General features: G+C 42.8%; 2 protein-coding genes and 3 pseudogenes across 2 annotated transcripts; 3 read left to right on the forward strand and 2 right to left on the reverse strand.

Annotated features, from left to right (window-relative positions):
- The first annotated feature begins 11109 nt into the window (after window positions 1–11109).
- Window positions 11110–88535, forward strand: Anapc1 (anaphase promoting complex subunit 1). Its single transcript, XM_021182343.2, has 48 exons — window positions 11110–11355; window positions 12399–12635; window positions 14389–14550; window positions 18995–19046; window positions 19237–19337; window positions 19865–19947; window positions 21166–21239; window positions 23172–23317; window positions 23528–23748; window positions 24493–24702; window positions 27748–27843; window positions 29886–29976; window positions 30093–30158; window positions 30787–30921; window positions 33324–33464; window positions 34627–34687; window positions 35988–36175; window positions 39236–39310; window positions 40112–40380; window positions 41758–41849; window positions 42784–42932; window positions 46239–46317; window positions 46689–46725; window positions 46809–46879; window positions 49122–49300; window positions 51120–51334; window positions 54237–54355; window positions 56984–57255; window positions 58099–58333; window positions 62383–62474; window positions 65305–65439; window positions 65562–65644; window positions 66662–66740; window positions 67406–67480; window positions 70859–70935; window positions 71396–71486; window positions 71596–71649; window positions 72514–72707; window positions 74017–74103; window positions 76558–76675; window positions 77569–77646; window positions 77961–78028; window positions 78956–79094; window positions 81279–81365; window positions 81928–82023; window positions 83539–83737; window positions 85762–85896; window positions 88178–88535. The coding sequence occupies exons 2-48, from the start codon at window positions 12423–12425 to the stop codon at window positions 88291–88293; spliced, it is 5835 nt and encodes a 1944-aa protein (XP_021038002.1). The 5' UTR covers window positions 11110–11355; window positions 12399–12422; the 3' UTR covers window positions 88294–88535.
- Window positions 88536–94044: 5509 nt separating this feature from the next.
- On the reverse strand, window positions 94045–95779 carry LOC110290301 (protein transport protein Sec61 subunit gamma pseudogene; annotated as a pseudogene).
- A 9565-nt stretch (window positions 95780–105344) lies between these two features.
- On the reverse strand, window positions 105345–110610 carry LOC110290290 (uncharacterized). Its single transcript, XM_021156818.2, has 10 exons — window positions 110380–110610; window positions 109409–109589; window positions 109136–109243; window positions 108838–108954; window positions 108287–108403; window positions 107915–108121; window positions 106489–106547; window positions 106114–106199; window positions 105558–105732; window positions 105345–105457 (listed from the first exon to the last, which is right to left on the reverse strand). Exons 2-10 carry the CDS (start codon window positions 109497–109499, stop codon window positions 105398–105400), a joined length of 1020 nt encoding a protein of 339 aa, XP_021012477.1. The 5' UTR covers window positions 109500–109589; window positions 110380–110610; the 3' UTR covers window positions 105345–105397.
- A 3080-nt stretch (window positions 110611–113690) lies between these two features.
- On the forward strand, window positions 113691–114019 carry LOC110290393 (non-histone chromosomal protein HMG-17 pseudogene; annotated as a pseudogene).
- A 29802-nt stretch (window positions 114020–143821) lies between these two features.
- LOC147005820 (glyceraldehyde-3-phosphate dehydrogenase pseudogene) overlaps window positions 143822–144179 on the forward strand; it is a 981-nt pseudogene continuing 623 nt past the window's right edge.

Raw genomic sequence — 144179 nt, forward strand, 5'->3', positions numbered from 1 at the left:
CTACTGAAACGGAGTGCAAGAGCGGACCCTGGCGTCAAGATCTTGCAACCTCCACCCCAGAGGTTAGCTCCGGGAGAACCAAGCCTAATCCTATAAGGAAAGAGTTTGAAACAGGGATGGAAGAAAGTGCTGTTGCAGGAAAGGGTGGGAGGCCCAAACCTTGGCATCAGATTGTGAATCTCAAAGAAACGGAGGCGTATGAGGCTTTCTTAAAGGAAATAGAATGATTTGTTTTTCTTTGGAGATAAGATCACATTAGGGCCCAGAGTAAACCGCCCTGATAAATTTAAAGTATTTCTTACTGAAACTGAGGACAGACCCATTCACTGTGATACAATCAGCTCCTTGCATCTCCAGCCCTGCAGGAAGACATCAAACCAGAAGCGCTGGATTAAACAGACCCTGATTGGTGCTTGATGTGAAAGAGCCCAGTTTACTGTGGATGGTGCCATTCCTGGGTAGGTCATCCAGGGATGTATAAGAAAGCAAGCTGAGCAAGCCAGTAAGCAGAGCTCCTCTATGGTCTCTGCTTAAGTTCTGGCTTCCAGGTTCCTGCCTCGAATTCCTGTTCTGACTTTCCTTCGTGATGCATTTCAATGGTAAGCTGAAATAAATTCCCAAGTAGCTTTTGGTCATCACAACAAAAGAAATCTACCTAGGACAGACAGGGTCTTGCTATGCTACCCAAGCTGGACTTGAATTCCTGGTTGTGCAAACATTCCAGCCTTCTTAGTAGCTAGAACTGCATGTGTGTGCCGCTATGACTTGCTTAAATCTCACTTTTTTTTTTTCTTTTAAAGGCAAGGTCTAACTATTTAGCCCTAGCTAGCATGGAATTCACTATGTAAACCAGACTGGCCTCAAACTCACAGAGATCTATCTGCTCTGACTTCCATGTGCTAGATAGAATTAAAGGTGTGTGCTACCATGTTCAACACAAATGTGACTTTTTTCTTTCTGGTTAATTTCTTTAGTTTTATGTGTATGGGTGTTTTGACTGCATGCATGTGTATGCTGGGGTACCCATGGAGGTCTGAAGAGGGTGTTGGATCTCCTGGAATGTAGTTGCAGATACTTGTGAGCTACCAGTTGGGTACTGTGAATTTAACAAGAGCAACAAGTGCTCTTAAGAACGGAGCCAGCCAACTTTCCAGCCTCAAATCTGTCTTTGTTAATGGGGCCTCCCTTGTACAGTACTGTTTTATAGGCTACCACCCATGCAGTAGGAATGAAGCACTGGCCATTTTATTAGATTCATAGATTTGGACAAAGGAAATGGATTGTCTGTTCTCTGTGGCCTCTCTGATACCTTTGAGTATCTAGCACCTGGAGTGACCCCAGCGGGAAGGGACCTGAGAATCTGTGGCCTGGCTTTGTACATCTGCAGTACTGGAACACAGCCATCATAGGCAATATCATCTCTGTGGTTTTGTGCTGAAGTGGCAGAGCAGAATAGTCATAACAGAGATTGTATGGTTCACAAAGCCATATAATCCAGCCCTTTACATAACCAGCCAAGCCCTGGACTAAAGGTTAGTTCATTTACATAGCTGCTGCCTGCACTGGCATGATTTGGAGACAAGGGCTTTGGACCAAAGGATCTAGACAAGCTTAGAAGAAGTCTGGCATGGGAGCTCAGAGCTCCAAGAGTGAGCAATCCAGCGAGCAAGGTAGACCACTGCTGTGTGGTGCTGAGTGACCTAGCCAGAGGTCAAGTGGCTCTCAGGGTGACAGCAATGTCAAGCCACACTTGAAGCCACACACCATAAACTCCTCATGAGAGATGTGTCAAAGAGCTTGCAGTTATGTTTGCACACCTCCACAAACATGCAAACAGAGCTAACATGTAAAAGCTGCATTGCCGGCATAGAGTATTACTTACTCTATACATCCAAAGGAAATTGTAATTTTATCACTGCATTTCTTTTTACCAAACTATGTGAAGAGAAATGTGAGACAAAACAGAATCAGACTCTATTTTCTATATCTATTTCCATGTTTGTAGAGTACCCAGTGGACAGCATTCATGCAATTTCAGCAGGGCAACAATGACCTGGAACCCATGTCTCAATGACACTCTGTAGCCTAGACCCTTAGATCTACTGTTGTTTCTTCATTGTTATTGTTTGTTTTGTTTTGATTTTTCAACAAAGCATTTCTCTGTGCAGATCTGGCTGTCCTGGAACTGGATCTGTAGACCAGGCTGGCCTCGAACTCAGAAATCCACCTGTACCTGCCTCCCAAGAACTGGGATTAAAGGCATACATCATCACCCAACAGCTAGATCTACTGTTTATTACCTAATCAAAGGAGAGATTATCCAGGCCCTGTAGCATCATTTATTCAGGGCCAGAGAGGATAACTTCTACTGATGCAAGAATAACTGCCTATAACCAACATAAAGTGTGAGCATAATCTATTTATTAGTCATGTTTAATACATCAGTGACATGGCTGAAGACTTTCAATCAAAGGCCTCAATTGTGCCAGACCATTCATGAAAGGTTAAGACATGCTTCAATGAATGACACCTCTCCCCGTCTTTGAGATAGGCTCTCCTGCATCTTAAACTCCATTCAAGTTTGCTTTATAGTTGAAGATGACCTTGGATTTCAGGTCCTTGTGCTTCATTTCTCTAGTGCTAGGATTACAGATGTGTACCACTCTACCTGGCTTTTTGTGGAGCTGAGGATCAAACCCAGGGCTTGTTGTGCTTATTAAGCCCCAGCCCCATGACATCACTCTAAACCGGAACCTGCTCTGTAGCCTCCTAACTTCTGCCTCTTGCTATTTTTAGCATTGTTCTTAGTCGGGACCTATAATTTACTCCTGTGTCTGTTCCACAAGCGTACCCTCCCCCAGTAGTGCACCCCTAACCCCACCTTCCACCCTCCACCTCCATCAGCTAGCCTCCCTTATCCACTGCGACATAGTTTGGGCTGCCTATCAGCACTGGCTGAAGTCTAGACATCAGATTGACCCCAGGATACTCTGCAAATGACCTTGTGGCATGAAATGACATTAATCTACTTTCAGTACTAGAGAGCCATTTGTTCATTACATAAATGGACCATTATCTTTAATGTCAGGTATGAACAAATGCCTAGGAAATGTTCCTGAGATAATACATGGCTCCTCCAGCAGGGAGCTTTTATCTCATGGGATCTAGTGCCAGTTGAGGCCTGGATCATGCTGGCTATCACCCATCTAGAATCCACACTATAGTCCTTCAGTAACTGCATCTAGGTGTTTCTTTGGTGAATCATACCACCCACACTCATATTCCTGCTGTCGTTGAGTGGGAGGTGGAATTCTCCTTGATACCTTAAGAGCATCCACTGTCCTTCTGCAAAGTTTCTAACTTTAAACTTTGGGTCAAGGGCTGGAGAAATGGCTTAAGATTAAGAGCACTGTGTGTTCTTCCAGAGGTCCTGAGTTCAATGTTCAGGCTCACAACCATCTATAATATGATCTGATGCCCTCTTCTGGTATGTAGGTGTACCTGCAGATAGAGCACTCATACAATAAATAAATAAATCTTTTAAAAAAATTATTTAGAAAATTTGGGGTCAAGAGATGGTTCCAGGGGGATAAAAGAGGATAACAGGGGCTGGTGAGATGGCTCAGTGGGTAAGAGCACCCGACTGCTCTTCCGAAGGTCCAGAGTTCAACTCCCAGCAACCACATGGTGGCTCACAACCATCTGTAACGAGATCTGGTGCCCTCTTCTGAAGTGTCTGAAGACAGCTACAGTGTACTTACATATAATAAATAAATAAATATTAAAAAAAAGAGGATAACAGAAAGTGACTATGATGAAAATATATTCTGTAGATGTGTAATGTGTTCATAATAAGCCCATTATTGTATATAATCTTTTAAAAGATTTATTTATTATTATATCTAAGTACACTGTAGCTGTCTTCAGATGCACCAGAAAAGGGTGTCAGATCCCAATTGATGGTTGTGAGCCACCATGTGGTTGCTGGGTTTTGAACTCAGGACCTTCGGAAGAGCAGTGGGTGCTCTTAACCACTGAGCCATCTCTCCAGCCCATAATTCTTTTTAATATTTATTTATTTATTAAATATAAGTACACTGTAGCTGTCTTCAGACACACCTGAAGAGGGCATCAGATCTTGTTACAGATGGTTGTGAACCACCATGTGGTTGCTAGGATATGAACTCAGTACCTCTGAAAGAGCAGTCAGTGCTCTTAACTGCTGAGCCATCTCTCCAGCCCTGTATATAATTAATATATGCTATTGACACACTAGACAATTAATTAATTAATAAGACTCCATCAGCTCTGATTGCTACATTTACCTAGGTCTCTCCTCAGCCATAGAAAGTTTCATTCCCAACCAAAAAAAAAAAAAAGCCAGGTATGCGCCGAGCATGGTGGTACACGCCTTTAATCCCAGCACTCTGGAGGCAGAGGCAGGGGGGATTTCTGAGTTCGAGGCCAGCCTGGTCTACAAAGTGAGTTCTAGGACAGCCAGGACTATGCAGAGAAACCCTGTCTCCAAAAACCAAAAAAAGAAAAAAAAAGAAAGTTTCATTCCATACACTATAGCTACTTCTTTCACTTTACCCATGACACCACTCTTGGTGATTTCAGTACCACGCTGGAAATAGAAATGACATGTTATTAAAGTAGGTTTATGCTTAGTTAGGGTTACTATTGCCGCGATGAAGCACCAAGACTAAAGCAACTTGGGTAGGGAAGTGTTTATTTGACTTACATTTCCACATCACTGTTCACCATGGAAGGATGTCAGGATAGGAACTCAAACAGGGCAGTGATCTGGAGGCTGGAGCTGATGCAGAGGCCCCAGCTTCCCAAAGGAACCAATGAGATGGTGAAAATTAAACCCTCTTTAAGACCTACTTAACAGTTACACAACTGCAACTTTGCTTGTGTTCTCTTCAGTTCCTGTGCTGGCTAGTTTCACGTCAACTTGACACGAACTATTGTCCTCTGAGGGGAGAGGACCTCAACTGAGAAAATCCCTCCCTAAGATCAGACTGTAGTCAAGCACATACAGCATATCTTACTGCCTTGCTCTCTGACTTGCTCAGCCTGCTTTCTTATAGAACCAAGGCCCACCAGCCCAGGGATAGCATTACCTGTCACAGGCTGGGCCTCATCAATCCCTGATAAAGCTGTGGACTATTACCTGCTGAATGTCAGGTATCGGCGATGGGTATGGAGCACTGCCGAGACAATGCACCTAGCTCCTCCAGCAGGGAGCTTCTAGCTGTGGAGCCTAGTGCCAGTTAAGGCCTGGACCACTCTACTCTGGTTGAGGCCTGGACTTCTCTGGCTATCCTCTACCCAGAACTCACATTCTAGTCCTTTATTAGCTGCATCCGGGTTTTCTTTTTCTGACTCCTACCACCCACGCTCACATTCCTGCCTGTCTATCAGCAAAGGAGTAACACAAGAATGTGCGCCATAATCAAAGGTTATCTAGGGTAAGAGATCGAGAGAGGTGAGGTGCCTTCTCTAAAGAACTGACCAGATACACTCTTTCTTGAATCACTGTTAGATGCAAGGCATCCTTGAACCCAGGAATCCTAACATAGAGGCACATCGGGATCTTTCTGTTTACTGCCTCCACAGGCATTTCCCTCAGGCAACGTCGGCCTCAACCACGGAGTCCAGGCGCAAATCATCTCTCTCACTGTTTTCAATTAACGATGCAGACAAGCTGGTACGGCTCTCCCCGATCCTCCTCAGACCTATGATTAAAAAGCGACATTATAAATGAATGTGCTTCATGCCCCTTGGCTGAGGCTCAGTGCCATACAGGGGCTTTAGCAAAGCCGCTCAGGCTAATTCCAGGCCTGCTGGAAGGAATCCGCCCAGCACAGTGGCTCCTGCAGTTGTTGAAAGTGAACTAGCACAAGTAAAGGGCTGTGTTCAGATCAGTGAACATGATAATGAGACAAAGGTATTTTCTTTTGTAGAGTATTGACCTCCCCATTCCCACCTCTGCAAGGTGATCCATCCAATAGGCTGAAAAGCTTACTAGTAGTAACCCTCCCAGCCCCGTCCTATAAGAAATGATACGGTATCAGGGAAAGCTGTGTTTTACTGTACTGAACAACATATGCATGAAACTGTTAATATGTATAGTTTCCTGGGAAACTCGATGTTGTGGATATAAAAGAACCCTTTTAGTTATTTATTTTTAGATTTAATTATTTGTTTTGATATATTTGTGTGTGTGTGTGTCTATTCATAAAACAGAGTCTCACGTAGCCTAGGCTAACCTCAAACTCACTAGGCAATGCTGACCATGACCTTAAACTTTGAATCCTCCTGCTTCCACTCCCTAAAAGCTGTGGTTACAGGTGTGCCCCACCATGCCTCCCCCACATGAGAGTCCTTCTGGTGTCCTAGGAAGAGCATGAGAAACGCAAGTGCCTGAGCATTACAGTTTGTTCTTGCAAAACGAGGTGGGTGTCCAAAAAAAAAAAAAAAAAAGCCGGGCGTGGTGGCGCATGCCTTTAATCCCAGCACTCGGGAGGCAGAGGTAGGCGGATTTCTGAGTTCGAGGCCAGCCTGGTCTACAGCGTGAGTTCCAGGACAGCCAAGGCTACACAGAGAAACCCTGCCTCGAAAAACCAAAAAAAAAAAAAAAAAAAAACCAACAAAAAAAAACCGAGGTGGGTGTTGTACGATTTCATGAAACTGGAAGCAAAGTGAAAATTCCCTTGTCCAGTGATGTAAGTTATCTGTCACACAGGTAAATGTGGAGGGGAGGGCCAGCGCAATGGCCCAGCAGTTGAGAGTATACACTGCTTGTGACCTGAGTTTGGTTCCTATCACCCACTTCACAAGCATCTGGTACTGCATCTCTAGGACATCCTTGATACCTTCCCTCGTCTGGCCTAATGCAACTGTTCTCGCTCACACATATCCCATCCCTGTACACATAATTAACAAAAGAAAAAAAAGAAAGAAAGAAGCAAACAAAGGAACAAAGAAGGAAAGAAAGAAAAAGAAAGAAAGAGAGAGAGAGATGTATTATGCAATGTGATACTTCATTAAATACAGTTGTACAGTAGTAGGCCAAGTTTTTGCAACTGTTGGTGTGTTCTGACTGCATCATATATCATACTTCATAGCATGTGCTAAAAACCAGACTGGAAATACTAGGCTGTGAAATCTGTGTGTAGTGATGGGGGAGGTGATGTTAGATAGTGTTTTTTAAAAGTCTCATATTGGGGGCTGGAGAGATGGCTCAGCGGTTAAGGGCACTGACTGCTCTTCCAGAGGTCCTGAGTTCAATTCCCATTGGTTCACAACCATCTGTAATGGGATCCAGTGCCCTCTTCTGGTGTGTCTGAAGACAGCTACAGTGTACCCATATACAATAAATAAATAAATAAATAAATAAATAAATCTTTAACAGTCTCAGATCAAAGGCTTTGGGGATGGCTCAGTTGGTTAAAATGCTTGTTGTACAAGCATGAAGACCCAGGTTTGAGCCTCAGCACCTACTTAAAAAGTCAGGTGTGGTGGCTCATGTTTGTAATCCCAGCACCGGGAACACAGAGGCAGGAAGATCCATAGAGGTTAATGGCCAGGCAGCCTAGCCTAACCCAAGTCCTAAAGAGAGCCTGTCTCAAAACACAATATGAATTTCAGATAAAGAATGACACCCAAGCTGACCTCTGGTCACCTATACATCTGAATGTACACAAACATTTTTCAGATCATCATGGCTAACTGATAAAGCAAATACTAAAGCAGGTTAGAGGGTTCATGGGGAGAAGAATTAGCATCCACGATGCTTTGGACACCCACAGGGTTCAAGTGGCAAATCGTCAGGAGTCAGCCCAAGTGTCTAGATTCAGCTGGAATACTACAAGAAGTATCACAAGAAGTTCTTTGGCACATTTCTCTCTAGGAAGTGAAGACCAGCGAATACCACATGCCCTCTCAAGCATCCACTGTAGCAAAACATCACATGCCCTCTCACATGTCTGCTTCAGCAAAATATCCTCTCCCAAGACAGCTTCAGGGAAAACATCACAGGACACAACTGAGCTTCCAAAGAAACCAGAAATTTCCACTTCAGTATATGTGAGTGTGTGTGTGAGTGCATGTATGTGAAAATGTGTGTGTTGAGTGTGTGTGTGTGGCAGTATGTATGTAAAAATGTGTGTGTATATGTGTGAGTGTGTGTGTAAATGAAAATGTGTGTGCAACAGTATGTATGTAAGAATGTGTGTATATGTGTGTGTGTGTATAAGTGTGTGTGTACACAAGCCTGCACATTGTGTGAAGAAGCTGCTACTAAGGGCTGGACAGATGGCTCAGCAGTTAAGGAAGCTTGATGCTCTTTGAGACCTGAGCTAGGTTCCCAGCACCCATAATAGAACTCTGGTCTCCACATGAGAGCCACCCCCCTGTCAGCTCCCACTTCCCACTCACACACCCACACACACACCACACATGCAAATAAATGAAAACGAATAAATAAAATAGAAAAGACTCTCATCCCAGAAAGAAGCATTTTTATTTTTAAAAGATTTGTTTATATTCATACTTGCATATAATGTGTTTTCATCAATTCCACCCCATCCTCCCTCTCCAAGTTCTCCCCTATCTCTCCCGACACTTTTTCTTGAAAGTCAGTTTTCTCCAGGGATGCATCCCCTGAAAGGCTATCCATGAGCCAGTAGATGGTCCCACATCGATGCACATCCCTGCACATGCAAACAGCACTAAGTGGACTCAATGGGTATTTTTTTTTTAAAAAAAGCAGGTTCAACAAGCCCTGGGGAGCAAGCCATTACATCACACCCCTCTGTGGCCTCTGCTTCAGTTCCTGCCCTGACTTCCTGAATGAGGTAAGACAAAATGAACCTTTTGGCCTATAAGTTGTCATTGGTCATTTTATCACAACAATAGGGAGCTAACTAAGATAAATATGTCAGAGAGGGACAATCAGAGTAGGCCTTGCTGTCATATAGGCTGAAACCACAAAGAGGCACCCTAAGAGATTTGCTCAGGGAAACGAATGTCCACCAATGACAGTTGAGATAACCTTTTGTAGGGGCTCCCTAATTCTCAACTTGGACAGCCAGCTATGTGTTCTGTGATCCTCAGGGTGACCCAAGGATGAAGAGTACTGGTGGTTAGCCTTGTTTGGAAAGAGGATGATGAAAAGAGGACAAGGGTGGGTAAAGAAGACAGAACAAATATTGCACTGGCTGCACTTTACAACCAAATGCCACCAACTTGCAGACGGATGGATGTGCCCTCTCAGTCATACAGTGTATTTCCTGACAGGTTGTGCAGTCAAAAATTCAATAGAACAGTCTACAGGAAAGAGAGAGAGAGAAAAAAAGGACAACATTTAAGTGTCTCCTTCCTGCTTTGTTCTTTTTTTTTTTTTTCCGAGACAGGGTTTCTCTGTGTAGTCGTGGCTGTCCTGGAACTCACTCTGTAGCCCAGGCTGGCCTCGAACTCAGAAATCCGCCTGCCTCTGCCTCCTGAGTGCTGGGATTAAAGGCGTGCACCACCACGCCCGGCTCCTGCTTTGTTCTTATTGGCTGTTAGGTCCCAAAGGAATTCAGGACAAATGGTTAACTGAGGTGCCTATTAACATATCAGGCTCTTCCAGCACCGCTAGTGCCTGGCTCCTCTCAGCACTTCTTGCCCACCCACACCAATCCTAAACCTCTCCAGCTCCACAGTTGGCCTCCCTTCCCCCAACTTCCCCACTCCCCCTGATATAACCCAGCCAGTCATTTTGGCCACAGGTTGTCTTGATTTCTGGCTTCTCTCTCCCTCTTCATTCCCTTGGTCCTCTTGGCTTTGCTCTTGGATCTCTTTTGGTTTGCTTGGGCTTCTCTCTTTTCTTTCTCTCTTGTCCCCTTTTCCTCCCCAATCCTCTCATGGCCTTGTTTATTCTGCTGCCTGTGTTCAGTGTTCAGTCCAGACTCTTCCAGGAACCTCTGGCTGTTCTCTCCCTCATATCTACAATAAAAACCTCCTCAACCATATCTAGGAGTGGTCATGTCCTTGTTTTCATTCACCGACCAGTTTGCTCCCTATCTATCAGTTTGGGTTTCTAAGTACGGCCTCTTCAGAAGGCAATCCCCACCTGCCTCATCCAAGGCTGGCAGTGGCAGAAGATATCACAGACTCAAGGAGTATAACAATGGCTTGGTTGCTCAGAACACAGTGGAGAGTGGGGTATCCTACTCCAAGTGACTCCTGGTAGGGTTGATGGGTTGTAGACAGACTGTGTGATGGGGCAAGAGGTAGAGAGGGTGGAGAATGGAAGCAGTGAAACTGACAGGCGACATATGTGTGCTCTTTGTTGGGCATTCTTCTGTTTGTTCTTCCAGTTAGCCTTGTGTGTGATTGACAGGCCTTTGTAGGATAGGGAGGTTTTGCCGGAAGGAATCAAGAGGTCGGAGCAGAGCACGTGGAGTATGTGTTAATTTGACTGTTTTTGATTATCCAGGCAAGCGAATTTCAGCTAAGCAGGCATTCCACTCACCAAGTTCTAAGAGCAATTCTTCCTGTTGCAGTGCAGCCTGAAGCTCTGAAGGATGGTGTTCCAAGAAAAGGGATGAGAATGAACTAAAATATAAAAGTGTGTATCACAATAGACAATTACAGTGAAGTTATCAAATTCCAACAAACAATTTTGGAGTAAAGAAATGGACTGGAACTCTTTATTCTTTAGGCAATGATGGGCCTCACTATTTTTTTTTTTTCTTAGAGATGACGAACAGTTAACGGACTAAAGCCCATCTTGGGTGGGGGTGTGTGATTTCCGGGTAGAGAATTTTCCATGCAATCCTGAGAAAATGAGTGGTCTCCCTTCCGCTTCCATTCCTCAGCCGGGAGGCACACATCCCCTTTTGAGATGAGAAGGAAACTCAACCAGCTGGAAAAAAAAAAATTACCTAACTTAGCTCAATTGAGAAGGTAGTTCAGGATCTTAGAGATTTGGTTTGTTAAAGAGGTAACGTCGTTAAGTGAGCGCCTTCGCTATAGGCACTCGCACAGACACCTTTTCCAACTGCGCAGGCGCTAGGTCCTCTCCGCTGCCGCGCGTCCCCCGCCTGGCTCTGCCCTGCCTCGCCGCGAGGCAGGTCGGGAAATCCAAGATGGATCCTTCCATTTGAGTTCTTCGCAAGGCTTTGGTGTCCTGCTGCCGCCCATTCTTCCTCCGGCATCCGGGAGGGAAAAGGGATGAGAAACTGGGGCGGTGAGGAGCCATCGTGACGGTCCTGTCGCTGCTCTCGGGCCTTCGCGGCCCTTGTGCCTCCGGGGAGCAGCCGGGGCTCGCAAGCGCCTGACGCGTCCCGAGTTACTCAGGTGCGGGCCGGGCCGGGCCGGGTCGCGCATCGCTGCGACTTGGTGTTGGAATTTCGCTGCACCGGGTGCCCCAAGGGCTGAGCGCCCCGGGGCTGGCCTTGAGCTCCTGCTGGGGTGAGAGGAACCCCAGTCTCAGACTGGGCTTTCTGGGTTGGCCCGACGCGCCCTGAGCCCATGCTCGGGCCGCTACGCCGTGGCGCGGTTCACTCAAAAGCACGGAAAGCCTATTTTTGTAAAGACACAACTTAGGGTCCCGCTGTTTGCATATGTTCCTAGTAACCAGTAATGACAGTTTTATTTCTAGCGTGTCAACTCAGTGCTTTTATGTGGCCTGTAACACGTTTAACAACTTTTGGAGACCTGTAAAAGTATTCAGTATGATGTCTTTGGGTTAAAAGACATCTAACTGAGAAAAGGATGCTATAAAAGTTATCCTGTAGGTTCGTTTTAAGCTAAAAGGGAATGGCATTGCATGTTTGCATGAGGGAACGTCGGGTAAAGTTGCAAGTTCTTTAATGTTGACTGCTTTGTTGAATAGAATTTGGAAAGGCCAGCCACATTTTGGATCCCCCCCCCTACTTTTTATAAGGCATATGTGGTTCTGTGTCAAGTTCTGTTCTCAATATTGATTTTATTTCTAGGAGGTAAAAAAGAAACTTGGGCCTGTTTTTTGGCGTAATCATTTCAGGAATGACGTTTAAGTCACAGCAAGGAAGATTTTGTAGCTAGCTATAGAGGGCTTCGTATAAACTAGAGGCTTTCAGATTGTTTAAAAAAAATGATGCCAACAAGACTTTAGATGAGAACTTCAAGCCAAATTTAGTTAGCAGTTGTTATTCTTAAGTGTCATTTCAAACACTGAGGGTTATAGTGCTGCTAACAGATGCTGTTGTAGAGGTTTCCTCAGAGACAAAAAGGCACATACTATGCCACAGGATGTTTGAATGTTAGTTATCTTTACATACCGTGTGTCGAAATGTCTGTGAGGTGGATCCGCATGTTTTGACTAGACGGCTGACAAGAATGTGTTTGGATTCACACAGAAATAATGTTGATATTTGGAACCCATGTCGAACTTCTCTGAAGAAAGGGCAACGATGATTGCAGCCGGGGATTTGCAGGAATTCGTTCCTTTTGGCCGAGACCACTGCAAGCACCACCCTAATGCTCTGAACCTTCAGCTTCGTCAGCTGCAGCCAGCCTCTGAGTTATGGTCTTCTGATGGTGCAGCTGGCTTGGTGGGATCTCTTCAGGAGGTTACAATCCATGAGAAACAGAAGGTTTTATTAAGATTCTCATCGTACTTTTGAAATTTAGAATGAATAATGTACTAATATAAAGCTACCTATATGCATGTGAGAAATAAGTGTATGTTGGCACTTGGTTAAAAGCTAATGTTTGGTCATTTCAGTTAGTGCTGAAATATGGTGCTGCCTACGTAGGCATGCTGTGTAACTTGTAATGAGAGTTGAGTACTTTAATCATGGCTCATTTTAAACTTTATCCTCACTTCAGATGTGGATAATCAGGTTTTATACTCTTTTTTTTTTTTTTTTTTAAAGATTTATTTATTTATTATATGTAAGCACACTGTAGCTGTCTTTGTCTTCAGACACACCAGAAGAGGGCATCAGATCTCATTACGGGTGGTTGTGAGCCACCATGTGGTTGCTGGGATTTGAACTTCGGACCTTTGGAAGAGCAGTCGGGTGCTCTTACCCAGTGAGCCATCTCACCAGCCCCCCAGGTTTTATACTCTTTGGTGACTAAATGCCAGCGGTTAGAAATGGTACCTGCAACACATGTTTCTAGAAGAGGGTTGATGTCACATAAGGTGTTAGCATAGCAGTACTTTTTATTTTGAGGTGGACCTTAGTCAGTAGCCCAGACTGACCCTGGAGGTTTGAGCTGCCCCTCTCTTCTGCTTTACCTAGTCTTCGTATTTGCCTTTGATATTCTTTTTTTTTTTTTTTTTTTTTTTTTTGGTTTTTCGAGACAGGGTTTCTCTGTATAGCCCTGGCTGTCCTGAACTCACTCTGTAGACCAGGCTGGCCTCGAACTCAGACATCCGCCTGCCTCTGCCTCCCGAGTGCTGGGATTAAAGGCGTGTGCCACCAAGCCCGGCACCGTATTTGCCTTTGAAATTAAATCTCTTGGAATGTACATAGATAGAAATCAGAAACTTTTTAGCTTCTATTCATCTTATGTGTGGGACAAGGGGAAGAAGATAAATGTATTTGTAGCTGTGAAGCAAGGAAGTCCTCCCCCACCCCCCCATTGAGTCCTATGTGCACCTGTCTATTTTCTGCCTTTGCATACATTTAATACCTACTTTTAGTTTCCCTTCAAGCATGGGTTTTATCTTATACTCTATCTTATACTCTATATGTAAGAGATACTTTTTGTGTGCCTGAGTTATTGGCAGAGCAATACTAGGAACCTAGAAGTATAAAATAAAGTACTTCTTTTTTTTGTTTTGTTTTTTGTTTTTTTGAGACAGGGTTTCTCTGTGTAGCCCTGGCTGTCCTGGAACTCACTTTGTAGACCAGGCTGGCCTCGAACTCTGAAATCTGCCTGCCTCTGCCTCCCAAGTGCTGGGATTAAAGGCATGTGCCACCACGCCCGGCGATAAAGTACTTCTATAGAGAATTTTTGAGTCAGTTTTTTAAAAACCTGCCTGCATGTATGTCTGTGCACCATGTGTGTAGTGGCCATATGGGCCAGAAGAGGGCTCAGGTCTCTTGGAACTGAAGTTACAGACAGTTGTGTAGGTGCTGAGAATCAAACCCCAGTCTTCTAGAAGAGCAGCCAGTGCTCTTAACCACTGAGCCATCTCTCCTACCTCTCTTAAATTATCTCAAGAGTCCCCTGATGTAATGTGCCCACATTGCTAATTCACTCATTGTGCTCACCTATGTATTGCAATCCTTGTAGGAGTTAGTCTTGGGTTGAGTCTTAATTTATAGGCAGACCTTGCTTCAGACTACTGAAAAAGAAGAAGTGCTGAGCATGTCCTGTGTGTTAATTTTTAAGGAAAGCTGGCAGTTAAGAAAAGGTGTGAGTGAGATTGGAGATGCAGCCGACTACGATGAAGAGCTCTATGTGGCTGGGAACATGGTTATCTGGAGCAAAGGGAGTAAAAGCCAGGCACTGGCAGTGTACAAAGCGTTCACAGTGGACAGCACTGTCCAGCAGGTGAGTTCACTGAGTTTGCACAGCAAACAACTGTTAATATAGCTGTTTGGGAAAGAAGTTTGAGTTTTAAAATAATAACAAATGACAACAGTGTAACAATTGTAGCAGCTGGTTGTACATTATGTCTGGCAGGAAAGTAAGATTTTCATTTTATCCATCATGACAGTGTCTCTGTAGCCCAGGCTGGACTGGTATTTGAGATCCCCCTGCCCCAGGCTCTGAATATGACAGGCACCTATCACCGTGTTTGGCTTATCACATTCTATATTTTTGGTTATGAGCCTAGCCTTTAATTCCTGAGTCATCTTTCCAGCCCACTTACCACATTCTTCACGTTATTCTTTGCTAGTTGTCTCAGTCAGGGTTTCTATTCCTGCCTAAACATCAGGACCAAGAAGCAGGTTGGGGAGGAAAGGGTTTATTCAGCTTACACTTCATACTGCTGTTCATCACCAAAGGAAGTCAGGACTGGAACTCAAGCAGGTCAGGGAGCAGGAGCTGATGCAGAGACCATGGAGGGATGTTCTTTACTGGCTTGCCTCCCCTGACTTGCTCAGCCTGCTCTCTTATAGAACCAAGACTACCAGCCCAGAGATGGTCCCACCCACAAGGGGCCTTTCCCCCTTGATCACTAATTGAGAAAATTCCTTACACCTGGATCTCGTGGAGGCATTTCCCCAACTGAAGCTCCTTTCTTTGTGGTAACTCCAGCCTGTGTCAAGTTGACACAAAACTAGCCAGTACACTAGTGATACAATCTTTTATTTTCTTTTTTCCTTTCTCTTTTGTTTTTTTGAGACAGGGTTTCTCTGTATAGCCCTGGCTGTCCTGGAACTCACTCTGTAGACCAGGCTGGCCTCTAACTCAGAAATCGCCTGCCTCTGCCTCCCAAGTGCTGGGATTAAAGACATTTGCCACCACTGCTCCACTATTTATTTATTTATTTTCTTTCTTTCTTTCTTTCTTTCTTTCTTTCTTTCTTTCTTTCTTTCTTTCTTTCTTCCTTTCTTTCTGTCTGTCTGTCTGTCTGTCTGTCTGTCTTCCTTCCTTCCTTCCTTCCTTTCCTCCCTCCCTCCTCCTCCTCTTCTCCTCCTCCTCCTCCTCCTCCTCCTCCTCCTCCTCCTCTTCTTCTTCTTCTTCTTCTTCTTCTTCTTCTTCTTCTTCTTCTTCTTCTTCTCTTCTTCTTCTTCTTCTTCTTCTTCTTCTTCTTCTTCTTCTTCTTCCTGCTCCTGCTCTTCCTTTTCCTCCTCTTCTTTTTTTTTTTTTTTTTTTTTTTGAGACAAATCTCTACATATCCCTGGCTGGCTGTCCTGGAACTTACTCTGTAGTATAAGCTGACCTTGAACTCACAGATCCCATTGCCTGTGCCTCTTGAATGCTGATATTAAAGGTGCACCCACACAATCTTATTTTTATTGCTAATATTTTTGTAGTACTGAGGATTGAGTTTAGGCCCTTTTATATGCTAGGCAAGCACTTTTATACAGACACACACACATAACATTGCAAATAATACTATTTTAACACTAGTTATGAGACGTAAAATTTGTTATCGACAAAAATTATGTGAGATGAAAAATACCTTAAAACATATGATTACTATAATTCATTTCCAGATACTGAATACATAAAAAGTATTGGATTCATAGTGAAAGGAAATTCAGCCTGATTTGCTACTATTGTAGTAGTTGTTGGGATCATTTTCTGAAAATTGATAGAAGAAATTAAGCACTTAACTATTTCAGGAAGATAAATAATTTATCACTGTTTGATGAAGGAAACTCTTTTTTTTTTTTTAAATTTATTTATTTATTATATGTAAGTTACACTGTAGCTGTCTTCAGACACTCCAGAATAGGGCATCAGATTTCATTATGGATGGTTGTGAGCCACCATGTGGTTACCATGTGGTTGCTGGGATTTGAACTCTGGACCTTTGGAAGAGCAGTTGGCACTCTTAACCACTGAGCCATCTCACCAGCCCAGGAAACTCTTATTGAAGAATACCAACTTATAAATGTAAAAGAAATGGTAGAAGCAGAAATCATCTTGTAGTTTCTAGTGTGCTAATGTTCAGGCATGGTTGTAATGGTTATTAACACAGTTGCAGAAAAGGATAATACACGGCAGCAGGTATTACACTTGCTAAGTGTAAAGAGACAAATGAGTCTTCTCTTCAGAATTGCTTTTTGTTTCTAGTAACCAAATGACTGGGTTCAGCTTAACTTTGATGTACCTCTATGTATTGTAATACAGGGAAAAAGAATGTGATTTCTACTATATTTTCTTTTGGGAAATACTTAATGTGAATATTTAGATTTAGCATTCAGTTTATAGTAAACTTGAGATCTAGGAGTGCAAATTCCTAAGTAGCATGAGATTTGAGGAATGGCTTGGATGTTATTCAGTGACGGCTGTGTCCAGAAAGATGGTTAAGCTGATAAAGGCACTTCCTGCTAAGCCTGACAACCGGAGTTTAATCCACAGGACCCATATGTAGATTATCTGGACAGAGCAAACTGACTCCCTCCTGCAGGTTGTCCTCTGACCGACATAAGTGTGCTGTGGTATACACAAAATAAATAATAAATTCCATCATAAAGAACAGAGGCTGGGTGTGGTTGTGCACTCCTTCAATCCTAGTACTTAGGAGGCAGAGCCAGGCAGATCTCTGCATTTGAGGCCAGCCTGGGCATAGCCATTTACAGGACAGAGTGGGCTCTGTAGAGATACCTTGATTCAAAATGAATGAATGAATGAATAAATGAATAAAGCTAGCTGGCCAGAGGTGGTGAACGCCTGTATTTCTAGCACTTGGGAGGCAGAGGCAGGTAGATCTCTTGAGTTCAAGGTGAGCTTTGTCCACAGAGCAAGTTCCAGGATTACACAGCCAGGGTTACACAAAGAAACCCTGTCTTGGGAAAAAACAAAAAACAAAAAACCAAAAGAATGGGTGAAGGCTGATAATTATGGAAGCTGTGGATAAGGATAAATTGTGTTTCCTTTGTGTGTGTATTTGAAAATTTCTGTGATCAAGAGTTTAAAAGAAACAAAAAAATAGCAAAGTGAGCAACTAGAGAAATCCAGAATTTGGGAATGTTTACATTTGAGCCGGGCGTGGTGGCACAGCCTTTAATCTCAGCACTTGGGAGGCAGAGGCAGGTGGATTTCTGAGTTCAAGGCCAGCCTGGTCTACAAAGTGAGTTCCAGGACAGCCAGGGCTATACAGAGAAACCCTGTCTCGAAAAACCAAAAAAAAAAAAAAAAAAAAAAAAGTGAGTCAGGGAGGACAAAAAGTAAGAACTGTTCTGGATGGCAGACACCAAAATGACATCACCAAATTCCTTTATTTCTTGGATAGAGTTATACTATGTAGATCTTAGGCTGTCCTTAAATGAGAAATCCCCTGGCCTCAGCCTCTGTAGTGCTGTGATGACAGGCATGTGTTGCAAATGCCATGCCAAATGCAATAGTTTTGAACCTTGTTAAATGAACTTTGTTTGAATTCTGGTTCTAAAAATACTAGGTTAAAAAAAAGACGTTGGGGGCAGGGTGTGTGGAAAAGTTAAAAGACTGATTAGGTGATATTAGAGTATTATTTTTTCTCTGAAGGCTGGTAGTTTTGTAAGCTCTTAACAAAACATCTTCAGCTGGGCGAGGTGGTGGACACCTTTTATCTCAGTACTTGGGAGGCAGAGGCGGGTGAATCTCTCAGTTTGAGGCAGCCTTGTGTACAGATTGAGTTCCAGGCTAGGCAGGGATACATAGTGAGACCCTCTCTCAAAAGCAAACAAAAAGGGAGCATCTTTAGTTTTTAAATTAAGATTATTTAGTAGCATTTAAATATTTTTAGGATTGTGGCAGACTATATACACACAACATAAAATTTATGCTTTACACCATTTTAAGTGTTTAATTTAGTGGCACTAATAGGGGAAACTGTATTCCTTTTTTTTCCTTCTTCCCCACCCCCCTAGTTTTCCTGCTTCCTCTGGGCCTCTGCTGGCTCTGGGCTGCTCTAGCCTCAGGAAACTGTTTTCTAAACATTAATTCAATGAGAGCATAGAGTCTGAGATCGGCTGAGTCACTCAAGCTCTCCCATAGTCCTTGCTTCTGTAAGATGCAGGGTTTGCACAGCCTGAGCTGATGTTTGTATCAACTGAGTCCTTTGATTATTTTGTTTTCCTTTCTCTTAAGATTTAATTGTAAACATAAGTCTTCTTAGAATATGCAGCAATTGAGTGTTCTAATCTTACTTTTTGTTACTCTTGCTCAGTTCCATGGTATGTACGTATTACTGTGTGTGTGTGTGTGTGTGTGTGTGTGTCAGTACATCTATATTGAGCTGAGGAAATGAACTATGTAAACACTTTCTGATGCCATTAGCTTGTGGATGATTATTTAGATGTAATTTTCTTAGACAAACATTTTGTTTTGATTTTAGGCATTGTGGTGTGACTTCATTATATCACAGGATAAGTCTGAAAAGATCTATAGTAAGTTTCTTTATGAAATTTTATTTCCCATGATTCTAAGCATTGATCTCACTGTGTGATACATTTATAAGCAACTCTTATTCACAGTGGTTCAGTACATTTTGCATAATGTATCGAACTTCTGGTGTTTGGATTGAACTGCTTTGCAGGAAAATAAACAACCCATAAATCTTGTACTCTTTCCTTTCAGAGAGCCATGAACTAGAGAAATGCATATGTATATTACAGAGTTCATGTATGAACATGCATAGCATAGACGGGAAGGATTATATAGCTTCCTTACCTTTTCAGGTAAACTCAGTGTTTTAAATTTTTGGGTGTGTTTTATCAAACATATAATTATGTGTAACAGATTTTTATGTAGTTCTCTTATATGTAAAGGGTATTAGTTTTTACTTAACTGAATTTTAGTAGTTTTAGTTCACCATGTGACTATCCTTTCCACAAAAATATTTTGTAGTGAATTATGAAATATGAGATGTTTGTCAGTTTAGTGATGTATACAAAGTCATGTTGACTCTATTGTATCAGGCATATGAATAATATTGGCCTTTTTGTATCACATCATCTTTTAGTGCTCAGGGCTGTTACAGTGTGTTGATGATATCAGCCCCAGTTTCACTTTGAGCACCTGGTTTGTGGGTTTGACTTTTGTCTTAGAGTTGCTTTTTAAAAGTCATAGATTTTTGAAATACTGTATTTTGTGATGTTACTTTGAAAGCCCTCCGTAAATTCAAAGAGAATGTTGTGTTATTCTGTCTGATTTTTGCTTAAACTGTTGTTTTCTTACTTCTGTTCCCCCACTCTCTTATTGATAGGTGGCAAATGTTTGGGCCACTAAATATGGCTTGCTGTTTGAACGATGCAGTTCTTCACATGAGGTGCCTCCAAGTCTACCTAGGTATTCATTTTATTCTGTTCAGAATATTATTTCTTGGGCCTTTATAGTGTTGATTCTGAAGTAAACATGCTAACCAAAATGTTTGGGCTGGTAAAGATATCCATGGTCGCATCATCCATATTAGAGCATTGTTGTTCCAGGTTGAGCTCAGCTGTGAGTACATACTCAGACTCCATTGCTCTGTGCTCTCCTAGCTAACACTGAGCAGTGGCTGAAGAAGGACAGGATTCAGTTCTTAGCTCTGCCATGTCTTCATTGGACTACTTTGGACAGATCATTATCACTTTCTTAGTTTTCATTTTCTTACTTGTTTCAGGACTGTTCTTAGTTAGCTCTCGGGATCTCTGCACTCGCACAGGGGGCCCAGTGTCTAGTAAGTGCACAGTCAGTGGTGGATGTCTATTGACAGTGTGCCTGCTGAAAGGAGGAATGTGCAGAGCTAGCACAGGGTGCAGCAGCAGACGTTTGCTGTGTGAGAACTGTTTGCAGATTTTCATCTCTGTGTTGATAGAAAAGCCAGTTCTCCTCTTTAACTTTCTGAAAATTTTAGACTCATTTACTTGAAGTATTTTTATCTTCTTTTAAAAAATGTATCCATTTATGAACAAGTTTAGGAGGCTAAATTTCTTGGCTCCTGTAATCCACTGCAACTAGGAGAGATAAGGGAATGCTTATCTCATACCGGCTCTTCTCTGGATTCTATCATGTGATGGCTGCTCTTTGCATACTTTCCCCTGGACATAGTCAGTTTCCTTCTCTATGTGTGTATGCATAGAATTATTACAAGAAGATTTTAGAACTAAATAGAGGATGCCTTGGCAGACATATGTGAAGAATTTAGAAGGTTACTTGTTTAGACGGTGGCTGTGATAGAATGCTGACCAGGGTTGAGCGAGGAGGGACTTACTCTGCTTCCCACTCTCAGCCCTTTGTTCAGGGAAGGTGTGGCAGAGCTCCTGTTAGGAGGGCTGTGTGGCAGAGGCTCCAGGAAGTAAAATGAGGGATTGGAAACAGGGCTGGCCAGTAACCTAAGACCCTATTTTCTCAAAGGCCCCACTGCCTCCTAAAGCAGTGCTACAGTTGGGGACCAAGTGTTCAAACATGAGCCTCTCTGGGCATTTAATGTTCATGTGGTATCTAGATTTGCAGTTGCTTGTTGGTACCGAGGTGCACATAGTTACCTTGTTGGTGATGGATTATGTATTTGTTTATTGCTAGAGAACCTTTGCCTACTATGTTCAGCATGCTGCACCCACTGGATGAGATAACTCCACTTGTTTGTAAATCTGGAAGTAAGTGCACTTTTTCATTCTTTTATGTAAGCTTGCTTTGACATTGAGGGACAAAGTAAAAAAGATGTTTATTTTAAAAGTGACTTGTTTTATTAGAAGGTAATTTAAGCATATTATAAAAGTAACTTATTGAAAGCAAGAACAACAGTTATCTCAGCAAAGCCAAGGTGTATATATCACTGAGGGACACTGATATTTGTTAATTTGCTTGTAGGTGTCTGTCCTTTAAATTAAATAAGAAAATGGATGGTACTTGGATGAACTAAAGTTTTCTCTTTTTAAGGGAGCGTTCATAGGTCCTGATTGCTGAGTACATTTTATTATTTCACTGTCTTTGTTGACGTTCCTGGGGTTTGCACTTTGAGTATTTCTAACGTATTGCTGTATTCTTGGCTTTAAGTTTAGGCTTTACAACACACAAATAGGCATCTACAAATAATAGAGTGAAGACTAGAAGGACATTTAGAGTCTTTGGTTATTTTACTTGTACATTCCAAGTACCACTGAAATGTTACCTTCTGATCATGAGTCCAGTAGCCACTGGCTAAAGCAAGCCTTTGTCCTGTTCTAGGAAATCACACAAGTTCTCTTGAAAGGTTGTAGCAAAAAAACAAAACAAAAAACAAAAAAAGATTGTTGATCATGTAGGATGTTATGAGTAGTATATAAAATTGTAAGCATAGTATATAAGCACAGTAAAATTGTAATTAGTTGTCATGGTATGCACCTATAGTCACAGCTACTACTCAGGCTGAGTCAGGAAGATTGCTTGAGACTAGCACTTTGGGGGCAGCCTGGGCAACAGGGGAAGATTCTCTTTCTCTCTCTCTCTCAAAATTTTATTATAATTTTTAGTGTGTGTGTACCCAAGTGTAGGTATGTGCATGCACATGAGTTCAGATGTCCACAGAGGCCAGAAGATAGAATTGGATCCTTGGGGTGGAAGTTAAAGGTAGTCGCAAGCTTCTTGACATAGGTGCTGGATCCTCTGCAAGATCACCAAGCATTCTTGATGGCCCAGCTATCTCCAGCCCATTCCTCCCTCTCCTAAAAAGAAAAGCCCTCTAACTTTAGGATCCCACTGTGTAGACTTCTTAACTCTGTGTAGAGTTCCAGGATGGCCTCAAATTTGCAAGAGATCTGCCTGCCACTGCCTCCCGAGTGCAGGGATTAAAGGTGTGTGTTACCATGCTTGGATAGTTTTATAATTTCTTTATAAAAATTTTTCTATTTCTGAAGAATAATCATGTTTTTTACATTTCCTAATATTTTAACTGAGAATGAAACTGTCAAGGATATGGAACCTGGTTTGTGATGTTATAGAAAAATAACTGGGCTCGGCTGGAGAAACTTCATTAGTAATTAGTAAAACATCGTTCACCATTTCTGGGTCATTACAGAGGACAGAATAGAACCAATGGGCAAGTCAGACTCTATCTCCAGCAGGTGATTGTAATCTCCCAAGAAGTTGATTGTTGCCTGGATGTTTTGGTGCGTGCCTTTAATCCCAGCACTTGGGAGGCAGAGGCAGGCAAATGTCTGAGTTTGAGGCCAGCCTGGTGGTGTATATATATTGAGTTCCAAGATAGCCAGAGCTACATAGTAAAACCCATTCTCCAAAACAAAACAAAACACCCTTTGCCTCTGGCTGATGAATTTAATAACGAATCAGGACAAATCTTCAACATTTGAGATGTATGTGTGTCAGAGTGGAACAGTCATTATGTCTTGTTTAATGCATTTAAAGAAGTTGACAATTTAAAATTTAAAATGTGTTGTCAGTTGCATAACACTGAATGAGTTTTGTGCTTTAAAATTAGCTTGGTTCTCTTTCCTTTTAGGAAAAATGAGAATATTCTTCTTCAAGAACTCATTTTAAGACTGTAAACCTGCTGATATTCTGTCCCTGGTCATTTCCATTCTGATTTTTAGGTCTTTTTGGCTCATCACGGGTGCAGTATGTTGTAGATCCAGCAGTGAAAATTGTGTTTCTGAACATTGACCCCTCCATTGTCATGACCTATGATGCTGTTCAGAATGTGCATTCTGTGTGGACTCTGCGGAGGGTAAAGCCAGAGGTGAGGGTGACTGATCATGCTGCTTCCCATGACAGATAGCAAACCCTGAACACTTGCACTGAGCACTTTGAGATCAGTTGAGTTTCTTTGGTAAAGAACAAGCCCTTTGTTTTTAATATCTGCCATCTACATGCATTTTCAAGGTAATTTCAAGCAAAGTACCTCTTTGTTCTGATTGTTTTCTTATTTTTCCCATTCCTTTGACTTAAGGAAGAGAATGCTGTTTTAAAGTTCCCTGAGCAGGCAGGGACCCTGCAGAACGCAGCTACTAGCAGCTCCCTGACAGCACATCTCAGAAGCCTCTCCAAAGGCGAATCCCCTGTGGCTTCGCCATTCCAGAATTACTCTTCCATTCACAGCCAGAGCCGCTCAACCTCTTCGCCCAGTCTACACTCTCGGTCGCCTTCCATTTCCAACATGGCGGCTCTAAGGTGGATGTCTGTCTTTGTTTTAAACAAGATAACTGAAGCAACAGATACCTGCTATTTTAGCTCTCTTATATTTTGAAGGACTTAAGTTTTCTATTGACAACTCTTGGATAGTTTTTAGGGGGAACAGGCAGAAACCCAACTATGACTACTATTGACATATTGACTATTGACATAGGTGTACATGGATGGTCCTGTATGGACAGTTTTGCTAGATTGTGTGTGTCTGGAAGTACAGCAACATACTTTAGACCTTTTTGAATAATGAATAAATTTCATATCTATACATTTACAACTGAAAATGAGTTTATTCTTCAGAAAATATAGTTCAAATATTCATTGTGTCGTGTGTGTGTGTGTGTGTATGTATGTGTGTGTATGTGTGTATCTCCTTTCTGGGTAGCCTTGACTGTCCTGGAACTCAGTATGTAGATCAAGCTGGCCTAGAACTCAGATTTGTCTGTCTCTGCCTTTTGAGTGATGGGATTAAAGCCTTGCTCCCTTATGCCTGGTATGAGTGCATTTTAACACAGGTTCTAAATACAGTTTTAGGCTATCATAAAATGCGTTAGTTCAAACTGTTGAAATAGCTATTCAATTCTGAAAATGTGTATGTCACTAAGATTGTACCGTATGTACTTCCTGTGTGTGGGAGTGGAGACTGTGTGTGGGAGTAGAGACTGTTGTTGGCATGGGTTAGAAACGCAAGCTGCTTATCGTGACACCCTCTCCCTGGTTATTTTGCAGTCGTGCTCACTCTCCTGCCTTAGGTGTGCACTCTTTCTCAGGGGCGCAAAGATTCAACCTTTCAAGCCACAGTCAGTCACCAAAGAGACACAGCATTTCTCACTCTCCAAGTGGCAGTTTCAACGACTCATTTTTGGCACCAGAAACAGAGCCAATTATTCCTGAGCTGTGCATTGATCACTTATGGACTGAGACACTTCCAAATATAAGGTTTGGTGGATATAATTTTATATTCAAAGAAAAATATTACTAGTGCTTTTGGAAGATATCTGGTGTTATGCCTGGTGGTTTAGCTCAGTGGTAGAGTGCTTGTCAAATATGTGTGAATTTTAGGTATGATATTAGCACATAATCTATGTAGAGATACATATTTATACCACCTTAATTTTAGAAGAATAAATTATTGATACTAAAGTGATCATAAAAATGTTTTGTCATCAAATATTTCTTTAAGATAGTAATCTTTAGGGCTGGAGAGATGGCTCAGTGGTTAAGAGCAGTGGCTGCTCTTCCAGAGGTCCTGAGTTCAATTCCCAGCAACCACATGGTGGCTCACAGTCATCTGTAATGGGATTGGATGCCTCCTACTTGTGTGTCTGAAAATAGCTACAATGTAGCTGTTTAAATAAATAAATGTTTAAATAAATAAACCTTAAGATAAAGATAGTGATCTTTGAGGTTTGAGGTATTTGAAGTTTTGGGGTAAAACGTCTATTTCTGTAGTGTTACAGTTAGGCTTCTATTGCTGTGAAAACACATCATGACTACAGCAAAACTTAGGAAGGAAAGCATGGCTTGCTTTAGGGCTTGCTTACAGTTTCAGAGGGTCAGTCTATTATCATGTTGGTGTGAAGCAGACAGACCTGGTGCTGGAGCAGTAGCTGAGAACTTTACATACTGATACATAGATAGCAGGAGGGGGAGCAAGACACTGGGCCTGAAGGAGGCTTTTGAAACCTCACAGCCCATTTCTAGTGACACACTCCAACAAGGCTAACTACAACTCCCAATCCTTCTCTGAAGGCTCATCAACTGGGGACTAAGCATATAAATTTGAGACTGGGACAGGTTAGATTGAGGTGAGCCAATCTCATTTAAACCATCACATGTAGATTCAGTAATTTGAGATTTTATAGGATTTTTTAGTAGATTTTATCTTTGTGTTAAATGTCAGCTCTAGGGGGCTGGAGAGATGGCTCAGTGGTTAAGAGCAGTGACTGCTCTTCCAGAGGTCCTGAGTTCAATTCCCAGCAACCACATGGTGGCTTACAAGCATCTGTAATGGAATCTAATGTCCTTTTCTGGTAAGTTTTATTTATTATTTATATGAGTACAGTGTTGGTGTACTCATATAAATAATAAATAAAACTTAAAAAATACAATAAATGTCATCTCTACTTTTTGAGAAATAACTCTAATCTTTTTATGGCCTCATTGATAATTTGTTAATTCAGCCACATGCCAATGTGTGTGCTAATTAACGAGGTAGTTTAGTAATTGTCCAACACAAAGCTAAAGGTGGTGACACTGGCGCACTTACAGTTCTGCAGGTAGGGTTTGGGAAGGATGGTCACAGTGGGTGCTGTGATCCAGAGAGTGTGAGTCACAGATATTCCTGTTTGGCTTTGTGATGGGAGGGGACAGCCTGATAATGAAGAGGTGTGAGAGAGATTGCTTTGTGGGCCTGCTTACATGTGCATAGGAAACAAAATCAGCAGCACAGACTGTAGGTGAGCTGAGGCAAGAGAGGTAAATCAGGATTTAAAGAGTATAGTGAGCTCAAGCTCTTGAGGTCCCTGGGAAGCCTGTGGGGTTCTGTTAACTGTGGACTTGTTAGGTGGATGCAGGTGTGTAGCGAAAGCTTTCCCTGGCCAGTCTTAAACATGTATTCACTCTTCACATCCATCTCTCACTTCCTAACAAGCTGAAGCTGAGGACTCGGGAGGTGGGTGAGGAGAACTGCTAAGAGAGATAGGAAGTGACATCGAGTGAGAGTAGCAACAGGGACATCACAGCACATGCATTCCTAGAGGGAAGTAGTGCCGGTATTTGCAGGTGAGGTGCAGTTTGACCCTGACTTTTGCTCTCGGAAGTGTGTTGCCAAGAGTTAGCTCGCTTACCTTAGGCTTGGGGAGTCATAGGGAGGCACGGGACAGTAGTCAAACAGGACGAGCGGAAGTGAGCTCAGACTTAGAGAAGCTTGGGGTGCTGCCTAAGGGTATTTTACATCCTTTCAACTATGGAATAAAAAGTAGTCTCTGATTTTCACCAAAATTTGTCACTTTGTATGTATAAAAGATGAGTGTTTTTTTGTTTTTGTTTTTAACCTAGCCACGTAACCCTAACCGTCACTGTGAGTAAAAATGGTTGTGTGGTTAGATAAAAAAGAAAAAACACACTTATCCCTTGACACCCCCATCTCCCACTGTGGTGTGTGTGTTATGTGCGTGTGTTTACGTGTTTGCTTGCATGTATAGTTGCACTGTATGTACATATGAAGGTCTGGAGTTAATATCAGGAGTCTTCTTTCATTTTTCTATACTTTATTTATTGAAGCAAAGTCTCTTAATTGAATCCCGAGTTGACTGGTCTGGCTGGCCATCCTGCTCCTGGTACCCTGTGTCTCTGCTTTCTTTCTTTTTTTTTTTTTTTCCGAGACAGGATTTCTCTGCATAGCCCTGGTTGTCCTGGAACTCATTCTGTAGACCAGGCTGGCCTTGAACTCAGAAATCCGCCTGTCTCTGCCTCCTGAGTGCTAGGATTAAAGGCGTGCACCACCACGCCTGGCTTGTGTCTTTGCTTTCTGAGTACTGTGTTTATACTTGGACTGCACACTAACCGGATACTTAGCTGGGTTCTGGGAATTCAAGCTCCAAACCTCACATTTGCATGACAAGTGCCTACTAGTTGTGCCATTTTCCCAGCCCTCCACTTAACCCCTTGTATCATTCTCTTTACTCTGTAGTCTAGTGTAAGGCCTAACATGAGAGCACTTGAGTAGGCTGTAAACAAGTAGAGAAAGCATTGTCTGTAGAGAGAAAGGACATGATGGATAAAAGAGGGAATCTGAGAGTGGAGAGATTAGTTTTAGAAGTGATAGTTTATCACATACATAGAACATGAAGTTTTTGTGTCTTGGTTATTGGTTGATCCAGAAAGTATTTAGCTTTCTTGTAAAATGTTTTCAAAGATTTTTAAGTTATTGAGGTAGATTTTTCGACTAATACTGACAGTTTAATATTGTGTCTACTTCAGAGAGAAAAATTCTCAAGCCTCCAAGGTATTTATAACGACTGACCTGTGTGGACAGAAGTTCTTGTGCTTTTTAGTGGAGGCCCAGCTTCAATTACGGTAAGTGTTTCTGTTTCCCATTATCTCTGAAGAAATTTAGAGCTGGTTCCTTCTCTCCCTTCTATTTGTCCTCTGTAGCCTTATGGAGAAGCAGGTTATATATCATAAATTAACTTGTATCATGATTTTTTAGTAAATTTATAGCGGAGTGTAACCGCCACTCACCACAGCGTAGGCTTAGACATTTCTATCACCATGGAGATTCTTCTGGCATTTGCAGCTAGTCTTGCCCTGCTCCAGTCTCAGGTAGTCCTTCTGCGGGGCCTTCTGCCTTGGCTTTTGTTTGTTTGTTTGTTTTTGAGACAGGGTTTCTCTGTGTAGCCCTGGCTGTCCTCGAACTCAGAAATCTGCCTGCCTCTGCCTCCTGAGTGCTGGGATTAAAGGCGTGGCAGAAGGTGTGCACCACCACGCCTGGCTCATGTATGTTTTTAATATAGTTTTTTTTTTTCCTTAAACTTTGTGTCCTTGGCTGGCCTGAAACTTAAAGAGAGATCTGTTTGCGTCTGCCTTCCAAGTGTTGGAAGGCAGACCAACCTTTTCACTTTTCACAGTAATTTTTCCGACCCACCCTGTTGGGACACATCTGAGGACTTCCTCAGTGTTACTACACTGTGCTCATTGTATAGATAGGCCACGTTTACCTGCTTATCGATTGATGGAAAGTTTGTTGACCTCAGTGTGTGGCCCTGGATGTCCAGAAGCTCTGTGTAGCCCAAGCTTGCTTTAAAGCACACAGACCTGCCTGCCTCTGCCTCCTTCTGGAGTAAAGGCGTGTGCCATGATGCCCACTTGCTTTCACTGTTTGACCACTGACTCAGGAACCTGTGGGCAAATATCTTTGTATGGACATAAGTAATCCTGCTTTTCTTGGGCAGGCATGTGGCAGTGGAAGTGTTGGATTAACTGATAAATTCAAGTTGAACGTTTCAGGAAATTGGCCGGCTGATTTCCTAATAGGCTATATTGTTTTGCATTTCTTCCTCTAGTGTGTGCGGTTCATGTCTCTCTCCTAAACCGTGTTAGATGTTGTCAGCATCTTTGGTTGTATCCACCCTAATGAAGCATCACATGATTTCTATTTATATTTCCTGATGCTTTTTTAAAAATGAATTATTTTGCATGCATGTATGTTTTGCCTGCATGTATGTCTGTGCATGCCTGGCACCTTACAGAAGAACATGTCGGATCCCCTGGAACTGGAGTTACAAATGGCTGTGAGTTGCTATGTGCATGTTGAGAACCAAACTTTGTTCCCAAGAACAAGGTTGTCTGGAAGAGCAGTTAATAATCTTAACCCTGAGCCATCGCTCCAGCCCCTCCCTGATACTTTGGATATTGATTATTTTCTCATGTTCCTAATAGCCACATACTTACCTTTATAGCAGTAATACCTCGTCACGTGTTTTATTTGCTCACTTACTTCCATTTAGGAATTACTATAGCTTACAGCAAGTTGCACAATTCTAGAGAGGCCCTTCCTTCTATGTCCTGAAGTCTGTCCTCCCTCACTATACGGTCCTATGGATTACACCCAGACTGTCAGTCAGGCTTTACCTGCTGAGCCTTCTAGCTCCCTGCATGCACTTTTTTTCTCCAAAGTGGTAACTATAGCATGCTTTCAACATCAGGAAACTGGTATCAATATAACCCACATATCTTTCTTTTGTTTTACATGTATTTATTTGTGTATATATTTATATGGATTCAAGCAGTATCTCATATCTGCAGATTTGCATAATAGTCATAACATCCCATAGTATGTCTTCTTGCTCTCTAATTATAGTGAACACAGACAACCCTCCCCCTGTGCACCTCCTTCCCCCCACCCCTCTGTGTGTGTGTGTGTATGTGTGTGTGTGTGTATCCCTGGCTGTCCTGGAACTGGCTATGTAGTCTGTGCTGTCCTTGAACTCTCAGAGATCTACCCACTTCTGCTTCCCAAGAGCTGAGATTAAAGACATACACCACAGCCCCCAGCCTGCAAGACACTCTTACAATTCATGTTTTTGTTTGTTTTGTTTTGTTTTTCTCTTCATATTTAGCTGTGTAAAGTTTCAAGAGAGTAATGACAAGACTCAGCTTATCTTTGGCTCTGTCACCAACATACATGCAAAAGACGCAGCCCCAGTGGAGGTGAGCACACAGTGAGACTGTTATGCTTTGTCAGAGTCATTCTGGAAAGTGATGGGAATTTACTCAGAATACAAGAGAATTGTTTTATTTTTATTTTATTTTATTTTATTTTTTAGAAGATACACACCATGCTGGTCCTAGAAGGCAATGGGAACCTGGTGCTGTACACAGGAGTGGTGCGGGTATGTTGAGTTCCAGAACAGCAGAGCTGCATAGTGAGATCTTGTCTCAAGAAATTAAAAATAAATACATAGGTAAATAAAAAATATATACTAAAGAACAGTGAAGGAGATGTATGAGCATTATTTCTATCTTTTTTCTATTAAGTTATTATTGTTTTTAAGGCAGGGTCTCACCTAGTAGTACAGGTCTTAGGATCCTTCTGACCTGGCCAGCCAGGAGCTTCAGTATGTTTTCTGAATGCAGCTGCCACCTGCTTCTCCACTCTCTCTCCACGTTATCCTGGCATTTCCAGTAAACTGCCCCTTGATTTTATTGTTAGTTTTGTGCATATATACATGTCACTAAAGATCAGTTTGTTTACTTTCCTTGTTTTTGAATTTTTATATAAAGGAGTTATTATATATATGACTCTTGAGATATATCTTACTAGATTTTATATACTATCTTTATATACTATCTTCAGCTTTTTAAAAAAATTGAGTTATATATATACACACACACACACACACACACACATATTATTTATTATATATATGAGTATACTGTAGTTGTCTTATGTGCCTAAACATATAACTTAAGGTGATGAAGTCACTGACACCTTCCCCCTCATCTTTTTATTCCTCAAAGGTGGGGAAAGTCTTTATCCCTGGACTTCCGGCTCCTTCCCTGACAATGTCCAACATGATGCCTCGGCCCAGTACCCCGCTCGACGGTGTTGGTACTCCAAAGCCTCTGAGTAAATTGCTTGGATCAATGGATGAGGTAAGAAGTAGTTATTAGAGCCTTGTCAAATGTTTATCATGTTTTGAAGAAGTTGGTCTAGTATTAGCTTTTTCCATGGCTAACTTAATTTTAGGTAATATTTACACTTAAATTTTTTTTTTTTTTGGTTTTTCGAGACAGGGTTTCTCTGTGTAGCCCTGGCTGTCCTGGAACTCACTTGTAGACCAGGCTGGCCTCGAACTCAGAAATCCACCTGCCTCTGCCTCCCGAGTGCTGGGATTAAAGGCGTGCGCCACCACGCCCGGCTCACATACATGTTTTTAAGCACAGGTGGGAGATATTGCTTGCTGACCTCCTTTGTGCTGTGAGAGGTGTTCTTTGAAGGTGTGGAGAGGTGAAAATGATACATTTTTTAAAGTATAAAGATCTCACAATTTCTCATGATGTAGTAGATATGTGTTTTGTGTAGGAAATTATAATTTAGGGTTGCTTATTAAGAGTTATAAGTGTGAGATGGCTCAGCAGTTAAGAACTGGCTGCTCTTCCAGAGGACCTGGGTTCAGTTCCCACCAACCACATGGTAGCTCACAACTGTCACAACTCTAGTTCCAGGGGATCTGGCGTCTTTATATCAATGCATATAAAATAAAATTAAATTATTTTAAAAAAGTAATAAGTGAGGAATAGAAGCCAAGCCATTAATGCTCCTCCACTCACTGAGCAGAATCTTGGACTGAATCATTTTTTTTTCCCATTAATTTATTTATTTGCTTTATATCTTTGTCACAGCTCTCTCCCTAACCCCACCTCCCATAGTTCTTCTTCCTACGCCCTCACTTCTCCTCTGAGAAGTTGATACCATGGCCCCTGTCGCCATGGCATCAACCCTCCCTGGCACATCAAGTCACTGTAGGACTAGGCTCATCCTCCCGTTGAGGCCAGACATGGCGGCCCTGTTAGTGGAATGGGATCCACATGCGGGCAACAGAGTCAGGGACAGCCCTGCTCCAGTTGTTGAAGGACCGACATGAAGAGCAAACTGCACTTCTGCTACATATTTGCAGGGGGTTGGGGGCTAGGTCTAGCTCATGCTTTCACTTTGGTTGGTGGTTCAGTCTCTAGGAGCCCCCAAGGGTTCAGGTTGTTTGCCTCTGGGGGTCTTCCTGTAGGGTCCCTATCCCACCAGGTCGCTCAATCCTTCGTCAGACTCTTCCACAAGACTCCCGAAAGCTCCCTCTAAAGGTTGGCTGTGGATCTCTACATCTGTTTTCATTGGCTGCTGGATAGAGCCTCTCAGAGGACAGTTATGCTAGGCTCCTGTCTGAAAGCTTAGCAGAGTATCATTAATAGTGTCAGGGATGGGTATCAATTTGGGTCAGTCATTGGGTGCTGGCCTAAATCTTGAGGGTAAGAAGGGTAAATAAAGGACCGTGAATTCAGGGCAAGGACATGAACACAGGAGAGTTCAAAAGACTTTTTCTGAGGCTGTTACATGTTGTCCATGCTGGCCTCAGACTTGCTGTATGAACTTTAATAACCTTGAGCTCCTGATGTCCCTGCCTTCAGTTTGTCAGTGCTGAGATTACAGTATCCACTTCCATGTAGCTATATCTTTTAATCCATGTATCTCCGTCGCTTAACACATAAGTTAAAGATGCAACAGATCTGTGGAATGAGTAAATAGTTATGTTGGGTGGAACAGAACAGAGAGTGGGATGGTAATAGGTAATAATAATAACTATTATTTGAAAAATTTCTACACGCTAGGCACTGTCTGCTCTATCAGTATTTTCCTATAACAACTTTACTGATTGGAAAGATACTTGGTCCTCACTTTATAGGTGGATGCTCAGAGGTACGGAACTTAGTTGTCTAAAGTTAGAGAGCTGTTAAGTGGTAGAACTGGGATCCACACCCTAGTAATGTGTTTTTGAAGACAGTGAATGAAAAGACATTGCTGAGTGCCGTTCCCCTGGCATTGTAGGATTGTGAGAGAGAGGGTTGAAGCTAGGAAGGTCAAATGAAGTCTGTGTCTACAAGAGAGAGCAGGAGGGTCTGAGCTTCATGTGGGGAAAGGAGGAGAGTGGCATAACAGGGCTGGAGAAGTGTGAATGAGAGTGTGCGGGCCAGCAACCTTTATTCTCCGAGGCTATTGAGTGCTACTGAGGAATGAGGCTGAGTTCTCTGAGCAACTTAGGCTGGTGCCTGTGCTCACCAGACTGGAAAGCCTGGTGACAAGTGGTCTACATTTGAAGGATGTCATAATGTGATATGTATGCATGCTGTCAGTCAGATGCTTTTTCTGTGAAGAACTTGGCCTGCTGCAGGGCTGTCATTACTGGAACAGAATGATCGGAATCATCAAACCATATGCAAAAATACAGTTCCTTGTCTGTAATCTCAAAGTCTTTTCATATGTGTTGTATTGTGACTTTTTATAGGTGGTTCTATTGTCTCCAGTTCCAGAATTGAGGGATTCTTCAAAACTTAATGATTCTCTCTACAATGAGGATTGCACATTCCAGCAGCTTGGAACTTACATTCATTCTGTGCGAGACCCTGTTCATAACAGAGTCACTCTAGTAAGTCCTCCTCCAGAGGGTGGAGCATCTGACTGATCCTCCAGAGGGTGGAGCATCTGACTGATCCTCCAGAGGGTGGAGCATCTGACTGATCCTCCAGAGGGTGGAGCATCTGACTGATCCTCCAGAGGGTGGAGTAGCTGGCTGATCCTCCAGAGGGTGGAGTAGCTGACTGATCCTCCAGAGGGTGGAATAGCTGACTGATCCTCCAGAGGGTGGAGTAGCTGGCTAAGGGTTATTTGTCTGGTACTTCCAAAATGAAAACGAACATTTCTCGTGATTTTAAACATTTATTGTTCTATAATGTGCATATGTGTATGGGTATGCATTCATGTGTTCATGACATGAATGCTCACAACTTTGGAGTTGGTTCTCTGCTTCCATCTTCATGTGAGCTGTAAGAATTGAATGCAGGGTGCCAGGCTTTAACTGCTGAGTTACTTTGTCTTTCAGATAACCTTGACATTTTTAAAACATGCTATCATTTTGTACTATTTTACTTTAATTCTGTTTCCCGAGATTTCTATATTAAACATTTACTGAACCCAACCCCAGTTGAGGAGCTGTGGGGAATGGATGGTTTCTGGGGGAGGGAAGGCCAGTTTCCTTTAAGGATGTGACCTTGGTAGGATGACCACCCATCCATCAGTGGATTCTTCACATCTGAGAGTTTATGGGTAGCATAAATTGGACTTGATGGGTTGTTAGGAAGAAGGAGAGAGGACAGGAAGTTGGGGGTTGGGAAGTAGGATCTGCGAGGAGTTGGGGGTGACTATGATAAAAGGACATTATATGAAATTCTCAAGTAGCTAATAAGAGTATGTAACAAGTGTATTTAAAACAAGCACATTTACTCCGTCAGTTCACATTGCTGTGTTTTTGTCTTTTCGGAGAAAGTCACTTTTGATGGTGTTGGTGTCTCGTAGTGTTTGGATAAAAGCATTATTAAAAGAATTTTTGAAAGTATTTTACAAAAATGCATATTTAGTTAGAAGCGTTCATTCTCATTGAAAATTATAGCAGTTCATTTTACTATATTTTTGCCTTGTCTGGCAGAGAGTAGTAAAAATTGCCATTTTTTTTTTTTAAAGCTTTTAAAAACTTAGAATGCTTAAGCAGTTTTTTTTTTTGTTTGTTTGTTTGTTTCCATTCTTTTCGCTAGGAACTGAGCAATGGCTCCATGGTTCGGATCACTATCCCTGAAGTGGCCACCTCGGAATTAGGTACTGTGCAGTCTCAGTTTGTTTACTACACTGTTGATGGGGACAGTTTCTGGTCTCTTTGTTGTTGTTGTTGTTGTCGAATGCAGTGCCTGTGGAGGCCAGGAGAGGCTGTCAGAGCCGCAGGCTGGAGGTAAGGATGGTTGTGAGTTGCTATGTGGTGCTAGAAATTGAACCCTGGTTCTCTACAAGAGCAGCCTGGGCCCTCGACTGCTGAACCAACTCCACCCTGCGGTTTCTGTTTGTAGGAGTGAGTCCTTTGCAACATCTGGTTTATTCTTGTTTGTTTTCAGCTAAATCATGCCCTTTGGGTTTTCTAAGGCTTATAGCCGTATGCTTCTAGTCTCTCAGTGTCTGCTCCTTCAGCAGGTTGATGAGGCTGTGCTGCTAAAGATGGTGTCAGTGACAGTGGTGCTGTGGAGCCATTTTGTCCCAATAGTGAATCTGCTGTTTACAGCAGGCAGTCCCCTTGGCTCTCTTCACTGTGGCTGATTTTTACACCAATGATGTATCATAACTAAGAGCAGTATATATTAGATAGTGTTCGCCCTAACCTACTTATGGCATGGTGAGGAAGACATTGTAGAGATTACAAGTTGCAGTTTTAGTTGACAGGAATGTTCACTCATTGAGAATAGCTTGTAGCATCCCTAAACATTCCTGTTAGTAGGTGCCTGTGCTGCATGTTGAATCTACTGAAGGATTTAATCCACATTTTATATAAATTTATTGGTGTAGAAATTAGATATTTTTTGTTTTTGTTGTTGTTGTTGTTTTGGTTTTTTTGAGACAGGGTTTTTCTGTGTAGCTCTGGCTGTCCTGGAACTCACTTTGTAGACAGGCTGGCCTCGAACTCAGAAATCCGCCTGTTTCTGCCTCCCAAGTGCTGGGATTAAAGGCATGTGTCACCACGCCCAGCTTTGTTTTTTGTTTTGTTTTGTTTTAAAATTAGATATTTTTTATGAAGTAAACTTGATTGTTTAAAGTAGGACAGTTTTGAGAGTGAGAAGGGAACAGTTATTTCCTGGAGCAGTGGTTATTTCTGGTGAACTGGGCTATATGCTCACTTTATTTCTAGTCCAGAATTAGGGATCTGACAGCTAATCTTCAGGTTTTCTGTGAGCCCTGTTGGATTCAGTAGTTAGTTTAAAGTGATTGATAGTGGTGAGGTAATGTTTGTGCCCAGTGTCCTTAGTGATAGTTTCTTTTTTTCGTGGCTGGCCTTGACATGGTAGCAATTTGAACCTTCCCATTTGAAAGGAGGCAGGAAGTACATACTAAAGTCAGTGTTTGCTTTTAATAGTGCAAACGTGTCTGCAAGCAATTAAGTTCATCCTGCCAAAAGAAGTAGCCATTCAGGTGCTCGTCAAGTGGTACAATGTGCACAGTGCTCCAGGAGGACCCAGCTGTCACTCGGAATGGAGTTTATTTGTGATTTGTCTCTTGAACATGATGGGTTATAACACAGACCGCTTAGCATGGACCCGAAGTGTAAGTAACTACAGTTGTTTTCTTCATTATTCTGTTTTCTTCATTATCCTGTTAGAAATGCAGTGCTTGTATAACTGGCTATATAACACTGAGAGAACCTGACAAACTTAATAATAGGTAAGCCTTAGAATATGTCGGGATAATACTAAGGCCTGTTGTCCTATATACCATGAATCAAATACTTAGTAGGTTTTGAGTCTTTATTAAAAAATCTGTTTAAGCACATTTTACCTTTTTTTTCTTTTCTTTTTGTCTTTTTTAAAGTCAAGGTCTTGCTGTGTACGTAGCTCAGACTGGTCTTGAATTCACCACATTCCTGACTTTGCCTTCCAAGCTGGGATTGCAGTTGTGTGTTACTGATGCCTGATTTTGACTGTTTCTCGGTTATCTTTGTAAAACGATGTAACTAGACCTCTTGGTTCTGTTGGTAGGTGAGGCAGAGAGGTCTCAGCCTTCGCCTTAGAACGCTGTTAGTGGTGTGAAGCCCAGCCTTCTGTCCGTCATTTCTGCAGGATGTGCAGATGGTTCATGACGCACCAGCAGAATGTCTTCAGGGTGGGGGTGCTTGTTCTCCAGTTCCTCAGTGTGGGGCTCAGAAGGCGTTGCTATGGATTACTTAGCCCTTTGTACCCCAAACTCAGACCTATTCACCTATGTGTTTTCATCTTGTGTTAGTACTGCCATTTTTTAAAAGCTTTTTCTTCTTCATTATGAAAGTTATTTTTTTCACTGAGGAAGAGTTGGAAAATGGAAGAAGCAAGTGATTATCTTCCATTCCTTGGAATAGCTGTTGTAGACACTTTTAATCATGCCTTTTATATAAAAATGGTACTGATAGAAATTTTGCAAATCTTTAAATTTTTTTCACAGAACCGTTCATTCCATGTTATCATATGTAAACAAATAGCTAGTACTTGGGCCTTATTGGAACGTTGCCTTATTTTGAGTAATTTGCCAGTTGTTTTTACACATATCTAGCTGTTTCTCAAGAAATGAATCTTTAAGACATTGGGCCAGATGACATTTAGGAGTGTCTAGTCAGTGTCCTTGCTAGCATTGTTAAGAAGCACTGCCATTCCCACGTTGTTGTCTGTGATGCAATGACCCTTTGCTACAGCAGAGCAGAGCTGCCGTGTTTCTGTGCAAGTGGGAATGGTTTTGTTTCCTCAGGCTCTCATTGGGTAAGCAGGAATCAAGTATAACTCCTGAGGTTTTGACCAGCTGTTTGTAGCTTTTTGCTTGTTTTTGGTCCCTTCTTAGTTTAGTAGTCTGATAAAGTCAGGTTACGTTAGTCATGCCTCTGGCTTAGAATCCTTCAGAGACTTCCTACCTTCTTCATGATATAAGCTGTAAAAGTACTGCCTCAGTCTGCTACCCTAGGCCTAGGCCTGGAGCTTCTAGACTCCATACAATCTCATCTAGACTTAGAATGTTTTCATTCAGCCTCTGAGACTTAACTGCTGAATAAACTCTCTCTTTCTAGCTCTTTCTGGCTGTGGCTGGCTGGTCGACACAGCTGTTCTGGCTCTCACTACTTCCCAAGCTGACTAATTTAATCTGGTTTCTTTTTCTGTCTTTCCTGAATTGCTCTGCTTGGCCTCATACAAATGTTGGCAATATGTTCTTAATATGTAATAATCTTCTGACTTCTCATTTTCTGGCTCTTTCTGTCTTCACCTGCGTCTATCTTGTTCTCTCTTCAGCTTGTCTCTGTACAGCTTTCCTGGTAAAACTGCCTTGTCCCCTCTCCTCGCCCGCATTGCTCCCTCTTATAGCTTCCCTTTCCTCTCTCTTCTCATGAGACCTGGACATAGTTTATTCTGTCAGATCTTTCTCTGATTTGTCACTCAGACTGCCACTCAGTTAGACATCACTTTTTTTTTTTTAATTTATTTATTATATGTAAGTACATTTTAGCTGTCTTCAGACACACCAGAAGAGGGCATCCAATCTCATTATGGATGGTTGTGAGCCACCATGTGGTTGCTGGGATTTGAACTCAGGACCTTTTGAAGATCAGTCAGTGTTCTTACCTGCTGAGCCATCTCTCCAGCCCTTTTTTTTTTAAGTTTTATTTATTTACTTCTCGTATGTGAGTACACTGTCTCTGTCTTCAGAGAAGAAGAAGAGGGCATTGGATCCCATTACAGATGGTTGTGAGCCACCATGTGGTTGCTGGGAATTGAACTCAGGACCTCTGGAAGAGCAGTCAGTGCTCTTAACCACTGAGCCCTATGTCTCCAGCCCTAGACATCACTTTCAAACATGAGGTGCTTCCTTCTACAAACTAATTTTAGTTTCATTGTTTGAGATTACAGATCTGTTCTATGGGTGTGTCTATAACTACTCCACAACTAGAAACAGGGTTTTTTCCTTCAGTAAATAACACAATCTTGGGATTCACAGTGCAGTCAAATATCCGGCAACCAGCAGCTGTTATGGTTATGCAAAGAATTTTAAAATAAATATTTATGAGTTAGTTTTGAATTTTTAGAATTTTGTTGGAAATTACAGTTTCCAGGTAACTTGATTAAATGGCACACTAACCACGTGAGTTTCTGTTGAGTGACAGTCCTGAGGATAAGGTTGGGAGTCTGCTTTATTTTTTTGAGACCAAAGCTTGGGATGAAATGGTCCTTAGTGGCCATCTTGTTTCTTGGTGCTCATTTTCTCTTTGCTTTGTCCAGACTTGTTTGTTTGCTTATGTTTTCATTTCTGTGACATTGTAGAGAGTGCTAATGATTCCTTATGTGATTTTTTGGTATTCTTTGGTGTAGATATAATTTGTATCATCAGGAAGTAGGAAGAGCAAGTCCGAGAGAAAAAGAAATGACCATTATTGTACCTATGAGCCCAGGCACTGTACTGACTGCTTTACATACTGGATTTAGCTCCAGGAGCACTTAGGAGAGATTTATATCATACTTCCTGGTGAAAAAAGAGTGTCAGTGACTTTCTTCAGGTTCTGTAATTGGCAGAATAGAATCCTAGTCCTTAAACTGACTAGTTAACAGCAATAAAGTCACTATTTTTGTCTTCTGTTTTGGGGTTATGTTTCAGTTTGACTTTGAAGGATCACTTTCCCCAGTCATTGCACCCAAAAAAGCAAGGCCTTCTGATACTGGATCTGACGAGGTAAGCATTGTTATTTCTTGCTAATGTTATTGGTCTGTAAAGACTTGTCTAATTGTATATTCAGATAATTTTGTTATTGTTCTTTATCCTTTCCTGTATTTATTTTACTTCTAAGGTTATTTTGAAGGATAGAATCTGTTATGTTTTCTGTTATTTATTTACTTTTGTTTTCAATCATGTAAAATTTTACTATAAGTGTATATATTTTGCAGAGTTAAGTGTGGGCTTCTGGATATTTTATTGATAATCGATCAATTATTTGACAGCATTTGCCCTTTTATGTATCATTTCTTTGGCGTATTCATTTTGTACTATCTCTTTATTTGTAATCAGTCCTTTTTTCCTTTTCCTCAAGCAAGCCCTGACTTGAATTCTTTGACCATGTGTTAGTTGTACCTGTAGAATTTGTTATAAATGAAATAATCCTGTATTCCAGTATATATAAGGTTTCTTTCATTCAGCATAATATATAGTCAGCCAGCCAGTTGTATACTCTTTTTATTACCAAGGAGTGAGTCTCTATTGTAGTTTGTTTTGCATTCTTTCTGTTGATGGTTATGTTAGGCTGTTTCCAGTTTTGTTTTTGTTTTTGAGTGAAGATGCCTATGGTGTCATAGATGTAACCCTTGTTGGAATTTCAAGTGATTTTAATCACCTGATGTGAGTTCTGGGAATCACACTCAGGCCCTTTGCAAAAGTAGTATGCATTCTCCATCCTCTCCAGCCTCCTGCTGTTTTCTTTATTACCACTTCCAAGAGCTTTTATGTAATAATTGCTGTCATTTTTTTTCTTCTTCTTAGGACTGGGAATACTTACTGAACTCAGAGTACCATCACAATGTTGAGTCTCATCTTTTGAACAAATCTCTCTGTTTGACTGCTTTGGAAGTTTCAAATGCAAAGGATGAAGATTTTTCGCAGAACCTCAGTCTGGATTCTTCTACCCTTCTCTTTGCTCACATTCCTGCAATTTTCTTTGTTCTTCACCTGGTTTATGAAGAGCTCAAGTTGAATACTCTAATGGGAGAAGGAATTTCTTCTCTTATTGACCTCCTTGTTCAGTTGGCAAGGTAGATGTTAGAACACTGCAAGCAGGCCTTAGAGGACTTCCTATGATATGACATAGGAACCTCGGTAGAAAAACTCTCCAATCTTCCCTTTCCCGACCACCACAGCATTGCCTGCAAACATAAAACTGTTGATACTGGATATGTGTGCACCTTTAGCATTCTGGGATTTTTAGTTTTTATCTCAGGATTCAGGGAAAGTCACAAGAAGCAGGGGTGACTGGCTGTGGGCTTTCTGTTCTGACAAGCTGCCTGGCTGCACTCTTGCCTCTGTATTCCATAACAGTGTCCACATTTACGTGTTGCTTTCCCATGGGAAATTATGGTTATGGGTGAAGTGCCAGGTGCTTGTTCTGCTCTGGCATTGGGGAGCCTCAGAGGGAGCTAGACAGTGGTAGAGCAGATGCCAGTGTATGGCAAAAGTGGCCCCAGTGCTGCAGCTGTTTTGCTGTGGTTCTCTGCAGGGAAAGGCGGCTCTCACACTATACAGCCTTGTTTGGGGAAAGGTGGCTCTCACACTATAACACCCTGTTTGGCACTGTACTCCTGAAGTCATACTTAGTATTGTTTGGATTTTCGTGACCCTTGGTGACAACTAAGTTAAAGTTGGCATTTCAACCTCTTAATTAAGATGATAGCACATTTTCTGACTTCTGTGGTACTGAGGATCCTGAAATACTTTTCTGAAACATGGCGTGCTTATTTGATGGTCCATTTCCCTAATGACAGATCATTGCTATCATAAATTCCATTTTGTAATTTAATTTTTCTAAACCCTGATCATGGCTTTCTAAAATACATAGTACCCGTCCCTGTAACTGTGACTGGCCCAAACCTTTGATTCTTCTGCCTCAGCCTTTCAAATTTTAGGATTTTCATATGTATGCCACCATGCCCTGAATTTCTCACATATATATATTATTTATATACACACCTTGTAGTAGCCAACAATAGTGGCACATGCCTGTTATCCTTGTGCTTGGAAAACTCTGCTGGAAATGCTGTACCTGAGGGAGACCATTTTAGTTGAGGAAAAAACAAAACAAAATAAAGCAAAATGACACAACAGTCAAGAAGCCTCAGAGTGAGCTAGGTAGTGAGCCTCTGCTTTCTGGGAGAAAGTATTGTGGTCTGTGGAGATGACTTGCATAAGATTATAACAGCCAGCAAACAACAGGAAGGAACGAGGTAGTGCTCTATGTTGAGTCTGACCTTCATAAAATGTGTCTAGCCAGAAGGTGGGGTGTGTGTACACCAGGTACAGAGGAAGGTACTCTAAGTCCCAAACTTTCTCATGCCTGTGCTTTCTGGATGAAAAAGTCAGCGGAAGGAGGCCGTTAATAGACCTTTGTCTGTGTCTGTGTGCTCTTAATGTTCTAGGGACTTAAAATTGGACCCTTACTTGGACCATTACTACAGAGATTTCCCAACTCTTGTCAAAACCACTGGACAAGTGTGCACCATTGACCAAGGTGAGTGTTGCCACCATTTCAGGTCTTCAGCAGGTAGGCATTTTGGTGTGTCTCTCCGGGAAGAGCAGGAGATAGACATCTTACATCTTTTTTTAGCCAAGCAGTTTTGAAATGGAAGCATTTGACCTCTGTGTAGAAGGAAGCCACAGCTTCTTTACCCATTCCAAAGCTTAGATAGCCTCTAATGGCAGAGACATGAACCTTCTTCACCTGTGGTGTCCAGTCAGTAGTAGCCAGTGTCATATATTTACTTGGCTTTAATTAGCAGTAAAAGTTTAGGTCCTCATTGCACTAGCCACATTAAGATACTTAGTAGTCACATTGCGCTAGGGGTTACCATGCTGGACAGCACCAGTGCAAAGAACTCACAGCACCGTTCTTCCAGCCTAGACTTGGACTGAAGGGGCTCAGAGAGCAGAGCTGAGCTGAATCTTTTGTGTCCCTTTGTTTTTTCATCTTTATAGAGGTAGGCTGGGTGAAAGCTAGGTTCTTTAAAAACGATTAAAAAAAAAGACTTTTGTGTATTTTTTACATGTGTATGGTGCATATGTATATGCGTGTGCCATTACATATGTGTGGAGTGCAGAGAACAACATTCTGGAGTCAGTTGTTTCCTTCCACCATGTAGACATAGGGATTGAACGCAGGTTGTCAGGCTTGGTGGCAGGTCCCTTTACTGAGCCATTAGGTCAACTCTTGGCTAGTTCTTCATATGCTTTGTAAATGATGTTGCTAAATTTTATTTACAATGGAATAAAATAGAAGTAATTTAAATTTATAAATAATGTAATCAGCTATTTACTGTGACAAGAATATGATTCATTTTGGATAATATTGAAAATATAATTCTTATAGTTTGAAAGGATAAGTATTATGACCATCTTTTTTGTCTTAAATGTGTGTGTCTTTATAAACATTTTGTGTAATTTTAAAGGTCAGATGGGATTTATGCATCATCCCCCATTTTTTACTTCGGAGCCACCAAGTATTTATCAGTGGGTGAGTTCATGCCTGAAGGGTGAAGGGATGCCGCCCTATCCTTACCTTCCTGGGATTTGCGAGAGGAGCAGGCTAGTGGTCTTGGTATGTATTTGGAGTATTGACTGATTATCTTATTTCTTTAACTCTTCATACATACAGCACATACACTATTCACACACAAATTATAGTAAAAATCACATTGTTTCTTTCCCCCCATACAGTTCTGTACATTTCAGCAGATAAATAGTTTTATATAATTGCCATTTTAGTTAAAATATTGAACATTTGTAGTAAGAGTTTTGGAGAGGAGGAGTACCTTTCTCGAATCCTCTAGGTTGTTGCAGGTGCCACCAGATACTCGCTTCTGTTGCTCACAGACCACTACATACATGTTGCTGCCCCATAGTTTGCTTATCTGATAGCTGGTTTGCTTTCAGTTGTTGGTGGTTATAAGTGCTGATATTCTAAGTGATATTCTAAGTAGTCACACACAGGCCTTCACATCAACGTACGTTTTTATTTCCTTAGGCTGAGGACTGAGGACTGGGACTAATGGATATACACTAAGTGTACACTTAGCGTTATAGAAATTGCCAACTATTTTCCAGAGTGGCCGATTGCTTCCCAGTGCCTCCTGCAGTGTTAAGATACTGTTTCCTTGAATTCTTGTCCATTATTGACACTTGACACTTCAGTTTGGCTGATCTGTGGTCATACCTCACTGTGCTCTTAAATTGTATTTCCTAGTGACTGTGGTGATGTTTTGAGGTTTCTGTTGGGGAGTTCTGTTAGAATGTGATTTGCTGCTTCTGTCCTGCTTTGTACTTTGTGTCATTGTTCTGCCAAGAAAGCATTTCTCTTTCTTGTTTTTTACATTGCATCTTACCATGTAGACCAGGGTAGTCTTGAACTGGTGATCTTGCCTCAGCATCCAAACTGATGTGATCCTGGGGCAGTACTACCACCCCTGACGTCGGTTGAGTTTCGTTACTCTCTGGATGTCCGTCTCTTTGGATGTCCCCTTTGCAGTTGTGCTTCTGTCAGAAGTCTGTTGAGCATATTGTTTCCTTTCTGAACTTTGGGGAAACATTTCCTTGGCTTACTGATGTGTGTGCTTTCCACGTCATTGTCATTGCTATAGCTTCATAGTAAGCCTGAAGGTTAGTTTGTGGTACTCTTCCATTGCTATTCTTCTTAGAAGTTGTCTTAACCTTTGCCTATTTTATAATTACTTTACGTATGGTTATTAAAAGTCCTGGTGAAGTAGTTTTCCAAGATATATATTTATTTTTGGAATGTTGTCCATCTTGAATGGTAACTGCAATCCTCAAACTTGGATATAGAATCACAAGGCATTGCTAAAGTTGAGTTCCTCACTATATATGCTTCTGTTTCTTGATGTTGGTACAGTATGTATATAGGCCTGTTAGGGAGCTTTCCTGAAATGGAGTCTTCTCAGGCAGACAAGGGACTCTTTTTTTTTTTTTTTTTTTTTAAAGATTTTATTTATTATTATATATAAGTACACTGTAGCTGTCTTCAGACACACCCGAGAGGGCGTCACATCTTATTACGGATGGTTGTGAGCCATCATGTGGTTGCTGGGATTTGAACTCAGGACCTTGGAAAGAGCAGTCAGTGTTCTTACCCTCTGAGCTATCTCACCAGCCCCAGACAAGGGACTCTTAACTACTTTTATCCCCTCTTTTGAAAGTTAGAAAACTGTAAATATCTCTTCATCTTTCCCTTCGCTGTTCTGTTCTGTTCTGCTTCCTGTTGAACAGTGCCTTCTCAGTCCTCCATGGCTTCAGGTAGGGGTATGCAAGGGTGGTTCTGTGTGTTTTTTAATTCACATATGTAGTCATCACCACCATCTTTCTCTATGATTTTTTTCATCACCCAAATTAGTTTCATTTCCTGTTTTTATGATAAAACACCCTGAGAAAAGTATCTTAGGGGAGAAAAGGCTTATTTGGCTCACAATTCCAGGTCCATCTCTGGGCAGAAGACAGAGTGTCAGGAAACCGAAACAGCTGGTCACATCACATCTACAGTCAAGAGCAGAGACCAATGAATTAATGCATATGTGTTTAGTTTGTGCTCTCATTTTACATGGTTTGTGTTCCTCTGCTTCAGGAATGGTCCCACTGAGAATTGCATCAGATAGGGTAATCAGCATAATCCCTCAGACATTCTCAGAGGCTAATCTAAGTCTGGATAATTACAAATGTGCCCAAAGGCTTGCTCCTAGGTGTTGAGTTGACAGTACTCTGTAACCCAGGCAGGCTTGGACCATGCACTGTTAGACAGTAATTTCCTCTTTCCTTTGATCCCTGATATCCTCTGTTCTGGCTCTGTGAATTTACCTAAATCTCTTGTTGGACTACTGCTGTAGTCCTTTGGGGGTTTAAGTGATTCGTGGAGATACTTATAAATAAGGATATTGTATCCTCATAGTTAATATAGGAAAAGTGGGAGGCAGAGATGGAGGAGTCCCCACAAGCTTGCAGGCCCTGGCTTACACAGCAATGAGTAAGAGCCCCTGCTGGTCGTTGGGTGGTACCAGAGAGAGAGATGGCTCAGCAGTTAAGATCACTTGGCTTCTCTTCCAAAGGAACCATCACTAAGAGACTTGCCACAAGCAAGGTAGAAGACAAGAACCAACATCTGAGTTTGTCCTCTGGCATTCACATATATGCTGTGCCATGTACATGTCTGTAGTCATACATGAACACTCAGTAGGAATATGCATGCACATATGCATCACACACTGTACAGAAATAATTTTCTAGTCGCTGATGTTAAGTCATTTGAATTGTTTTGCATTTGTTTCTTGCTATTGTTTTGAATATATCTGTTTCTAAAGAGAGATGTAGGAGATGAATCTCATGGCTATGTTGTAAGTGTAGGACTGGGAAGACTCCATCTTGTGTGATCCCATTTATATCATGTAGGATAGATGAGCTAAGGGACAGGTAAAATTATTTCTAGCATTTGTGTATAAGGATTATGATAGAGCACGAGGGTGGGGTGGGTGGGATGATGTTTGGGGTATGATGCACCTTTTTTTGTATTGACAGTGATAGTCACCTGGTTGAGAAAAGTTTGTGCAGACTCACAGTGCTGTACATCTGAGATGCAGGAGTTTTCCCACATTGTGCTCTCCTTTCTTTTACTTCAGTGGTTTAATAAGAACAGGTCTGTTTGGATGTGGGGCACAGTTCTGCAATCCCAGCACTAGGGAGTCAGGCAGGAGGCTCAGTAGTTCAAGGCCAGCCTCAGATTCGTGGGGAATTTTTAGGCCACTCTGGGCTACGTGAGACCCTGTTTCATAAAGAAAAATAGCCAGAACAACTGAAGACTAAAAGTAAAAAAACAAAACAAGTAACAAGTTCCTTTTCTCTGCAGAGTGTTGCCCTCTACACCCTGGGTGATGAGAGTTGTGTTTCTGATGAGACTTGCCAGTATTTGTCCAAAGTAACCTTAAGTAAGTTGTTATAAAGCTTGCCTCCCACAAACAGAATATTCAAATGTTTTTAATGCTAGCCTTAGAGACAACATCTTGCCTCTTTTAGTACTATTTAGTCCATAATCACAACTGAATTTCAGATACCAGGTTACTTCAAATCGAACAGACCTGGTTTCTATGGCCAATGTGGCTGTATAGGACTGTGTTAGTCTAAAGGAAATGGCTGAGTCTAAAGGACACGGCTGTCCTCTGCAGCTTGCCATAGTACTGCTTCCTTTATTATTTTTAACATTTTTGGTTAATGAATTCTTACTTTCAGATATCTTCTGCATGTTGCTTTTCTTACCAGGATGTCTATTAAAATAAAGTTTCCATTTGTTGCCTTTCAGCTCCCCAAAAGCCACAAGCAGAGCAAGAAGAAAACAGGTAGTTTGTTTCGGGCTGTGCTTTCAAAGTTGGAGGCCTTGGCTGTTGAGTGTTTGTGTTTACTGTCCTTTTGTTCTCCATAGGTTCACTTTCCGGCACTCTGCTTCAGTTTCTGCTCTGGCTGAGAGATTGGTTGTCTGGATGGCCAGTGTAGGTAAGAGCTGTGCTGTGACTGAGGGCCAGGCCCTGCTTCCACACCACTCTCACTGCAATTGGGAGGCATGTGGAGAGAGTCTGCTTTTCTGTAAAGGCTGAAGATTGAGATACTGTTCATTAAGTGGAGCCTTTACAATTTCTATAGAAGAGTAGCTGGGACACCAGCCTTTTATATCTTAGGGCATTGGAAATCTTTATTTCATTCCCTGTGGATCACTTGAGGCTGCAGATCTGTAAACTGGTCTCAGAATGCAAACTTTAGTTACTATACCTCTAAATGTGAAACCATTCTGAGATTTCAGTTCAGAAATGGGCACTCTCTTGTCATCTAAGATCAGCTGTATAGGCCCTTCAGAGTGCTCTCAGACAGAAAAGGCTCGAGGTTTTAGGCACTGTGATGAGTGAATACACAGCTAACAAGAAGGGAGGAAAATTAATTCTTTTTATTTTTAAATACATTATTTATTTATTATTTATATGAGTACACCATAGCTGTCTTCAGACACACCAGAAGAGTGCATCAGATCCTATTACAGATGGTTGTGAGCCACCATGTGGTTGCTCAGGACCCCTGGAAGAGCAGTCAGTGCTCTTAACCGCTGAGCCAGCTCTCCAGCCCAGGAAAATTAATTCTTTATTTCTTGGTCCAAATGTCATCACTCCTGGGTTTAAAAGTGTTTTGTTTGAAAAAATAATTGGGGGGCAAAACCAACAAAGACATCTTGCCAGTAGTGGTGCCTTTAATCACAGGACATACTAGGCAGAGGCAGGTGGGTGTCTCTGAGCTCGATGCTAGCCTGGTCTACATAGCAAGTGCCAGGACAACTAGGGCTACATAGACTGTGTTCCCTGCTGGGGAAAACGCTTACTGAAATGAGTTCATGACTAAAAACTGAGACTGTTCTACATATACCTTAAAAAACAATACTTCAAGGAGGTCACATGTGTTTCTTGATTATCCCAGGGAGTCTGTTCTCAGTGAAGGTTCTTTTTTTTTTTTTTAAAGGGAGATTAAAGTTATTTTATTAAATCATGCACATCATGTGTGCTAGTGCAAATAGTTTAATCTGTACTCCAGAAATTCTATTGTACGTTTTATCTTTACAAAATAGATTTCAAACAATTATTTACTTTAAAGAAGGTAATTTTGAAGTTATGTATTTCATAACAGTATTTTCAATAACTATATACAAGAGGTACTGGGTACCACTGGCATATCAGCATTCTGTGGTGGGGTGGCTCTCAGTGAAGGTTTTTACAGTTCTTTTTTCTTGGCCTTTTTTTTTTTTTTTTTTTTTTTTTTTGGTTTTTCTGTGTAGCCCTGGCTGTCCTAGAACTCACTCTGTAGACCAGGCTAGCCTCAAACTCAGAAATCCGCCTGCCTCTGCCTCCAGTTCTTTTTTCTATGACTCATAGAAAAATAAGAATAGCTGTCTTAATAGTGTACATATAGGATGCATAAATGAAAAATATTGGATGAATTCTGTCCATTGTACATCACTTAATATTTACTAAAAGTTACTCTTAAGTCAGGAAATATTTTTACTTCAATAATTGATGAACTTTTATATCATAAATAGTGGATAATATTGTGAAGTTTAGAACTTCATTGCTAGAAAAGAAACTTGAATTGGCCTGAGTTTTACAAGTATTTTAAATATTAAATGTATTTAACACTCAAAACTATGTGTGAAATGTTTATGTGGAGAATAATACTAAAGTGAATTTGTCTGTTGGTCACTCACCTTTAGAGCAGACCACCTCAGTGCAGCTGGTGCTCACTGCTATCGCTTGCCGGCAGATGTGTTAACCATCTTTAGACTTTGCTTAGGAATGAATGTGTGTCTGAGTGTTTATGTGCATACGTACAGTACCACAGTCAGCTGAGCTGACTCATTAGCTAAGTCAGTTATTGAAGACAATAGGACTTGCCCTGACCCAGGCCTTTTAACCCCCGTAATGAAACAGTTCCTATTTCTATTTCTATATTTTGGTGCACATGTGCACAAAGTTTTTTGTGGCTATGATGAACCAGAGGAGTGGAGGTGTCTTTCATACCAACTCCCAAAGTAGTGGTAATCAGTTCACATCACTGTTGGTTACGGGTGAGATTGCTGCTATTTCCTGTTCTTGACCAGCTCTTAGTGCTGGTGACTTCAGTGTTTTTTGACTGACTAGAGGATGATTGGAGAAGTGGCAGATCTCTAACTGAAAAGCATCTTTCATTCTTTCACATCAAGGATTCACTTTAAGAGATCTGGAGACTCTTCCCTTTGGGATTGCTCTTCCCATCAGAGATGCGATTTACCACTGTCGGGAGCAGCCTGATTCAGATTGGTCAGAAGCGGTCTGCCTCTTGATTGGACGTCAGGACCTTTCCAAGCAGGCTTGTGAAGGAAATTTACCCAGAGGCAAATCTGTGAGTGTCGACATGGGAAATTCAGTTTTAGCCCCAGATAAAATGAAAGTGGAAGCAGTCTTCATTTTCTTGTGCACCTTTATCTTATTTTGGTAACTGTGCATATCAGTTTGCCTTTTATGTTATAAAGTCAGATGTAGTTCATGATTGAACATGGGAGTTGTGAACTTAGTGACTGCCCCATGCTGCCTGGCCCTTCCTTTGCTCAGAATCAGGACTGGTACAGAATCAGCAAGCCGCCCGCCATGCCTGTTCTACTTGTACCTGTAGAGGCAAGCGGTTACTACATAGGAAACCCCGGAGCCTGTGTACCCTCAGGGTGGCCAGCTATGATAATACCTGTTTTCTTGTTGATTACTTTTTGAAGGGTTCAATTTCTTGAATTCAGCCTTTTAATTAGGTATAAATAAATATGTATAACCCCAGAACAATAGTAAAATTAAAGCCTGAGCAAGAATACTTTCTCCTTTAGGGTTAAGTCTATTTTAGAATGAGTTCTAAGAATCCCAAAACAAGGATAATTTCTTGTTTTATTTTTTTATAATTATTGTTGTTGTTTTTATTAGTAGTAGTAGTAGTATTCATTTTTTTCTTTTTTGAGACAGCGTCCTTATGTAGAGCAGTCAGGCTGTTATAGGACTCATAGAGATCCATAACATCCCTGAGCGAACAGGAGTCAGTCAGGTTTGTCTCCTTAGCCTGTGACATATCATCACATCATTGCAGTGTCGGATGACTATGGGTGTGTTACAGCAGGTCTCCTAGCTCAACAGTTGCATGCTGTGAACTTGGGCCAGATTCAGTTCCACTAGAGTCTGATCTCAAATTTGTATTTAAATAGCAACTCTAGTTGACTTGGTGTTTGTCTATTTTAAATACAAAATAGTCTTATTTTCTTGATCAAGAAAATCCAGGTGTGGTAGTACATGCTTGTAACCAGAACTCAGAAGACTGAGTCAGGAGAATTACAATGAGTTCAAGGATAGTCTGAATTACATACTATGACCCTGTTATCACACACACACACACACACACACACACACACACACACACACACACACGCACACACCTACACGCACACGCACACACACGCACACACACAAAATCTTTAGCATTTAAATTTCTTTTGCTCCTGAAGACCATACAGCATATAAAGGCTATAAATATTAATCTATAAATTATTTAAATGTCAGTCTAGGCAAGTTTATCTAAACTTGCTAAAATTCAACGTGGTTTTGCTATTTGTGTTTATGTTCTGTAGGTTAGGATTTAGAGTCACCTACCTCCTCACGATGGCATACATTCTGGGAATTGTGTCCTTAGGTAGTTCTGATGTGTGAGCAGGATAGTGTTTTTAGCTGGGTCACTGTGCATACATCCTATCTTAGGGAAGCACCATCATGTATGTGGGCTCTTGGTGGAAGTGCTGTGTGGTGCATGTTATAGTTTGTTTTAGATAAGTTATTCCATGGGAACCAAAGTAAGTTTTTATCTGGATATATATTCCCCCCCACCTTTTTTTTCCCCCAGACTAACACTGTTGCCTCCACACGAAACGATGGATCAAAAAACTAGCATTTGTAGGAACTAGACACTTACATAGACTTGGGTGATAATGAGACCAGCCAACCTGGGCAACATGGTGCTGTCCCAGTGCAGAAGAGCTCAGCTTGTATGACAGCATTGTGTGACTTCAGAAAGTTTCCTGGTTATGCTTACGTCTAGTGTAGAGTTCTGTTCCATTAGCCTGTTTCCCCTTCTCAGGCTAGACATACGACTGACTCCCTTTTAAATCACTACTCCAAAACCCATCACACAGGTGCTCTCGTCAGAGGTGTCTTCAGGAACTGAGGCCGAGGAGGAAGATGATGGCATGAATGACTTGAACCATGAGGTTATGTCATTAATATGGAGTGAAGATTTACGGGTGCAGGATGTGCGAAGGCTGCTTCAAAGTGCACAGCCTGTCCGTGTCAATGTGGTGCAGTACCCAGAACTCAGTGACCATGAGTTCATTGAAGAAAAGGAAAACAGGTAAAATAGTTCATCTCCTGTCCAATCTGTTATACTTGAGACTAGTTTGCTTTCCTTTAATATTTTAACTTTGCTTTTTTAAACATTGTGTGTGTGTGTGTGTGTGTGTGTGTGTGTGTGTGTGCGCGCGTGTGTACACTGAAGTGTGTATATGGAGGTCAGAAAACAACTTTTGGGAGTTAGTTCTTTCCACTAGGCTTCAGGATAATCCATCTCAGACCATTAGGCTTAGTGGCAAGTGCCTTTTCTTACTGAGCTGTCTTACCAGCTTGGTGGTTAGTTTTAAATGTTAGCTTGCTATAGTCTAGAATTACCTGGGAGAGAATTTAATTTGAGGACTTACTTAGACCAAGTTGATCTGTAGGGAATTGTCTTAGATAAGCTAAAATGAAGTAACTTACTTTGAAGCTAAAAATCTACCTTTTATATTAACTTTATATCTAATGCCAGCAAACCATCTATAGCTTAAAAATGCTTTTTGGCTTTTGAGGATATAATTGTACCCTCCTCTTGAAATATAACAGTTACTTCAGAAAAGGCAAATCTAAGAGAGTAACAGAATTTGTAAATGAAGTATATACGGGACTTATTCTTCTCTGTCTTAATCTAGGAATAGACTTTGGGGCACTTGTTTGTTAATTTTTAGTGTGCTTTAAACTCACACAACTTGTGTTAGATACGTTTGCTCTTGTGAAGAAATACCTGACAAAACACTTAGGCACAGAAGCTGACTTTGAACACAGTCCTAGAAGGAATGAGGCAGGTGCTAGGAGTGGCCCGGTCTGTAGGGACAGGAGCATGAGGCGACTGGTTCTCCCTCACTCAAACCTCTCCTTTATCCTGTCCTCCCCTGGCGCCAGACTTATGAGTTGCTTAGCTTGATTTCTCTCTAGCTCAGGCAGAGCTTGCATTGAGCTTCTGATTTGAAGAGCTGGAATTATAGGTGTGTGAACCAACCCAGCTTCTTACACTGTTTGAAGGGCAGTCGCTACTAATGCTTAAGCTGCAGTCCACTGAAAGTCCTAAATTCTCTCTCACTGTTTTCTCACCACGTGGACTCAGGTTATCACATGCAATTGAGGGTAGAGCACAGAGTTAAGAATGGGGGCTTTTGTAGTAAGACTGTAGTAATTGCTGGATGAGCTTGGATAAATGGCTTAACATGTTATTTTATGTGTTGCTTCAGCTATTATAGACATGAGTGTAACAGTTATACCTCGCTAGCTACTGCTATCAAGTCAGGTTTTTTACAGAACACATAAAATACTTGGAGTGCAGAGTAAACTCACTGTAGTCAGCTATTATTAATAGTTCATTGATTCTTTTTCTTTGTAGTCTTTTAGTACAGTGGTTCTCAACCTTCCTAATGCCATAACCCCTTAATACAGTTCCTCATGTTGTGGTGATCCCCCAATCATGCAGTTATTTTCATTGCTACTTCATAACTGTAATTTTGCTACTGTTATGAATTATAATTTAAATATCTGATAATGTTGATGGCCTTAGGTGACTCCTGCATAAAGGTCATTTGACTCTCCCCAAGGGCTCACTACCCACAGGTTGAGAAACACTATTTGATTGTATCTGAAATCAAAATGTATCCTTTGGTTAGTATCGAAGTCTCATTGGAGATCTTTTTTCTGGGTCCTTAATGGGATCATGAAGTGTCCTGTTAGTGGCTTTCTGCGTCAGGGCCACAGCATTGATGCTGTTGATTTCATCTAATGGCTTTCGAGTGTGATTGGATTATGTGTAAAGCTTTCACCAGAATATTCTATAGGATGAATCCCCAGCTACTGTACTGCTGTAGTTCCAAGGAATGCTAGAACATTAGGATGTTAGAATCCCCTTTAATGAGCTAGTATAGTACATTTATGTAACTAGGGAGAAATCAACTTAATGAATGTTTTTGTTTGCAGAGAATGTTTAACCCTTTGTTAACCTCTGAAGGTACTTCCTTTAATATCAAATAAAACTTTTAAAACCATTTCTTTTTTTTTTTTTTAAAGGATTTATTTATTATACTTAAGTATACTATAGCTGTCTTCAGACACACCAGAAGAGGGTGTCAGATCTCATTACGAGTGGTTGTGAGCCACTATGTGGTTGCTGGGATTTGAACTCAGGACCAGTGCTCTTACGTGCTGAGCCATCTTGCCAGCCCACTTTTTTTGGTTTTCGAGACAGGGTTTCTCTGTGGAGCCCTGGCTGTCCTGGAACTCACTCTGTAGACCAGGCTGGCCTTGAACTCAGAAATCTTCCTGCCTCTGCCTCCCAAGTGCTGGGATTAAAGGCGTGAGCCACCACTGCCCAGCTAAAACTATTTCTTAGTTATGAATGGCAACTTTGAAACTGTTAGTTTTTTTCTCAAGGACCTATTTAGAGTAGATTCAATGCAGGAACCAAGGTGAGGTGTTAAGTTTCTCAGTGTGACCAACAGAAGCCATTTTGACTTTGAGCAGGCTGGTGTGTGGCTCTGGTGACTGTTCACTTCCTTGTGTAGGGACAGAGGCAAGGGGCATCCTTGAGGCAGTATTGGTGGAAGGAGTGAGGGGAGGACCTCAGCGAGCTAATGCAGCGCAACTGAGAGTCACACCGAGAAGGACGACCCGATAATAGATATAATACACTTTCTTTGAACAGGTTAGCATGAGTAGAGTTTAGGTTTCATGTTTTACAGCCCCAGGAGAATTGGATTTCGTTTAAAGCAAAGGAACTCCCTGCTTCAGCATCCTGATGGGAGTCGACTTGTGAGAGGAATTGCGGGTCCTCCCATCTCTGGGGCTTTGTTTTGTGAAAACTTGATTGTCTATCTTAGTTCCTCTCAGAATAATTTCCTCCTGTAGATTCCAGCTGTGAACACTGTTAACAGTTTGTGTGTTGGTTCGTATTTTCATTATAGACTGCTCCAGTTGTGTCAGCGAACTATGGCCCTTCCAGTAGGACGAGGAATGTTCACCTTGTTCTCATATCATCCTGTTCCAACAGAGCCGTTGCCTATTCCTAAATTGAATCTGACAGGTATGTTAAATTCTGTGCTCATTAACAATAGACTAAGTTCATAGTTAAAACCAAAGAAGGTTTCTCTGCCCTCACTGATTTTTAAGCATTAATAGCTGCTCTGGTGGCTTTTGAAACTCAAATAGCAAATTGTATTACTTTTCTCGTAGCTGTTACAAAATACTCCTGTCGGCCGGGCGTGGTGGCGCACGCCTTTAATCCCAGCACTCGGGAGGCAGAGGCAGGCGGATTTCTGAGTTCGAGGCCAGCCTGGTCTACAGAGTGAGTTCCAGGACAGCCAGAGCTATACAGAGAAACCCTGTCTCGGAAATCCAAAAAAAAAAAAAAAAAAACAAAAAAAAACAAAAAAAAACAAAATACTCCTGTCAAGCAGCTTAGGGGAGAGAAGAGTCTCTGGCTCCTGGTTTAGGAGGATGCAGTTTATTACTGCAGGAAAGCATGAGGATGGGAACAATTTGTGGCTGGAGCGTCCTCAAACCTGAACAATCAGGACACAGACAGGACGGCTGGAAACCTCAAGACCCAGCTCCCAGTGTCTCCATTCTTCCAGTAGTTCCCAAACCGCAGATGCCACACACAGTCTTCCAGAACAGCACTGCCAACTGGGAAGCAAGGAGTTAGAATATAGCCTACTACTCATTTTGTATTTTAGTGTGATTATTTTAAGATATAAAAAGTTGGAAGAGTTATTGTTGAAGAAGATGGAACTATTTAGGGCTGGATGTGGTGGCACACCTTCCATCTCAGCACGTGGGGGGCAGAGGCAGGGGAATCTCTTGAGTTCCAGACCAACTGGGGCAACATAGTGAGATTCTGTTTTGTTGTGCGTTGCTAAAGTCTAATCTGTACAGTATTCGTTCTCTTGAGATACTCATTGTTTCTCTGTGTGTGCAGTTACAAATAAAACACTGTTCATCTCTTCAGAATTTGTTTTTGATGATGTTTTCAACGTTCTGAAGATTTTGGTAGCTTTTTTTGTTCATTTATTTATTTTAAATATCCATCCCATTGTCATTTTGGCACAATGGTTATCATAGCAGTCTCATAAATGTCCATTGATGAGTCAAGCTAACATAAGCCATTTAGAATATAAAGATGATTTCGCCATGTCTGTGTACACAATATGTATAGAAACTCAAAGGAATTAGAAAAAAATCAAACTGAACTTATAGCATCACAAATACTTAATTTATATCGCTTGTGGATCTTCACCTGAGAGAGTGCTCCTTACTAGTTCCCTTGGTAACGTCTCTGTAAACAGACTCTTTCTGTTTTGGACCAGTGTCTTTGACTTACTATATAGCTCAGGCCAGCCTCAAAATTTCCATCCTCCTGCGAGGCCTCTTGAATGCTGGGATTATAGGCATGTGCTACCATATTCAGTTAAATTTGGCATTTTAAAAGAAATTGCTTAGTTGTTGTGTATGTGTGTGCATATGGAGGTGAGAGAACAGAGCTACAGTTAGGTGGTCATCACCTGATGTGGATGCACAGAAGTGGTCTGAACAGTACAGCCATCCATCTCCAGCTACAAGTTTGGCATTTTTTTTAAAAGACTTATTATATGTAAGTACACTGTAGCTGTCTTCAGACACACCACAAGAGAGCATCAGATCTCATTATGGATGGTTGTGAGCCATCATGTGGTTGCTGGGATTTGAACTCATGACCTTCAGAAGAACAGTCAGAGCTCTCAACCACTGAGCCATCTCTCCAGCCCAAGTTTGGCATTTTTAACAACACCATATTTAGGTACTTACAGTTAGACGTGAAGAGGATGGACATACAAGTCAAAGAAAGGGCAGATTTCTGAAGGTTAAACATTTTCAGTGCTTTAATCCTCAGACAGCAACACAGGAGTGAGTGTTAGAAATGAGCATTAGTGCCCCCAGTCAGCTGTTGAAATTGGACACTCATGTACTTAAACTGTGACACTGGCCTTCATTTAGTTTCCTCTATCTCTGCAGCTGCAAACACTGTAGAGCAGTGAGAACTCTGGCCTGACTGTCTGAAGTCAAAGCTGTCAGTTATTTTATTGTGTGTTAACAAAATGGACCCTGAAAATATTGTAAACAATATAGTTTGCTTTGTTTGATTGTTGTTTTTGGGAACAGGGTCTCAGTATGTAACCCTGAACTCTGACTGGCCTGGAACTCTATGTCGACCAGATTGGGCTCCAATTCACGGAGATCCAATAGCCTTTGCCTCTGGGTTTTTGGGGTTATAGGCTTGTGCTGCTATGGCCAGGCTGTGTGTGTGTGTGTGTGTGTGTGTGTGAGAGAGAGAGAGAGAGAGAGAGAGAGAGAGAGAGAGAGAGAGAGAGAGAGTTTGAAATATTATTTTATGTGTATATGTGTATCTGAGTGTTTGCATGTGTACCATGTTTGGGAAGGATCTAAGGAGGTCAGAAGAGGCATTGAATCCCTAGGAAACAGAGTCACACAAACTTGTGAGTTGCCACATGGATGCTGGGAAGTAAATCTCAGCCCTCTGCAGGAGAAGCAAGTGCTCTTAACTGTTGAGCCGTCTCTCTAGCTCTTAATAGGGGTTTTGAATGTAACTTTATTTCAAAGGCTTGAATTTTAGTTATGTAAATTCTCCTAATTCCTTTGTCCTCTGTCTGCCTAGGGCGAGCCCCTCCACGAAACACAACTGTAGATCTTAATAGTGGAAACATCGACGTGCCTCCCAATATGGCCAGCTGGGCCAGCTTTCATAATGGTGTGGCTGCCGGCCTGAAGATAGCTCCAGCCTCCCAGATAGACTCAGCTTGGATCGTTTACAACAAGCCAAAGCATGCTGAGTTAGCCAATGAGTATGCCGGCTTTCTCATGGCCCTGGGTCTGAATGGGCACCTTACCAAGCTGGCTACTCTCAATATCCATGACTATTTGACCAAGGTGAGAACATGGCATCCCTATCCTGGCGTTATGCCAGCCATATATATCTACTGCAGTATCTCCTGATTGTCCTGCTTGCCCCGCCTTATTCCTGCACCTCTAACTGTGTTCATCTCATAGCAGGAAACAGAGTCTAAAGTGTTGATCAGTGTGTCTCTTAACTCAGAACCATTTAGTCATCTTCCCTTGTCTCGGTTTGCTTCTGTGGCCTGAGTGGTCCTGCTCACTTCTGCAGCCTTTGGACTACTGTTCCATTGCTCTTTCTTTGAGTATCCCACTTTCTTCTACTTTATCGGCCAATGTGATCAGGTTCTTTAGACATTCTAATAATTCTCCAGCCCTTCCTAACAAAAAAATATTAGTCTCTTTTAAATAGTCTTCATATTCTCTGTGTTTTTTTAAAAAATCAATTGTGGCTTTGTATGTCTTTAATTTGGCATGTTTCCCCATTAGAACACTGTGAGCTGAGAGCGTTTAATTGCCACTGTGCTCTCAGTGCTTACCATGTAGAGGTGCTTATTGAAAGAGGCTGGCACCGTTCTACTTCAAACGATTTGTGGGGCTCAGTTAGTAAAGTACTTGCCATGCAAACATGAAGACTTGAATCTAATTCCCAGCACTCACGTAACCATGCCAGCGGTGGGCTAGCACTCTTGTAATTCTGGAGCCCGGAGGTGAAGAAAAGAGCCCAGGGGCTTGCTGGTAGCCAGACTACCTGATTGTGAGTTCCAGGTCCCATGCCTCAAAAACTAAGATGAATAGCTTTCTGTGTGTGTTCTAGCATGTGTTCACATGCTTGTGTGTGTGTTCTAGCATTGAGTTTTATTTTGTGTGCCTTTGTAGGGCCATGAGATGACAAGCATTGGATTGCTACTTGGTGTTTCTGCTGCAAAGCTTGGCACCATGGACATGTCAATTACCCGGCTCCTCAGCATTCACGTTCCTGCTCTCTTACCCCCGACGTCCACAGAGCTTGACGTGCCTCACAATGTCCAAGTGGCGGCTGTGGTTGGCATTGGCCTTGTGTATCAGGGCACAGCTCACAGACACACTGCGGAAGTCCTGTTGGCTGAAATAGGTATGCAGTTAATAGTGCTGAATTTTTACAGGTGTACATTTTCCACTCAAACATATACCCTCAAAAAATGATAAAATTATGAACACTAAAGAAAACAAAGAGTAGCTTTTATGAGCACTTAATGATCAGGTTGTTAGTTAAAAGGAAAAGAAAGCCAGTCTTACAAGTAATGGGGCCAGAGCTTCTGCAGCCATGCAGGGCAAGCCTGGACGGACAAGCCCACAACGACCTCTGCTGGACACACCTGGACGCTCAGCTCACACCAGGCAGTGTGTAGCAGTGGCCTGCACTTAACATGCCATTGTTCTGGTTTCTAATACCACCTTGTTTTCTTCTGTTGGACAAGAACACTTGGGAAAAACCAGGCGACTATGTCCTGTTACCTGTGCATACCTCATATCTTTCGCTTACCTTTCGATCACTGGTAGATGCAAGGGCTTTACATCTTAATGTAGAAGGTGTGTAAACAGTGTTATACCTCTAGTGTTTAGGGAATAGTGTTGGAAGTCTGTGGGTGTTCAGTGACAGTAGAGTTGTAAAAGTATTTTTGGTGTGTGGTTGATTGATTTCATGGGTGAGGAATCTATAGATGTTAGGCCAATCTTTGACAAAGTTTAACTTACAAATTAAAGTAACAAATGAACAACAGCAGCTGCTGTTAGAGTGGGATGATTATACTGGTCTAGTGACGTTAGGCATTTTTATTTCTAGAATTTGGCATTTAATGTGTGCAGAATGTTACTACCAGTAGGGAAACTATGGAAAGTAAAACCTCTGGAGTTCTGAACTTCAGAGTGTTGATAGTGAGGATGCGTTCGTTATTCTCTTGCATGATTGTATCAGGTAGCTGCTGCTGCTCCGCTTCTACACAGTGCATCGCCATAGAGCTGGCCTTCTGTATGGTTTGCTTGCTCCGGTTCTGCTTCACCTGTTGTTCTAGGGCCCAGGCTAGAGGTCCATATTTTGTCTTATTAGTGTATGCAGGGAACTCAGTAGTAAAAGTATGTTTCAGTCCTTTGTGATTGTGTCAGCTAAAGCCCAGCCCACTTGTAGCAGGTCCACCATAAAGCTGAAAGGCGGTGAATGCACACAGAACATGTGGCTGACGGGGCTGAGGCTCTGATCTGCTCTAGTGGGAATAGAAGTTATTTATAAAACTGAAACAAAGAAATATTATAAAAATGTTTTCATTTTAATCCCAGGACATGGGGCTGCTTCAGATTGTCCACAGCGGCTGGCTAGGATTTGCCTTGTGCTCAGCAGGGGTGTGGTTTTGCCAGCTGCAGATAGTTTCTGCAATTGTGTGACATTTAGAATTTTCAGGTCTTTTCAGAGGCTATAAAAATGCCAGGGCCTAAGAGATGTGTCGTTAGGGGTTGTTAGTTGGTTATTGGGCGTTGGTGGTGATGGGTTATTAGTTGCTGTTATTCATGGTTTGTTAAGTAGTTATATACAATGAAGAAAAAGGAGAAGGAACAGATCAAATTTGCCCCCAAGGAAGTCGATGCCCCTAATGAGCAAGAAGTAGTCACCCCTTTCCATTCCCCGACTTTATTCAGGCATCTCTTTCCTTTCCTCTCTTTTGTTTCTCTTACCTAGTGTTTAGGGTCTAAGAGGGTAGAAGAAAAGGGTTGGAGGAGAAGAATGGAAGAAAGAAGAGCCCACAAAGTAGCCCAAAGATTACCTACAATTCCTATACCAAAATGCAAAATAGCATAAATTATTAAAAAAAAAAAAAGTCCGAAAAAAGGTCCTCGAAGGTCCTGAGCACCGCAATTTAGAGTTTACTCATTTAGAGGGCAAGCACAAGCTGCCGTACCAGTGCTGTCTGGTGATGCAGCCCATTCACAGCCACAGTGCATCTCTCAAATTCTGTAGACAAGGTTTCATCTTTGATTCATATGTGTTTCTTGATAAAGTTATTACCAGAATGCACATGGGATTTATATATTCTGCCTTTGAAAATGCTTCATTGTCAGAAGTACCTTTTAAAATTAATTTAGTATTGTATATATTACAAAGTTTTCTAAAATGCCCCATTGTGTCATTTTAGAACTTTTATTAATTTGCTTTAAAATTTTCTTTTTAAAATTTTATATAGACGTATGTATGTATGTATGTATGTATATATGTATGTACATTTGTATGTATGTGTGTGTGTGTTTTGCCTGCATGTATGTCTGCGCACCATGTACAGTGCCAGGAGAGGGTGTTGGGTCTTTTGGAACTGAGTTAAGACAGTCATTAGCTGCTGTCACATGGGTGCTGAGAATCAAACCCATGCTCTCTGAAGAGCAGCAAGTGCTCTTAATCACTGAGTCACCTCTCCAGTCCCACCCTCCTTTTTTTCCTTTTAAACAGTATAGTGTCAGCCAATGCTGTTCTTGAATTGTTTCTCCTCCCTCCACCTCCCATGTGCTGGGATTATAGCATGCACCATCATGTCAAACTACTTTCAGGGGCTGTTTCTATCTCTCTGCTATTATATGCATAAATATTAAACTAATTACGGTCACATAACCTTTTCTTTTGAATGCCAGTTTTTTTACTCTGGAGGACAAAATTCCAGAAGTTCTGGAAGGAGGAGAGGTCTTTATACATAACACATTTTGTTTTCCTAAAACAGTGGTTCTCACCCTACCTAGTGTTGTGATCCTTTAGTACAAATTCTTCATGTTGTGACCCACAACCATAATATTACTTTTGTTGCTACTTCATAACTATAATTTTGCTACTCTTATGAATCATAATTAAATATCTGTTATACAGGATATCTTGTATACCACCCCAAAGGGGTTGGTTGCTACCACGGGTTTTGAACCAATGCCCTAAAGCATATCATTAATAAAATGGAATGCTTTTAAAAGTATGAATTTTTACCATAGACACACATGATTGTAACTGTACTTTTGACTACTTTAATTAGGTTCTTTTACCTCCAACTCTTCTCTACCAATATCCCCTCCAACCCTACCCCCAACACTAGGTAGGAGAGAAAGAAGGTGAGAGGGGAAAGGTAGTATCAATCTTGTTAAACTACTTCCTGCTGATTAGGAGCATTGAGTTCTTTGGGGTAAGTCCAGTCTTTGTCGTCCAATTTCTTCTCCTCTCTTTGCTCAAAACTACTTGACAAACAACAACAGCAAGAGGAGCAGGAGACTCCTCCATATCTCTTGGGGCTCTGGCATTTTTATACCCTCTGAAGAGTCCCCAGAATTCCAAATGTGAACTATCCTCAGCTTGGCAGAATCACGCCCCTGCCAGAGCATGAGACAAATCATAGCTAGCTGCTGGGAACAATCTGAAGTGGTACCATATCCCACATCTGGGATTAAAACAGAAACAGTCATATAACATATCTGTGTTTTTAAAGAAAGCAAAATTCTCACTACACATGATATATAGAATGAAATGAAAATCTGTAAACACACTTTTTAATTTAAAAGCAGAAAGTAAATGCACATTTCATTTATTATTCACTTGGGACATTTTAAATCACATCTAATGAATGCATTTGAAAACAATAAAAAAATTTAAATTGTAAATTTTATTTTTAGTAAAAGCAGTTTTTTAAAAAAGTAATTGTCTCGTTTTTTAAGTGTTTCAGAGGCTGGTTTGCTGGGTTGCTCCCCTCTCCTCCCCACCCCCAGTCCCCATGTGTCTACTGGGCTGGGGTTGCCCTTCCCCCAAGTGTGTGCTGGTATAGCACTTAGGTTGTCATGCTCGGCAGCACTGGGTTCTGGCCAGCCCCAAAGTAATTGTCTCTTTAAAAAGCCACAATTCTTACTTCTTGGCATTTTATTTATTTATTTGTTTGTTTGTTTGTTTGTTTGTTTGTTTGGTAAAACCCAGGTTGTCGCAATATTTGAAAGTCATTGCTGATAGACACTTTAATAAGTAAGTTTAAGGGTTTTAGGTAAACTGGGAAGTTGGATACCTTCTGAATTGTGTCTTTGAACAGCTCAAGCAACTGGGAAATGAACTCCCTAAAACTTACAAGTTGGGCTTATAATAAATAGGCTTGACCTGTGCTTCTCTGCCTTTCGCAGGGCGGCCCCCTGGTCCAGAAATGGAGTATTGCACCGACAGAGAGTCTTACTCCTTAGCTGCTGGCCTGGCCCTGGGCATGGTTTGCTTGGGGGTGAGTAGTCTCTTCTCCTGCTTTTACACAGGACATCTTTGAATCGAAAGGAGCAGCCTCGATACTCAGCTGGATGCTCTCCTGTGACCTAACCCAGTGCCCAACCTTTTCTTCCTCTTTCTTCACTGTCTCTAGTTTGCCCTGGAGAAAAACTATAATGAAGAAGTGAGATTTTAAGATTCATTTTCCCTGTCTTAGATTTAAGTGCTCTCAGTTAAACTATGATAACTATTTTTATTTTTATTTTATGTGTATGAGTTTTTGCTTGCATGTATGTCTTTTCACCATGTATGTGTAGTGCCTACAGAGGCCAGAAAATGGTATTGGATCCTCTGGATTACAGATACCCATCATGTAATACCCATGTCCTCTGGAAGAACAGCTTGTGCTCTTTACCACTGAGCTATCTCTCTAGTCTGGAAATTTCTTTCTTTCTTTTTTTTTTTTTTTTTTTTTCTTTTGGTTTTTCGAGACAGGGTTTCTCTGTGTAGCCCCGGCTGTCCTGGAGCTCACTCTGTAGACCAGGCTGGCCTTGAACTCAGAAATCCGCCTACCTCTGCCTCCCAATAGAAATTTCTTGAAGAAGTTCAAGACATAAGATTGAGATGAAGAGTGATCAGCCACTCTGGAAGCACTTGAGCTCGGTGGATAAGAATGTCTACTGTGGAAGCATGAGAGCTTGAGCTTGGATTTCAGTACACACTGAGGAGGATAGAACAGCATCCCCAGCATCCTGCTGTAGCTCCTTTGCACATAGATACACACAAGTAGCCAGCCATACATGTGTAGCACATGCACACACACCACACTCAAACACATATATTTACTCACATACATATATTGATCGCTCTCTTCTCTTTTTCTCTATACATACAGGAATAGAGAAATATAGTGAAAGTATATATGATTAGAAGCCTTAAGAATCTGTCGTAATTGTAGAAATAGCCCCAATCATCTTTTGCTACTGTTATCACTGCATTCCAGAGTGTTGCCATAGCAGATCTTGCTTTGTGAAAGGATGCAGTGTCTGGTTGACTCATCTTTATCTCCATCCAAGAGAGTCTTCAAAACTACCACAAACATCATCTCATGTAATTACTGTTTTTTACTTGAAATATGATTTTTTTTGAAAAACCACCAAGGCAGTATTCTAGTCAAGCTAAATGATATTCAAAATGTTGTGGTGGAACATGTTGCTTCTTTTGTGCATTCTGAAAATCTGTCATTGTTGGCCATGTGTTTTCTCCTCACATCTGACATAGCTAAAGAGGCAGGTGGTACTGTGTAAAAAGCATCACACTGTGGATTGAGACTGGAATTTTGGTTCTGACTTGTGATAAACCCTATCATTTAACTACATTAGTGTTTATCTGTTGGCTAAGCAGCCCTATGGCTGTTGAGCAGCACTGCTGTGTTTGATATATAACCTTGCCGTTTAGTAGCTAGGTAACCTTGGGCTGTGTTAAATTGTACCTCGCTTTCTGCATAATAAATGAGATTCTTACTAGTAGCTACTCAGTAGTGTCCTAGTTTTGTTCTGTTGTTGTGATAAAACACTCTGTATTAGTCAGGGTTCTCTAGAGTCACAGAACTTATGGATAGTCTCTATATAGTAAAAGAATTTATTGAAGACTTACAGTCGGCAGCCCAATTCCCAACAATGGTTCAGTCGCAGCTGTGAATGGAAGTTCAAGGATCTAGCAGTTACTCAGTCTCACACGGCAAGCAGGCGAAGGAGCAAGAGCTAGACTCCCTTCTTCCAATGTCCTTATATTGTCTCCAGCAGAAGGTGTAGCCCAGATTAAAGGTGTGTTCCACCACACCTTTAATCCCAGATGAAAGGTGTAGCCCAGATTAAATCTCCTTAAACTCGGAGATTTAATCTTCTGGAATCCATAGCCACTATGTCTCAAGATCTCCATACCAAGATCTAGATAAGGATCTCCAAGCCTCCAGATAAGGGTCACTGGTGAGCCTTCCAATTCTGGATTGTAGTTCATTCCAAATATAGTCAAGTTGATAACCAAGAATAGCCACTACACACTCTGACCAAAAACACCTTAGGGAGGATGGGGTTTACTGCTGCTTACACATCCCTGCTGGGCAGGAGCTCAAGTCAGGGACCAGAAGCAGAAACCATGGAGGGGCGCTGCTTGTTGCTTTACTGTCTGGCTTGCCCACAGGCTCATGCTGAGCTAGTGTTGTTTTATAACCCAGGACCACTCCTAGGGATGGTGCCACCCACAGTGGGCTGGAGCCTCCTACATCAATTCATAATCAAGGTAATAGGCCCCCCCAGGCATGTCCACAGGCCACTCTCACCTAGACCATTCCTCAGTTGAGACTTTTCTTTCAGGTGACTTTAGGCTGTATCAAGTTAACAAGTAAAACTAAGAAGGACAAATAGGGTTTCTGAGTTGAGTGAATTCATTTTAAATACAACAGAATTGAGCATGGTATTGAGTAAGTATTCAATAAGTTATTGTGGTCGCTTGAGGAGATCACTGGTGCAGTAATGAAAGTACTTGGGTGTTCACAGTTCAGGTTTTGAATATGTAATTGATATTTTCTTTTACTCTGAGTGTAATTACGTCTTTCTATTTTTTTCATATATTTTATAAAACAAAAGTATATAGATCTAAAAATACATTATAATTTTATGAGAATTAATAGCTTGGCATTAATGAATGTGTATGTTTATTGTAATTGGAAGAAACATCAAAATTAAAATAGGCTCTTCTGAAGTGTGTCCCTTTGTTTATCATGAATGTGTATTCCTGATTTCCTGCTGTTAAGACTTATTTTCATCTCAGTTATTTAATTTTTCCAGCATGGCAGCAATTTGATTGGCATGTCTGACCTCAATGTGCCCGAGCAGCTGTATCAGTACATGGTTGGAGGTCATAGGCGTTTTCAAACTGGAATGCACAGGGAGAAACATAAGTCTCCAAGTTATCAGATCAAAGTAAGTGAAGTCAGAGGAAAGGATCAGAGCCACAGGCTGAGATGTCAGCTGCACAGCAGTGGCTTTGCTACCAACAGTGATAAGCATGCTGGAGCTCTTACATGAGTAACTTTCCTCCCCAGGAAGGAGATACCATAAACGTGGATGTGACTTGTCCCGGTGCTACTCTGGCGTTGGCTATGATCTACTTAAAAACCAATAACAGGTATTAGCACCCTCACCTGTCCTGCATGGTACATGGCAGCCTTTTTGCTCTCAGCAGTACAATCTCCTCATGTGTACTAGAGCAGCCTGATGTCTGTTCTCTTGGGTAATGGGGCTGAGTAGACTTTGTGTAGCACTGTTTTCTTTGGGCATGGTGTGTGTCAGGAATCTTGTCTCAGTGTCTTCAGGGTATTGGTCCCAGAACTGTACAGACACTAGAACCCACAAATGTTCAGGCCTGTCACATAAATACATGAGATGTACATGTAATTTATTCACTTCATCTTGCTACTTTAAATCATCTACAGATTAATTATAATATGAAATATGCTTATATTTTCCATATAAATGGTTGTTAATACTGTATTGTGTAGAGAAACATGATTCAAAAAATCAAAAGACCATCTGTGTTTAATTTAGATGTAGGTTTTGCTCCCCTCTGGTATTTTCAAGTGGATATGGATGAAAAGGTTATAGAGGGCAAGCCCAAAGAACAGCTTACTTCCTTTCAGTAATTTTGCATATCCTTGTGAGTACTGTTTAGGAATACTTAGCATTATTTTGTACTTGGTTACCATTAATAAAAATGGTTTCTGCTTTGTTTCGAAGCTTTTCGAGTGATTAAACCTTCTATATTCCCAATCTGTCCTGAGTTATGTCCTCAGCTCACCTTAATTCTTTTAATTTGAAAAATATTCTGAGACATGAAATTCTCCAGTGTTGTCAATTCTTACAGTTGGGAAAATTCTATGCAGAATTAACAAAGTGGCAAAAGATATTATTAATCTATTTGGATGAGTGTATGTCAGCTGATATTGGAAATATTTCAACGAACAAGACAAACTAAACAGACCTTCACAGAACTCCTTTATATAGTAAGACATAAAAACATAAATATTACATAAGCATTTGTGAAACATTATGAAAAAGCTAGACCTTTGTTGGAGGAGAGAGATGATTTGATGTCTTGATATTTGAATACCTGGCCTCTTCCTTGACTGGTGTCTTCTGCCAACAGATCCATTGCTGATTGGCTACGAGCTCCTGATACCATGTATTTGCTAGACTTTGTGAAACCAGAATTCCTCTTGCTTAGGGTATGGTGCTTTGTCATTTTCGTTTTTCTTGACATGAGGGGAGCACCTTATGTGATCCTCAAGTTTAGCTGCAAATCTAATGCCTTTCCATGAAAGGGTTTACTTTAGCCTGTCATGTTTTTCTGATTGGCAATGTTCTTTTGAAGTTTCCCAAAAAGAACTTAGAAGAGTTAGGAAAGGTGGCCACTGTGATAGATAATAATTGGAATGACATTTCTTCTTCTTCTTATTATTATCATTATTATTAAAAACCTACTAAAAGGCAGCATGTGACCAGGATCTTCTTATTTTTAGTATCCTTGGGGATGTAGTAGTACTGTTATGGTTGTAGTTAGAATAACCATTTAGTACTGTGTTGTTCTGTATTTCTTTTATGTTTGAACTCAGCAAGCTTTTAGATTGACATGTATGCTGAGCTGTGGCTCTTTCCTTTGTGATTTTTCTTTCACAGTGTAAGAAAGCCTTCTCCAAACCCTCAATACTTGAATCATGATGAACTAAATTTTTCTTTAAGATCTAAGTCTTTATTTTTATATATTTAGTTGATAGTCTGTGTTTTAAAGTAGTTGTTAGTTGGGAATGAATTCTTAGTTTGTTTACTGTTACAGTTATTGGGAAATACATGAGCTTTGCCTGATTAATTTTGTCTGTAATTCATTTTTAAGACACTTGCTCGCTGCCTGATTTTGTGGGATGATATCTTACCAAATTCCAAGTGGGTTGACAGCAATGTTCCTCAGGTAAGTATAGACAATAAATACTGTAACATTAATAACATAAATTGTGATTTCTTGTGATATTTTCCAAAGTGCTATAGAATATTTTTTCTTGTGGAATCAGTTGTTGACCCTTAGGTATGCTCTTTTTCATGATTTGTTCTTTGATCATTTTTAAGCATGTGTGTTTAAATGTGGATGCTGGTGCTTAAGGAAGCATCAGATCCCCCTGGAGTTGGAGTTACGTGCAGTTGTGAGCTGCCTATAAGAGGTGCTATGAATTGAACTCAAGTCCTGGAAGAGCAGTGCTTACTTCTAACTGCTGAGCAATCTTCCTGCTCATCTTTAGGGGGATCTTTTGACAAGACAGAGGAACTTTAATTTTACGAGTTTATACTAAAGGTCAAGGAGATGACACAGCAGCTAAAGTACTTGCCTTGGAAGCAAGAAAACCACAGCTAAAATGTCCAGGTCTTCCCTCAGGCTGGTACTGCTTTGTAGGGGTGGTTATGGGCTGAGGTGGCTGGTCCTGCAAGTGCTCACACTCTTCCCAGACCTATTGGAAGCCCAAGGCTCTCTCTGAACCTCTCCTGGCTATCAGATAGACTGATGTGGTGGAGTGGATAGTGCTAGAATTTTCCTCACTAAGCTTACACTGTGTATACTCTACTTGTGTGGTTGTGCTTTCTGAAATGCTAGGGTCCTCAAGTCCCATATAAACTATGGTGGAAGAAGGTAGAGATGGGATCCCCTGCACAAGCTGGCTGACAAGATAAGATATATTGTTTGATTAAGAGATCCTATTTTAATGAATAAGGCAGAAGGACCAAGGGAGATTCCTGACCTCAGTCTCAGGCCTCTATACCTGTAGGACTCAAAGTTGGCTCGAGATACCCCAAGACCACGTTCTTAGGACAAATGAGATTTATTTGTCCCAGAGGGACAAAGGGCAGGGAATAAGAGACAGAGAGGAGATGAAGGAGAAGGAGGAGAAGGGAGAGAGGTAAAGGGTATTTGTTCCAGAGGGACAAAGGACTGTCTCTGAATAGAAAGGATACAGACAGGAGACAAATGTGGCCTGTAGGCAAAGGTCAGTTTATAAAGATAAAAAGGAAAATGCCATGTTAGGATAAGTTGGTTAATTTTTACTGATGCATTTATTTTAATGAAGTCACCTGCAGTACATATCTTCTGTGTGAACCTTCTGCTCAGTATGGTGTGTGATATCACTGAGAGTATTAACAGTCCATCTTTAGGTTTATTCTGTGATGCGAATGTGCCAGTTTCTTTTCTGTTGTCTTTTGTTGGGCACCTGGGCAGCTTCAGCTTCTGCCTGTAATGGATTAGGCCCCTGTGAAGATTTGCAACAACTCGTACATATTTGCTGAAGTTTAGCGCATTATGTTACATGGGCAAAACCATGTGAGGGTGGGAGCAACCCGAAGCAGGCTCTTTTTTTTATTTTTTATTTATTTTTTATATTTTTTATTAGGTATTTTCCTCATTTACATTTCCAATGCTATCCCAAAAGTCCCACTCCCCTACCCATCCACTCCCACTTTTTGGCGCTGGTGTTCCCCTGTACTGGGGTATATAAAGTTTGCAAGTCCAATGGGCCTCTTTTTCCATTGATGGCCAACTAGGCCATCTTCTGATACATATGCAGCTAGAGACACAGCTCCGGGGTACTGTTTAGTTCATATTGTTGTTCCACCTATAGGGTTGCAGATCCCTTTAGCTCCTTGGGTACTTTCTCTAGCTCCTACATTGGGGGCCCTGTGATCCATCCAATAGCTGACTGTGAGCATCCACTTCTGTGTTTTCTAGGCCCTGGCATAGTCTCACAAGAGACAGCTATATCAGGGTCCTTTCAGCAAAATCTTGCTAGTGTATGCAATGGTGTCAGTGTTTGGAGGCTGATTATGGGGTGAATCCCTGGATATGGCAGTCTCTAGATGGTCCATCCTTTTGTCTCAGCTCCAGACTTTGTCTCTGTAACTCCTTTCATGGGTGTTTTGTTCCCAATTCTAAGAAGGGGCAAAGTGTCCACACTTTGGTCTTCATTCTTCTTGAGTTTCATGTGTTTTGCAAATTGTAACTTATGTCTTAGGTATTCTAAGTTTCTGGGCTAATATCCACTTATCAGTGAGTACATATCATTTGAGTTCTTTTGTGATTGGGTTACCTCACTCAGGATAATGCCCTCCAGGTCCAACCATTTGCCTAGGAATTTCATAAATTCATTCTTTTTAATAGCTGAGTAGTACTCCATTGTGTAAATGTACCACATTTTTTGTATCCATTCCTCTTTGAGGGGCATCTGCGTTCTTTCCAGCTTCTGGCTATTATAAATAAGGCTGCTATGAACATAGTGGAACATATGTCCTTCTTACCTGTTGGGACATCTTCTGGATATATGCCCAGGAGAGGTATTGTGGGATCCTCCGGTAGTACTATAGTACTATGTCCAGTTTTCTGAGGAACCGCCAGACTGATTTCCAGAGTGGTTGTAAAACTGAAGCAGGCTCTTATGTCCTGGCTGATTTAATACTTGGAATCCTCCTGTTTCTACCTCCTGAGTGCTGGGCTCACAAGCACACACCACACTTTTCTTATTTCTTGTACACCTCTCAACTGGTTCAAGTGATTCTGTTTTGATTTCTCCTGTTTTTATTTTTATAACTTAAGGAGACCATAGGAAAATGCAAGGGACAGATTCTAGAGAGCTTTTCTTCCCTGCTATTTACAACTCATATTCTTAGTGATGCTTTTTTCAGTTGATGATCAGTGTGGTATTGTGACTGTGGCTGTATAGGGATAACTATAGCTAACACAAAAGACTTCTGTATACAGCATGCTAATTCTAAGAGCTGTTGGTGGATAAACTTCATATGTTTATTTATAGATGAGTCACAGAGCTGTCAGGCAACTTGTATGTGGCCTTAAAGTTGGGCTTTGAAGCCAGGACTTTAAGCTTCAGGGTACATGCTCTAACTAAGATCCAAAGGAGGCCCAGCAAGATGTCTCAGTGAGTTGGTGAAGTCTCTTGCTGCCAAGCTTGGTGGACCTGAGTTTAATCCCAGAATTGCCTGTATGTTAGAGAGAAACATAGTTGCAAGAAGTTCTCTGAACATGCACCTCCCCCCAGCACACACAACAAACAAATAAATAAAAAAATGATTCAATGGAAGTGTCTACTGTCAAAACTGAAATAACCTGTTACCATATGATGTTATAGATAAGTTGTAGTACATATGGGTGTTACAGTCAGTTTATCCATGTGTATATAAATCACTAACATTGGGATTTATTTTCTATAAATACAGCCGTGACAAGTAGTTCATGGCATATTTGTAGCTACAACAGTGGTGCTCAGACATTACTGCTTTTCTGTCTTGACAGATTATAAGAGAAAATAGTATCTCTCTGAGTGAAATTGAATTGCCTTGTTCAGAGGACTTGAATTTGGAAACCTTGTCGTAAGTAATGTAGTGTGTGTGTGTGTGTGTGTGAACTATGTTAGCACCTGTCAGATCAGTTTACTTACATAGGAGAACCAGTGCTTGATTTGAGTAATTTGAGATCTTGTCTCAAAAAAAAAAAAGAAAGGAAGGAAGGAAGGAAAGAAAGAAAAGCAAAGAAAAATTTATGTACTTTCTCTTTTTTCGTTCTTTCCTTGGTGAGGAGCACTCTAAAGGTGTCCTTCCTTGTAGTATATGAAGAATGTCATGTAAGAGGCAGGCTACATCAGTGAGGGTTACATGGTCTTCTTCAGAAACCCACAGAGAGCTGCTGATTGGATAGAGACCTTCTTCACCATTCTCAGAAGGCTGGAAACTAGTTTGTAAAAGATGACTATTATTTTTATTCCAAGACAATGGATGATAATGGATTTTAGAGGACAATAACAACATTGTGTTTCTTGTCATTTGTTTTCAGGCAAGCACACGTCTACATCATTGCAGGAGCCTGCTTGTCTCTAGGTTTTCGATTTGCTGGCTCAGAAAACTTATCAGCATTTAACTGTCTGGTGAGGACTATCTTGGCTCATGCTGCTGTGCTCGGAGTTGTCCTTCTGTCGTACAACCCAAACCTTAACATGCCACCTTTAACTTTCAATTTTTCTTTTCCTTTTCCAGCATAAATTTGCAAAAGATTTTATGAATTATTTATCTGCACCCAATGCTTCTGTAGTAAGTCTTCTTTTTTTTCTTTCCCCTATTTGGAATAAAGTAAACAAAGAACATTTACAGATAAACCAGAAACTCGGAGGTTAGCAAACACATTTGCTGTTTGAATTTAAAGCAAGGTTTGAAGCACTGCTCTCTTTGTGTTTGGTTTTAAGGTAGTCAGTTAGTTGAGAACATGGTTACCCTTGAGATTATGATTAGCCTGAAAAGATGTGTGTATTTCTAATTCTTGTGATGAGAATAAATGAAGTATATAATATTTGTGGATTGTCATATTCCTATTCTGTCATGTTACTGAATGCCAAAATGTCCTTTAAAAAAAACCAAACACCTAGTGAGTATACAATCATTCTATAGACATTGCTTCTCTTATAACAAGGAGACAGCAAGATTTTATATCCTGGTTAATGGCATAGACCTATGCAGTAGTTTTTATAATGTGAAAGAAAATTAGAAATATCAAAATGCCCAAGTATTTAAGTTATGGCATGTCCATATGCTCTTATATATTGGATGTAGCAAGATCATGCTGTATAAGGCTTTTTGTGTTTGAAAATTGCTTATAAGTTATTAAAAGGGTTAACATGTATAGTAGTGTCTGATTTTCATCTATGGATATATATATATATATATATATATATATATATATATGTAATATATGTATGTACAGGAAGAATTTCTGAGTGTGATGCTATAGGAATAATATCAGTTTTCAGTAGGTGGTGCATTGTATATGTTAGATTGCTCCATAGTGTTCTTTTTTTTAAGATTTAGTTTTAAAATTACAAACATTTGTAATCTTCCAAGTTCAGATATTTTTGGTAATGAAGAAAGTTGTAACACTAGGTAATGTTTTTGTGTCACCAGACAGGGCCCTATAACCTCGAAACCTGCCTGAGCGTGGTCCTGCTGTCTCTTGCCATGGTGATGGCTGGCTCTGGGAACCTGAAGGTGCTGCAGCTGTGTCGCTTCCTGCACATGAAGACTGGCGGAGAGATGAACTACGGCTTCCACTTGGCCCACCACATGGCCCTGGGCCTTCTCTTTTTGGGAGGAGGAAGGTGATGAGTGTTTTTGTTTTGTTTGTCCTTTAATAAAAGAGTTCATGAGGGAGAGCTATATATGTGATCTATTTGTTCAATTTGAAAACTACGTGTTTCTGTTGTTGGCTTTTTTCATACAAATGTTGGAATTTGTCATCTTTCATAGTAAATAACTGGATAGGACATTAATTTGAACTGTATTGATGGCACCTGCAGCAGAGGGTTGAAGTCCCTTGCCATGTTGTCTTCAGCTATTGCTATACTTACTTATGTGGTGCCTTGTGAGGTAGAGATTATGAGCAAGATGGGTATTTCTTAATATAGTTTGTGGCAGTTGCTTCTTTTTATTAATTTGGAATTATGAATACTTAAAGGTTGGGGCTGTAGCTAAATCATAAAGCATTTGCCTATCATGGACAGGGCCCAACCTGTGAATTCTTGGTGCACCAATAAAAATTAAAAGAGCCAACAAGGATGGGTAAAGAAATGTTAGCTGTAAGAATTCTTCAGTATTTTGTGACTTTTTGAATTATTTTCTTTCAATTAAGTACCTGCATTTAATGAACTCTCATAGTCACATTTTCGTCACTACACCTGGTGTGACTCCTTGCTTCTCTTTAAGATTGAATCACTTTTCTTTAACTGAGCTTCTGCCTTTATTTTTTTAATATTTTATTTTTAATTATATGTTTGTGTGTGTGTATATGTGTGTCTGTGTGTTTGTCTTTGTTAGGGTTTATGCAAATGAGTACTGGTGCCTGTTTGATCCCCTGGAGCTTGGGTTACACCCAGTTGTGAGCTACCCAACAAACTGGCGGAGAGCAGAGCCAAACCTGGTCCTTTGGAAGAGCAGCTCAAACTCATAAGCAATGAGCCATTTCTCCAGTCCCTGGCACTGCATTTTAGTAGTTGTTTTATTTTTAAATTGTCATATGTTTTCTATAATATTGATATTTATAACATCCTGCAATGTTGGGTTTAATTTCCAAGTTTCTAATGTTAATATATGAATATTCATCTTTGAATTTTGATTTATCAAGTGATAAAATACTTCATTGTCATCCCTCTGTACTATTTTAGGGTAAGCCTTGCTTATTCCTGGGTTGTTTTAACATTTGTAGAATGGCTTCTGCTTTGAATAGTAGTCAATCTGGAAGTGATGTAAGGACTAACTGTGAAGAGATGTGTTCCCCACCAAGAATATTTTGCTTATCATGGCATCTTACCAGTGTACCTTGTTATAGAACCCCACGCTTCCACCCCAAGCATGCCTTGAAGCTATGTCCAGGAAACTAACAGCGTCTCTCCCACTGAATTTGCTCTGCAGGTACTCTTTGAGCACATCCAACTCATCCATTGCTGCCCTTCTCTGTGCCCTTTACCCACATTTCCCAGCCCACAGCACTGACAACCGGTGAGTCTCATGCATTGCTAAGCCTGTTTCCTGAGGTCTGCTTTACTTTCATGGACTATTTCTTTGATTTTGAACTTAGCTCCATAGCTAAATCTTTTAAATGTATCTTTCAAAGTATTAGACTAGAAGAAAATTCTGGATGTTTGATGCCTGATCATTCTCACATCTGTCAAGCTGTTGTAAATCCAGGTGTAAGCCAGATAGAGTTATCTTTAGGTATAAATTAACCATACAACTTTAGGGAAGTATAAAAAAATAATACCTTTTTTCTGTTACAGTTATTTATTTCCAAGAAAAAAACTTAATCTCAATTAGTGACCATGTGAGTTCTTTCTTTTACACAATTACTGTGAGGTTTTGTGTAAATGACATCAAAGAGGAACAAAAATAGAGACCTTTAAAAAGTAAAACAGACAATTTAGAAGTGGCAGGAAGCAACAGTTTGAAGTTATATAACGTGAGCATTAGAGAGCATTGTAGAGCATTGTAGAGCACAGAGTGACTAGCATCTCCTTTTCTAGGGCAGTGTCCAGAATAAGGGACTTTTTTTGTGTATCAGGAAAGGGAAGAAAATAGTTCCTGATAAATGACACTGTGAGAGGCCAGCACTGTACTTAATCTAATCAGTTGTCTGTCCAAAAGTCAGCAGCATTCTTTGTCTAAATGAGTAGTAAAATGTCAGGAGCCCTTAAAGCCACTTACCATGCATGACTTTGCTCTCTAGTGTCAAGTATAACGGATGACAAGAAATGCCTGCTCTGCAAAAGTGTCTGATGTGAAATCCAACCTCTGTCAAGTGGGGCCCAGAACATTGTTAATTTCCTCCAGCTCTGACCTGCGGCCTCCATCCTTTCATTTAGAATGTTTCAGTGGGTTGTTAGAGTCAGTTACTAAGTCATTGCAGGGGAGTGTTGGATATGTGATAAGTTGAATTTTTCCCTTCTATCCTCCCTCCCTCCTTTTCTCCCTACCTTTCTCCCTCCCTTCCTTCCTTCATTCCCAAGGTTTTAATGTGTATTCAAAGTTTGCATGGAACTAGTATGTGATCCAGGCTGCCTTTGAACCTGTGATCTACTTCAACCTCCCAGGTGTTGAGATGATAGAGGCACATGCTGCTGTATGCAATTTGGTGATAATTACACAGAATCTTTATGTAGGTTTGAGAGTATAGTATAGTTGCAGAGTGCTTGCTTAGCACGTGCAAGGCCCAGTATTCAGTACCCAATTCTGCCCTTCCCCCATCTTTAAATATAAGTAATTCCCCCCTCCTTCAGTTTTATTTTTAATACACTGACAGTAGTGAATAGATTTGAGTAAGAAAAAGGCTGTTTTTTATCACTAGTTTTTCCAAATTGTACGTGTGTGTACGCATGTGTGTTGTATGTATGGCCTGTATGTGCATGTAGAGGCTCGAGATTGACATTGGGGATTATTTTTGTCTGTCATCCCCTACTTTTTGAGATAGGCTTCCTACTGAATCTAGAGCTTGAATGGCAGGCCACCAAAGCCCCCAGAATCCCAGGATCCACTGTCTCCTCTTTCCTGGCACTGGAGGAGTTACAGGTCTATGCCCTGTACCAACTTTTGTATTGGTTCTGGGGATCCAAACTCAAGTCTTCATGCTTAACCCATGTACATTTCACCAACCCACCGAGTCATCTCCTCAGCCTTGTTTTTTTTTTAATTGTAATCTCATTTCATTACTTTTTAATGGGATCTAAAACTTACCTAAATTTTAAAATTTCGTTAAAAATTTTAATATGAAGATTCAAAAGCAAATATACACACATTGGCAGTCTCGCCCATCAGAGTTCTACTGGGGTGTTTCAGTTGTTTGTGTATAAGGGTGTGTACATAGAGAGCATTGTTCTCTGAAGAGAACCCCTGGTGTCCTTTCTTCCCTACTAACCCTGAGGAAAGTACAGCAATTACAGCAGATCCCCGGGAGGGGCCGGGAGGCGTCTTGTGTGAATGGGTGAATGGGGCCTGTTGCTTCACATCTGTGCTTTAGGCCATCATTAGTAAATACTTTCCTGTTAGGACCATTGTTACTTCTTGAAAAATTTTTTTTACCTGTGAACTCAGATAATTCTTAGATCAAAGATTACAGAAGTAGTTTCTTAGGATTTCTCAGTACCCGTTAGTGTCTGCACTTGGTTCAGTAGATAAAGGTGCCTGGTGGCCTGGGTTTAATCCCTAGACCCACGTGGTGGAAGGAGATAGATAAGGAGTTCCTTAAAAGTTATCCTCTGACCCCTGCATACATGTATCACATGCATACACACACTAAACAATACAATAAAAAATTTAAACTAGAATTTCTCTGTACTTTTAATTGAATTTGTCATCTTCATTTCAGATTCTTCTTAGGAAAATATTTACCACCCCATCTTGGTGTAGCCTGTGAGCAGTGGTGGTTGTCAGTCTCTTCACTTCTCTGGGTTTTGTGCACAGGTATCATCTCCAGGCCCTTCGGCACCTCTATGTGCTAGCTGCAGAACCAAGGCTCCTGGTACCTGTGGATGTGGATACAAACACACCCTGCTATGCCCTTATAGAAGTTACTTACAAGGTACCTAACTCTCCCTGTCATCTTTGCAGGTCAGATTATTTTAAAAGCATTTTAGCAAAAGGTGACGACACTAAGTTGAACAGTCATAAAACCCTAAGTTTCCTAAGTTGCTGCTCGTTGCCAGAGCGGCTCGCTCTCGTATTTGTGTGTTATTTTTGGCATTATCAGCTGTTCCTTTGTCCCTAGAGCTGATCATTGGAAAGTGTTCCTGGTAACTTTATGTGGCTAATTCTAGTGTTCTACAAAGTGAGTTTGGTTTATAATGATTCTTAAAGTTTGAGTTTGTTGAACATTCAAAATTCGCAAATTTTGTATTTGTGTATCCTAAATTTGTTTATCTTTGATTGGGATTCATACGTAGATTATAATCATGTAGTCTGCACCACATTAATAAATACTTAGGTTCATCAAAATGTGCTACACTTTGAGATGTGAAAGTGCGATGATGATGTCATTCCTGAAGGAAATGAGTGGCTAGGCGTGAGGGCAGTGCTGGCAGTGTGAGACTTAGAGGGCTATATGGAGAACTCTTATCTAGCTGAAGAGTTTTGGGCAACTGTCACAGAGCAAACTAGGCTGACAAATGGGGCTTGGATATAAACCCGTGCTGTAGAAGCACAGCCCGACAGCGTTGCTGCTCAGGGAAGGGCAAGCCACCAAGGTGTGGAGGGTGATGAGTGCTCTGTAATAGAATGTGGGCCCTAGTATTAGGGATTAGCTGCAGCTCAGCTCTAGAATACTTGCCTGGCATGCACCAGGCCTTGGACTCCGTGTAGGACTGCCAAGCAAAGGCTGTTAGAGGAGGTGCACTGTTTCATAGTCACATGCAGACTGAGCAAGGGGAGACAGAGTGACCATTTGGCCCATGCTGGCTCTGCTTTACCTTTGTAAAGGGCACTCAGTGGTATGAACAGACCAAAGAAGAACTGATGGCTCCAACCCTTCTTCCAGAACTTCATCTTTTAAAGCAGGTAAGTTGGTGTGACTTTGGAGGTTTACGAAGGGCGCAAATTGAAACAGAATTGCATATCTGTAAAGGTCTTCCCATTTAAGAAAAAAGAACTGCAGGAGGAATATTCATGAAGGGCAGAAGAAGTCTTATGTTAGAGGTTTTTACTGATAGTCCGTGTCCTTTCAAACATGGTTCGAATGCCTTTTGGATGGTTCACAAGCAATTGGATCTTGTTAACTTATAGGTGGCTCATTGCAGTGAGTCACTATTCCCTCAAAGAAGCGTGCTCAGTTTGCCAGCTTTGAGTTACTATGTTTACAATTGTCCCTGCAGATGAAAGTTAAAGGGCCAAGATACTGGGAACTGCTCATAGATTTAAGCAAGGGAGAACAGCACTTGAGGTAAGTATGCTGAGTTCACACCTTAGCCTTTCCAGCAGTGCATAGAAGTCTACAGGGAGGTGGGTTCTAGAGTAGTGTCTGGGTAGTGTTATTACTCTTTGGTCTCATGCATGACAGCACGTATAGTATGTTGAACAATATGGTCTATATCTTTGAAATGGGTTTTGTTTTAAAATGTAAACGTTTTAATTTGAAAATCAAAATGTAAATGTTTACACAAGTTCATTGAGAAACTAAAACTGACTCAGATAGTAATGGGTACAGTAAGATTTAGTGTAAAGGGGACTGTTTATAGCATCTGATGCCTGTCAGACATCTCCTGTTGCTTCTTTGTACTGTTGTGTTGTTACAACTAACATAAGGCTATGGGAGGTTCCTTTCAGGTAGAATAAACTATATCCAAATAATTATTTAGCATGTAATTATTTATACATTAGAAAGTATGTAAATTGTTTAAATTCACAGGAAGTTTTGACAAGCATGTAAAAGTTTCATAGTCTGGTTCCAGTTCTATCTTCTTAGTGTCCAGCAGCTAATTTCTATTTAGTCTGTATTAGATTCATTAGTATTTTCTTCCTACTGCAGAACAGTTACTGTGTCTTTACTACTCTCAGTGTCGTAGACACATTGCTAGGGACACAGGAGTCAGCAGTGTTAGGGAAGACCTGGAGAAACTCAGTCCTGAGCAGGTGGAATCCCTTCTCACTGAACAAGGTCATGAATCTCGACATCACAGAAAAGTGGGGGTGCATCCTACCCTCACTTATGTGTACTCAGTCATTTTTTGCAGAGTTAATAATCCTGCCAGAGAATGGGGACAACTTTCTCCCCTATAAAAGTGGCACCGGAAAACACCAAGTTCAGCAGAGAATTATTAATTATTAATAATACCGCCCATAAAACCATCTTTTTTTTCCTTTCTTCCAGGTCCATTCTTTCTAAGGATGGAGTTTTATATGTAAAGCTCAGGGCAGGCCAGCTCTCCTACAAAGAAGACCCAATGGGGTGGCAGAGTTTGTTGGCACAAACTGTTGCTAATAGGAACTCTGAAGCCCGGGCTTTCAAGGTAGTGTTGCATTTCGCTAGTGTCTTCTCAGATAGATTGTAAAGCTGAATGGACCATGGTTTCTCTTGCTTTCTTAGGTGACACCTATAATAAAATAGGGATGGCACCGGGCAGTAGTGGCGCACGCCTTTAATCCCAGCACTTGGGAGGCAGGGGCAAGCGGATTTCTGAGTTCGAGGCCAGCCTGGTCTACAAAGTGAGTTCCAGGACAGCCAGGACTACACAGAGAAACCCTGTCTCGAAAAAACAAAACAAAATAAAAAATAGGGCTGGCATGCTAGTATTCTGTGTAAGACTCGTGTTTAGTGCCACCTATAAAAAACCACCACACTGCAAGCAAGATTTGGTTTATTTTACTTAACTAGTCCCCCGAAGAGAGAAAGAATTTGTAATTTAGCACTAGTGTTTCAGTATGTTGACCAGGTTGGCATCACCTCTTCTGGCTCCCCTTGGCTCTCTGTTTTGCAGTGTGGGAGATTGAACCCGGTACTTTATGTATGCCAGCATTAAATGTTCTATTACTCAGCAATAACCCAGGCCTGACCTCATAGTGTGTAATTTCCTTGTCTCAGACTCCTGAGTGCTGGGATTATAGGCAAACACCACCATGCTTGGTTGTACATTAGAGGGAAAACCCAGTTTTAAACCACATTTGCTTCTTTATAAAGGAAATGATGAGAACTTGAGTCTTGCTTTTTAGTTTATTTCCTAGTACTCAGCTACAGTACTGTTTAAAATGATAAAACAAAACAAAACAAAAACAAACCAGTTAAAGCGTGAGTTAAAGCTCACTACTGTGCATATCTGTGTTCTAGAATTCATTTCCGTCATTAAGAATGTGTTCTGTAACACATCTAGCCTTAAACTTAGGAATTTAATCTCAGTTTTAAGAGTTCAGGGCCAGAAGTGTGTTGAGGAGCCTCTGAGTACCTGGGTCTCAGGCCATAAGCAAAGATGTGTTAGCTCAGCAGCCAAGGGGCAGCCACAGATTCCCCTTTCTTTATTCCTGAGTAAGAAGGTAACAGTTCATTGTAGTTCACCTTACGTCTCATCCGGATTGGTCAGTTGATGTTAATCCTTTCTCACGGTTATCAGGATATAAATGTATAAAAGTTCTAGCCTTGGTGTCAAGTGTGGATTGTTGCTGAAATATTTTGAAGATTTTTTTTTGTTTTTGTTTTTGGCTTAAGTTAGCACTATTTCTTTTTCTAAAAATTAGAGCCTATATGAAAAGTGAATCCAATTTATAGGTAAGTTTGAGCTTAATTTTGAATATTGAAAGTATATAAAAATTAAAGGACAGCTTAGTGTCTTGCCTTCTGGGAGTTCAGAAATAAAATAGGAACCAAAACTGAAGTACTCCATTTTCAGTTTGGAGTAGTAAGTGCTGTAATGAATGTTTTTCCTACTAATTTTTTTTATTGTAGTAAAATACACAAAAAATAAAATTACTGCCTTAGCTGTTTATAAATATGAAATGTTTTTAAATATGTAGCTATCAGTAGAACAATTACAACTTGAAAACTTAAGCTCTCCCTCTTAACACTAATTCCTCAACTAGCTCCATGCAGCTGCCCCCTTTGTCTTTTTGTCTGTGTGATTCCAGTTCCTCTTAAGGACCTCAAACATGAAGGAGCATAGTAATTGTCCTGTTTTGGAAGCTCGCTTGAGTGAGATTCCTCTTTCCTTACTCTCTTGTATAGTATTTGGGGTGTTGTTGTTGTTGTTGTTTCCTGAGACAGGGTTTCTTTGCATAGCCCTGGCTGTCCTGGAACTCACTCTGTAGACCAGGATGGCCTTGAACTCAGAGATCTACCTGCCTCTGTCTGAGTGCTGGGATTAAAGGCGTGCGCCACCAGTGCCTGGCTAAGTATTTGTACTTTTAAGCAGGCTTTTTAGTTAGACAGTGAGTGAGGAAGGAAAGCCTTTTGTGAGTAGTTTATAGAAAGAAGACATGTTTATTAATGACCTCTGGGCAATCAACACTTCATCTTACCTTTGCAAAGGCTTGTAACTTCCTAACAGGACAGGGTGACCGAGCTCCTCCTTGTTTTGTCTTGTGGGACTGACCATTGTGGGAGAGGAGTAGGTAGAGCCTAATAACTGCAAGCCTCACGTTGTGAGCAGAAAGGGAAGTACTAGTTGGTTATCTCATTTAAAGTGGGCTTTGTTTTTTTCTTTTAGCCTGAAACAATTTCATCATTCACTTCTGATCCAGCACTTCTGTCATTTGCTGAATATTTCTGCAAGCCGACTGTGAGCATGGGTCCAGTAAGTATTATATTGTTTGCTGGGCACCAGGATAAGCCTTTGTTAGTTCTGTCAATAGACAACCAAAGTCACGTCTGCCTTTGCGATGGATGACATCCCTTGCATGTGGTAGAGATTGCTGATAAAACCTGTGCCTTCGGTTGCCACCACCACATCTTCCTCTCCTGGGCCCCCTGGTGGATTTGACTCTGGGAGCTCTGTTTACCTGGGTGTTGTTTACCCCTACATCTCTGTTGGTGTTATGCTGCCTTTCTGGATCCCACTCACAGCTGACTAAAGGCTCGTCTCTGGTGTACTCGCAGGTGGTTCTTTTGTTTTGTTTTGTTTCCCTAGATTGATCATTAATCTACCAGATCACATGCTGCTACCTCACCATTCTTTTTAGGTTTTCATTGATGTTATAACACTGCATGGACTATGACTTTCTTTCTGAAGAGATGAACTGTTTACACTGTTTACCATAGAGCTTCAGAATGAGCTAGTAATAGCTCACATGGTTGTTTCTTGACTTGATTTTGTGATATGCTTTGATGTGCTACAAAGTAATTGTGCTTTTCCATAGAAACAGGAGATTCTGGACCTCTTTTCTTCGATACTTTATGAGTGTGTTGCTCAGGAAACCCCAGAGATGTTGCCTGCCTACATAGCAATGGATCAGGTATGATTCCAAAATTATTTGCATTCTAATGCAATTGATGGTGTACTTCAGATGACCTACTACACAGTGGGGAGTTCCCCATGTATTCAGTTTTCAGTTTCTTGTTTGCTTGTAGACATCAAGAAGCTGTTTCCAGTTGAGAGCTCTGTGCTGGACTTGGAGATAGCAGGAGTGTTCTCTGGAAGGCTGCCTTCCTCTTGGGAGTCACACATCCCTTTCCATCTTTTTCCCTTGGTTCGGGGAGGGAGAGATCATTTCCTTTCTTGATTTAGTCTTCCTGTGTCATCTCTTATCTCCTTTCTTTATGGGAAGGCCACAAATGAGTAGCAGGTGAGCCCTATGTGCCCTGGTGTTGGCTGGATAGGAACTTCCACCTTCTTGGCCAAGTCTGCAGGCAGTTTAGAGCCAGGAGCTCTGATTTAGGAAGATGGTGTTCGTTTTGATTCTTTTGATAGTTTCTGAGTGTCTACCAGGGAAGGGACATAATGCCTGAGAGCTTTCCTAAAGCATTGACCTTCTCATCAGGGTTGTTATTAATATAGTTTTCTCACAGTCTCATAGGTTTTCAGACCCATGTTTACAGTTAAACTTAGCCAGTAATTTTCTAACCTGGCTAAAATTAATCTGGGGAATCTTAAAATGCAGATCTTCAAATCCTGTTCCATACCTTCTAAGTTGGAGTCTGGTGGGCAAGATCCAGAACCCATAGTTTTAAAAATTCTGCAGTAAATATGAAGAGTTTATAGATTGGCATTTAGGATTCTGTCTCAAGCCAAAGAACTAATATTTGATGAAAAAAATAATCTTGTGGATAGCTGAGTGGGAAAAACATTTAGTCAAGAAATAATTCCCCAGGCATGAAAATCACAGTACGTAAAGTAGTGTTGTACATTCCAGCAGAAGCACAGGGCCAGAATGCTGTTATTGTGTGGCTCTGTCTCTTCTCAGTTGCAGAGAGTGATCATGGTGCTATGCTGGTGCTCTGCTTGCTGCCTCTCTTGGCATAGCAGCTAAGTTAGACTTCTTGGTTGCTGATTAAATGTTCTCTTCTCTTTAAAAACTTTGGGTATCTTTACCCCTCCACCATCTAGAACAGTCTCCATGAATGAATGTCTCCTCTGGTAGTAGCCATGGTACCTTTATTGGTGATTCTTAACATCAGCATGATCAGTGATTAGGCCTCTGCCCCACAGGGATTCCTGGCTGTCCCTATGTCACTGTACCCCAACTTCTTCCCCGGAGATTTATACCATTGTGTAGGGGTCTACATTATTCAGGGTTGTTGAGCCAAGAATGAACTTGACCTTTGTTGCTTTTACTTGGAAGTTGCCCTCGTGTTGAGGAAAGTGAGCCACACTGGAGAGGGCTCCTTAGTGTAGTCAACTGCACTTCAATACCCCATGAATCTCCATAGCCTCTTGCTGATCTTGTCAGCCATATTGGGACATACCCTGAAGACAGCATGATTAGAACATCTTTCATTAAACAGACTGTTCTTTCTCTTTCTTCACACAGGCTCTAAGAAGTCTTAAAAAGAGAGACATGTCAGACACATCTGATCTTTGGCAGATAAAGTTGATATTAGAGTTTTTCAGTTCCCGAAGCCACCAGGATAGGCAGCATACCTATCCTAAGCGAGGGCTCTTCATAAACTCCGAGTTCCTACCTGTGGTGAAGTGCACTGTTGATGCTACCCTGGACCAGTGGCTACAAGGTATGGTGGTACTGTGGCCTTGTGCTTGAAGGGTATCTCAACTGAGGCTTTTCTATTCTTAACAGTTTCCACTGGCAAACAAGGTAAACCTGGGCATAATCTACAGCTTGATTTTTTTTTTTTTAAGAACTTTTTTTAAAATAATTTTTAGATGTATTTATTTATTTATTATATGTGTGTATACTGTAGCTATCTTCAGACACTCCAGAAAAGGGCATCAGATTTTTGTTACAGATGGTTGTGAGCCACCATGTGGTTGCTTGGATTTGAACTCAGGACCTTTGGAAGAGTAATCGGCGCTCTTAACTGCTGAGCCATTTCACCAGCCCCTACAGCTTGATTTTTGAGGAGTCTGATTGTGTACTTCAGTGTCTTTTTAAAAAAATACATTTCCCTGCTCTCGGGAAGGGCATATTGACTGAGTCAGTGATATCCTTGAGCATCCTTAGCCCTGACTGACTCTCTGCCAGGAGAAGTGCTGACTTGAGAAAGAAGGAAACTATCAAGTCACTCATGCTGACTCACATCACACGAGGGATGCAACCATGGGAATACATTGTACGTCACTTGTACATGAGGTTGACTTTCTGCACTCAGTTCCTGGATCTTTATATTCCTTTCAGTTTATTCAAGTCCTTACACCAAGTATCTGATGGTGACCTGCTTTCAGTACATGCAAACCCTTGTCATGGTCGTAACAATTCTTGCTTCGGTATTTAAGCTGTCCTGCTGTGACACTGGGGAAATAAGTTTCTGACAAACAACCAGACTGTAAAGAGGTTTGTGAAAAGCAAATGAAGGACCCTGCTGTGCCAGCACTGTGTAACTTTGCAATGTTTCTGATAGACATTTAAATCCCCCACCCTTTTGTGAAGATGTTATGTAATAAATGTCAGTGTTTTCTTTCCATTGGGTTTGCTGTGTCAGCACGTGTAGAAGGCCTTTGCCATTGAGTTTCTGCAAATTCTCTGATGGCAAACATCTTAGAATGTAAAAACTGTTTGGTAGTGACAAGCAGTCTTAGTCCTAGTTGCTTTGTGGTTCTTCAGGACATTTGGTGAATTCAGTTTTCCAAACATCTTTATCTCTCTTATTCTCTCAAATTTTCTTTTTTGGTACAAATGACTTATGTCTGTAACAGAAGACTGAACTGAACTGAAATAATGAGGCTAGCGGTAAGCTCGGGTTACTGGAAGTACACAGTTAAGACAGGATTGAGAGACTCAACTCGTTGATTGCTGGACCTACAGCTTTTACCCCTGAAGTTCCATTTGCTATTCTCTGCTTGGTCACTTTGTCCCCTTGTACTAAAACAACCAACAATTCCTTTCTTGCATATTTTCATGCCACTCAGAGAGAGAAAGGAGATGCTTTTGGGAACCATGGCATGAAGATAGACATTCCTATCACAGAAGCAAATGTGTTGAGCATCTTGATTATGACCCAAGCTGCATCTCAGACTATTCCTTAGCCCACCCCTTATGTCACAGAGTATCTTCACTGAATGACTTAGGTCACTTGTCCTCAGTTGACTACTATGCCCAAGATAGGACTGCCTTGGCTGTTCTAGGCTAGAATCCTCAAAGCATGGCTCCTGAGCAGCAGCAGTGCTTGCTTGCACCATGTTACATGTGCATTTTCCTGCCGTTACTCCAGACCTACCACACCAGAAACGTGACCCGTGTCAGACTTTCAGAAATACTCTGATAAGAACTGCAATTTGATCATCTCCTGCTAAGAATAAATAGATTCTAGTCCTGGGATGAAATCAGTCTCCTTGAATATTACACTGGAAGAAAAGATTTGACAGTGGGCATCTGTTATCCTGTAATCACCTGTATTTGTGTGTATTTCCTCACTAAACTGGGCAGCGTCAGGCTACCCAGTGTTTGTACCTGTGCAGCACTGCCTGGTTTGTGCCGGGGCTAAGTATACACTTGATGAAAAGGTTATGAAAGCAATCATTTCCTGTCTCTCTTGTCTCTGTCCCTGACCCATTCAACTCCTTTTGTGTCCTCTCATAGCTGGCGGTGATGTGTGTGTGCATGCCTACCTCAGTGGGCAGCCTGTTGAGAAGTCTCAGCTAAACATGCTGGCCTGCTTCCTTGTCTACCACTCTGTGCCAGCACCACGACACTTGCCACCCATGGGACTGGAAGGTAACCCCATCTCAGCCTCTTTTCAGTATTTGTTCCTTGCTAGTATCTAGTTGGGGAGAAACTCGTGTCAGTCCCCTTCTCTAATGCGGTACTCAGCTGTGTTCATGATTTGTTTGTTGAGAATGCTTTCTGAAAGGAGAACAGACCATATACTTTTACCTCCGAAAAAGATGTTATTAGAGCAGGACTATCGAGTAAATGTGTATATTATTCCATATATGAATGACATCTCTCTATATATTTAATTTATATGAATTGAACTCAAGGTCTTGGGCATGGTAGCCAAACATTCTACCACTGGGCTATATTTACAGAACTTACTTGATTTTTCTTATAACTTTGTAAGATTTCTTAGTTTTTAAAGGGTTTATGTAATCACAGTCTCTGATACCCTAAAACTTCAAAGCTGTTGATTGAATGCTATGTCCAGTATGGAATCAAGCACTAAGTTTGTCTGTAAAACAACCTGATTTATTCATGTCACATTTGAATTACTACCCTTTAATTGAGAGTGAAAAAATATTTTTGAGAAGATGGCTCTGTTAATGTGCAATCACTTTTAGCTTAATGGCATTTTTTGTGTAGAAAACCTCAGAAAAAAATGTAGTATAACCAGACTTAGTTATGGCCATGAGGAACTGCTTCTATTTTGTGGCGTTCCCATGGAAACAAATACAAAGGTTAGTCAAATGCATAACATAGCAGTTACAGGTTTGCTGTTACCTTTTCTGGTTGGATTGTTTGGGAGTTTTTTGACTATGGTAGGGAAAGAGAACCCATGTATTGCCAGGAAGACTCCTTGACTTGTGGGAGAGACGTGAGGGCATAGAGAGACCAAGGGAGCCGGAGTTTGCAAGATGTATCAGAGAGGAACGGGCTATGCAGAAAGTACCAGGGGAGCTTCTGGATTTAGAAGTTAATGGCCAAAAAGTTGCATATAAAGGAATTCCCTGGAGGGAAGAGCTTACAAGTGGACTAGAAGATAACCTGCCAGTTGTTTACTAGTACCTGTCCCACCGCCTCTTAGAAGAATTCTTAGTAGAATTTAGGAGGGTAGGGAAGTAAATTACCTCTGGACTATACCATGTTGTGGTCACACCTTATAAATCTCAAAGGATCAACATAAGTTGTGATCTATGATCGTAACTGCAGGCATGCTTTGTTGAAAGCTAACTGTACCCAGATCTAAGCTCAGTAGCTAAAGAACATGGAAGTACCCAGCAATGAAAAGTAGGTGAAATTCAATATGTGGCATATAATAAAAACAGCCCCGCCCCCTCCTCAGGGCATAGTAGTCCACACCTATAATTTAAGCATTTGGAAATTAAATTCCTTGGAGGCCATCCTTGGCTACAGAGTGAGGTAGGAGCTGGTCTTGGCCCACACAAGACCCTGTCTCAGGAAAAAATAACAACAATAAACAACAGTAACAGCAGCTACTGTTTACAAGCTCACACACTGCCATGCTAATGCAGCCCCTGGCCTAGGCTGCTTAGATTTGTGCTGCCTCACGGTGCTCCTGCGTCCCTAATTATTTACACTTTGCCATTTGTACTTTGCTGCAAGCCAAATAGCTGTCTCTCCCTGGCTTCTTGTGGGGCAAGATTCTTTTCTACCTTTTATCCCCTCTATTTTCTTTCTTTGCTCCCCACCCTGTTCTTACTCAAATAAGGAAGTAAACACTGCAGAATGAGAAAAAGAAAAGTAAAACAAAAACAGCAGCCCACATGCAGAGAAACAGGAAGGTGTATAAGCCGTGCTGCTGGGACTGTAGCGTGGGGAGGAAAGGATGAGGAAGCTTGAGAGACTCTTTGGCGATGTGCCTGTGGGTCTAGATCTCAGTAGACAATCATTTGGGTATTGTCTAAAATCCTGGATAGCCAGGCCTCACTCCAGTGAGTATGTGTAATCTGTGGGACCAAGAACAAGAGGCAGTAGATTAACTCTCAGTCTTTAGTCTGTTGAGGTTGTTTGTTTGTAAAAGATTGAACTCACAGATCAAAAATTAAGTATGAAAATCAGTTTTCAAAATCACTTATAGTAATTGAAGTTAATTGAGTTTAATGTACATAAGTTTTCACAGTGGTTAATTTCTAAAGTACAGAATGGATAAATTTAAATTCTTTAATTGTTTTAGGAAATTAAAAATTCAAGGTTTGCCACTGGGGTGCTTTTGTGTAGAAGGAAGGCTTTCTGGCTCAGGTGTGGTGTGCAGAGCTTGGGAGGGCTGTGTGACTGAGGCTGTGTAGTGATGTCACCTTCTGCATCTCTGTCTCTTCAGGGAGCACAAGCTTTGCTGAACTCCTCTACAGGTTCAGACACCTGAAGATGCCGGTCCGGGCTTTGCTAAGACTGGCTCCTGTGCTGCTTGGGAACCCACAGCCGATGGTTATGTGACCACCTCTGCCGGGAAACCCACCCTAAAAATGACTGCGGCACAGAATCCTGATGGCAGCAAAGTGAAGGCAGCATTTCTGTTTTGTGACCAATGGAACTCAGTTGCATACGCCTCACTGTGTTTAAAATCCATGTTGAAAATATGACAGATAACGCTGGTGCTGTCCACGTGTCATATGATGTATAAAACATCAGTTAAAACTCAAATTTTGTAAATAAAGATTTTTGGTTTGTTTTCAAAACTATTGATGATTGCTTTGGACTTCAGAGAATAGATGGACAGGCTGAGTTTTTAAGCCTTTGAACTTTAGTGGTTCAGGTTCTGTACTCAGAACTGCAAGGCTTAAAAAGCCACATTGTGAAAATGGACTTTGTGCTCCCCGGGAGCGTTTATGTGTTGTCTGTTAACGTAACAGTTATCTTCTCTACAATGAGTCTGTGCTTCCCGTGGTGGATGGATGGCAGCATTACTGCCAGCAGATTTCTACTGAATGAAGAATTGCTCAGCATGGAGTACTGGACTGTGCCCAAGCCCTAACCTTGGTGCAACTGTGAAGGCTGCAGATCTTTGAAGATAATCAAGGTTAAAGGGCACTCTAAGGGGGAGTCTATTTGGTAGAATCGATGTCCTGTTCAGAAGAGGAAAAGAGATGATTTTCTCTCTGTACCATGTGAGAACTCATAGCACAACTGCTCACAAGCTAAGAAGATTCCCTTGTGAGGAACCAGTCAGACAGTCTTGAGCTTCAGCACCTAGAAGTATAAGCGATAAATTCCTGATGCTTAAGCCATCTTGTCTGTGGTACTTGGTGTTTGCAGCCTGTGCAGGCTGTGCATGACACCTGCTCAAAATACTGAAAATACAGAATTACCCCCACAGAGGAGTGCTAAGAAATACGGAAAGCAGTCTATCTGAACTAAAGGTCTGGAAAGTGCTTTTGCATTCTGAGTTTCAGGACAGCTCATGATGCCCCATGTAACAGGAACAACACTCCTTTCACTCCATTTCAACCTGTGCTCACAGCTTTCTCTCAGACCAGTGTGACTGTAAACAAGTAGGAACTGCAGAATGCCTACTCGCTTACTTCCTGCTTGTTTCTGAAAAAGCCAATAGAAATTGCTCCATTGGGATTTGGTAATGTCCATCTGCCTGCCTGCCTGCCTGCCTGCAGCAAGGTAATTTGTGGCTGACTTTGAGGGCAAAATGTGCTTTCCTTCACTTTCAGATTAAGGATTGCAATTAAATGGCAGTTGGTGATGAACATTCAATTTGTATCAATATTGAACCCACTGTCCAAGTTATTTTTCACTCTCAGTTGTTAATGGTTGCCATGGAGGATGTGAAAGAGATGACTGGATTCAGTGGAAGCAGCATTGATGGGCCTTTTGGTCCGCTGGATGGACACCAAGAAGAGATTCTAGTGCTCTTGAGTCAACCATGTTAGGATCTTCAGATAAACTATTTACTAGTCTCCAAACCATGTTGTGGGAACCAGTCTTACCGTGCACAGCACGGTAAGCCAGCCTCCTGGGAACCACGTCAAGGGAAGAGCCCGAGAAACACCTGAAGTGTTCTAGTATCAAAAGTGGCACTTGTGACTACAAGGGAAGGCTGATTACCCAGGACGTTGCTTCACCTCTGATACATGTGGAATGGAGACACAAGGTGCAGCTGCTTTGAGTGTAGGTACTGTCCAGCAGACAGTACCTACTGAGCGGTGTGCTTAGATTCTTTCCCCAAAGGGTACTGATGTCTGTCCTCCTCCCTCTTGGTCTAACGTGGGAGTGAAGGAAAACTGAGCTCAGATGCCAAACTTCAACTACACTACTCCATCGTAGTCCTCAACATTCTGGGCTCTCCCCCATCTGCTACATCCAACCCTGCTCTGGTCTGCTGCTGCCTGCATGGATTCTGAGTCCAAAAGAATCAGAAACAACTCCTCAATGTGAAGGTCTTAGCGTTGGCAGAGCTTCTGAACATGTTGAAAGCAGCCAAGCATTTTTGCAATCATATGGGCTTTTGTATGTTTTCTTGATGTTTCTCCCATTGACTTAGTCTATCAGTATTGTTGACTTAGTCATCACTATTGGTCACATTATATAGAGCATCTTATTTAAGCTTTTGTCTCTTTAGCTAAAAACACTTCTTTGGTAAACTTTTAATACTGCAGTCTTTTTCCTTTAGAATATTTTGGAGTGTACTTTTAAGACTTTTTTTTTTTCTTGAAACATTCATATCAGAATTTTAAAACAGGAACTTCATAATAAATTTAGTAAGATTTATAAGCACCTGCCAGATCTTAATTCCTGTTCTTTTATACTCCAGTGTTTAGCTGAGCTGTTAGCTTTTCTCTGTAGCTAATGGATGTCTCAAGTCTCTGCCTTGTGAGGCTGCAGACCACGTGTTTTAAGAACTCAAGACATGTTGGGTCATGGTGTCATGGTCACCTCAAAGGTGGCGGGTGGGTACCTAAAACAAGGACAAAAAGCCAGCAGCTAGTGTTACATGGTAATTTTCTTCTGCTTGAAACATCCTTCCAGGAAGAAGGGGAGGGGAGGCCAAGACACTAAACAAGCATCACGAGTCTTAGGAAGCTGAAGCGTAAGAGTCACAAAGTGCTTTCCCAAGGTTGTAGAAATGGAACTGTATGGGAACAGGACAGAACGGGACAGATTGACTCACCAACAGAGCTCCCCAGAGAAGGCCTGGCTGCCTGGGAGAGGAGATTCCCTGACTAGTCAAGCAGCCTGCAAGTTGTGTAGAGTTGTTACCCATGATGATGTGGGCTTTGGTGATAGAGCTGCTTTTGAGTCGTTCCTGCTCCAGGAACAACACAAACCCCTATTCTTACAAGTGACCCCAATAAACTCATTATATTGCTAAAGGTGGACTTTAGCAATGTCATTACTTTGGCATGCCAGTGATTCTCTGATGTTTGGGTGCATGTGTGTATAGAGAAAACCTCCTGTGTACTGTATGGATGCAGTAGCTGTCAGTTAAAAGCTGATTTGCTTGTAGCTGAAGCAGGAAATAGAATGTGGGACATCTGATAGGCAGTAAGGATTCTAGGCTGGAGGTAGGCTGGGGAGGAACAAACCCACAGAAAGAAGATGCATGCAGGTTGTTATTTGGGAGCTTGGGGTCAGGAGGAAAACTTGGTTTTTAACAGATGACACTCAACATATAAGGCAAGAAATCCAAACCTTTTAATTTCATACTAAACAAAGTCTTGGAAAGTGAGTAAACAATTTGAGGCCGGTGAGCATGCAGTGTCTCAGACCAAAAGAGTTTGCCTGCCTGCTGCCACTGAGAGACAAAGGAGCACTTTTAAGGTTACAGCACTTGCTAAACTTTGGCACACTTTTCTGTGGACCAAAGAAGACCTCCCCCTCACTGCAGCTGGTGGGGACCTGCCTGGGAAACACCTGCAGCGGACCACAGGGACAGGGGTCAGTCATCCAGATCATGCAGCCAGAATTCAGAGGTTTAAAAAACAGCCCTCAATGAAACCCTGAGGGCATAAGGCAGGGTTTTACCCCACCTTTCCAGAGTGGGGAAAGGTCACAACAAGAGCCCAGGACTGCTGGGACCCAGAGACAGAAACAGATTTCGCCCTTCCCTGTAAACCTAGGAGCAGGAACCACTGCAGTATCCTGAGCTGAAGAGCAGAGGGAGACAAAGGAATCTGAGCACACTGAAACGAAAGAAAGGTAAAAAAATTGTATTTTAAAACTAAAAAGGGGGGCTGGTGAGATGGCTCAGGGGTTAAGAGCATTGACTGCTCTTCCGAAGGTCCTGAGTTTGAATCCCAGCAACCACATGGCAGCTCACAACCATCCTTAGCGAGCTCTGACGCCCTCTTCTGGAGTGTCTGAAGACAGCTACAGTGTACTTACTAAAAAGGAATTGGATATTAAAATTCGCATATACATATCAGTTATAAAAAAAAAAAAAGGTAAGTTTAAAGATATAGGCATGTAAAGATGAGAGACACCGTAACAGGTTTTGGAGTTTGTCTAATGCTCTTTAAAATGATTCCAAGGTAGAAATAGAATAGATATAGAAGAGAGAGCATATTACTTATTATGATATCACATTAACAATCCTCAATTTTAACCTTAATAATTGTATTGGCTTTTCCTTAAATGCTTGGGACAAGGTTGAACAACAGGGACGATCTGAATCATTTACAAAGATAACCCAGGGTTCAAATGAACCTTTCACTGACTTTTTTTTTTTTTTTTTTAACAAAGATTAGCTATAGCTCTGAGTACAGTGGTGTCAGATCCAAATGCTAGAGAATTTGAATAATTGAATCTCTAGCTTTTGAGAATGCTAATGCTGAATGGAATAAAACTTTATGAATGGAGTAAAACTACTGCAGACAGAAGTAAATGCTCACAATGGGTTATAGTTAGGCAAACAATTACAGGAAGTTTAAAAACAAAATGCCCATTGTGAAAGACCATGTCATTCCCTAAAGAACCGTGAACAAACAGTTCTTAAGGATAAATTCTTCTATAATAGTAATAGTTCAGGGGAAAGGTTTCCTGTAAAATGTAGATGTTGTGGAAGGGAGAGTCATGTGGCTCATGAATATAGGTCATCCAAGGATAGCCAAGGCAATTTCTTAATCTCAGAAAACTGACTAAGGGGCTTTGCTCACGGCCCAGCAAAAGACATGAGCCATTCATTTCCTGTCCACCAAGGAAAGATTATTCTGGAAAAACAATTATATAATTCAAAGCCTCATAAGACAGACAGCTGCTCAAGACTTAAACCACTTAATGGAAATAGAGCGGCTCCTAAGGAAACAAGATTCTAAAGATGCCGACAAAACAAACACTCCCCACCCCCTGCCCCATGTTTTAGCAAACTGCTATATAAGATAGGAGCCCAAAGTTAAAATTACCGTTAGATGCCATTGAAATTGAAGAATTAGTGAATACCGAAGTATATGTAACAATTTCCCAAGATTCCTGGAATTCAGCTTGGGTACTTCAAAAAGTTTCTACTCAGCCTCTAGGGATTGAGACATTGTCTCAGGTAAAACAAAGTATAGCATAGATTAAATGTATAGGACCAGAAGATCACATAGAATAGCTAAAGCAATACGTGTCAGATATAGCTGTGAAGTTATGGAGAAGAGATTTATTGCAGCAATGGGAAATACTGATTAACTTTGCTCCAAATTTAAAGGCAGGCTATGAGGGAGGAGATATTTCTGATAAAGAGATTAAAAGATGTTATTGAAGACAGTTAATATCCAAGCTGTCCATAAGCAGGGTACAATAGAGGCTGACTCTTCAACTTTGGCGAAGCCAGCTGCCCTACCACTAAACTGGCAAACCTATTAGGATAGAACAATGGCTTATGACAAGGAAAGTTTCAGGCACTAAAACAGCTAGTCCATGAGCAGCTGAAGGCTCAACATACAGAAGATTCCACCAGCCCTTGGGATCCTCAGGTATTTGTCATTTAAAAGAAATCTGGCAAATGGAGGATGTCGACAGATCTGAGAGCAATTAAGAAAATCACTCATTACAGCCTGGAATCCCATTACCTTTCTTGTTACCTAAGGAATGGCCTATTATAGTGATTGATTTTTTTTTTATTTTGAAGTTATTTTAATTGAGAAATAGAAAACCTCATAGGAAAGAGGAAAGAAACAGAAACCACACAGCATCCAGGCATCACTTCATGCACTTGTCACCCCTCACTGGCTCACTCATCCCATGGTGAGAAAGGACTCAGCCACCCATAATAATGTTATAAATAGGGATATGGATCAGTTTCACGAAGAAACCAATGAATCCCATGATAGCAAATCCTATAGCTGTGGCCATGGCGATCTTCTGGAATTCTTTTTTGTTGGGTTTGGTGCATCTTTTAACCAGCCGAATTGAGTCATTTACAAACTGCCAACTTGACTCTACCAACTGCATCATTACCTGATCCATATTTGTGGGATGGTGATTTTTTTTTCATAAAAACAATTTATTTGGAAAAGAGAAAAATATATTTAAATGTATGTAGTTCTTATTTTAAGGAATTTTTTTTAAATTTTTAATATTTTTTATTACATATTTTCCTCAATTACATTTCCAATGCTATCCCAAAAGTCCCCCATACCCCCCCACTTCCCTACCCACCCATTCCCATTCTTTTGGCCCTGGCATTCCCCTATATTGGGGCATATAAAGTTTGCAAGTCCAATGGGCCTCTCTTTCCAGTGATGGTCGACTAGGCCATCTTTTGATACATATGCAGCTAGAGACAAGAGCTCCGGGGTACTGGTTAGTTCATCATGTTGTTCCAACTATAGGGTTGCAGATCCCTTTAGCTCCTTGGGTACTTTCTCTAGCTTCTCCGTTGGGAGCCCTGTGATACATCCAATAGCTGACTGTGAGTATCCACTTCTGTGTTTGCTAGGCCCCGGCATAGTTTCACAAAAGACAGCTATATTTGGGGTCCTTTCAGCAAAATCTTGCTAGTGTATGCAATGGTGTCAGCGTTTGGAAGCTGATTATGGGATGGATCCCTGGATATGGCAGTCTCTAGATGGTCCATCCTTTCATCACAGCTCCATTGGGAAAGGATCTTTACCTATCCTAAATCAGATAAGGGACTAATATCCAATATATATAAAGAACTCAAGAAGGTGGACTCCAGAAAATCAAATAACCCCATTAAAAAATGGGGCTGAACAAAGAATTCTCACCTGAGGAATACCGAATGGCAGAGAAGCACCTGAAAAAATGTTCAACATCCTTAATCATCAGGGAAATGCAAATCAAAACAACCCTGAGATTCCACCTCACACCAGTCAGAATGGCTAAGATCAAAAATTCAGGTGACAGCAGATGCTGGCGAGGATGTGGAGAAAGAGGAACACTCCTCCATTGTTGGTGGGATTTCAAGCTTGTACAACCACTCTGGAAATCAGTCTGGCGGTTCCTCAGAAAATTGGACATAGTACTACCGGAGGATCCAGCAATACCTCTCCTGGGCATATATCCAGAAGATGTCCCAACCGGTAAGAAGGACACATGCTCCACTATGTTCATAGCAGCCTTATTTATAATAGCCAGAAGCTGGAAAGAACCCAGATGCCCCTCAACAGAGGAATGGATACAGAAATTATGGTACATTTACACAATGGAGTACTACTCAGCTATTAAAAAGAATGAATTTATGAAATTCCTAGGCAAATGGTTGGACCTGGAGGGCATTATCCTGAGTGAGGTAACCCAATCACAAAAGAACTCAAATGATATGTACTCACTGATAAGTGGATATTAGCCCAGAAACTTAGAATACCTAAGACATAAGTTACAATTTGCAAAACACATGAAACTCAAGAAGAACGAAGACCAAAGTGTGGACACTTTGCCCCTTCTTAGAATTGGGAACAAAACACCCATGAAAGGAGTTACAGGGATGGTGATTTGATAGCTTAGAAACACATAGCTTAGGAGAGAACTGAGCCCCATAGTGATTGCTTTTAAAGATTGCTTTTTCACAATCTCTTTACATGAACATGATAGGGGAAGGTTTGCTTTCTCAGCACCTACTTTTAATAGTTGTCCAATAAAGAGGTATCATTGGAAAGCCTTTGGAAAACCACAAGGAATGTTAAATAGCCCTACTTGATGCCAGTACTTTGCAGTACAACAATCATTCGAAATAATTCATAAGCAGTTTCCTCAGTCCATAATTTACCATTATATGGATGATATTTTGCTGGCTGATTCAAAGAGAGATGCCTTAGAAAATACATTTGATGAAATAGAGAATTTTGCCTTGTTGGGGATTACAAATTGCTCCTGAAAAAAAAAATACAAAGAGGAGATTCTATTAATTTTCTAGGACATAAGATAAGTCTACAAAGGATTCAACCACAAAAAATACAAACCAGGAGAGACCAATTAAGAACTCTTAATGATTTTCAGAAATTGCTGAGATATTAACTGGCTATGGCCTACAATTGGATTGACTACCTAAGAGCTAAGTAATTTATTTCAAACCTTATGAGGGAATAAAGACTTAAATAGTCAAAGAAAATTGTCAGCTGGAAAGAAGTTGGTTCTAGTAGAAAAGAAACTATAGGCTAGACATATAGATTGTATTGATCCAAAGATGGCTTGTATTTTAGTTATCTTGCCTTCTAATCATTCTCCCACAGGAATTCTTAAGCAAAGTGAAGATTATATCTTAGATTAAATATTTTTAGCACACAGAGTAAAAAAAAAAAAAAAACATATATAGAAAGGGTTTCTAAATTGTTTCTGAAAGGTAAAACGAGGCTCATCAGTTAGCAGGACTAGACCCAGCAGAAATTGTGGTTCCTTTTACTAATGCTGAGATTGCCTCATTATGGGCAGAAAATGAACGTTGGCAAAGAGCTTGCAATAACTTGGGGGGAGGTAATAACAACAAAACTCCAAGAATTTAGTTTATAAAGAAAACTAATTGGATTCTCCCTTGTGTAGTAAAAGGGACTGCAATCTCTGAGCCCTACATTTTATACTGATGATGTGATAATGTAGACAATAAGCATCAGGGGACCAACTTAATTCTTTAATTATGTTTACAAATTTTTAAAAATGTGTGAAGGTACATGTGTACCACAGAATTCCCACTTGTTTGTATGTTTAAGTGCTTTGAATGTATGTCCATGTACCACATGCTTGCAGTGCTCCCAGAAGCCAGAAGAGGGCATTGGATCCCCTGGAACTAGATTTACAGATTGTTGTGTGCTTCCTTGTAAATGCTAGGGATTGAACTCAGTTTCTTTGCAAGAACAGGCAATTCTCATAATGGCCATCTCTCCAAATCCAAGAGGAAAACTTGAGAGTGGGCCTTTACCTTCTTTCTTGTTGGGGTATGGTCTCTCTTGTTTCTGTTGTGTATCATACTCTAGGGATCAAATTCACATCAGGCTTGCACATCAAGTGTTCCCCCCACCCCACCCAACCCCATCCCCCACCCCACCCCCCACTGGCTCCATTGAATTACTCTGTAGTGCCTAGCTTTCCTCAGGTTCCCAAAGCCTTAGATGCTCTAAGCTAGCTTTCCTCCCTCTGGACTCCTGTTGGCACTCTCATCTTAGGGTTCCCAATTACTTGTCCTCTACTCCAAGCATAGTTTTTAGTATTTTGATATGATCTTTCAAGCAGTGAAGAGCTAGATTTTGCTTTGTGAGTCAATCAGGGTCCTTTTTAGTAAAACATACTTATTAATACATATAATGTAACCAAACTACCATTTAGTAAAACAACAGAACCAAAACATAACAATATATTTCAAATAATATAACCAGTATAATACTACATTCCTCAGCCATATGGTATATGTGTAGTATTTTTTTTATTTTATTTTAAGTTTCTAGTTGATCTGCTTTCTTTGCTCTTTTGATACCTATCGGATGCTTTGCACTTAGGATGGCTCCACTTCTTCAGGCCCTCTATCCTATCTCTTGTCTTCCAGCCTTTTGTTTTTTGTTTCCAGTGTTGGTGGTGCCCTCACCCTCGCCTTCTTTGCCTCTTCTCTTCCTCCTCCTGGCTCCTGCTTGTTAAGTCATTAGGGCATGAAAATTGCATATTAAGTCACTGTTCCTACTTTGATTTCAGCCTCACATCTCTACACTATAATGCCCAGTACCTCAGGGCTTCATCTCAGATTTCCCCTCAAATTCCTTCATTGGATAATCTGGAAGACTATGCAGAAAGAGCTCTGAAGACAGTTTCCCCAGGAATGTCAGCTCAGAAGTCCCTCCATCCTCTGATGTAAGTCTCCCTGCCTCCAGACTGAGTTGTTCTCTCCCCATCTCAGTTGTCTCTTCCCAGTGCACCCGCTGCCCCCCACCCCCACCATCTCTTTACCTTCTTCCTTAGTTGTCTAGGACTCTCAAACTTTCCCCTATAACCTTCCTCTTCCTATTCTTGCTCTTCAAAGGTACAGCTGTCCTTGAGTGTCCTTCCAAATTGCTGTGAGACCTTGCCCTGGATACTCAGGGGACAGGGACCTTTATAGGGTACCCATTTGACAGTGGAGAACAGTGATTCCTTGGCTGAGGACTGCTTGTTCTCACTGGACTTTCCATCTTACATCCTGAGGAGGGCTGGAGGTGGGTTGCTGCCATTGCGCAGACACTGGATCACAGGCATAAGACAATGGCTTCTTAGCAGGGAAGGAGTTAGCAAGGATAGGCAAGAACTAGACAAAGGAAAAGTGCAAGGAAACTCTTGAACATCACATATATGCTACATGGAAGAAAAGAACTGGGGAGATCAGTGGTCACTCACCTGTCTAGGAAGGACAAAACCCTAGGGCCCCTGAATACTATAGCATTTGGAATTTAAAGATTCCCAATGTGGTCGTTTTTGACATTCCCATAAAACCCCCAGTGGTTAATCTTTGGCCAACTAGCTCACTGTTGAAGACAAGGTTCCTGCTTTCTTCTCTCCCTTCTTTAATTGTCCAGGGTTAAAATAGACTGACACACCCTGCAATATACAGGGTATCTAGTGGGTTGTTTTAGCATAGCCATATGCCTAGACAAAGACTCTTGAACATTTCACTAGAGTTCTCTCTCCACTTCAAGTAAATCCAAATAGAAAGGGAAATTTCAACCCAAGAGGGTGTGCCTTGGAGTGTCTTGCCACACAGGGTTGTTCCTGTGCTATATAGCAGTTGTCTTCCTCACAGAATTCCCTGTCCGTTCACTCCATTTTGTTCCTTGCAGTCTGTTTTCAGAGACTAGCAATGTCAGGACTTCATTTGCCCATGGAAATGTGTGACCTAATCATGTCCTTCACAGGCCCAGCTCACAGAACCTTCTTTCATGTGGCAGCAAAACATACAGAACCCAGGAGCAGAGGTTGGAATTTCTCTTTTCTCCCAGGAACCACACAATGAAGAGTCTCTTCTCCAGAGTGGATTCCTCCAGTGTTTTTACCAAGGCATATTTTTAAATGTCACCTGAGCTTAAATTGAATTTGTTGCCTAGAAACATGTTTCTGCAAGTTAAAAACAAAACATCACACACACACACACACACACACACACACACCCCGAAAAAGGACATGCAAATTGAAACTTTGTGCCATGGACTACATGGTCCTGTGATACAATCCAATTGGAGAATTGAGGTTTATACACTTTCTGTACCTTAGTAGTGCTCATGCGCTCTCATCCAAGAGGAAACTCTAAGATGAAAGATGATAGCACAGCCTCCTCCCATGTCTACATAGCCTAGAATACTGCTTCAGGGACCCAGAGGACAGAGATAGCCCACATATGTGCAGCTCCCTGCTCCATGACTGTGCTAATGATCCCCAGGCCTGGGAACCTAAGGGGTACTCTGGCACATATGGCTCCAGACCCAGTGCTGTGGGTTCTAGTACCAGATCTGAGAGAGAAAGGTGAGTCCAGGAGGATGAACCAACCCATCCTTGCTCTTCCCTGGGCAGGATTCTGTCTACCCACTCCCCTAGCTTAACCCTAACAGACCTCTACACACTGCTCTGGTGTGACCCAGGCTTGGAAGAACTCTTCTGCAGTCTCAGGAAGTCCTTGGACGAGTCTTGCCAGGTGTCTCTGCCCAGCAAGAATGGAAAGATACTCCCCTTAGGTATGGAGTCATCCTCTTCCATTCACAGGCAATGTAGCTGCCACAAAGAGTGAGGAAGTGCATGCCCCTAACCATAACCCCTAGACCAAGACAGGGCAGTTGAGAGACGTTACAGAGGGGAAAGTACAAATCTAAGAGACGAGGTAGGTACAGGGAAGCTGTATCTTCAGATTGACCTGAGCCTACAGGGATCTCGAGGCATCCTCAACACTAGGTCCATGTGCCCAAGTGGTGCTCAGCCTAGGGAAAGGGAAGTCCTCCTTCACAGTGCCATCTTCCTTCAGGTAGCTCAGTCTGTAGAGGGCTACTGGTGATTACTGGTACGTCCATGACCTCAAGTCCTGTGCCCCCTTACCACCTGGACACAGGAAGATTTCAGCTGTGTGTGGAGTCACCACTCGACACACAGAATGAGCCTGATGGACTGATGCAAGCTGTAGGAGTTGGGTTTGGACAGATTGAGAGCTGGTCCTCAGGAGATGCTCATAGGACCAGGAAGAAGTAGATCCTGTTGTAGGGATGTCCAGGCAGTCTGAATAGGCCAAAGTATTCCATCACCATGGACAGCATGTACTGTGAGCAGACTGCTCATAAGGGGTGGAGAATGGACTGTGGATATGGAACAAAATATCTCAACGAACCCTGGGACCTTCCCTATCCCTTTGCCATGTCATCAATTTCACACATAAGAGACTTACTGAGGGGTCTAGAAGCCTTGCGGCTGTGAGGAAGGAGTTCAGGGACAGTAAAGATGGGCAGTGTGCCCTCCCAGGAGATCCATTACTGGACATTTCTTTTCTCCTGTATCTAGGAATTACTCCTTAGACCCATCCTCCCTCTCTGGTATTGCAGGTGCCTCTCAGTCAGTCCGAGGAAAATATCAGCTGCCAGGATGAAACTCTGGATAAACAAGAAAATCCCAGTTACTGCCCCAAGGATCACGAAGCCTTCTGCAGGCTACACAAAGGAAGGGAAGCTGAAGGAGCTCAGTGGTCACATGTGGGCTTTCCTCTCCGTGGATTCTTCGGCAGGTCAGAGTGGCAGCTGTTTCTGGAGTGAAGCAGCCGCCACCCTGCAGGAGGCCCTCAGCCCAGTATCACAAACCCATGCTTGCTTCTCTCATTGGCACACGCCTGCTGGGTGTTAAATCTGTTAAATGTCCTTGTTGTAGATCCTTTAATGTGGTAAATGGTGGGATTTGATCTGTTTCTCTGTGGTTTCCAATGTTTAATACACTTTCCTCAACTTAAGAACCTGGCTTTTGTCCTTTTGACTCTATGGTACCACATTCTGTCAGTTCACCATGTGACCATGCATGGCTCTTCTCTATGTTTTGACTGATGCTCTGGCAGGGATGGAGTCTTCTTGGCCAACTGTTCACAGTATCACCCCCTGCCCCTCACTGCTTTCTTGCATCTTCTCATTGCCTGCATTAGTGACTGTTTTCCTCTGCACAGGAGCTCCTTGCTTTAGAGTTGCTTTCGGGAAGCATAGACTTTATGCGAAGACCGGAGAAGTAGGAACCTTTATAGTCTTCACCACTTGCCTTCAACTCTGTTACTGGGGGGAGCAGTGAATGGGTCTGCCTGTGGAGAGGTGGCTTGCTGTAATTTGTCAGCCTATTGACACACAAAGGGAGACTCCTTACACCTTGCAGAGCTGGTGGTCCTTGAATCTGTGCCATCTGGGTTTATTCTGAAGCCTGGAGGAGGGTTCCTCAGTTTTGAGAGCTGGCCCTAGGCATTTCCCCAGCTCACAAAACACACCCAGAAGCCCACAAAGGGCTTCTTGGTCCTCAGAGCAGTAACTAGGATTTCTCTTCTTGTTTATCCAAAGTTTCACCCCAGTGTATGCTCCACAGTCAACATGCTCCCCTTCTGCCTCCTGGAGAACTTCAGCTCAGAAGCCTCAGTTATGGCTTCAGAGGCCTGCAGGCCACTCTCCTGGAAAGCTGCAGAAACAAAACCTGATAAGTAACTTACTTCCTGGCCACTACTCTGAAACGCAGACATCACCTCATAAAGACAAGGTGACAAGAAGTCACTCAGCTGTCACTGGGCCTTCAGGGACAAGGGAGTTCAGGGGTGATAGAGTATGCATACTTCCCTTGAAGTAAGCATACCAACTTGCTTTGCCTCTGACCCCTCTTCCTCTTGGTTCTCTCCTCATGGGCAGCCTGTGCAGAAGCATCACTAGAGCTGACCTGAGGAGTTGCAGGGAGAGAAGACCCCATGTGACCATGGACGAGACCTACCTGGGCAAAGGTTCCTATTTTCTAAAACTTGGTGAGGAATTTGTATATGAATTCTGAGGATATGAAAGGAATGGTCAATGTCTCTCCCTCCCCAGCTCCCTACCCCTACACACACTTGTACTTATCTACAGAAGAGGCTGGGAACTCTGTTACTATATACTATTCTTTGTCAAATATATGTTTCTCTCTGGTTCTGCTCTCCATGGATTATTCTGCCTGCAGGATGGCCTCTGTGGAGAGGCATACACAAATGTTGGGCTTCTCTCTGTCATAACTACAAAGGTGAACAAGGGATTGTCCTCCTGGCACATCAGGATGCCCCTGGCAGTGCCCTCCAGAACTTGACTTTAAGAGTTGAGTTGGTGGTGAGAGGAAGCTTGGCTTCTGCTCCTCATTCACCTGGTCACCAATGGTGAAGAGAACTAGGAACACACTTTCCATGGGCACTTGCTTCTTCCAACCCTTCTTTGTTGGTTCTCATGCTTTGGCGCCATCTCTGAGGCAACTGGTGTGGACATAAAAGAATCCTGTCTTCTCTTGGTCATCTCAGAACAGCTAAGGGATTCAGCCTGATTCTAACCAGGCTCTTTCTGCTTAACCTGCTTCCTGGAGAAAAAGTAATAGTAGTTACAGTTTCCCTCCCTCCCTCCCTCCCTCCCTCCCTCCCTCCCTCCCTCCCTCCCTCCCTCCCTCCCTCCCTCCTTTAGGTGAGCCAAAGGTGGCTTTTGATTGCTGGACTTCAATACTTTGATAGGTGGACGTTAGTAGTCAGCCTCAGGAAAAGGAAGTGGCAAAGTAAGGGAATAGACCTTGGGGGCTAGCTTTAGGAATGTAACCTAACAGGTTTTAGCAAGGCAGAGGGAATGGGGGAGAAGGATAATGCCTGCCAGAGCCATGCTCACTCCCCACACTTGAGCTGGCAGAGTCTCTTCACTGACGACATACAATTCCACCAGAACTCGCTCTCTGGTTTATTGAAGAAACCCACTCCAGGAATGGGCTATGGGCAGCAGGGGCAAAGGTGGCATCTCCTTTGAACCCTCAAGCGATCTTCTCCCATTCCCATAAAACTTTTATATTTTGCTATAAAGATTCGCATGCATTTGTAAGAAGTGACCCAGAGAGCTTATCTGTCCTCTCTCTGTATTTTCCATTTTGGACACGTTTATAACTATAGCACCCTGTCCTGAAGAAATGAAGATTTCGTTGCTCTGTCTGCATTTCCAGAGCGAGGATTGGTGGGATTCCAAGTCCTGAGCATGAGTCAGGACCTCACCATGATGGCCTCGGGTGGCAGGGCTAGTCACACCACCCTCACATCTCCAGTTCCACCTCTCCTCATGATGCTTGAACTGTTTCTCCTTCTTCCTATTTCTCCACTACATATTTGCACATCATAGTGACTCCCCCTGCCCATAGTGGCATCCACCCATGCTGCCTTAGGGCAGGTGATTTTTTTTTAATTCTCTCTCTTCTCTCTCTCTCTCTCTCTCCCCCTCTCCCTCTCTCCTTAGTTGTGTTATTTCCTTTTTTTGAATTTCTTTTATATCCTGGTTGATCCTGTCAGATGTACACTGGGCCAAGACTTTCTCCCCCCAGCAGGCTGTCTTTTCACTTGGCCTTTTCTATATAGAGCTCTGTAGCATCACGAGCTCACAGTCATTGTTGGCCTTCTTTCCTGGGCTACTGGAACTGTTTGGGAACTCCTCCCCTATGTCCGTGTCCTGCAATGTTTTCCCTGATTTTACCCCTGACAGTTTCACAGTTTCAGGTCTTATGCTACAGATTTGGAGTTGACTCTGGTGCAGGGCGAAACATAGGCTCTTGTCTCATTCTTCTTTGTGTAGTGACTGGTTTTCCAGCTCCATCTGTCATGTGTCTGTCTTTTCTCCCATGTGTCTTTTTGGCATATGGGTCAAAAAATACAGAGGCTAGAGTTGTGTGTCCTTTCACTTTGGCCATTGATTTCATCATCTAGCTTCTTGTTGGGGGCAGGGGAGATGGCAGGGGTGGGCAAGAGCTACAAGGAGAGAGAGTGTGTTGTTAGGATAGAAAAGGTAAATTTCTGCATATCACACACAAAGTTTATGGTGGAAAATGCTATGGAAGCTTAGGGTTACTTCTCACTGTTCCAAGTGATGAACCCAGAGTAGCCATGACTACTGATGCCATATCTTGAGATCCTTGTGTGTGTGTGTGTGTGTGTGTGTGTGTGTTGAGTTTTACTCTTCTAGGAAAGTCCAGGGAATAAGACAAAACTTCTGCTAAACTGGGTTTCTCCTATAACTCGGGGTTCCTGATTTCATCTTTCCCCTCCTCTCTCCACCCACTGGGACAGATGAGTTTCAGTCACACCCTGCAGCATGGTAGGATAGCTAGTGGGCTATTTTAGCACAACCGTATGACAGGACAAAGAGACCCTTAAACATCTCACTAGACTTCTCTCTCCACTTCGAGTAAATCCAAATAGAAAGAGAAATTTCAACCCAAGAGGGAGTTGAAGTGCCTTAGAGTGTAATGGCAGACAGGGTTGTTTCCTGTGCTATATAGCGGTTGTCTTCCTCACAGAATTCCCTGCCTGCTTACTCCTTTTTGTTCCCTGCAATCTCACTATTTTCAGAGACTAGCGCTAGATATGAGGACATCATTTGACATGGGACCTGATCATGTGATCTGATCATGTTCTCCACGGGACCAGTTCACAGAACCTTTCTTTATGCGGGTGTGAAACATACAAAACCGGAGGTTTGGAATTTCTCTTCTCTCCCAAGAGCCACACAATGAAGTCTCTTCACCAGAGTGGATTCCTCCAGTATTTTTCATCTAACTATATTTTAAAATGTCACCTGAGCTCAGACTGGAGTTGTTGCCTTAACAATGTAAGTTTAAATTTTTTTTCTGTGAGTTAAAAATAAAACACAACAACAATAAAAGGCTTAAAATAACAACAATAAAAGGATTAAAACCTTGTGTCACAGATTTCGTAGTTCTGTGACACAATCTGGCTGGAGAATTAAGGTATACTTTCTGTATCTCAGCAGTGCTTATATGTCTCCTCTCATGTCTACACAGCCCAGAATACTGCTTCAGGAACCCAGAGGACAGAGCTAGTCCATGCATGTGGAGCCGAGCCCCTGGCTAGGACCTCCACTCACCTGGCTCATGTGCAGCCCCATGCTCCACGACCCTGCTGATGGTCCCCAGGCCTGGGAACCTAAGGGGTGCCCTGGCGCACCCGGCTCCAGACCCAGTGCTGTGGGTTCTGGTTCTGGATCTGAGAGGGAAATGAGGTGAGTCTAGGAGGATGAACCCATCCATGGTCTTCCCTGGGCAGGACCCTGTCTACCCACTCCACTAGCAGAACCCTGGCAGACCTCTGCACACTGATCTGGTGTGACCCAGGCTTGGTAATCCATGGCTAGGATGAAATCCTTCTGCAGCTTCAGGAAATCCTTGTATAAGCCTTGCCAGGTGTCTCTGCCCAGCAAGAATTGGAAGATGCTCCTCTTGGATATGGGGTCATCCTCTTCCATGTCACAGGCGATGTAGCTGCCACAGGGAGGGGGAAACACATATCCCTAACTGTGACAGTTGGACTCAGGCAGAGCTGGCGGGAACACACAGTTGAGAGGGAGGGTAGGGAAGCAGTCTGTGCAGGTTGGCCTTGGTCTAGACCATCCTCAGGGCATCCTGGACACAGAGCCCGTTTACTTCTCAGCTCAGGAAAAGCAAACATAGTTCTTTCTTCCCAACTTCTCAACTTCCTTCAACTTCTCAACTTTCAGGACTCTCTCCTTCCTCCCCTACCTGATCCCTTGAAAGTTTCAACTACTCTGGTTTGAGGGTCACCACTTGGTCCTGATGGATTGATGGAAGCTGTGTGAGTTAGGGTTTGGACAGATTGAGAACTGGTCCCCAGGAGATGCTCACAGGGCCAGGAAGAAGTAGATCCTGTTGTAGAGATGTCCAGGAAGCCCAACTCGACCAAAATACTCCACCACCATAGACAGCAGGTACTGTGTAGAGAGACAGGTGAGAGGAGGCAGGTGGTAGACAAGAGGACAAGAAATCTCAGTGGGGCCTAGACCTTCTGCATCCCACTGCCACGCCCAATGATACACAGAATGAGGGGCTGGAGTACACTTGCTTTGCGGATATGAGCTGATTGGAAAACCAGGAAGGAATTGGGGGAATATAATAACAATGGGTAGTAGCAGACTTGGGTTATCTTGGGCTCCCACCCTTTAATATTGTCTGCCTGTCCTTTAAGGACTGTGACTGTAGAATGTCTGAGGCTGCAGGTACCTTGTCAGATACCCTGAAGAAAATGTCCGCTGCCAAGAAATTCTGGACCACAGGATCCTCTGTAAAGGAAGCAAGAATGAGAGGGACTTGGAGCTCCCATCTGGTGGGCCAAGGGTATAATTGTGGGGCCCCTTTTCCCAGGGGTATGTTTCAGGAGTAATCTGTGGCCTCCAGACTTCTCCCCCTGAGCTGGCTCCTTAGAGGAAATGGGACCTCTCTTAAGGTTATAACATTTATTTCAAAAGCATAGTTTGTCCCTGTCATTGACATACCATGTTGTTTTTGTGTATTGAATTTTGCTGTTGATTCTTGAGCTTGCTCAGTGAAGACATTTGGTACTTTTCCTCATTGAAGGGATTTGACATAGCTCTCAATGTTAAATTTTACTACAACAACTCAGATGTGACCTTAGCTCTCTAGGAATGCACAGCCTGTCCATTCACTATATTGGGACTGTATCAAGATCCCCTGTCTATATGATGACTGAGTCCTTGGGCAGAGAAGCAGAGTTCATAGCTCCATGCTTACAGCCTCTCCCTTCTTCCCTGGGTGGTCTCTCTCCCTGAGATAGTGACCAACTTTGCCTCTCCACTGGAGCTCATCTCTGCTTAGAGTTCCTTCCTGAAGTCACCCTTTTCTGGTGGAGACCTGTGCTTGTAGTGTCCTATGAGTGCTTCACCAGTTGCCTAGGCAACTAGCACTTGTACAGTGTATGTCTTCTGTAATTTCCCTGACCCTCAGAAGGGCACTGTCTGATAGAGCATTCTCAAGTGGTTAAACCATTCCATTCTTCTGCCAAACAACATGATTCTTTAGGGCCACATGTAAGTATTGGACACTGTCATCCAACAGGGTACCTGGCAGTCACATGGAGGAACTGAACACTGGAATGCAGTGGAAGAGGCTGAGGAGCTGAATGGATATGCTTTAATTCATTTAAAAAGGCGTAAATAACTGACTATGGCTGGTAGATGCTCTACCAGGTAGTATACCTGGAAGTTGTTCCCAACCCGCTACACTTGATCCCAGATCTATGGCCTCATATCACCTTGGAGAGACTTTCTGTGCCTTTCTGGTTTCATAGAGCTCTCCTGTCATTATCCTTGCCCATCTCTAGGTGCTGTGGCCATCTGAAGCTCTCTTATGGCATGAACAAGAGCTGATAGCAACTTTATTTTGTAAATGTTTGGGTGCTAGAGCATCACAAAAGCCAGATCAGTAATGTTTTCTGTTTTCTTCTCTCCAAGGATTCGTCACAGAAACAAAATACCTCCACATAACCCTGGGGCCCTTTATCCGTGTTACCTGGGGGCCCAAGTGTACTCTGGGGAGCACTCTGGGGGGGTTGGAACCATTGCTCCCTACACTCAATGTTCAGTTTTGAGTGTTGGCCCCAAGTATCTAATCCTCAGTTCAGAGGACCCACCCAGAAGTCGGTAGAAGGCTTCGAGGTCCTCAGGGCGGTAGCTGGGTCTTCTCTTCTTGTTCAGTATGAGTTTCATCCCCTCTATACGGTTCACAGTCCATATGCTCCTTTTCTTCCCCTTCCTGGGGAACTTGAGCTCTGAGGTGGCTCCAGGGGCAGCTTCAGGGGTGGCTGTGCTAGAGACCAGCACGCTGCCCTCTTGGGTAGCTGTGGGAATAAGAGCTTCTCAGTATAACCATGGATGTGGCCATGCTGAGAACACTGGCAACCTCCTGACCACTGCTCAGGAATCTGTCACTTCTCGAGGACTAAGTGACGGTAGTAACTTGGCTGTGACTGGCTCTTCATGCAGGGACAAGAATGGACATATACCTGCTTTAACATCCACAAGTGTCCTTGTCTTGTGAACCCTCTTCCTTTTGGTTTGCTGCACAGGGACATCCCCTGCCGAGGCATCACTGGAGGCAAGAGTGACACAGACTCCTGGATCTGCAGGAAGAGACCTCACATGACCACAAGAAGACAACCTGGATATGGTTGGGTCCTTCCCTTCTCAGAATTCCATGTGACATCTAGAAACATCTGGGAGAAATGGCTTTCACTTATCTACACATTACACTAGACATTGAGTTACAATGAAATATTCTTTGTCAAGCTCCAGCTGTTCTCTGGTGCCTCTTTCTGTGGATCATTCTGCCTGCAAGACACCCCAGGGAGACAAATGAATTTGCTGATCTTTTATCTACCATAGCTACAAAAGTGAAGAATAAAGTTGATGTCCTAGATCATCAGGACACCCCTTGCTCTGGCCTTATGGAACTTGATTTAGAAGAGTTTGGGAAGAGGGAGGAACTAGGCACAGTGGTATGCTGTTTCAAGTTGCATTCATACTTGGACAAGAATGTCAAGGGGCAGACACCTACCCATCTTGATATTGTCCAGTTTTCTTTTTCTTTGGCCCCTTTTCCTCTTGGATCTCTGCTCAGGGACATCCCCTGCAGAGCCATCACTGGAAGCCAGAATGCTGCTGACCTGTGGAGCTGCAGGCACAAAAGACCCCACATGACCATGAGAGGCACCCACTTGGCCAATGCTGGGCTCTCCCCTTCTCAAGCCTAGTGAGGAATTTACATGTAACACCTGAAGACAGTAAGAGGAATGCTTCCCCCACCAGGTATATGCTTATCTACAAAGGTGGCTTCGAGCTGAGTTCCTATGCACCTTTTTTTGCCAAGCAAACACTGTCCACTGGCACCTGTTTCCCTGAATCATTCTGCTTGCAGGACTTTGGGGAGACAGGTGACATCTCGGATCTTCTGTCTGAAGAAGCTACAAAAAGTGAACAAGAAGTGACCTCCTTGCTCAGCAGGACAGCCCTTGTCATGCCCCTGCAGAACTTGACTCAGAATAGTTGGGGAAGAGGGAGGGGCTGTACTGTCCCACCCTGCGTTCTTCTGGGGACCAGGGGCGAAAGCGCCAAAGGGTGACACACACCTATCGTTGCTTTCACAGGCACTTTTTTCTTTTGACCTTTTGTTGGCTTCTGAAGCCTTGGTGTGGTATCTGAGGCAACTGGTGTGGACATAATGGAATCCTGTTGTCTTTGGTTTTCCCAACCAAGGAGACAGCCCCGCTTGATTCCAACTCCAGGCTATCTCTGTGTAGTCTTCTTTTACTAAAACAAAAGAATAATAAAAAAGTTGCAGTGGTTAAATAGTTAATGGTAGCTGAAAGTTTTTTTTTTTTTTTTTTTTTTCTTTTCTTTTGAGGTAATGGGACTTGAACGTAGGACTTCACACATGCCGGGGAAGCGCTTCACCATGGAGCTCCACACCATCATTCCTGATTATTTTTTGTAATTAAAAAAAAAAAAATCTATTTTATGGATGAGTGCTCTATCTGTATATACACCTGTGTGCCAGAAGAGGGCATCAGATTCCTTTATAGATGGTTGTGAGTCACCATGTGGTTGCTGGGAATTGAACTCAGGACCTCTGAGTGCTCTTAACCACCGAGCCATCTCTCTAGCTGCTGTTTTTGATTTGTTAGGAAACTAGAATTTAACCTGTGCATAAAGAAGACCTCGTACAGTCCTTGTAATCTGTGAATAAGAACTGTAATCCACCTGCTTTACACATGAGAAGGTGGACTTGTGTAGAGTGTGTCCCCTGACTGTGGCTAGGCCACCATGGGTTTGCCAATGGGAAGAATGGCTATTGCCAGTCATGTTTCCAGTTGGGTCAGTATGGATGATTCTACACACCTGTTTTCTTTGATATTACCTCTTTACATATGTCTATGAGCCATTATAAATTCACAGGCAATTAAATCTTGTTAAAAATACAGCCCAAGTGGTCCACACTGTCCTCCTTGTGGCTCCTTCTCAAGGGCAGTCATTGGTGGACAAGATTCCTCTTGACTGTCCCCCTCCCTGTTTTCACTCTTTCCCCTTTAGCTCACATTACCTTTTGTTTTGTTTCCCCTAATCTAAAACCTGATTCCATTCCCACTGTATCACCAGTTGTCCATCCTGAGACTCCAGTGGGTCCCTGACATACGCCAAGACTCTCTCTCTGAAGAAACACAGCGCAGCACCTGATACTCAGCCTAGCACAGCATTGGGTGACGCCTGTGTGAGCACCTGCTCTGCTCTCTCAAGCTCTAGGCCTTCCAGGCACATTCAGAGTGTACCCAGAGCTCCGTCTCACAACTGTGAGGAGGGCGGTGATAGTAGCTAAATGAGCTCAAACATTCTGAAGGTCCTGTTGACATCACACCATTCCGTCAGAACCTGCTCTCTAGTCTGTTAAAGAAATGCACCCGAGAAACAGGCCATAGGCATCCAGGGTAAAAAAGATGCATGCCTGTCTCCTCTGGACAATCAAGTGATCTTCTCTTGTCCCCCTGATAAATTCTTTTTAGGCTTCACCTTGTACCTAAATCACACTGTCTAAGAATACAAATGAAACTGTGTTCCTGAAAGAGTAGATTCAGAGCACACAAGCATTGACCCCTTCATCCATAGTACAAAGCTGTGTGCACAGTTTACTTTGCTGTTTGGGTTTGGTTCCTATCAGAATACAATCAAATCATCTTTCAAATCTTATATGTTGATACTAAGATTGGTATGCAGATTCAGAACTTATACCTAGAGATTGATACATCACTTTCTCCAAATGATCTTCTTGTGAGAACAACCTACATAACCAGTTCAGTACCCCAGGGAGGTGGAGATTGGTAAGTCACCAGCCTTACTTGGGTTTTTCAAATGGACAAGTTCATGCTTATGTGTCTGTATTTCCTTCTGTGCAGCTGTATGTCTTGTGTGTGTGTGTGTGTTGTGATCTTTATTAAGATGTACACAATTCTATGTCAAGGTGCCATCGTGGTTCTCAAAGGATTCTGTTTCCCCAACATCCCTGACAACCATTAATTTCATCTGTCTATAAAAGTGAGGACATGACTGCTCCAAGGTATGGTTGAGTGAGATGTCTTAATTGTAGATTGGAGAGAGAGTACAGCCAGAGGCACCCAGAATAGTCCATGGTTCTTTCTTTCTTTCTATTTATTTATTTATTTATTTATTTATTTATTTATTTATTTTTATTAATTAATTTATTTATTCATTTTATATCCCAATCGCTATCCCCTCCATTCCAGTCTCTCCCTCACAAGAGTCCCTCCCCCAGCCCCCCTCTCCTTCTGTTCTGAGAGGATGTCCCCCATCCCCCTACCCTGACACATTAAATCTCAATAGGGTTAGGTGCATGTGGGGAGCTTTGGGGGCCGCTTGGCAGGAATCTGACTTTGGCCAAGGCCTTGACATTAGGCCATGACAAGGAAGTTAAATACTCAGGCAGGAATCAAATTTTAGGCCAGAACAGGGAAGTAAGTTCAGGCAGGAATCTTAATTTTAGGGTGGAACAAAAGAAGTAGGCTTCAGGCAAGAATCTGATTTTTGTGCTTGGACAAGGAAGTAGGCTCTGAGATTTTGGGTCATCCTGACAGACCCTTAGAAACAGTGATCCTGGGAGTGATCACTGAGATCACAGGACTTTGCTTATTGCCTTGCTTGTTCCTTGACTATCTGTGTTTATTGTACTCTTTGCCCTTTTTGTTTGCATGTAATTAAAATGGTATAAAAGTGGATTGGGAAAAAATAAGCCTGCTTTCAGTCTCAGAATAGACTGAGGCCATGCTGTAGTTTTATCTAATTGTCTCTTTCTTTTCAGGCCTCTATTCTGGCGCAGGGGAACCTGTTGACTGACTGAGCAGGCTTGGTCAGGTGCATTCTCTCCCACTGATGCCAGACAAGACAGACCCATAGGAGATGGGTTCCACAGACAGGCAACAACTTTAGGTACAGCTCCTGCTCCAGTTGAGGGAAGACCTACATGGAGACTGAACTGCTTACATATGTGCCAGGGAGTCTTGGTCCAGCCCATGTATGCTCTGTGGTGGTTGGTAGCTAAGTCTCTGAGAGCCCCCAAGGGTCCAGGTTAGTTGACTCTGTTATTCTTCCTGTGAAGGAAAGTATTCCCTTCAGGGTCTTCAATCCTTCCCTCAGCTCTTCCATAAGAGTCCTCCACCTCCATGAGTTGTTTGGCTGTGTGTCTTTGGCATGTCCTAGAGATTCCCTCCACCCCCCCACAACCCTCCCCCCTAAACCTCTCTCCTTATACCTTATCCTGCCCTTCATTCTCCTCCCATTCCTGCTCCCACCCAGTTCCTTCCTTCCCTCCCTCTGCTTCCTATGACTATTTATTCCCCCTTCTAAGTGAGAGTCAAGCATCCTCTCTTGGGTCTTCATTGTTTAGCTTCTTTGGGTCTGTGGAGTGCATCATGGGTATCTTGTATTTTATGACCAATATCCACTTATAAGTGGGTTGATGTTACCTCACTCAGGATGATATTTTTTTAGTTCCATTTGCCTCCAAAATTCATGATGTCTTTGTTTTTGATAACTAATATTCCATTGTGTAAATAAACCACATTAGGAATCCAACTTCATATGGAAAACCAAAAAACTCAGGATAGCTAAAATATCCTGAACAATAAAAGAACATCTGGAGGAATCACCATCCCTGATCTCAAACTATACTACAGAGCAATAGTGATAAAACAAAACAAAACAAAACAACAACAACAACAAAAAAACAAACAAACCCCACAACTGCATGGTATTGGTGTAGAATTGAAGAGCCAGAAACAAACCCATATACCTATGAACACTTGATTTTTGACAAAGCAGCCAAGACCATACAATGAAAAAAAGAAGACATCTTCAACAAATGGTGCTAGTCTAATGGATGTCTATATGCAGAAGAATGTAAATAGACCCATATTTATCACCCTGCACAAAACTCAAGTGCAAGTGGATCAAAGACCTCAATGTAAAGGCAGATACACTAAATCTAATTGAAGAGAAACTGGGAAATAGCCTTGAACTCGTTGGTACAGGAGACAATTTCCTGAACAGAACACCAATGGCTAAGGCTCTAAGATCAACAATTGATAAATGAGACCTCATGATACTGAAAAGCTTCTATAAGGCAAAGGACACCATTAATAGGACAAAATGACAGCCTACAGATTGTGAGAGGATCTTCACCAACTCTACAACTGACAGAGAGCCAATATCTAAAATACATAAAGAACTCAAGAAGTTAGACTCCAACAAACCAGATAACCCAGTTTAAAAGATGGGATATGGATTTCAAATCCACAAGCCGCTGACCAAACCCTGCACTCCGTTGTATACTGGTGTTCAGTGCTGATGTACCCTGTCACTGCCATGCCCAACAGAAAGGCTGAAGGGGATGCTAAAGGAGACAAAACCAAGGTGAAGGACAAGCCACAAAGAAGATCTGCAAGGTTGTCTGCTAATCCTGTTCCTCCAAAGCCAGAGCCCAAGGCTAAAATGCCCCCCCCTCCCACAAAGAAGGGAGAGAAGGTACCCAAGGGGAAGAAGGGGAAAGCCGATGCCGGTAAGGATGCGAATAATCCTGCAGAAAATGGAGATGCCAAAACAGACCAGGCACAGAAAGCTGAAGGTGCTAGAGATGCCAAGTAATGTGTGTGCATTTTTGATAACTGTGCACTTCTGGTGACTGTACCATTTGAAATACTATTTTTTTATCAAGTTTTATAAAAATGCAGAATTTTGTTTTACTTTTTTTTTTAAAGCTAATTGTTAGCACACAAAACACTTCACTGTTGGGGGTGGGAGGGAGGATCATGTGTTACTAACAAAATATCTCCCAAGCTGAATTGAAAACAGAAACCTCTTTCCCTGATAATTTTGAAAGGCTCCCGTTGACTCCCAGGAGAGACATCCTGGTCTTGATATAGGTGGCCACCAAGGCACAAAATACCTTGTGGTCTGGCAAATCTCTAAATTTATTTTTATAGCCCTCTTCCCCCTGTACCATCGACATAGACTTCATTCCCTTAAAACCAGAGACCTGTTGGAACCTGGCCCCCAAAATTGGTTTTCCAGTCTATTGGGCGCCGTGGACTTTGCAGTTACTTCATTGAGTATTCTCAGAAGAGCACTGGTTCCTTTGATAAAAGACTGTGGATCTTCAGATTGATAATTCTGCCTGAAAGTCAGGGTCGGCTTGTGAAAAGTTGTTAAACAACATCCTTAATGTGAAATGTCATATAGAAACATAGTTTTCACGGTCAAAATGACCAGACCAAGTCTGCAGCTGCCAAAACAAGATTAGCAGTTCTCAAAAAATTCTCCTGCCCTTCCCCACAATAAATTCTGAGAAAAACCACAGACTGCCCTGACCTTGCCACCAGAATTCCCTGCGACATTAATAGGTGAGCAATGAGTTTAAAACATACAGCTGCTTTGCTGACCAATCACAGTACAGTTATTCAACCCTCCATAAAAAGTATAAAAAGAACTGTGTTTTTTGAGCTTGGGGTTGACTCTCCCTGTGAGGTTGATCAACCCCACGCATGTTGGAACAATAAACTTCTTGCCATTGCAATGATCTGTCATCAACTTGTGTTTTGGGGGGTTGCACACCCAGGGTAAGGCTTCTGGAGGTCTTACGCTGGGGGGCTCAGCCAGGATTGCACTCCCCCAGACCCACAATTGGCGAAGAGATCGGAGGTATGCTTGAGCAGGTCTGTGTTACTTTCTGTTTCATGTTGTCCATGCCTGCTGTCTGTATTTGTCGTTTATAAGGTTGTTTTGGTCCCAGGAGGGGACCTACTGGTCTCAGGTTTCTGGGGTCTTGGGAGAGACCCATCTGGGTGATCATTGTGATGGGTAGACATGCCGGGATGTCACAGGCCACTGGAAACTGGAGGACACTCCAGAATCCTGCTGGGAGGTTGGATTAGAGGCAGTACTTCTCTACCCAGAGGTAGTTAGGATTCAGCTACTGCATGGTAGGAATAGTATCAGGTTTCTGTGGGAGTCACGTCTAGGACTCCTGTGTTGGTCTTGTTTGTCTTAGTTACTTTCTGTGGTATTACTTTGACGTTTTATCTGGACAAAACAATGGGACAGAAGACTTCTACTCCCTTGACTATTACCATTGGCCACTGGACGGACATAAAAACGAGGACACACAATTTGTCTGTTGAAGTTAAAAAGGGAAAGTGGCAGACTCTATGTGCTTCAGAGTGGCCCTCCTTTCAGACTGGATGGCCACCCGAGGCCTCCTTCTTTTCAGATAAAATAAAAGAGGTTAAAGAGAAGATTTTCCTGGAACTCGGGGGACACCCTGACCAGTTTCCTTATATTGTTGTCTGGGAATATTTGGTCCTGTCACTCCCTTCGTGGGTTCACTCTTTTGTTTCACTTTCAGACCCAGGTCTGTCGAGAGTCTGTGCTGTGAAAACTGACATGGAAAAGAAGAGTATTCTGCCCTCTGGAAATACAGATCTACTTCTTTTCAATCCCTCTCCTCCTTATTCCCCCACTCAGCCCCCAGTGCTGGCTCCACAGGGAGGGGCAGCTGCCCCAGAACCCATGCACCCTTGGCTCTGCCAGCACGGGCTCTCCAGGGGTCGGAGACAGGTGCACCCGGAGAGCAGAGCCTGGCAGCTGGGACACAGAGCAGGTGGGTGGGAATCCCTGATGCCTCCATTTTACCCCTCTGGGCCCATGGCACCCCAGATGACCAAGGCAACCAACCTCTCCAGTATTGGCCATTTTCTTTGGCCGATCTCTATAACTGGAAAACTCATAACTCCTCCTTCTCTGAAAACTCCCAGGCTTTGGCTAATCTTTTGGATTCTATTCTCTTCTCCCACCAACTGACTGCCAACAGTTGCTTCAAAGTCTCTTCACAATGGAGGAGAGACAACAGATCCTCCTTGAAGCTAGGAAGAATGTACCCAGACCAGACGGGAGACCTTCCCTTCTGCCCAGTGAGATAGATACTGGGTTTTCCCTTACTAGGCCTTCGTGGAACTACAACTCCCCTGAAGGTAGAGAGCACCTGAGGGTCTACTGCTAGACTCTAATGGTGGGTCTCCGAGGGGCAGCACGATGCCCCACCAATTTGGCCAAGGTAAGGGAAATGGTCCAGGGCTTGACAGAATCTCCCTCAGCATTCCTTGAGTACCTGATGGAGGCGTTCCACCAGTTTACACCCTATGACCCTACAGCAGAAGAATATAAGTCTACTGTTACTGTAGCCTTTATAGATCAGTCAACCAAAGATATTGAGGAAGTTGCAGAGGTTAGAAGGATTACAAGATAAGTCATTGAGGGAACTTGTGCAGGTAGCTGAGAAAGTGTTTTATAACAGGGAGACAGAGGAGGAAAAAGAAGAGAGAAGGCAGAAAGAGCAGGAGGCTAGGGAGCTAAAAAGAGACAAGAGACAAGAAAGAAATCTTCATAGAATCCTGGCCACCATAGTGAAAGAAGCTAGAGGGCCTAGGAATCTAGTAAGATAGAACGTGGCAACAGAAGAAAACCCCTGGCTAAAGACCAGTGTACATACTGCAAAGAAAAAGGGCATTGGGCAAGAGAATGTCCCAAAAAGCCAAAGAAAAGAGGAGCCCCACACCCCAAAGTGTTGGCGGTACAGGAAGAAGAGAGTGATTAGTGGGGATGGGGTTCTGACCCCCTCCCCAAACCTAGGGTAACTCTCAGAGTGGAAGGGAAACCCACCTGTTTCTTGGTGGACATAGGAGCACAAGACTCAGTCTTGCTCTAAACTGATGGACCCTTGTTCCCCAAAAGATCTTGGATCCAAGGGGCTACTGGGAGTAAACAATATCCATGGACTACACAAAGAACAGTGGACCTAGGCGTGGGCTGGGTATCCCACTCATTCCTTGTCATACCAGAATACCCCTACCCACTGTTGGGACAAGATCTTCTCACCAAATTGGGGGTCCAAATCCACTTCCTCCTGAAGGGCCTGTAGTTAAAGGACAGAAAGGAGAGCCCATACAAGTCCTGACTGATAAACTAGAAGATGAATATAAACTCTATGAGCACATAAGACCCCAAAATAAAGAAATGAAAAAGTGGCTCCATAAGTTCCTGGAAGCCTGGGAAGAGACAGCAGGCATGGGGAGGGCCAAGTATCAGTCTCCTGTCCATGTGGAACTTAAAGCTCAGGCCTCCCCCATAGCAGTCCGACAGTACCCTATGCCCAAGGAGGCTTGAGATGGGATAAGACCTCATATCCAGTGCCTCCTCCAGTTGGGCATTCTGAGGAAGTGTTAATCTGCTTGGAATACTCCTCTCCTTCCTGTGTGAAAACCAGGGACTGATGACTACTGTCCCATTTAGGATCTGAGAGGTTAATAAACAGGTAGCTGACTTACATCCAACAGTACCCAATCCCTACAGTCTCTTGAGCACCCTGTCACCAGAACAGGTTTGGTACATGGTATTAGATCTCAAGGATGCCTTCTTCTGTCTAACCCTGTCCCCCAACACCCCAGCCAAGAGTACTTCGCCTTTGAGTGGAAAGATCCTGAGTCGGGAACAACTGGACAGCTGGCGTGGACTTGCCTGCCTCAAGGATTTAAGAATTCTCCTACCATCTTTGATGAAGCCTTACATCAAGATTTGGCTACCTTTAGAGCCCCCAGCCTGCAGGTAACCCTCTTGTAGTATGTGGATGACCTTCTGCTGGCTGCATCCAGCAGAGAACTGTGCCTACAAGGAACCAGACACTTGCTCGCTGAGCTTGGGAAATTGGGGTATTGAGCGTCGTCCAAGAAAGCCTAGATTTGCCAGCAACAGGTCAGTTACTTGGGTTACCTAATAAAAGAGGGACAATGGTGGTTCTCTGAAGCTAGAAAAGAGACTGTGATTCATATTCCCCCACCAACCAGTTCAAGACAAGTTAGAGAGTTCCTGGGCACTTGGGGCTTTTGTAGACTGTGGATTCCAGGTTTTGCTGAATTAGCTGCCCCACTTTATCCCCTCACAAGAGATAAACATCCCTTTGTATGGGGAATAAAGAACAACAGGCCTTTGATGCCATTAAGACTGCCCTAATGTTGGCCCCAGCTTTGGGCCTCCTGGATGTGACTAAGCCCTTCCATCTATTTGTGGCTGAGAACAAAGGTATTGCCAAAGGGGTTCTTACTCAGAGATTGGGGTCCTGGAAAAGACCTGTGGTTTACCTATCTAAAAAATTAGACCCTGTGGCTGCAGGATGGCCTGCTTGTCTGCACATAGTGGCTGCAGTGGCGTTACTGGTCAAGGATGCAGATAAATTGACTCTGGGGCAGAACTTGGTGATCTCAGTGATGCATACTCTAGAAAGTGTGGTTCATCAGCCCCCTGATTGATGGCTAATGCTTGCATGACACATTATCAGACTCTGCTGCTCAACTCTGATAGAATAACATTCACTTAGCCTGCCAGTCTGAACCTTGCCACACTGCTACCAGATTCAGACTTGGAGCCTCCTATCCATGACCGTAAACAGGTACTAGCGGAGACCCACAGCTGGCATAAAGATCTGTCAGACCAGCCTCTCCAGATGCTGAAATCACATGCTTCCCAGATGGGAGCAGTTTTGTAGAGGGAGGACAGCGAAAGGCAGGAGCAGCAGTGGTTGATGGGCATAACATTGTATGGGCACAGGCCTTGCCTGAAGGGACGTCCACCCAGAAGGCTGAACTTGTACTCACAAAAGCATTAAAATTGGCCGAGGACAAGGAGGTCAATATCTACACTGACAGCAGGTATGCCTTCACCATTGCACATGTGCATGGCATGATCTACCAGCAGCTAGGCCTCCTGACTTCAGGGGGCAAAGAAATTAAAAATAAGCCTGAAATCTTGGCACTGCTTAAAGCTCTGATGAAACCTGCAAAAGTAAGTATCATACACCGCCCAGGGCATCAGAAAGGAAACTCTCTAGTGGCCCAAGGAAATAACCAGGCAGATCAAGAGGCTCGGGCTATAGCCACAGGTACTGTGTTCATGATGGCATTAAAAGGCCCAAGCATAGCAGATCCAAAGTTCAAATATATGGCTGAAGACCTGGCACTTATAACAAAAAAGTGACAATTGGTTTAATGAAAAGATAGGCATTTGACTTACACCTGAGAAAAAGAAAATCTTATCCCAAGAAGCAGCTAAGACAATGATTAAGCAAATGCATCAGTGGACCCACTTGGGGGTAGGTAAACTAATTCAAACCATTTCAAAGACTAAGTATTATGACCCAGGGCTAAAACACCTGGTGGAGCAAATTGTTCATGACCGTGTGCCATGTCAAAAAGTAAATGTTTATAGAAGCAAAGTTGACGCTGGAAAAAGACTTCGTGGAGATCAGCCTGGGGCCTACTGGGAAGTAGACTTCATTGAGGTAAACCCAGGAAAATATGGTTGGCTATCAGTATCTCCTAGTGTTTGTAGATACTTTTTCAGGATGGGTAGAAGCCTTTCCCACCAAGCAGGAGATGGTGTCGATAGTTGTCAAGAAGATACTGGAAGAAATCTATCCCCGATTTGGTTGTACCCAAGGTAATCGGGTCAGACAATGGCCCAGCCTTCATTGCCAAGGTAATGGGACAGTGGGTGGCCAGGTATCTCGAGGTCGATTGGAAATTACATTGCATTTCAGACCTCCAAGTTCAGAACAGGTAGAGAGGATGAATAGAACTTTAAAAGAGACCCTAACCAAATTAACCATGGAGACTGGCGCTGACTGGGTACCCCTTCCCTTGGCTCTTTTCCCAGTTAGAAATACCCCTTCGCATTTCAGCCTGACTCCTTTTGAGATTCTGTTTGGGGCTCCCGCACCCCTGATGGTGTTGGGAGATGTGCTTGAACCCACATGTCATAGTAATAATGAGTTATATGCTAGGCTGAAAGGACTACAGCTGGTGCAAAAAGAAGTGTGGTCACAGCTGGCAGCTGCCTATGAGCCAGGGACCCCTGAAACATCCCATTCGTTCCAGGTCGGAGACTCAGTCTACGTGAGGCGTCACTGAGCACAGACATTTGAGCCTCACTGGAAAGGGCCATACCTAGTGCTGCTGACCACCCCCAACAGCTGGCAAGGTGGATGGAATAGCTGCCTGGATCTATGCATCCCACATGAAGACAGCTACCCTGGTAAAAGAAAAGGACAACACTTAAAACTGGACAATTCAGACCACTGAGAACCTTTAAAGTTAAAAGTTGTCAGGAGAACAGAAGATGAGACTCCTCCCCCTGACAATGGTACTATATTTTAGTTCTCTTCCTTTATGCCCATCTAGTGATAACCCTCACCAGCCAAGTAACTTAATCAGGCAGATGATACAGTATGGAGTGTATCCAAGGTTACTATACCCTACCAGTGGTGGCCAGACCTGTTCCCTGACATCTGTAAACTAGATTTTGGTGCCCCAGGATGAGAACCTAGAGGGATATTCTGATCTTCAAAGGGTTCCTCAAACCTGCGCACCAACATAGGACTGGCTCACTACAAGGCGCCTTTATTGGGGGGGGGGGTGTTGCTGCGAGGACCGCTTGAGAAAGTTGCTCTGGAAACTGGAGTTCTATGTTTGCCCTGGGTCTCATCGAGTGAGGTCTCTCAATTCTAAGTGTGGGTGCCTTAATGAATATTATTGTAAAAATTGGGGTTGTGAGACTTCAGGACAGGTATATTGGAATCCTGAGTCAAGCTGGGACTATATCGGGTAACTGCTAATTACACGCTCTTGGAGTGGTATAGAGTACCAGAGGAAAAGTGCAATGGGATCGGGGTCAACCCCTTCGTATTTCTTTCACTGAGCAAGGAAAAAGGAATGTAAATTGGGTAAAAGGGTATGACTGGGGCCTCAGACTTTATATTGATGGAAAGTATATAGTCAGGGATTAACATTTTTCTTCAGCAACATTCTCTGAGATCCATCTAAATAATTGCAATTATCAGTAGTTAATTCCTCTTTAGTACTCCAAGATCATATTGGTACATAAATGGGTTGGTCACCCTCCTGGCGATGGAACAAAACACTGAGACAGCCTGTCTGTCTCAAAAGAGGGTAGGTGGACAGACTCAGGTAGTAAAGGTGCTTGCTGCTAGTCAGCCTGATGACCTTTCCCTTGTCAACAAGCTTAAAGACCTAAGTCTCTAATACCCACTTGACAGAAACAGAGACCAACACCCACAAGTTGTTCTGACCTTCACATTTCATCAAGTCACACTCACACCCTCCCACACCCACACCCATGGACACAGAGAGGGGAAGGGAGGAGAAAGAAGCTGGGCAGTTGGTGCTGTGCCTAGCATTCAGGGGGACCTATGCTCAATCCCCTACCCTGCAAAAAAGAAAAATGCAAAAGGTTAATTTCATATCAGTCCATGGTTGTTTGGCCATGTTGCCAGGCTGAGGCAGTCCATCACTGCAGGGACTCTGGGGTAGACCATGATGCTTACCTCATGATGGCTCAAAGGTACCCAGATGCAGCCTCTTAAGGACCAGCACCTCCGCATAGGCCTCACCTTTTAAATATCCCACCTAGAAAGCTTTAACACACTGCCTCCTGGGCTCCTGCAAATCTCAGCCACAGTAAAGCAGGTTTATTTTGTAAGCTCTGCCAGTATCTGCTCTAGAATGGCCAACCATTCTGCTTTCTCATCAGCAGTGGATGAGCAACTGGGCTTACTTCATGGACAGACTCTCATGGTACTACTATCTTATTCTTTATGTGTATTATGCTGTTATTTTAACTGACATTTTTCTAACAGCAAATGATACATTTTCCATAGACTCATCTATGTGTCCTTTTGTAGGACATGTTTGATGAGACCTTTTCTAATTTAGTTGTTTCCGTCTTATAAAAATTTGTTAGCAAGTGTGTGTGTGTGTGTGTGTGAGAGAGAGAGAGAGAGAGAGAGAGAGAGAGAGAGAGAGAGAGAGAGAGAGAGAAAGTGTGTATGTGTGTGCACGTGCATGTGCATGTATGTGTGTGTGAGTGGGTCAGAGGTAGATGTCACTATCTTCCGCAATGGCTTTTTCATCTTATTTTTGGGGGACAGGGTCTCTCAGTGATCTTGAAGCTCTGTCTTGTCTAGTCTAGGGGGCAGGGTGAGGCTCTGTAAGGGCCAAATGCTAAGACCCACCTTGTGGCTCCACAGTTTTCTAGAATGCTGCTGTCTGCCTGGTATGGAGAGGAGGTAAGAGGATGTGAATACAACAGCCTCACACATCCCCATAGTGTGTGGGTCCTGCGGCTTTACAGGTTAGCCTGACAGTGAACCTGATATGCTGCCCTAACATAGAAACCAATCAGAGGTGTTCAGCAAAAACATTGAAAGAGGCAGGGTAAGTTACCAAGGGCTCCTATTGGGTAAGTAGTAAGTTCCGTGAGGATCTCCAGACTGCAAAGAAAAGCTGGATCCATATATAGCTATATGAGGGCTATATAAGGCTAACTATGAAGACATTGGTGAGTTACAAGTCAGTGGATGGAAAAGGAAAAACATAGTGACATCCAGAGTCTCGTGTGTGTATGTGTGTGTGTGTGTTGGGGGGGGGTCACACAGAGGCCTGGTTAATTGCACAGGGAGCAGTGATTGTGAACACTGAGGGGGATCATTGACACATAGAGGATGGACTAGTGGCACACAGAGAGGACAACTGGCACATGGAGGAAGGAACAATGTCAGCACAAAGGGGATCACTGAGGAGAGGACCATTGGCACATGGGGGAAGGACCATCAGTACAAAGGGGATCACTGATGGAGAGGACCATTGGCACATGGGGGAAGGACCATCAGTACAAAGGGGATCACTGATGGAGAGGACCATTGGCACATGAAAAGAGGAGCCCTGACAGAGAAGAGTATTGATTGGCACATGGAAGAAGGACCATTGGCATGGGAGTTGTGGCTCTCTGGGGACCATGTGTCAGTTGAGATGTCACTGCAGAGTGGGGAGAGAGAACTCTGGGCAGGGGAGCCTTTGGTAAATGGAGGCTTCTCCAAACAGGCCTTAAAGACTTTAAAATTTATTATTATTATTATTATTATTATTATTATTATTATTATTATTATCTTACATAGATGGCCTTTGCTATCTGGCTGGATGTTCACCCAGTAGTAGCTATGCCTTATTTCTTTGCCCATTGTCAATTTGTGTAAAAGACCAAAAATTAATGTTTTTTTTTTTTTTCATCTAGGTAGAAGAGATTTGCAGGCTGGAGAACGGGAGAAAAAAAGTAGTACTCCATTTGTACTGTTGTCCAGGGACATAAGTATAAAAAATATTATGAATTCAAGAATCCTTGGTTCCTGCACAAACACAGAGAAATCTTATTTTCTTATCCACTGACCCTGGGCTCCGTGGCAGGGCTGGCTAAAGCATGATTATTTGTTACCTGCAAAGGCCCATGAGAACATGTCAAGCCCTGTTGGGACCATGGGACATGTTTAGGGTGGCTTAGAGTGGCCCTAGTGGGACAGTGTCCCAACTGAAGGACCTCTGCAGCCTAACTGCAGTGTAGAAATCCCAGGACACTGTAGGGCCACCAAGAGAGGGCTTGAGTATGTGATTGTGAAAATGTCACTGTCTTACATGTCTAATAGGCAGGAGTCTTCCTTATGTGTCCTATAAATGAGCCAGTTGCTTGGTTACTTCACACTGGCTTTGTTTGCAAAGAGGAGCTTACAGTGTCCCAGTTGAGCATAACCCGTGGCATTTGTAGGACAGTTTATTAAGTTTGGTTTCTTTATTCTCTCCCATGTGTATTTATGGAGCTCAGTTGTTTCCCTCTTAGGGAGGGTGGGAAGCTTTTTCAGTTCCTGCCAGTGGAGCTGAGTCTGTGGAACTGTGCTCCACGGCTTTGGGGTTTGTAGGCCCTGCTTAGAAGAGCTGTCCTTCTGTAGCTCTTGGTTTGCAGACACACTAGTAGGAACCCATCTTCTCTCATTTCCAGGTGCTAGGCCCAGTGGAGCAAATCACAAGGGCTGTCAGTAGACCTAAGGCAGGAACATATCTGCGGTGACATCATTCCTGACCACTTCACGTACAGTCTAATCGCAGCTTCCTCTTCTCTTTGACTGGCATTTCTTATCCTCATTACTCTATTTGTCTTTCAACTTTCATGATTCCACCCAGTACATTGATTGTTCACATGCATCTGTATGTCTAGAATACAAAATCCTCAATGGTTGGCATCTTTGTGAGCAAACCAGGGTATAAACGCCCGCAATTCACAGTGCTATGAAGGGACCATTCAGTTACTGCAGAAAGGAGAAATCTTGGGAAGGAAGGATTCCCCCTGAAACCCAAGGGAAGTCCCCAGTGGCAAGATTTGTGTTTGTTGTCACACTTACACGGTATGAGACATGAATATTAGAAGGTGCTTAGATTTTGAAGGCACAAGTCACTATTTGGGCTTAACTACTTAACTACTCAGTTTATTTCTGGTGTTGTTAACCATTTTGTCAGCCTAGATGGGGTACCATCTAGGGACAATCCCTGTAAAAACACCCTGTGATTGTGACATGCCCCTAGAGACACTTCATGACTCTATCATTTGTGACCTCTTAGCAACTGCATCTTTGGCTTTCATGTAATGTAATGAAATCCATGTAATGGAATCATGAATTGTGGTTAATTCCCCCAAATTCCTGGCTGTCTGCTATGGCGCAGAGGCGGTTTGAGTGTGTCCCCTAAAGTTTCATGTATTGGAGACTTGACCCCTGTCAAGGTACTGCTAAGAGGTTGTGGTATCCTTAAGAGACTGCTCATCAGGAATTATGCTTTTGGAATGAGTTGATATCATTCTCAAGGGATTGCTAGTTCCACTGAAGGAAAGCTGCTATAAAAGAGCAAGACTAGGCCCTGGATCTGTCTGGGTTCATGTGATTCCAGGAGTGCATACCTCTGTCATTGTAGTGTTGGCTGCCTTGAGAACACAGGGTGGTGGGGCTGGAGAAATGGTTCCATTGTGTGTACTACAGAAGTGAATGTGTGTGCCAGGTAGGTGACTGTTTGTGCTACACTGTTGACTGTGTGCTACAGAGGTGACTGTGTGTGTTAGTGTGGTGAACTGTGTGTGTTACAGTAGTGATTGTATGTGCTACAGAGGTGATTGTGTGTACTAGGGAGGTGACAGTGTGTGATAGGGAGGTGACATTGTGTGTGAGGGAGGTGACTCTGTGTACTAAGGTGGTGACCGTGACACAGAGGTGACTGTTTGAATTAAGGAGGTGACTGTATGTGATAGTGAGGTAACTGTGTGTGCTGCAGAGGTGACTGTGTGTAGTTGGGTGGTGGTTGTGTGTGCTAGGGAGGTGACTGTGTGTGCTACAGAGGGGGAGTGTGAGTGACAGTGAGGTGCTGGGTCCTAAAGAGGTGATACAGAAGTGTTTCACCAATAAAGACTAGGTTCACAACTGAAATGTCAGGAGAACATCAGAGGTCTCATTTTTGGGGCTGCCCAATCTTAGATGATCTGCCTTCAAAACTGAGATGTAAATAAACCTCTAAGTTTCCCATCATCAGGTATTTGCTGAATTGACAGGAAAGAGTCAAAGACATCAGCCCTTTCCAGTGGGTTGTGTAAGCTGAAGCCAGCCTGTTCCTCCTCCCCAGGCAGCGTTCACCTAGGGTCTTTATCACAGCAACAGAAAGCAAACTGGGATGGCTGACTGGGTTTCGGGAAGAAGCCACAGGTCAATGTTGGCAGACGTGTTGGAGCAGTAGGGCCAAGGAGACAGCATCCTGTCTGATCCTCCCTGTGAACCACCTTCACGGTTTCCTGTTGGTCCTGGGACAGAGGGGGAGGTAATGGGGGATGGGGAGGAGAAGGAGGGGGAGGGGAAGGGGAAGGAGGGGAAGGGAGAGAGGGAAAGGAAGGGAGAGAGAGAAAGAGGGAGGAAGGTGAAGAAGGAGAGAGAGAGGTGAGGCGGGAGGAAGGAGAGAGAGAGACAAAGCAGGGGTAGAGATTGTCTAAGAACTTTTATGAGTCCTGCCTTCCAATTTCCTGTGTTCATGGACTGGTACTCATTCCTTTAATGCATCACAGTGAATACAAGAATGGTGTCTGGAGATGAAATCTCCATCCCATTTCTGGAGAACCTTGGCCAGAAACCTCCCCTGTTCTCTCAAGAGAAACGACGGTCTTCAGGATTCAGCTATAAACATCTAAGAAGGAAATGGTCATTAGTAAAAGCTAATGGATATACATTGCTAAATATATTGACACAGACATTATTTTGAAACCTTTACTATAGGGAATCTGTCCCCCCCCCCCCCCATCCCCAACCATGGACTCTGAGTACTAGAAGTTCATAAATCAACAGTGCCACCCCTTGTGAAGACCTGCATCCCACTCTGTGTGCTAGTGAGGTGACTCCACCCCTGGTTCCCTGGTTCTGGTTCCAGTCAAGTTGATGCTGTGAGAAGGGTAGAGGAGGGGAGGAGAGGGGAAGAGAGGGGATGGGGGGAGGGATGAGAGGAGGGGAGCCTCTACCTCACACCAGCAGGAGGCTGCCTTGTTTTTAGATGGAGGTGTGCTGTTGATTATGCCAAGGGGAAACCGTGGGCTCAAACTGCAGGTCTCATTACTTTCCCTTCAGTAAAGACAAGGGGGCTGTTGATTACTGTCCACGGCCCACTAGAAAGAGGCAGGAAAGTGAGAAGATACAGTGTCTAGAATGTTCTTCCTCAAGGGATGGGCCTGTCTTTGGGGAGGTTGCCAGTACAACTGATTCTTTCCCCAAATTTCTCTTTTTTTAAAAAGATTTATTTATGTATTTTATGTATGTGAGTACGCTGTAGCTGAACAGATGGTTGTAAGCCATCATGTGGTTTCTGGGAATTGAGTATAGGACCTCTGCTTGCTCTAGTCAACCCCACACACTCAGTCCCTGCTTGCTCCGGCCCAAAGATTTATTTATAGAACTCAGGACCTTCAGAAGAGCCGTCAGTGCTCTTGCCTGCTAAGCCATCTCTCCAGCCCCTTTTCCTAAATTTCAACTGTGAATCTAAAACTGATTTTTTTTTAATCAAGCCATATATGTCCACGGATGTACTCCTGTCTCACCTGGTCACACTTGGAAATTTTACACATTTGCATATTTGCACTGTTGCTTGACTGACTGTGAGGGGCTCCAGAGCATGAAGGTCTTCAGTGGTGGCAAATTTTCAGGATGTAAGGTTTGTTTTGTTTTGTTTGGAGAAATAGCCATGTGTTTGTTGATATGAACAGCAAGGTAAGTAATGAGGACACAGCCACCTGCTGCACCCACTGTGGAAGATCTGGAAAGCGGTGACCTTGTCGTGGTGACCTTGTCATGGTGACCTTGCCAGAGTGAACCTGGACGGAAGCATTAGCTGCTGTTTTCTGTAGGACTTTTTTTTTTTTAAAGAAAATTATTTATTTTATTTCATGTGCATTGGTATTTTGCCTGCATGCATGTCTATGTGAGGGTATCAGATTATCTGGAACTCCAGACAATGGTTGGAAGATTGGTTGTATGTGGGTGTCAGAAACTGAACCCAGATCCTGCAGGGCCCTGTCTATAGGCCACACTAGACATCTTTACAATGGTGTGTTTGCTTTGAAAAAATGTTGGAGCGGGGACAGGAGAGATGGCTCAGCATTAAGGGCACTGGTTGCTCTTCCTAAGTTCCCAGCACCCGCATGGCAGCTCACAACAGCCTGTACTCCAGTTCCAGGGGATCTGACACTGCCTTTTGGACTCCTTGGATACTGTATGCATGTGATACACATATGAAAATCAAGCAAAACTCATAAAGTAATAAAATTAAATTTAAAACGGAGAGAGAAGATAGTAATTTCACTATAGTCCTTCTTTCCAATATATATTTAATGATGCTTCTGATCCCTTGTCATATCAGAAGGACATTTCCGTTCTCCAGTTTTCCAACCTCTAAAATGAGAACAATGGAGCTTGCCTCATGCACTGTTTCTAAGAGTTGAAGGAGATGCTAAATGAAAGTTGTCAGCAAAAGTGGGGTAGACTCCACTTAACCCAACATCTGAGTATATACTCTGTGATATAATGCTAAAATATATGAGTCAGTGTGTGTGTATATATGTGTGTGTGTGTGTGTGCGTGTGTGAGCGAGCCCATATAGTGTGTCCTCCTGTATTGAATTTTCTAGCTCTCTCTCCTTGGCAAGTAGAGGCATTTGGCAAGTGATACTACCATTGGCCAGTAGGTGGCAGAAGCTGTCCGTCATGGACACTAGTTTGGTTCCAGTCTCAGAAAGGGAAGATCTTTCCCTAATCTAGCCAGGGCTTTATGGCAATGCTTAATCACACGGCAAGGAACATGCAATAACTACTGGTATTTCTGTAAACACACATGCTAAGAAGCAGCTGCTAGCTAGGGAGGAGGGAACATTCAGTCAGAGGTCTCCTGAGGACAATCTATATAAGGAAAGCCCTATGAGGGTTTTGTTTTTGTTTGTTTTTTTAAATCCATCAGCCAGTCAACCTTCCTGACTCATTGAAAGAAACATCTATAATCCAGAAGACAGTGATAATACATGTTGTGGATTGTAGTGTGGTTGACGGCTGCCTGTCTCCACCACTCCCCTCACGGCTCCAATCCTGGTGTCAAGATTACCTACAGAGTGCTCCTGCAGGATTCCGTGCCTTCCGCCGCACTGTTGCATGTGCTTGCTTCTTCTCTTGTCCTGGCAACTTGCCGGAGTTAGGCCTTTCTCTAGAGGAAAGTTTATTTGAACTTCATTTTACCATTACTAAAATTGGCATCAGATAGATCTGTAGCCGAAAGACACATCTCAGCCAAACAAAAAGTGGAATCTGCCGAACACTGGGCAACAAAAGATTCAGTGCGTGCAGAAACTTTGCACAACAATTGTAATGGTGGGGAAACACACAAGAGTATGACACTCATCACCTCAGGGTTATTTATCTATAGACAGGGCCCTGCAGTGTAGCCCAGGCTGAACTCCAGTTTGTAATCTCTAAAGCCCTGGGATTGCAAGCATTCCACCAATCCCAGACACCTTCACCACTTGAAGGTACTTAGTTGAGTAGTGCTAAGTACCTTCACATAAGCATACAGAACTGTAGCTTATATCCATTACACTATTTGGTAAACACCAGAGGTACCTTCAACAGCCACCAACAACTACCATCCAGATCTCTATCTCTAGGAACACGACTATTCCAAGTGCCCCATATAAATGAAATCATAGAGTACTGGTCATTTTATGATGGGACTTTTTATGTATTATGTATTACATATGATGTATTATACATTCTTGTTTTCTCCATATGTTTATTTTTAAAAATAATTTCTTTTATTGTTTTATTTATGTCTATGTGTATATATATATACATGTGAATGTGTGTGTGTGTGTTTGTGTGTTTGTGTGTATGTGTGTATGTGTGTATGTGTGTATGTGTGTATGTATATTCCCATGGAGGCCACAAAAGGTTGTTGGATCCCCTGGAGCTGGAGCTACAGGTGGCTGTGGGTCTGTGGAATTGAACTCCTCTGCAAGAAGAGCAAGTTCTCTTATCTCTGGGCCTCTCCAGCCCCTGAGATGATTAATGTTATATACCACCCTGACTGGGCTAAGGCGGGACCAAATAGTTGGCAGACATTGTATCTGGATGTAGTTAGTTTCTGGATGAGATTAGCATTTGAGTCTGTAACTGAGCAAAGAGGATTTACCTTCAACAACAGGGATAGGAACCACCCTGTCTGCCCAGGGCCCAAATAAACCAGATGGAAGAATGGTGCATAATCTCCTCCTGAACTGCAATGTATCTTCTCCTGAGTCTGCACTTCAAGGCTACTTATTCTCAGACTTTTAGTCCTGGGGACTCTTCACCCCTGTATCCACAGGCCTTGTGCTTCAACGAGCACACCACTCATGGGAGCTTCGTGGGTCAGGATGGTGGCACCTTGCCATAATCCCAGCTCTGAGGAACGGAGTCATAAGAGTCTTTGGGCCAATCTGGGCTACATACCAAGACCCCAACAGTATCAACATCAACAAAGGAGTGCATGGCTCAATAGCATCTGCAGCTGTAGAATGTAAGGCAGTCTGAGAAAGGAAAGTCTCCTCTCAAAGCTACAATGTTGAGAGTGTAAGAGCTAAATGCAGACTGGGCTCCACCCCTGCATGCTTTATTATCTAGTTTCTCCTCATCACAGCTCTTTCCCTGGTGAGTTAAGCAATAGAGGCAACATGGCGAGGGGTGTAGGATGTAAGAAGGGAGTTGAGGCCAGGCCCTGGACAAGGATCCCTGGGGAACCCAAAGACTGCATATACTTCACCGCCTGACCTTCAGCTGCCCTCTTCTGCTTTCACATAAACTCATCAGTTTGATCACAAAAGCCTAACACCTTCTGTGGTTTTCGAAATGGGCATATGGGGCAGTGTTTAGCAGGGACTGAGGATCCTGGCTAGGTTCCAGGACAGCCGTTTAGGGACTAGAGGCCGCAACCTTTAATTTGGGGGCCACTGTGGTATTGTTGGTATTATTCAGGGGTTTGGCTTCAAGAGACTCAGCGCTGGTGTCTGTGTTATTTCACAGAGATTGGTACCAACTGTTGGCACGTTCTGTGGTAGTGTTGGTCCCCCTGCTTGCTAGCATCTTTCCAGGGAGTGGGGTGGTGGGAAGAGCCTGTGGTCAGTTTGCTGACTTACACATCTCAGCTGTGGTGCCTCTCACTCTTGCTCAAAAATTTTCCCAGGCTCCGTACACGTGCGACATCTGGAGAAATAACAAACCAACCTTCAGTGTTTGTCTTCTAAGTAAGTAGAAGCGTCATGGCTTGTTTTCTAGTGAGGAAGAGAGAGAGGGAGAGAGAATCTTGGCATATCTTACAGGGATGCCATGTCTCCATAGCTCAGCGTGTATGTTTGTTATCCCTCACCCCCCCAGCGTCCAGGGGGAAGTAGGGTGGAACAGTGTCTGCATGTAGCTTCTGCTTATCTTCCTGTTGACCTTAGCTCATCTCTGGACTTACAAATATCTAATATGAGACAAAATGCTGTGTAAATGTTGTCAGGCTGCTAACTAGGGTAGTGGTATATTTTACCGTGGCGTCACTATTTTTATTGATTTTTCTTCTATAGTATTTTCCAGTGGATTGAATCCGAGGATGTAAAAGCTGCGGAGATGGAGGCTCCCTCCTCCTTTGGAGGGCTCTTTTCCCCTCTTGTCTATTATGCCCCGAGGAAGAGGCTCACAGCTTGTCAGTTTCTCTGCCTTGGGACAGTTCGTGTGCATTGCTGTGGGTTTCCGAAGATCACTTAATGGGAACACTATGGATTCTGGTTATTGTACACGTGTTGTCATGCAGCCACCAGTGACAAGTGAGACACACAGCATGCCACCACCTCACACAAGGTCCCTGACTATTTCTGCAATCCTGCTCTTATCCTTGGGCCCGACAGTCAGGGACCTGTTCTCCATCACACGGTTCTGCCTTTTATAAAATTTCATATAAATGACACCAAGCAACATGTCATCTTTCATGCCTGGCTTCTTTTACTCGCTGCTCTACCTTTGAGACTTGGCCATGTCCTCACATGTTAGTAGTGGACCCCTGTTGACAGCTCTCTTAGTTAGGGTTTCCATTTCTGTGAGGAGACCCCATGACCAAAGCAACTCTTTAAAGGACAGCATTTAACTGGGGCTGACTTACAGGTTCAGAGATTTAGTCCATTATCATCAAGGTGGGAGCATGGCAGCATCCAGGAAGGCATGGTGCAGGAGAAGCTGAGAGTTCTACATCGTGTTTTTATTGCATCCAGGAGAAGATTGGCTTCAAGGCAGCTAGGAGGAGGGTCTCAAAGTCCACCTCCAAAGTGACACACTTCCTCTAACAAAAACAAACTTACTCCTAACAGTCCCTCTCCCTGGACCAAGCATATTCAAACCACCACAATAGCCACTGCCACAATCTAGCTTTCCCTTCACAAGTTGGATATTTGATGTGTTTGCAGCTCGGAGCAGTTATGAATCAAGATACTATATGTATTTATATATGTTTATGTATGTACATATGTATTTATGTATATTTATGTATATGTGTTTATATATTACTAGGCCATGTGAAGGCATACGTTTAAATTTTAAGTTTTCATAAATTTGTCTTTCAAGATTCCATTTGTATCAAAATGGACGACATTAGCTCAGAATGCGGCATCAGCTGTCCTGAAACTCATAGTGATTTACCTGTCTGGGGTGTTTAGAGACTGGTTTTGTGTGTGAACTGGGCCCAAACTAGAGTCATCTGAAAGGGGGGGCACTTAATAGAGAAAATGTCTCCAAAAGATCCAGATGTAAGGAATTTTCCTTATTAGTGATTGATGGAGGGCCCAGCCCGTGGTGGGTGGTTCCACTCCTAGGCTGGTGGTCCTGGATTCAGTGAGAAAGCAGGCTGAGCAAGCCATGGAAAGCAAGCCAGTAAGCAGCGCTGTTAGACCCACTAGGTCTAACAGCGCCCCTCCACAGCCTGTGCATCAGCTCCTGCCTCGAGGTTCCTGCCCTTGCTTGAGCTCCTGTTCCGACTTCCTCCAACGATGAACAGCAATATGGAAGTATTTGCTGAATCAACCCCTTGCTTCCCTAGCTTGCTTTTTGGTCATGATTTTTTTTTTTTTTTTTTTTTTTTTGTCAAATCAGTGGAAACCCTGACTAAGACAGAGATGTCTTATAGGACCTCATAAGTAATTAAATTGCTTGGCCTTAGGGGAAAAGACATCTCAATGGATGCAATGACCCTTGTTTTGAACTCTAGGCTCTGTAAAGGCTTCCTGGAGGAAGACACACCCATCCTGTTACAGTGTGTGTGTGTGTGTGTGTGTGTGTGTGTGTGTGTGTGTGTGTGTGTGAATGAGACATTTCTCAAGTGTTTTTGGGTCCTCAGTTTTATGTCCTTGCCTCTAGTGGCAGTTTCAAGTTCCACCCAGGTTGAGATAATGCCTAAAGGCCAGAGGGGAACATATCTGTGGGGAGTGATTAATGGCAGAGTCATTTACAACATCCTGAACTGCTTAGTTCCCAACCTTTATCTCACGTGCTCCAAGGAATGGCTCCGTCAAGTTTAAATACAAGATGAAAATTGAGGAGCCAGGAAGACCCCTGCTGAACACATGGAATGGGGGTTCAATAGCGCTGTATTTCACACCTGATAAAAACTGACACCCAATTAAAAGAAAAGTATTGGAGGAAAATAATTGTTGACATGGGCTTGGATTGAAACTTCATGAAAGCTCTGTAGAGTCCACACATCCTTTGGGCAGCCCCTGAATCACTCTGTTGTACCTGCGGGGACAGTGATTCATAAGTGTGTGTCCTATTTAAAGTACAGGGTGGTTGCTTCTCCTAAAATCCTTTGGCTTCCTCCCCGGGAAATCACTTTAAGCTTACAAACCTCATGGCAGGAGTAGACTCCTGGCCCTCACTGTAGCCCTGGGTCATGTGATTTGTGGGATCAAAGGAGGTGGTTTACTCATCCCCGGGCAAAGTCAAGGGTCAAGTTCAGGTGAGGTTTACTCTGTCTAAGCCTGGATGGCGAGTGTTTTCATGTTTTTCATTCAGAGAAATGACTAGACACAAGAAAAATGGCCTATTGTAAGCTTCTAGCTCACACCTCACCTTTAAAAAAAATCTGAGCACCCTGTCTCAGAGAACACATTGAGAATCCCTGACACCCATTCAACCGGCAGCACATAACCCCCAAACATCAGGTGCTGGGTCTCCCTTGGGGTCGTGTGTGTGTGTGTGTGTGTGTGTGTGTGTGTGTGTGTGTGCCTGCCCGAGTGCAAGGCCAGCTATCAGGTATCACATATCTCTCTCCACATTTCTTTTTGAGGCAGGGTCTCCCATTGACCCTGGAACACATCAGTTTGCCTGAGAGTGGCCAACTAATTAGCTTTAGAGGTCCATCTGTCTGTCTGCTATTCCAGATATGGGATTGCAGATATGTCTGCCCCTGGCTTTTACCTATCACAAGGGAAACAAACTCAGCACCCCCCCCCCCATACATGCACAGCAGGCATGCTAGCAACTGAGTCATCTCTTTAGCTCCTCCCTTGGGGTCAGCTTCTCTCGTTACCTTCCATTGCTCTTAGCAACCAACTGGGAACAAGGTCCTGGATAACTGACAATGAAGCTCAGCCTCTGTTAAACTTCAGTTTCGGACCACACTTTCCGAGACGGCATTGTACAGTATGACCTAGTTTGCCCCACATCCCGCAGTCCCGGAGTTAATTCCAGAGTGTGAAACAGCGTGCAGTACAAACCCAGGTTGCCCAATAAAGGACATGTCGGGAAACAGCATTATTTTTCTGATTTAAAGTGAGTAGGTCTGGAGGGATCTGGGAAACAGTGGGATTTAGTTATAAAATGGCTATAATTGTGGGAGAGGCTTTGTATTTCAGTTTTGAAACACAATGAACAGTATATGCCACTTTGACGTGATTTACAGTTAGAGGAGGACTCTTTCTTCTGAGGATCGCTTCTCAATGCTCACGGGTGCCGTGAGACAGGGCCTTGGGTGAGCCTCACCTTCCCTTCAAACGAGTCCTGCCACATGGAGCAGGAGGGTTTTTTGACAGAAGAGCATAGAGCCATGTTGTCCTCTTGTGAGAAACAGCAGGGACCGTTGGATACCCACAGGCCCCCTGCTGGCCACCCTGCTGACAGACTTGCCTGGAGCTTCCTGCAGACATAAGGCTATCTGGGAACCTTGGCCACCCAGGGCACCCAGATGGGTGGCCTTCCTTTCTACCCGCACAACTCTCTTCAGCAGTGTCAACACTGTCAACTAGAAAGCCACTGTGTCCTGGATGGTGGGCCAAACAGGAGGGAAACCAGGGCACAGGTGATAGGTGTCGGCTTGGCTTAGAGCCTAGAGCAGAAGCCTGGCCTGGCCAAGGTGGAGCTGGCATGGAGCTGGCTTCTGTGGTTAAACAGGACACATGCTTACGGTGTGGATGAGGCTAGGCTGGCCTCGAACTGCATAGTAAGCATGAGTCAACAGAATGCAGTAGGTTGTATGTCAGGAGGAGTCCCCCTTCCCAAGCAGATCCCTCTGAGGGCTGGGACTGGCCCAGTCCAGGCTTGTGTAAAGACTGCTTCCTCCTCCTATTCCATTCCCCTCCCCTTTTCTTCCCCACTCCTGCTTCAAGATATGGTTTCCCCATGAAGCTCATGCTGGCCTAGCCTTAGTTCTCCTAAGGTTAGTTCTCCATCCATCCTTACTTCCCCATCCAGTTTTCCTAAGAGTTGGGGTGATGGCTTTGTACCACCATGGCCACCTTTGCTTTTACAGTCACTTATCATTACTTTGATGGCCTGTCTCTTTGTTCTTATGGAAGGGCAAAGGACTGTGTTTACTTATTTCTCTGATTATCTGTAGGAACAACAGTACAGATCGGTACTTAGAAACTTTTGAGAATCTGTCGAATAAGCTAAGTAAGGCATTGGTGTGGGTCTCTCAAGGCCCTCCCTGGTGTAGGAAGATACCAGATGCTACTGTGCAGTTTAGCATGACAAGACAAAGGCTGGATGAGAAGGGTAGTCTGGGGCTGTCAAGGCAGAACAAAAGGGGGATATCTCTGGGTTGGACTTTTCCTGGAGAGGGTCACTTTCTTGGCTATGCCTTGAATGGCTCTGTAAAGGCCGGACTCCAGATTTAAGACTTTCTGTAACCACATGCTTTCAGACGCCCCCAGGGCCTGGTCTAGCTCAGCTAAGACCTTGTCCTAGGTCCCTAGGCTGTCACCTACTCCTCAATTCACTCTGTAGCCATGACCCAGGTGGCTAAGCATGAGGTTACAGACTGGCTGGCCTTTACAAAGTTAAACTTTCTCTTTAAGCTAAGTGAGAAGGCCCAGGTGAAGCTGACTGGTGGGTAAAACATACGGAAGTGCCAGACTGTGTCTGGGTGTTGGTTAGACTTTGTTCTCAGTTACTAAGTGAATATTGTTTAATTTAGTAGGTTAATATTATGCTTTGTTTTGTCAATTTGAAAGAACTGTCCTCCTTTTCAGGAAATAAAAAAAAAAAAAGTTTATTCTGAGCCAAAAGACTGACCAGTTACAATGGTGAGACTGTTAGGTAGATGAGTGGAGCAGGGGATGGGGCAAGAATCTCTTCTAAAAGTCTCAGACATAGTCTTAGAGCGTTCTTAGCCTTAGGGCTGGGGGAGGGCAGAGTCCCGCTAAGCTCAATGATACATTCTGAGGAGTTCACCTGTTAGTCATGAGCATGTTAGGTCAGATCCAAAGTTAATTGGCCGAAGATAGCCCAAGGTAAGACCAGCTCATAAGCTCCATTTCACTTTTCCTGGTGTTCCCGCCAGCCAAGGTCAAGCTGTCTGCAGGACATACATACAGTGATGCTTGAGCCGTTGCCAAAGGCTCTAGACGCAACTGCTCCCGGGAGCTTCAGCTCTGGTTTTGTTATGTAGCTCATCTTTATAGAGGTGTGGAGTTGAGTTGTCTGCTAATCTGTGCTTTGGTTACTGGCTTTTTTGGACATGAAGTTATAACTTGCTAGAAGCTACCCAAGTTGTTAGCAAGGAGCCTAGGGCACGCTCAGAAAGAGGCCCTGCAAGCTGGCAATAAGGGAAATGTACAATTGCAGGAAGCTGTTGGAGCCATGCGTCGAGCATTGCCCAGGGGCTCCACGCAGGGACTCTTTAAACCTCCAAGTACAGAATCATCATTGCATATGCTGTGTGCTGGTAATTATGATGCAGATCTGCCTGAAGTTGCGCACAGTTTTTGTCAAGTTAAAAAGTGCACAGAATTTACTACTACTTTGAATCTGTTAAATTTGTTTTTGACAATTTCTTGCAAGTTGCTACCCTCCACCACACCTGTTCATTTCCCCCAACATCAAATCTCTTTCTCACGTCTTGTGGATTCCTTTTGTTTTGTGACCCACTCAGAACAACCAAGGCCTTCTGTGTGACCTTGACTTTGGAGCTATGTTTTGGAGCCTGGTGGGCTGAGCAAAGGATAAATAACTAAAGACAACAATCCCTCCTCTTCCACAGCCTATCAGTAGCCAATAGTTCACATAAAGGGTAGGGCCCAGGGAGCCCAATTCTCTGCTACGATTGATAGGGCAAGGGAAATAATTTCTTTCTGGTTGAAAAAATTGCCCAACCCTCATGGGTTTACTCTGGCATGGAACATGAACTAGTTTTTGTATGTATCGTAGAAACTTAACTAGTTCTTCTCCCAGATGAACCGCAAACACTCCCAGAATCCTCCTGGTGTTCTTTCATTTGTTAACTGTGCTTAGCACAGGTACAGGAATCAGAGAGCCCAATCTTTCATGTTCTAAAAATGATGCTTTGACAGAAGAGGTTAAAACGTCCCCCAAACTTTTAGAAGATTGTCAGATGATATAGACTATAGGCCAAAGACACAATGTGCATGCTTTGATTTTTAAGTTGCATCTCTCATGGAGTGGTGGGCATGGGGGTGGGGTGACAGTCATCTTGTCACTGCAGCTTTGACTAGCTACTCTTGCCCTGCTCATTCACCTCATGCGTTCTCTTCATAAATTATTGAGAGACCTTACAAATGGACCCAGGAACAAGTAAGTTCTGACCCGCTCTCTGTCCATGTGTGCTCTGCTGAGGTTCACTCCCCATCTTTGTCTTAGGGGTTCTAAGTTGACCCCTGGTGCTTATGTGGGAGCATGCACAGGGTGGTCAGTGTTCTAGTCGGCAGAGCTGCTGTGGGCTCTGAGCCACAGCCTGCTTTCACCTGCTTCTCTGTTCACCCCTTTTTCTCCGATTGCCCCTCAAGCCATTTCAGTTCTGCCCAGCCCAGGCTTTGCGAAGTGACCTGTCCCTATCACTCCAGGGCAATGCTGATCTGAAAATGTAGAAGGAAAAATCCCAGATAGTAGTAGTTCTTAAGTCTCTGATATCTTTAAACAGTTACAAATTTTAATTTTATTTATGTGTATATGAGTTTGACTGTTTGTTTGTGTGCAGTGCCAGCAGAGGCCAGAAGGTGTCCGTGAATCACCTGGAACTGGAGTTATAGGCAATTGTTTGACACCATGTGGATGCTAGGATCCAAACCTGGGTCTTCTATAAGAGCAGCCAGTGCTCTTAACTGCTGACCATCCCTCCAGCCTAAGTTTTAAATAACTTTTAAGTTCGTAATACTGTTAACAGTTTAAGAGTATTCCAAATTGTCAATCTCTTATTGTGCCTAATTTACAGATTAAAGTTCCTCAATGGTGTGTGTGTATATTCACATATGTACACATACATTATATATGTATGAATTCACACACACACACACACACACACACACACACACACACACATAAATGCACCCTGGTTAGTTGTTTAGTGTGGCTAAAAATATTTACTGTATTTGGTACCAGGGACTTCCCCAGCCTCTTCTGGGTTCTTGTCTGAGTGTTCCCATTCCTCTACACACAACCTACATGGAGGTCGAAGATAATTTTTTATCTCTGAGAAACTTAGCTTTTCTCGTAGGGCTGAGCTGGGAGGCTTGTCTCCCTCAGCTGACCTCCTAGAGAACTGGAGAAAAGGAGAGAAAGATTCCATGATAAGCATTGTCCAGATGTTGGGCATTGGAGAGAGAGAACTGACTGCCTTTCCCACACCACCCTAGAGTGAATGACCGGGTTGTACCGTTTTTTTCTGGATGGAGAAGTCCACAGGTGCTTCACGCGGTGCTCGAGTGACTCAGATCCATCTTGTACGTTGAAAGCACGTGTCTGGAGGAAGGGAGGTGACCCAGCATCCCAGAACTTGCTTTGTCTTTAGTTCCTCAGGTCAAAAATTGGGAAAACTTTCTGTCCTAAGGATCTTCAGTTTTTGAATAATATTTTAAAAATAAAAGATAACTACATCATTCTTCCTCCTCCTTTTCTTCCTCCAGCCTCTCCCATTCTCTTTTCCCATTCAAGTTCATGGCCTCTTTATTATTATTACACTCACTCACACACACACACACACACACACACACACACACACACACACACACACACGGATGTACAAATGCAACCTGGTTAGTTTGTTTAGAGGGAGGGACTTGTATGTCTGCTTTCTCAGTGTTGACCACTTGGGGTTGGATAGCCACCTTGGGTGCTCCTATCTGGGTCAGGCTAATTCTCTCTCAGAAGTTTTTAATTGCCATTGCTGTTCATTTAGGAGTGAGGTCCTAAGTGATTTCCTGCACTTAGGGAAAGTGATTCCTGAGGTTGGGAGAAGGCTCAGTGAATAGAAAGCCTGAATGCAAGTGTGAAACCTGACCTTAGATCCCTAGAGCCCAGATGAAGTCATACATCTGCGTGTATTCCTATGATGATATGGGAACTGAAGACAGAGTATCCATTGGTAGTCCAGTTAGGTTGGTGTATGGAACAGCATACAAGAGACCCCGTCTCAAACAGTGTGGAAGATAAGAAATGGTACTCAAGGTTATCATCTGACAGCCATACAAGCAATCACGGCACAAACCTGTACTCAACAAGAACACACAGACACACACATGCACATGCATACACACACACATGCACACACACACATGTACTTCCACTCACATAAGATTTTTAAAAGTGTTTTTTTTTTTTTAAAACCATTAACCAAATGGTTAACAAAATTACCTGTAAGGAAAATTGAAAGGAGGGAGTTTGGGGTTAGAGTCTATGTCTCTGAGCTTTCATCCTTATATGTGTTTGGACATGGTTTAAGCTATCTGTGTGGACTTCAGAGGAGGAAGGGGAAGGAGGACTGTGGAGGAGGAAGGGTCCAGCACCGTCAGAGGAGTCACCTGAGCTTTCTAGGCCTAGGGCTGAGCATCAGCCTGGTCTAGCTGATGGGTTACAGGCCAGGCACTAAAGGTCATAGACATGTTTGATTGAGACAGGGTTTCACTGAGTAGCCCTAGCTGGCCTTGAACTCACAGAGACTCAGCTGCTTCTGTCTCCCAAGTACTGGGATTAAAGGTGTGTTCAATCATGTCAGGCAGGTTCACAGACTTTGAGTCTAGAGTGGGACTGTCCTTGTTCACTGTGAAGTCACAGGGACTCATACAACATGCCGCCCTGTGCAGACCCCTCTCTGTCTCAGTAACTTCTGTTCATTTGCCTCTTGTTTACTGATGCCTCTACCCTGAGCCACCTCTCAACTCTCTGCCCACCATGGTGCTTCTCTGGTGGGCACACGGGCCTGTTCATCTTGCTCACTCACTTCAGGGGACGACAGGACATTATCCTGGGAGGATGGAGGCGGGGCTGCGGTCCTGACAGGGTTCGAACTCTCCCTGGGTGTAGAGGATTCAGCGTCTTTTATGAGCTGTGACCAACACAGCTGGACTGACTTCTTTCCCCGACTCAACTCCTTCCCGCCACTCCCTCGGGTGTTTTTGAAATATGATTCAATGTTAAGAAGTCCTTTGAGCCTAGGCACCCACAGAGACTCTGCTAACGTGAGTTTAATTTTGGCAGTGATTGTCTTGTGGTTACTCTGCCCCAAAGCCAGGCCACAGCAAGGGCCTGCCTCCCTCCCTAGCCACCACAAAGTGGGGAATGGGGCTCAGGAACTAAAGGAGACTTTCCTCATCCCCATGAGAGGGAGACCATAAGAGCCTGGCAAGAGGTGGTGGCGGGTTGTATACCATGGGGACTCTGTCATAGCTGTGTTACCCTATGAACTGTCCAGCCTATGGACTGGACAGCCATCTGGATGGCTTCATGTGCTCAACTTTTTGCAAATGGCCCTTGCAAAGGTCACCACCATCCCAATTTTTTTGAACCCAGATAGTTCTGTGAACTAAGGGTTTGTTTCTCTTTTGCTTTATTTCAGCACATTCTTTCCACCTGTTTCCTGCTTCTGATCTAAGCTATACATGGAGTTGAATATTTGCAGATGAGTCCCAAGAGGCCCTGTGTTGGAAACTGGATTCATTGAATAAGGTAGATCTTTAGGGCTCTTTGGCCAGCTAGTCCATCTTACTTGGTAACTTCCAGGTCAGTGGAAGTGACTGTCCCCCCAAAAGAGGTGATCACTGCCTGAGAAATGGTACCCAAGATTGTCCTATGGCTTATATATACACCTACACACAGGCACGTGCATGCTTCCCCCAGCTCCACAGGCTGAAATGGACACATAGCATCTCAAGAAAGATTGGTTGGCGCCTGGAGAAAGCAGAAGGAAACAAGAAGCCCAGTGCAGCTGACAGGAGCATTGTTGGGCTGGAACTATCCGGGAGCCCCATCAACCCCCTCGTTTCCAAGCTGGCTAGTGGTCACAGATGCGGCAGGAACTCCATGGAAGATGACTGAGTACAGGTCACGTGTGGTATCCTGTTCTGCCTCTCTTCCTGGAGGTGTCTGGGTACTGACAATTCACCTGCTCAGAGAGGAGAAGGCAGAGTCCGAAGCCTGAGTTTCCCTTTGGGCATCAGACGCCTACATGCCAGACAGGAAGGGGAAAGTGGGGTTTGGGACAAATGCTGTGGTTCCAAGGTCTCCTCTTGGGGTGCCTGGATACCTGAGAGGATTGGGGGGGGTCCATGGTCCACGTTTCCCCTCAGGGCATCTGCACACTAGCCAGGAAGGGGAAAGAGGAGCCCTAAACCAGAAGGATCTGGAAGTCTGTGCAGAGTACTGGAGGGTCAGTACCCAAGGGATCTGCAGGTGCCTGAGAGTGGGGGTACTTCTCAGTGCTGAGCTTCCTTCAGGGTGATCCAGGGAAGGGAGGCTTTAGATCTTGCACTGGTCCTTCCAATCATGTTCTCCTTGGCTTCCTTCAGGGCAGGTTAAAGGCAGATGCTGTCTTCTACCTCCCTATCCGTCCCTGCAGTTAAAGCTCAGCTTCGTGTATCCCGCAGAGATATTACATGAGCAAGTCTGGGTTCTGTGGCTGGAGAGAGTGAGGGCCTTTACCCATGATTTTCTACACGGACCCTTTCAAATACAAAGACCTTGGCTTTACATCTCACTCTGTCCTTAGTTCTGTGAGAGACTCTGCCCTAAGTCCACCCAAGACCTTTTTGCCTAGAAGACTAAGAGATGCATGAAATCTAAAATCTATGAAGTAAAAGATTCATGAATCTTTTTTTACTTCAACTTTACTTCATGAGCTGTCCCAGTCCCCAAAAACTAGGTCATTCACCCCTAACTCAAAGTTCTGCATAAGAAGCCTTGTCTCCTCCACCCCACCCCCAGTCCTTTTATCCTCCTGTGCCTGCCCCTGACTGTAGGGCACATGGGACTGCCCTACCAGATGGGCATAAGAACTGGTGCTGTGGTACGTATGCTAAAACCCCAGGAATCTTAGAGATCTGAGACGGTAGGAGTAGAGCTGCCCCCTCCCACCCCCCTCAGGCCTGCTCTGGAACATGGAACCACAACCACCAACTGAGAGGACCATGGGCACTCAGTCATGAGAATAGCACCTGGAATCCTTCTCCATGCTAATGAGGTATCTAGATAGTCCTAGCCTTCAGCCAATAACCTTCCCTTCCTAGATATTCTCACACCCTTCCCCAAGAAAGTATATAATCCCTGGTTCACACCAAATAAAGTCTATGTGTTCACATCCACCCCTAATAAAGACATATGAGTAAGCTAAGATCATCTCAGTGAGCTGCCTCACTAGATCACCACAGGGAAGGCTGTTATCTAAACAAGCCATGACACTAAGGCTCCCTCCCAAAGAAGGCCTTTTCTCTTCTGTGTCTGGGTGACACAGTGCAGGTGTCCAGCAGTTAGAAGCCATCAACATGAATAAAGCTGTTTAACAAAAGGTATTTATCAAAAGATCTTCATGGTATGATCATAGAATACAAACAGTAGAATGGTGGGCATGGCAGATTTTTATTATAAATACACACAAATATATAGACTTCTAGAATGCTGCAATGGGGGGTTAAGATTAAAGAGATACACTAATGCCTTTACATGTCGTTTGTGCTCCTCCCAGATGTTTTTGGGACTCCTAAAATTCTGACCAATAGATAGTTAATGCATACATGTGCTGTCTCACTTTTGGAAATGTCTTACCAACAAACCCCTCTCCCACTCCGAATACATGTGCTGGTCTGACTCACTCTCCCAATTTCCCCATTTTCTCTGCTACCTCCTGACTCTGCTGAGTAGACCCCATCCCGTGATTCCTGCCACGGCAATTTGATAATTTTTTTTTTTATCATCATGGACTTTGTTGGTATCATTTATTCTCCAGTTAATTCTCTATTTGAAAAATAGAAAAACTTATACCTAACAAGTATACATTTTTTAATGGGGCACAAATCCACAATTCTGTGCAATCAAGCAGGGGTGTGAAATTTAAACTTCTTTGGCAACTTGACTGGATTTAGAATCACTTAAGAGACACACCTCCAGGCTCTCTGCTCCTCCCTGTTCCAGAGACAGCTGCATCTTCTCATTCAGTGACAGCCTCATTGCCTCATCCCTTAGACATGATGGCGAATGTTGGAATGGATGGATTTGGGGTGCCTGGTTACCAGGGCTGTCATCTCATCTGGCAAAATGCAGGTTATTGTCATCAATGACCTCTTTCTTGACCTCAACTACATGGTCTGCATGTTCTAGCATGGCTCTACCCATGGAAGTTCAATGGCACAGTCAAGGCTGAGAATGGGAAGCTTGTCATCAACAGGAAGCCCATTACCATCTTCCAGGAATGAGATCCCCGTATTGTCAAATGGGGTGATGCTGGTGCTGAGTATGTTGTGGAGTCTACTGTTGTCTTCACCACCATGGAGAAAGCCAAGTGGGGCCAAAAGGGTCATCATCTCTGGCCTTTCTGCCGATGCCTCC

Source organism: Mus caroli, unplaced genomic scaffold, assembly GCF_978045245.1.
Source record: "Mus caroli unplaced genomic scaffold, Mus_caroli_1 scaffold_2, whole genome shotgun sequence".
Classification (NCBI taxonomy): Eukaryota; Metazoa; Chordata; class Mammalia; order Rodentia; family Muridae; genus Mus; species Mus caroli.

What these genes read in the sequence shown, in the direction of transcription:
- Anapc1 (XM_021182343.2), top strand. Translation starts at nt 12,423, where the DNA reads ATGTCGAACTTCTCTGAAGAAAGGGCAACGATGATTGCAGCCGGGGAT. An exon ending in TTCATAACAGAGTCACTCTA is followed by an intron (nt 33,465 to 34,626) that starts GTAAGTCCTCCT and finishes TCTTTTCGCTAG; the next exon opens with GAACTGAGCAATGGCTCCAT. An exon ending in TCCTAAATTGAATCTGACAG is followed by an intron (nt 54,356 to 56,983) that starts GTATGTTAAATT and finishes CTGTCTGCCTAG; the next exon opens with GGCGAGCCCCTCCACGAAAC.
- LOC110290290 (XM_021156818.2), bottom strand. Translation starts at nt 109,499, where the DNA reads ATGTCCACACCAGTTGCCTCAGATACCACACCAAGGCTTCAGAAGCCA. An exon ending in GCCTGTGAAAGCAACGATAG is followed by an intron (nt 109,244 to 109,408) that starts GTGTGTGTCACC and finishes CACTTTTTGTAG; the next exon opens with CTTCTTCAGACAGAAGATCC. An exon ending in AGCCTTCTACCGACTTCTGG is followed by an intron (nt 106,548 to 107,914) that starts GTGGGTCCTCTG and finishes CTTCCTTTACAG; the next exon opens with AGGATCCTGTGGTCCAGAAT.